Source organism: Zophobas morio, unplaced genomic scaffold (assembly GCF_036711695.1).
Source record: "Zophobas morio isolate AGI-343-1 ecotype UQ-CSIRO unplaced genomic scaffold, CSIRO_AGI_Zmor_V1 ptg000093l, whole genome shotgun sequence".
In the NCBI taxonomy this organism is placed as follows: Eukaryota; Metazoa; Arthropoda; class Insecta; order Coleoptera; family Tenebrionidae; genus Zophobas; species Zophobas morio.
Window position 1 is genome coordinate 196,862 of NW_026972198.1, and position 116,387 is coordinate 313,248.

The following is a 116,387-nucleotide window of genomic DNA, read 5'->3' on the forward strand; positions in this document are numbered from 1 at the left end:
ATAATAATAATAAAAAGCTGATTTCTACCAATCAACTGTAACATACGAATTTACTGGCCAATAAGCTTTCAACTTAAATTTTTTTAAATAATGGAACTTTATTTAACCTTTCCAAAAAACTTTTATATAAAAAATATAAACTTTATATTATTTATTATTCTAGTGAGTAAACATAAGAGTTCCTTTTTTTAAGCAATGTAATACAATATACTTTTTATGAAATGTAAAACTTTATTTTGTTTCATTATTATAATATATAGAATTTTAGTTAAGTTTTTAAAAACCTTATTAAAAGAATATAAGCTTTTTATGATAAATAAAAGTAAATTTCTTTCTTACATATTTATGGATACAAGTAAATAAATATAAATAGAAAAAATTATATTTTTTTCTTCATTTTTGTATAAAAATTTTATTAAAGTTTCTAAAAAAAAATTTTAAGTAAAGGAAAAGTATATTTTTACTTTTTACTTAGTGTATAGATATATTTATAATTATTATTATCATTATCATTATTAAATATAGACTTTTATAGACTTTTATATTATTATTCATTACTTTTACTATAAAAACCGAGCTCGGGGACGTTGTTCATCAGCGAATAGTTTATAAAAGTTTGAACAGTAATAGAAGTTCCCGATAGGTCAAGTAGCATATCCACCAGCGATCGGCTAACAAGTTGGTAAAGTAAAATAAATATTAAAAAAAATTGTATTCATTAACAAAAGTTTACGGAATAAAAAAAAGTAATGAATTTATAATAATAAAGTTATAATAAATACTAAGAATATAATAAAAGTTAATTGTAACTATGATAAACTAAAATAGAATAATTATAATATTTAAAAATATGAAATAAAAATCAAATATAGTTAATTAATGAAATAAATATTAATAAAGTTATAATGAATATTAATAAATAATGAAAAGCAAAATTTATTTTTTTTTAATAAAAATAATATATAATTTTTATAAGTATTTTTTTTTATAAAAAAGTAGTTTTTTAGATTTCTCTACTAAAAAACTTTAATAAATCATATATAAAAAATTTATAAAAACCTTTTATAATATTTAACTTTAAATGAATACAAAACATAGTAATAATATAAACTTTCTAAGTTTTTTTATTTATAACAAAAATGTTTTTATATTTTTTTTGCTTACAAATATTAATAAATATAAAAGTTAATATATAAACTTTTACTTTCTATTAATAGATTATAAAAACGTAAAAAAATATTTATAACTAAAAAATTAATAAATAACTTATTAAAAATAATAGTAGTATTTATTTTTTATTTATAACAATAAAGTTATTAAGAAATTATAAAAATTATATAAATAAACAGTAATATAAAAAATTATTCATAATTTCCTTAAATTAATAATAAATAACATTAAAAAATTATAAAAGTTATATAAATAATAATTAAGGAATAAATTATTAAAAAAAATTTCTTAAATTAATAATATTATATAAAAAAATTTACTATAAAATATTAAAGTTAATATATTTTTTATATTTTCGTTAAAAAAACTTTTTTTTATAAACTTTTACTTTTTAAAAAGATTATAAATAATAAAAAATAGTCTTCATACTAATTATAAACTCTTTATAAATTTTTAAATTAAAAAGATAATTATATAGAAATAATCATGTTAATAAAAATACTTGTTATAACTTTTATGCGTTTTATAATTAAAAATTTAAGAATTTATTTTAATATTTATTCAAAAAAAATATTATTTTAATTTTTTTCTTAAACTTTTTGTTTATAAAAATATAAAAATATAAAAAATTACTTGCAAGTTGATAACAAACAATAACAGTATTAATAATAACAACTCAAAGCTCGTATTTATTAAGAATTTTTTTTTACTTCGCACTGAAACATGGGCCCTTAAAATAGTTATATATAATATTAACATAAAAAAATAATTTTTTTAAAAATAAAGTTTATAAAAAAATTAAAGAAACGATTGCGAATATGAAGATAATATTATTTAATATAATTAAAAAAGTTAGATAGTTTATAGTAAAGTTTAAAAAAATAAAAAATATTTTAAAACATTATATATAATAAATAAAAAGTTACATAGTTTATAATAAATCTTTAAAAAAAAAACTAAGAAAAGTAGTTATGAAAATAAAAAAACTATTATTCATAATAAAAAAAATAAGTTTGGTTTACGAATAAATAATACTATTTTTAATAATAATAAAAAGTTATAACTAAAAAAAAGTTGATATATTAAATAGTAAAAAAATAAAAATTATAGCCTATTATAAAATTTCTGAAAAAAAAAAAGATATGGTTTATGAATGTGAAAAAAAAGTTACATACCTTATATTAAAGTAAAAAAAAAAAATAAAAAATAAAGTTATAAGTATTAAGATAATATTTATAATAAAAAAATAAAATATACGAATAAGAAAAGAATAATGCAAAGAACGCAATATACAATAAGTCACGTGAAAGAGAAGTTTATAAGGAAAACAATCTAAATACAAAAAACAATAAATTAAGTTTTATTAAAAAATAAAAAAAAAATTATTAATTATTATTATTAAATATATAAATGTTAAAAAATTATTATATAATTTATGTATCCAAAAATAAAAAAAAATTAAGTTCTGATAAAAAAAAGAAAACATGCAAATATTGTAAACGCAATACATCTTTTTTAGTACATATAAATTTTTTATATAAATAAAATTATAAAATAAAAAAAGTTATTATGAAATCAATTATATAACAAAAAAGAAAGTAAAACAAATTTATTTAATATTATATTAATAGTAAAACTTATAAATTATTCTGAGGATACAAAAATAATATTGTATTCTTAATATAAAGTAACTTTCTATATGAATTAAGAAAATATAAACTTATAAGAAAATTAAAAAATAATTTAACTTTATAAGTTACTATTATTAGTATATTACGGCTATACAAAACTTATTTTTTTATATTATAGTAAATTTTATAAAAAAAAAATTTAAATATAATAAATAAATTAATAAAAAATAGTAAAGTACATAAACAAAAATATTTATACTTTTTAGAATTTTTAGGTAAAGAGTAAAAAGTTTTATTATAAATTAAAGAGAATATTTTTTAAATATAAGAAAATTAAATTAAATATATATTTTATCAAACCTTTAAAACAGTACAAAAAAAGAACAACGAAGATAAAAATAAAGCAAAAATTTTTAGCAAATTTTATGAAGTAATTATAATATTGAGTTATAATACACAAAGTTTTCAAAAAAAAGTAAAAAGCTAAAAAGTTATTTAAGAATCAAAACATGTATAAAAAATATAAAATATATCTAAATTAAACTAAAAAAAATAAAAATTTATAAAAATATATCAAATTAATTATAGATGCTATTTAAATTGAGTTATATAAAAATAAAAATATAAGAAATATATTGTAAAAGCTAAGTAAAAGTTAACAAAAAAAAAAGCGGAATAATATATTTTTATACTAAAAAAAATAAATGTTTGTATTATTTAGAAAATAGATTTAATTAAGTTATAATAAAAAAAATTATAATACAAAATAATAAAAAAATTACAATAATAAAATTTTAATATTTATGCCAAATATATATAACAATATTAATATTAATAACTATAATAGTTTGATTACAATTAATAGAAAAAAACATAATAAAAACTTCAAAATAAGAAAATTAAAAATAATATAAAGTAATAATTATTCTTGGTTAGCATAAATGATTAAAAGTAAAAATAAGAATAGTTAAAATTCTTTAAAACTTGAAGAAAGTTTATTTTATTTATAATATATAATTATAAAAATAAAATTATAATAAAGAATTAATAAAAAAAATAAATTTAATTTGATCATAAATTAAAGAAAGTTAAAAAATACTAATAAAATAAAAAACTATAAAAGCTAATAATAAATTATAAACAAATAAAAGAAACAACTCATTAAAGTAACAAATTAATAAAATTCAATTTTTGATCTAAAAACAAATCAAGTAATAATAATAATAACTATTAAGATTATTATCAACCAATCAAATAAAATAAAGTTGATATTATTCAAGAAAAAAATTTTAGTGAAATTTATAACAAAAAAGAAAACAAATAAAACAAAATAAATATAAATTTCAGTAAATCATAAATAATAATATTTTAAAATAAAAACATAAATTAAAAAAAAATAAAAACTATTAAAACTATCATAAAACAATTAAATTATAGATTTGATAGTATTAAGTAAACTAAATTTGATAAATGAAAAATAAATGTAATATTTTTAGAGATCTAAAAAAATTTGTGAAATAAAAAATATATATACAAACACTTAATATCATTATTATTAAAAAACTGAAAAAATTAAAGTTAATATTATAAAGTAAAAGAAATTTATTATAAAAAAAAACCTAAAAAAACAATTGCTCTTCCTTTTCCTATCAACCTCATTAGCTAGACTGTCTGCATCTTCATAAGAACAGCCAACCACTTGAAAGGCTTCAGTCACTTCCGTGAAAGAGTGGACCTCAAAAAAAATAATGAAAAATAAGTTAATTATGATCAAAAAAATTTTAATTTACTTATAAATATTTCACAGTAAATAGGAAAAAAATTTATAAATACTTTGAAAAAATAAACTTGTAGTAAATTATGTATCTACTAAATAAGATAAATTTTATATTAACAAAAATAAATAGTACTATAAAAGCCAAAAAAATTATCTAATAAAATTAAGTAAATTTAAAAAATTTATAAAGTAACATCGAAGGCAAACAAAATTAAACAAAATAAAAATTAATTTATATTTTACTAAAATGACAAATTAAAAATTAAATTTCAAATTAAACCCAAAAAGAACTCAACAAGAAAAAAAATTAATTACTTTCACTAACGCAAAACAGAATTAACTTCAAGGTTAGTTATATTAAAAAAAAAATTGAAACTATAAAGATTCAAGTAAATTTGGAACAGTAAATTAACTTACTTCATCGTTATAAACTGTAACACAAAACAAATCGTCGTTGTCCTCGTGAGAAAAAAGCCCTTAACAAAAATTATTAGCAACATTAAAAGTTATAAAAAAAAGATAACCGGCAAAATTAAAAGAATCAAGTTTACTTTTGCTTCTTGTTCTCCTGCATAATAAATTTTTTTATAAAAATTTTAAAAAATTTTCAAATTTCATATTAATTACTTTTGAATATATATATATATGTATTAATCAATTCACATAGTTAAAGTAAAAAATTAAATAAATTAAAAAATTCTATGATTTTAAAAAAAAAAATACACTTCTCTAACTCCTTTAAAATCAGTTATAGTAGAGTTTGCAGAAGATTCTGCTTTATAAGAATTTTGTTTAGCGCTGATTAAAGCATCGGAAGTCAAAATTTTTAATTCTGATAGAAATTTAATGTTGAAGCCCAAATAGTAGCACACAAACCTTCAAGTATTAAACATCAAATAATCTACATATTAAAAGAAATTTCTTTCATAATTTATAATTCAATTAAAAAAATAAAAAAAGCAAAAATTTAGTATATATACAACTATAATATATTACAATATTTCCATTTTGGAACTTGAAACAAAAAAATTAAAAGAAATTCTTTTCTATTTAAATTTCTTATAAAACTATTTTAATTATGAAAAAAACAAAACATAAAAAAAGGCAAAACTTAAGTATATATGTTATGATAAATTAATAATTTCTTTTATATAATAAAAGCTTAAAGTTTTCTAAAATTTTAAAAAATTTGTTGTTTTCAAAGTTAATAAATAAATATTAAATTCTGAAAAAAATTAATAATTACGAGAAATCTTATCCTTAAAAATGTAGAAGTAAAGTTTTTAAAAAAACGAAGATATATTGTCATTATTAAAATAGGAAGAAAAATAGTTCAATAATAAATAAAAACTTTAAAAAATATTTCATCATTAATAATAAAAATAATAAATTTAAAAAAATATTTTTTTATATGCACATAAAATCCGAAGAGGAAAAGCTAATTTAAAAAAATAAATGTTATAAAAAGTCATTTTACTTCAAAACTATTAAATTAAGTAATTATGTCAAAACTTGATATTCTCTAAAAAGAATTAATATAAATAAAATAATAACCTGACGGAGTCTAACAAAAAATCCACAACAGTGTCGCTAATTTCGTCATTGATATTACTGCGCAACGTATTCGTGTACTTTTTGGAATGAAGTATGCAATCTTTTTTATAAATATATATAAAGAAAACTAAATTGAGTATAATAAGAAAACTTGAGTAAAGTTTCCAGGCAACCTCCTGTACACAAATATTTAAAAAAAAAATTAAATGATTTTTAATGATTTTTACCCCCTACACTTTTATAAACACGAAATGAATGATTTTTATGTTCAGAATTATCAAAACATAGGGAACATAAAACGCATGTAGTATCCCGTTCACATTCCCTATTGTTAATAGAAAAAGTATATATTATCGTTTTTCACAAGTATAAAAGTGCGAACAAGCAACGATATATTGTGTCTTGATCATCAAATATTTTCTCACAAATATCCAGAACAACTTCATTTCTCAAATGAACTAAATAATTAGATTGAATTTAATATAATTATTATAGTTACACTAAAACACCTTTAAGCCGGCGTTTTATTTTGGCTAACGACTCCCCAATATAGAAAAGTGTCCACTTTTCCGCAAAGTTAGCAATAATATTATCTTCACTTACAGTACTAACTTTTTTAATTTCTGCTAAAGTATCCTAAATTTAATAATAACAGGTATAATAGTTTGACTTATAAAATTCCTAGTAATAATATGAGGACCTCAAGATACTTTCTTGCAAATTCGTGAGCACTAAAAGTTTTTAAACTGATAGTATCAGAAAAATTTTGCAATTTTTACTACATGTACCGTTGGAAATTTAAAACAAATATGTTTTTATTATAACAGTAAATATTAATAGAGTCTAAAGCGAAGTATTTCTACTCTGTGTAAAGATTTACTAAAACAGTGTTGGGCCAACAAAAAAGGTTGTATAAGTTGCTTAAGGTTTCCTGGAAGCCTCGAATATAACGTAACTACTTGGCATCTTTATTACGCTTCAATCAAACTTTGGATAACGGTGGATGTATATACAATAAAGAATATCTTTTTTACTTTTTTATTATAAATTTTTTTATAACAATATATTGTGTTATAATAAGGATTGAAGGTTGTACTGCTAACTCATTACTATGTTGTTAAATGATCCGTCTACTGAGTAGATTTTCTTTTTGTTTGAGGTTTCTATGAGACTATTTCTGACTATAAACATAAAAGTAATTAATAATAAAAAACTCATAAAACTTAGTGCAAAGTAACTCATAAACTTTATTGAGTCTAAAAATAATGTAGAATTATGTTAACAACCAAAATACAACAATCGTCAATCTTCTTTTTTATTTTCCCTATGAGTAACTTAAATTATTTGCGTTTTATGTAAAATTTTTTAATTCCGTCTCTGTTTAATAAACGATATCATTTCGACGAGCTAACATTCTCGACTTGTTCTTTTTCATTAAAAAAAAATAGGTAAGTAATAGTTAAGTCTCTGAAATCTGATATTAATCTACCACAGCGAACAGTTGAGTTTATTGAATAAGTATAAGAACATTATGTCCCTTAAAGTAAATAAAGTTGTACGCTCAGCGCTGAGGATGTACCCACCAACTGAGCGATGTTTTCCCCACTGGCAAACCAAGATTATTCCCCTACTAGGGTCAATACTTATCTAAAACAGATGGAGATGCACCTGATTCTCCTGCGCCATCTGATTTGCTCGGCGAAACTACTATACCTATTGAAAACTCAACTTATGGTACAGCTGAGGGTCCAAAAGACCGAAGTTAAAGAATTGTCTCGCGCTGAGCTAGTGTACAAGGAAATCCTAATAAACGATTTAAACTTGAGGATACAATCCAATGCACCCCTAATACTTCACTTAAAAACCTGCTTCTCTACCAGCTGAACGCAAGAAGCTTGGATGCAAGTGGGTGCTGATGGCGCCCTTAATAATACAAGAGTCACATCTGCGCTAAAGATTACACCCAATATAAGGGGTTGATTACCTAGATACTTTTAGTCCAGAAACCATCCAAACCTGTACTAATATCTCTATACCTAGCAGCAACGTTATATATGCAAGTGTGCAATTTAAGGTTAATGCCTTTATTATACCAGCAGTAACTAAGGAAATTTACACGAAAGCGCCTGATGATATTAACTAAAGCTGAACAGTAAAACGCTTTAAACTTTATTATATCGAGCAAACTAAAATCAACGCGAAATTTCAGCCAATCCTTTTAATTTTTCAGCAAATGCGCTTATCCAAAATTTAATAAAAATTTAGTAAATTTTAGTCTTCTTTTCTTATAAAATCCAATAGGTGGTGCTTGTGCTTTATTAATTGGAAAAGCTCCCAAATAATTGTTTAAATTTTTTTTAGTACTAAACCGTTAAAAGGATATAACTGCGTGAGTCTCGTCATATCAATACTTGGTCTGAAACAATCTTGCATGAAATGGAACGCGACCATACATAAAGATCTCCTTAACCACGGCTTCATCCAGTATCATAGCGAACCCCTGCATGTACCTCCTCAAGGGGTAGGATTCTCTCATTCTACTTTTTTTATAGGTATGATTGTTGCCTAGTTGTGTCCACCAGAAAGGAATTGAGCGGCGCGGTCATTTCCCACATCAAAGATCGAGGCGTTATAGCAACCTACTGGGAAGGGCAAATTGGGGCTCGCGAAGAAAGTCAGGGAAATACGTTACTGCCATTCGACAGGTTTAAGATGACTAATGTCAAGCCATTCAAGAATACTGGCGTTAATAATGATACCGGAATAGTCAAATATTGACTGTACAGCTTTGCAAATAGTTAGCCATTTCCTTGCTTTAGCTTTTAATTGATCTAGGCCGGATATAGCATTTGCTATGAATAGAGTGGCAGAAATGTATCTATCCCTACTATAGCGGACTGAAAAGTAGCTCGGCAGATCTTTAGATACTTAATTGATATGACGCAACGCAACATTTTCTCTAAGGGGTTTTAGCGATAGCGATTACGCTTTTTGCCTTAGAATCTAACGAAGTACGACAAAAATTGCATCCGCCTGAACATCATCAATCAAGCAGCTATTAGAATATGTCGCAGTTCAGAGCTTCAAGAAAGCTCGAAACACAAAGATGTCAGATACCTTCGCATTCGTGATGAGCTGAGGAGTAACACTCTGTTTGTGAATTATATTATTACAGAGAACAATATGACAGACTCACCAAATTTATTTACAATTTTCCTTGTAGATACATGCAGACACATGCTTTTCAGAATTAGAAGGGATTGTTGGAGTTGACTCTGATGAATCAAGCGCTCATTTCAAGTTACTGTGTCATTTGACGTGTTTTTATGTTTGTCTCACATTTTACTTTCTTCCCTGAAGGTATAAATACCCTTCCTCTGCGGGACAGTATATAATGCTCGCTTCTCTTTTTTTTCGTCCTTTTTTAACTACAGGAATTAGTACATAAGTCTTAGGCATGAAAACTGTTCAAATAAAAACCTTTTATTTCCTTAATCAATATTTGACTATTAAATTTTATATCGACCAAATTAAACTTTACTGTACATGGCAAACCGTCTAATACGAGAAAATTGTTTTACAAAGCTTAATCCGCAGATGCAATTGCAATCGTTCTGGTCCCTTAAACTAATAATTTTAACAAATGCAGGTCCTAGTTCTCTTTTTACGTTACATTACTAGCTCTTGGGGTGGATGAAGCCAAGAAACTATAAAAAGATAAAAGGGTAACAGATTATTAAAAATGTCTTACTAAAAATCGAAGGCCATTCAACGACCTTAAAGTTTTACGCTAACGTAAGCTTAGTGGACACAACGGGAACTTATAACAAAGAATGTAGTGTTGCGTGTTTATTAATGAACTCTAGAGGTTGTAAAGCCCCAATCACTATGTGCGTCCAGATGATAACACCTTGTGAGCCGGTGCTTTGAAGCGTGTGCCAGTTACAAACGAAATTCCAAGTAAAGCGCAGATCGAAGCCAAAAGCTGACGAGGCTCCTTAAGTTCGATAATGTCTGGTGCTGCACACTTGCAAATTTATTAATTACCGTCACAAAAGTTACGATAGTCCTTAAAAAGTTACAATATTATGAGGCGGGAACTTTAAATTTTCTAGAGCAGTAATGTAAGCGTCCACATTTCTCCTTCCATAAAGCAATAGAAAGCGTGTCAAGCAAGTTAATCATGAACAGCGAAATCGAAGAAAAACATAGTTTCATAGTAGTACTAACAAAATATGTCTACTACAAAAGGTTCAGTAAGAACAAGATATCGCACTTTTTATATGCTATTCTTCCTATTTTCTATAAAAGCGTAGGAAGCTCTGTACGTTTAATTTTGGACATTGTTAGCTACACAAATAATTATAATCGATTGACCCTGGAACAGAAGGGCCATACCGGCGTTGGACGAAGCTTAGCGGGAGACCCTTTCTTGGTGTAAATATTCTTGATTCCGGAATAAAGTTCGGATGGATAGCGTTAATCAAACGGCACAGTACCACGCCGTCTTGAAGACCTTCAAGCAGTTGACAGCCTTTTAAAATATAATCGTTTAAATGCAGCTTTGCATATCTAGAGAAATGCAAGGAAAACCATTTTCTATTCCGCTGACACGCCCGCCAAGCTCGTCCTCAATAACCTTGAACTTATAAAGGCGGCTTTCAAATAGGCCACCGCGTATCAACATAACGTACTATCAAAAGCTGGTTTAAAGACTTTTGAGTTTTCTCAGAATGACAAGTTTCATCATAAAAAAATGAGCCTATAGTTCAACGAAAGCAAATAGGAAAGGGTAGGCGCCTAACAAACCGGTAAAAAGTGCCTTCGTTTTCAAAGCGTTTTTTGGGTAAAATAGTGCCTTTAAAGTTAATGAGCTGTTCCGTCTTTGGGTCTGTACTCGCAATAAGTTTTTTTCCTTATTATAATTTTCAAAAAATAGTTACTAGCTTCAAAGTTTTTCTCTTCATTGCTACTGATAAAGAGTTCTGTATTTTCAATGGACTCCAGAAGCTCTAAAAAAGAGGTGTTCGTAAAAAAAAATGACTTAAAGGAGGAAATGGCAACGACCCTATAGGAGTAAACTACGTAAGTACCTGAAGACCGTTCTGTTTTTAGGTAGAGAAAAACATGCAAGAGACCCTGTTGACAAATTCTCGGGGGTGGAGACAAGATGGGAGTGCCTTATAAATATTAAACATTCGCCATAAACCCGCAGGTAATGCCTCTGCCCTCTGCGCTTACCTAAATGAAGAAAGATTTTTAAAGTCGGCTCCAAGCTAAGTATGTCAAAGGAAAGCATTTTTATTTCGTTGTGCGAAATGTCCAGTGTTTCAAGAGGGCAAAAAGTAACTGCTGGGTGTTGTAAATTGCCATAGCTAAAAAACTTAAAAGATAGGAGGACCAGGTGGAAGTTCAAGAAACCGGTTTTTTGCGAGTAACAGAATTCGCAATTTTTTCAAAAACTTAAAAGACTCGGGCAAGGTTTCCAGTCGATTGTTATTTAAATTTAACTCCATTAAATTTCCCAAATTTCCAAATTCTTTCGGAAGACTGGCAATAAAATTGTTACTGAGATCAAGTATCTATATATATAATAATAAAGAGAAAAAAAGTGAACAATTATAGTAAGCCTCATATACTATAGGCCTTTTAACCTAGTAAAGTTTTAGAAATTTAAACACTTTAGTACATTTAATTACATTAAAAACTTAAAATTTTTTTCTTTCCTTTAAGCTATATATTGAAAAAAGAGGATTAAGGTTAAGGTTAACTAAATTAAGTGGTCTTTTTCCGCAAATTAGTAACTTAACCGCTCTGCAAAGATCACCAAATGATTAAGAGAAGAAAACCTTCATAGTGTGTATAGCACAAAGGGTTGAAGGGAAAGAAATCAAATAGTTGCATCTTTATAAACAAAAATTGTTTTTAGAAATTAAAAATAAAAACAATGCTCCCTTAAAAAGGGATTTAAGCTTTTTTTATAGTAAAATAACATGAAAAAGTATGCAAAGTTGCTATATAATACCGGAGATTTAAGTGAATAAGACATTGTAGGCAACTCAAGTCAGGTATGCTTTTAATTTTGTTATAAGAACAATCTAGTATTTCCAAAATGCGGAAGCCGGCCACTTGTGTTGGAATCGCTGAAAAACGGCATTGAGAGAGATCTTTTATAATAGACCCAAAAAATTTATCATTTTTAAATAAAAAGGTTTTGAACAAAACTGACTTAGTTGCAGTATATCCTCCAAGGCATAAGGAATGACCTGTTTAAGAGGCCAATCTATTAAGCTCCCACAAGAAAGATTGAGGATACCCGTCTTTTGAGCCTCAATAAATAAATCACTAGTCATAGTTCATCGCTTTCCACTCGGTCAACTTTTTTAAAGTTATCTGAATTTTTTAGTACAAGAGCGTTACACTTTAGGTTTAAACAATTGTTCATTTTTACCTGAGCGAGGGGCGTTCCACTGTTAAAAAGTGCAGTTACCACAACGTCATTGATGTGCCAATCAATACCTCCAATCCTAATATAGTACAAAATCATAGGACAAAGAAAAAATTAACGGTAATATCCTGTATATCAATAGAAATTTATGTATTATCGTAGTATTTCTAATTCTCAATAAATTTTTTTTTTTCTGAACAAATAGCCATAATTGGATAAGAAATATTCGCATATCACCGGAAAACTGTTATATCGTATTTACTATATGGGTCAACTACTAGTTACCAATGAAAATGCAATGTTTCTTTTATCGATAAATATTGTTTTAAAGATTCCTCGGTAACTAATCTTGGAGGTTTAAAACTCTAATAAATTGCTATGAAGCATTTTTTAGATTAAAAGGCTGTAAAGGTAATTAGTTAATGCCATTTGACCTGAAAAACGTATGATTATTGCACTAGCGGACCATATATACAAATATCTACACTTAGTAAAAGGTATATGAAATTTTTCTCCTATTTCTCCCTTCTTTGCTTTGTAGTTGTTCATTTTAGTTTGCAGGGGTTAGTAATCTATTAAAACTCAAACCAAAACCAACAAAATAAACTCATTGTGATCTAAAGGGTTACTAATAACACCCAGCATTATTTGTTAAAACAAATATATTAACCACGGTGAGCTCATGGGAGTTCATAAGCAAAATTGCAAAAAAATTGGTCAAGGCTTACTCGACCGCTACAACATGGAGCTCGAGAATAGTCAAAGGAATAAAAGATAGCCCAAAATTTTAAAAGGTGGAAAATTAAGTAAAAAAGTTAAGGAATGATAAAAGAAATTCATAACTCGAGCTTCCTCTGAGTATAAAGCTATCCGCTTTTTTGGTTTCAATAGGGTTTATATCAGAAAGCGCTAAAGAGAGGTTTTCGATTAACAACGCGAGTTACAATAATTTGCTGGCAAACTATTTGATGCCAGAAATTTACGCTAACCTAAGATTCTTGTTGGAGCAAATTTATAATTGTTGCATGACAATACCTTCCCACATATGGTCTGCCTACTAGTGGAAACTACTAACCCTTTGGGTTTCAAAGTACTTAAGACCTCGCAAGTAGCCCAGGCCCTCGTCTTTTCATATTCCTCCTCTCGCTTAGGAACTCTTAAAGATGCTTTACTAGGTGATTAATTTTATAGGGAGAGGGCTACAGGAATTAGTGATTTAATGAATACTTTGATAGTGGAACATGCAATGTAAATATTTTGAAATTGTGCCTAATTATTTCTTATATGTGTTCTAGCAACCTCGATATCAACTATACTGCGACATAAATCTCTCAATAACCACTATACTTTCTAAGCCATTAAAAAAATGATGAAATTGCACCTTTGGCTAATATATTATCTAAGATAAAAATTGATAAAAAGATAAGTAAACTACTTAAAGCAACTAAATGCTTATCTTAATTTACCAGCGTCAACTTTTATAAGCAATGTTTAACCATATTGACATTTCTTCTTATTCAAAGCGCTGGTTATATTAAAGTCTTCTGTAACAAAAAAATTAACAATATTTTAAGGTGCTTTCTTTTGATTTAAGAGTTATTATTAAATAGTAACTTATTTATATGAAACTTCTTACTTTTAGTCACAAACCCGGTTTTTCGTTATTTGTTTTTATAATTTTTGCAAGTTGTAAATTCTTTTATATAGAAACTGTCTAAATTATTAAATGAAAAAAATATAAACTAAGATATACACTTACCTTAACTTGGCTATTATACCGCCCCCGTTAAACCCTGCAAACTCTGTTATACTTAATGCTAATAATTAGGCTATCAAACTAATCGTAAAGTAAAGCCTGAGATGGTTAATTACTTTCCTTCTGATTAAAAGAATACAATTAGACTGCTATGGTTGGAAGACTTACTTAGTTATTGTTGTTAGATTACCACTACGCTTAAATGGGGGCGCCTGTCTTAGGGAGTAGGACTGAAGCAGCGAGCCCTGTGTTACATTACTACTTTCACTCTCTAAATACAAAAAAAGTTTTTTAGAAGACCTTTTAAATTATAAAAAATGTGTATATAAATATTAGTGCGTGTTTACTGTGATTTAGCATGCGCTTCCTGTTACGATCCTCGAGATCTTAAGGTACCCTGAAAATAATAAGAATGGAATAAGTAGACTAATTAACTTTGAGCAAAGATATTTAAAAAACACTAAGACAGAAAACTGAAGCTAATACACAGTTATATTAAGCTGCGCACAGGAGGAAATAGAACTTAAAAAAGCTCGTAAAATAAAGATTGAACTTAGAAATGGGATGGAGAGTAGTGAGTAAGTGCAGATAACTTAGGGCTATATTGTAAAATTATATATATAAGGTAGTCAGCAGTGTGACTCGAAAAGATTTTTTTTTTAAACACCTGCTTGCATAGTGGCCTGCTTCTTACTTGGAGTAGCGTCGCTAGTCTAGTAAAGTTTATATATTACAATAGTTTCTGTACCAAATTATCTGTATTATACATTGATTACTAGAACGGATAATGCCAGTGAAGTGAAACAACGATAGAAACAGAAGCAATTTCCAGAGAAAATACCCAAAAGGCGCCTTATATAGGTTTGAAAGTTTTGAATATCTTTGTGAATCGCTAAATCGCAAATCTTAAATTTTCTGTCAGGTTAATGCATATTTAAAAATTACCACTTAAAGCAAGGGTCTAATACTCTGCAATCCCTGAAGGTAGGGCCCCGTCAGAATTTGTTATCTCGCGTACACATGGGCTTCTAGTTTGTTGTATAACAATTTCGTGTATATATATATTTTAAAATAATTCTACCCCTAACCCATATTATATATTTACTCCATTGAGCGGGTCGACGATAGCGTACGCCGGCCAAATTTCGTAGGTGATCTCATTTGTCAATAGCCAATTGGTGTGTAACCTGAGCCGATCATAGGTGGCGAGAGCATTTCGTCGAAAAACGTTACCCAGAGGTTCAATCTGGAGGTCTTTATGTTAGGCATCGAACAAAGAACGGCGAGCCCGTCATGAGTTTTAGCAACTTGTTTTGTTTTATTTGAAGTGAAGAGACTATTGCCGATGAGTTGTAGACCCAGGCAGTAGACGTGTATGTCATGATCGGTCGGATGCACCACAGATACTAGCGTCCTTTATTGTGCAGCGAGAGTTTGCTTCGGGCACAAAGTAAAAGGTAAAGAGTTTGAATCTCCGCCTCGACCTTCTTCGCGATATAGTTTACGTGCGGCCGCCACGAGAGCTTATTGTTCATAATGGTCCCCTGATATTTCGCCTCAGGACGACCAAGAAATTACCTTAACGGCGTTAGTGGTGCAGTGCACTTCTTTGTGATAGAAAGGGCTTTGCTCTTTTCCGCTATGTTAAGAAATTTTTCCACTGCGACACTAGTTGGTAAGTGACAATAGGTAGTACTGCAGATGCTAGCGTGGTAGGGCAGTTGGCTTTGGCGAGGAGTCAATCGCTGTGTCGTCGGCATATAAGCCCTCCGCGTGGGGAGTCGTCAGGCTGTGGCACTTCGCACACACAAAGTGCAAAGATTAGAGTTGATAAAAGAGATACCAGTGGCTGTTAGTGACCTTAGGGGTGAGCACGCATCGCCCACACCTTATATCAAAGGCACGGCCTTAAAGGTAAGCAAAGTAGGAAGGGCTATGGTGCGCAATTTGTGGTACAAGCCCTTGTGTCAAACTCGGTCAATAACGCTTTGTCGACTTGAAAAAAGTCGACTCCCATTGCCTTCTTTAAATTGAAGGCGCGGTTCGTTCACCCTAACGAGCGAAAGCAGGGCGTGGTTAGCGTCATCAAATACTTTCAAGCGGAGGAGTATGACCGCCTCAGCTCCCAACGGCTGACAAAAAACTACTAGGCCTGTATTTGCTTAATGTAGATGCTGGTCGTGGCGTCTTCGAAAGCACTACAATAGCTACCTTCTTTCAGCGCAATGGGAAGGTACCGAGAGCCATCGTAGCGTTAATGAGGCAGCATAGGCGCCCTAGCGACACCAGCGGTAATGGCTTAACATAAAGTTGGTGGTACCGTCGGGATCAGATGCCTTTCTTTAATTATCTCTACGATTTCAACTGAGGGGTATTAGCTTAAGCTGTACCACGTCATAGAAAGGAAGGTTAATTCATAATCAGGTGCACGCACTGAGTAGAGAGGTGATCAGCGAAAAGTGTCGCTTTGTCAGCGTCATTTTCCACTACCATATTGCCATCTCGCATAGTAGGTAATGGTAAACGCGCTAAGTTTTTGTATTTCCTTATAAAATCCCAGAAAGAGAGGGATCGCTACCGTTCCCATCCGATATATTAGTTATCTTTGTCTCTACAATTGGTTATGGTGCGCCAATAGCTCTCTCCTCAATGCACCGTGTAGTCTATTAAGCGCTAACTTATTTTCTGAGCCTTGTCACATCGAAGTCACTCGAATAAGAAATCACCGCTCTTATATATGGGTCTACAATTCGTCAGCAAGCGATTATGGCGGAACGCAAGTTTACGTGTTGTCGTGGCGGTGTGGTACGCCTCGAATTTAGCAAAAGCAACATCAGGTTCGGCGGGCCTCCTGAGTAACGCGGAGGATGTTGAAAAGTTATATCAAGAGCCTTGGAAAATAGGGCCCAGCCCGTTATAGTCCTTGTATACCTCATCAGTAACTCCTTTTCGTCGCCTAAATCAACAACTGACAGATGGTCCGATAAGAGTTAGTAATGAGCGGCCATTGCCGTTGAAATATGAATATTTTTCAAATCGGCGATATCTAATACGTCTGATATACCCTGTCTTCTCCAGGTGCGTTGGCGTTCGTCAGGGAAAATTCGAGGATTGGGCCGTTTGGGTTATCGACATAACTGTTCCAGGCGGGATGCTCGTAGTTAAGCCCTCACATACAACAACTGAGGAATAATTTATAAAAAGGGAATCAAAACCTGAAGTAATAAGTAGCCTGATGGAGGGCTTGTAAGCTAAGGGTAGGAAACTCCAACCGCCTCAATGCTTTGCAGGGAAGGGAAAGATATCACATTGTATTGAAAATTTCGTCAGACCAAAATAGCTACGCCTCCGCTGTCCCAATCAAAGCTGTCCTGACTGTACCAAAAAATCGCAGAGAATGAATGGAACACTGGGAAGAATAAGTCTCACTTATAAAACAGAGATCTATTCTTTTCCGTTGCATCAATTCCTGCAACTGGTGTTTTATTATGCAGGACATCATCTTCGTTCCAGTACAGTAGGCAGCTGTGACGAAGCGCTTGTGGTCTAAAAACCGTTGCAAACAGATTCCAGACCCTTACCCGCCCTAACATTGTTGACATGTTTGGCGTCGATATTGAAAGCAGTTGCCGAATTGTTTGTTGAGAATGTTGGGGGGTTGTCTGAGTTCGTAGCCAAGCGAGCGGTATAAGAAATTATTGGGTTACATTAAAAGGGGTCAGCTTTTGAAGCGTTGGTAGAGCAGTTTGAGTGAGTGGTATCTATGCGGATAATGTTCGGCAGTGTGCGCTCACCGCAGTTAGCTAACTGGCAGGCCTTCTCGAGCTTTTGCGCACTATGCAGCCAAGTGGCTTACGCCACATTCAACGCATTGGAGGGTTGCAGAGCAGAAATTTAAGCTGTGTCTCTACACCTGAGAACGGTGGCGCTGTCCAACTCAATTACTCTTTCGGAGCTCTTCCACCCTAACCTGAAGATAGAAAACTGTCTTTAATTCCAAAAACTTTAGTCGCTAACACCTCAGTATATTGCCCTAACACTATATCGATAAAGGTCTATCCTTCGGTGCGCACCCCTGCCTCGCGGGAGGGGTGTGATACCTTGCGAGCGTAAGTCTCCCTCCATGGTTTGAACCTCGAGATCGCAAAAGATTCCGCGAAGAACAAACTTTAAAGGTTTGTCCTCTGGTAGTTGGTAAGTGATATGCGTTAGTGCTTCATCTCACATAAGCTTAGTGATGACTCGACACCGTTTGCTGTTGCTGGAACTATTTTTATTAGTTTACGGGTATATCTAGACTTCGGTAGTTATTGGCGCTGTTGACTAGCGGAAGTTTTACAAAATGGTTCCACTCCTGCTTTCGCAGAGAGACACAAGCGCGATCTTATCATTTCGCTTAAGAAGTGCTGTAGCGGCGAAAGGTGGTTCGAGTCGCTCGAGTTTTTCGAATATTGGGAGAAGTATTGCCCATCTCTACTTCAAGGCAATCATCTTCGTGAGTTTTTATTAATATTACTAATAATTTTATTAAGGTTGAAACAGTCATGATTATTTGCAAAAGTATTATTACTAAATTTATTACAACACCTACTTCCGTTGTTTTCTGTATTTTTTATTATTTTAACTGCCATTTATCAAAAAAGCTTTCCTTCACTCTCCTAAGGCTTCTACTTTTAAAGACGTAAGTATTAAAATGCAGAGAAAGAATTAGCATTATTAATTATAATAAAAGAATTTTCTATAGGTTCTTTCCGTCGTTCAGTTTTGTTTTTAATAGGTGACGTTTTTTAGAATCCTGTAACTTCATTTTCAAAGCCTTCAGCTAGTTAATCACCATTTGTCTTTGATAAGTCAACTTCCAGAGGAGAAAAGCCTATATTATTAAATTACAAACAAATAAGCACAAGCAACACCCTTACCCTCAAAGACAAAAAGCAAAAATATTCTTAAGGTAGTTTATTAGTTGCTCACTTCTTTCTATATACTAAATTCTCGGGTTTTACTCCCAATGAATTTTGGAGAATCTCAGGCAATAAGGTTCATTGCTTTTATAATTTTTTAAATAAAAATCTTTAGTTTCATAAAAATTAATTTTGCTCGACCCATTACGTGGCTAGTTGTTGCTAATCTATACTTAGCAATTTTTAATTGTATTTTTGTGTTTGAGTTTGTTTTTTTAGTATCAACCTAATTTTTATTATATCACTAATGTTATAAATTTATGTGATCGACGAGCCTTTTAACTCAATGATACAACAATTTGCTTGTCGTCGAAGTCGGTCGCCATGAGTTTCAGTATCTGCACCGCTAACTTGATGCGCTTGCCGACTGGTGCCGTAAATGGAAAGTCGCCTCGTCATCTGCTAATACAATTTTCATTGATTTTACATTTCTACAGCTCCTTTTTTTAAAGATATAATATTAGCTGTGATGACAAAGTGCATCTGCTCTCCTTAAAGGCACAATGATTCGTTAAGGAATTCGTGTCTTCCACACCCCTACGTTATAAAAATAAATAGGACTGAGTAATCATAGATTGTAAATCATGCCTGTTTCATGCCAGTGTTATGAATAAATAACAAAGAGTCTCATGCGTTCATCCTACGTTAGGGACGAAGGTAAAATCAGAAGACCCTCAAGCTTTAGTGATGGACCTAGGAGGGGTGATCGGAAAAAAAAATGTTAGCTTAACAAAAAAAAGAACAAATTCAAAAATTCAGTATTATTTTTATTATTCTGCATAATATCCATGAAATGCAACACATTTCCTTCAGGTCTGCAAATTACCTCTCTACAGCTGCGATGACCTTAATATTAGACGAAAAACACTGGCCAGCTAAAAAGAATTTTAAGTTTGGGGAATCCTGGAAGTCGGAGGGTAATCTATTAAAACCCCTTTAACATCACTAAAGCCCCTGACCGCATTACTTAAGAGGATCTAAAAATATTTCCGCTGGTGGCGATTAATCACCTTGTGGTTATGCAACTTCTGCTCTGTCCCTGGTTCCTTCCCAGCACGGTAGAAACAGCTACTGTCGAGATGCTATGCAAGACTTCACGGGGATCAGCTGACCAAAGTAAAATATCGCCCCTTTAGCTTACTCTTAGAAGTGAGCAAACCGTGGAGATTATTCTACTACGACCAGTCGTAGAGTTTGCAGAATATCTTGATGTGGAATTTGAAGTGGTCGCTCGCAGACATCACATGTTTTGCGCTTTGCTGGGTGAACAACTCAGTATTTTAATGGTAAGAAACCCGAAGCTGCATCTTTTTAAACGTTGGAAACGCTCCTCGTATGAAATGAAGGTCTTTATGTTAACTAAGGGCATTAAGTAATACATTAAAAGTTAGTTGCCTTTCACTTTCGAGTAAGAAAATAATGACAGGCGCACGCATCATTTTTTAGTGCAAAGACCCGCTCCACAACTACTGAACGTGTTATTAGGCATCCAAGCCACTGGGGAGCTCAAAAATTACAATTTCCATATAGGTGCAGGCTTTTTAACAAACGCGATACGCTTTAAGCGCACACTTATTGTAAACCTTCACTCACACATATATTTATAATGATGAGATGACTTCGGTAACTGAATACGAACTACGCAAAATAATTTATGTTATTAGCAAAACTAAGCAGTCTGCGACGATTTTTTTTTCCCGAGAATCTCTACAAATAACAAAAACAAAAGTGAAAGGTTTTGTGTAAGACGCAACAAGAATCTTAGAACAAAACTAGAGCTAAGGTTCAAGCAAGTAGAAGCTGTCTACAAGCGAGAATATAAACTTACAAGCAAAAGCTTAAAATAGAAATAAAGCTTGGAAGCTGGAGACAGTAAAAAAAGAAAGATATACTTAAGGACTAAACGAAAGATGTTTTTATTACTAAAAGATAAAAGAATCAGACCCTTATTTTATTATAGAAGACCTTTCTTAGTGCTCGATAGAGGTAACAAGCATATAATTATTGACAATTAAAAAAGCATACTAAATTTATAATAACCATAGATAATAAAGAAGCGTGGGTATACATAAAGGGCTATAGTTAATTTGGAAGACTAAGAAGTTTGGATTTTAGGTAATTGGATAATTCAATTAATTTAAATTATTAAATTTGTAGGAAGACTTATGACTTTAATACTAAAATACTAAAATAGTAGGATATTTACTGTATAATAAAGTTTTTAATCTTATTAAGTATAACTTTTGAAAACTGAGTGGTGCTGGGTGTCGAAGATAGTATAATAACGGCGTAATTCGCTCTTCTAACTGTGTAGTAGAGGAAAAATTTTACGTAACCAAATGTTTCGCAGAGATTTAAGTTTCTTTTTTAACAAGGAATAGGTATTTTATCTTAAGTAAAGAAGGTGGTTAGCATGTTAATAACTTTAGTTTTTGGTTAAGGGGGGGGGGGGGGGGGGTTTAATTGAGTTTAACTTCTTCCAAATAATTAAGTTTTATTAAATTGTTATTTGCAGTATGCTTTTTCCAAATATACTGATTTTATGCTCCTTACAATATCCCTTACTTAATACTCTATTTTACCCAGTTGTATAACGGTTAGATGTGGTGTAAGTTAATGGATGTAGTAGAAAGCTATTGAATTGTGGTTTAAATTTCGTTGCTTTATAAGCTTTTGATTAAGCGCATTTATAGAATTAATCATAGCGTAACCAAGGACTATCAAGTCTTTAATGTAGGTTTTGTTAAGGCTGGAAAATTGTAGACTAAAGCTACTACCCCAAAGGACAAAGTAATGTAGCCCGTTGTAAATCTTGACAAACAGCCCACGAGAAGTCCGGATATTTTATAATTATATTATTATTAGTCAGTATATAACGGGGTTGTCCTTAATGTAGTTTTTAGTGTATATTTCACATGTTTTTCGCCTCTGCATTGTGAAACTTAAGCGGTATCAAGAACGTAATCGCGATGTACTCAACGAGTACTTTTGATTAATACTTTTGGTAAAAAGTTCAATATAAAGTTAGTGCAACGTAATTTCAGTTTAATTTAAACAATTTTTAAAAATATAAATCCCTTTAACTTACCAATGTATCCGTCATTTCTTTAATTATAGATGCTAAAAATTTGTGAGAAAAAAATTATGCCTTTAATATTACTTTCATTTTTCCACATACATAACAACTTGCATACTATAATATCCAAAGTAGTGAAAGGTGCACCCAATGATTATTTTTTAGCCTTGTTCTTCAAACTGCCTCATGAAATATTAGAGGCCATACAGTGCTAAGTTAATCATACGACTAATTTACAGCTGTTGTAGAGCCTTTAGTGAGCTTCCTTGATAAGATATAACTTCTGCAATAGGTATTCTTGCAATTTTAAGCAAAAGATGTAATTATAATTACCCGCACATCTCTGAGCGTTTCAATTCTTATTTTCTTAGCGGGAAGATAGATGATATAAAATTTCGACCTGTGGTATCTGAAGCAAAAAAATTTTTGTAAAATGATCTACATGAGTCGTAAACTATGACGTCTGCGGTGGTTTACAAGGAAAAACACTTTTTAGTTATTTATTTGACATCTTTAGGTATTTCTTGGGCATCTTCACACAAGGAATGGGCCTTAGTAAGAGCGCACTTGAGTTCTCTGCCTTGTTTTTTTAATAATTCTTAATGTGTGAAATGAAACCTTAAGAATCCGAGTTTTCCTTGACTGGTTGATCCATTGCAAATAATTTTATATTATTGTTGCTACTTCAAAAAATATTAGTAATGAAGCTAAGTAAAATAATTAAGTGTATTTGTTACTAACTAAAATACATAGCTATTAAAAAAGGGTGTCATAGAATGGATTTATGCTAATATTACTTTTAGGGAAGATTATAATTTAAAAGAGAGAAAGATGAAAGAATTGAGGCATGCCCTTTAAATTTATCAAAGTAAGAAAAAGAATGTGCATAAGGAGCGAAAGTAATTAACTAAACGGGGCTCCTTATCAGAAAGTTTTGTTTTACATTTATTTGAAGTATTGAAACATCCGTAATAATTTCGAAGTTTCTTAAATCTTTTCATGGTCAAAAATTACTATGTACAAAAAATTCCAACTTTTGTTACCCAATTTTTGTTGATTTTATTTTTAATATTTCTATTTATAATTGCAATAACAAACTAAAAGCGATACAAACCAAAAATAAAGTCAATCCCTATTCGTTGTTTCTTTGTTTCCTTCTATTACATTATCCGCGCCAGCCGCCACAAGGCTAAGGATCTTCAACTGCGTTAATACGGATTTTTGAATCTTTTCTTTCAAATTTTGACTATATATATATATATTTGTAGATAATATTTTTTTTATTATTTCCCTTTTTAATTTATATATAATTTTTCCTTAATTTTCTTATTATTTTTTTGTTTTTGTTGGTTAACTCTAAAAAATCAAGTGCTCTTACCACGTGGTATACATTATGTGCTTTATAATGCGTGTTTCTACCTCTGTTCATATTTTTTACATCTTGTATTCTTCCCATGAAGGTATAAACACCTATCTTCTACAGGGCAATAAATTGATCGCTCCTCCTCTTTTTTTCCGTAATTTTTTCACCGCTTACTTAACTTTTATTACCCGCTGATACTATATATATATATATTTATAATTGTGGGATACCAACTCAATACTTTTCAACCTGCAACATGGAGTGCTCTATGGAGTGAACAAATTCTACGGAGTGCTTCACAATTAAGATAGTGGCTAATAAGCATAAAGTTAGCGTTCACTACTCCTGGATCTATACAATTCTCCCCTACCAAAAAAAATTGGAGAACCCTGAGCTCTTATTTTCATAAAAACTTATAAAAGCGGTTAATTGGATACAAATCATAATGAACAGTCTACATCCTGAGATCTGAGATCAAGTCAAGAATTAGAGTTACGAATGACCGCTCCAGAACAAGTGATTTAAAACGTTAAAAAAGCATTTGGAAGGAAATTACTCGTAACATTCATGAGCAGAATACATGAAATACCTCATGCAGGAAAGAGGGATGACGAGTTCGTACCATAATTCGCCAACCATTTGGACCCATTTCAAGTTTAATAGAAAAACAGTGCACAATAAAAAGATTGCTACCTCATATTGGCGAAATTATCAACTTACATAAGATCATAGCCCTTATTCGCAGGGTCGGAGAAGAATTTAAATATATTATATCACTAGAACAATAGTACAATAATAATCCAGAAACTTGAGTTACCGGTAATAATAATAACGAATGTGGCAAAAGAGGTAATAGTAATAACAATACTGATAATCATAATATTACTACTGCTGCTAATAATAATAGTAATATTAATAGTAATAATAATGATAAATAAATTAATAGTAATAATTATAGTAAAAATAGTGAGAATAACAACATGAACGATAGACAATACTATATTCATCCCAATAAAACACGTATAACTAGGATTTAATAGAAGGCAAAGAAAAAGCTTCGGAAAACATTGACGAGAAGGTTTTTCTCAACCAGGTATATACCCTCGCAATAATCATCCTGAAGATCATTACAACTCAAGCACAAAAAATATAACCCTTATAAAATGGATACTATTAAAACTAAAACACAAAGTTTAACTAGCAAAAAACAAGCCCTGAAAAAAAAATGACGACAGAAAATGTTGCAATCATGAAGATCAGTTCATTTCTAAAGAAAAAATAGAGGGTACATCAAATAAAGAACTTCTGAGAATATTGACACACTAACTAAAAAACCAAAAACCAGTAATAACCTTTTACACAAAACTTTTATTTAACAAACAATGAAGCCATGCAATCGGAAATGGAGATTACCGAGGAGCAGCTAATAAAGGACTTGTACCCTTGCTCGCCCGTGATATATTTAAAATCGTTGATATATAAGCAGCTTAGACAATAAAATAATATTATTACCACTACGTAGAGGTTTCATGCTGAGTCAAAACACAGTTCAAAGCGAGACTGACTGCGAGGAGTATTAACGAGTACCTGGTATCTACTGTAAAGAGGTTTTTTCCCCTGTAATTTCCTAGTCATCACTTCGATTATTTATTACCATGTCTAAAATTTTATAAAACCTACTAACACAGTTGACATAACCACAGCCTTTTTACATACCAACTTACAGAAACCAGTCTATGTACACACACCTCAGGGCCTACATATGATATTGAACAAAATAAATTGTCAGCAAAGAAACCTTAGAGAACACTATAATTAAAAAAGAAAATGCGCGTTAAGAATTAATGTTGCTTTATGTGGATAAAGAAGTCTGCTAGACTCTTTCATCAAAACTAGCTTGCAAACTAAGAAGAGACATAGTTCTTATCAAGATAAAATTGATAAATGCATTTTCTTTAGACTGCATAATAGTTGGAGAGCATAAAAACTTTCTTTCTAATTTGAAAAGGGAGCATAATATAAAAGATTGCAGCAAAATTAATAAAATGCTGGGGATTAATATGTAGATAAAAACTGATACCTAATAATAACCCGTATAACCTTGATCAACTTCAAAATTCCCTGTTAACATAAAATCTTTTGTATACTACCTTTATTACTTGTACTAAAATTAAACCCCTCATTGACGGGTAATTGAGAACCCTTCCGAACATTTTTAGTTTTCCCGTAAATTTTCATAAAGTTTAAAATCGATTCAAACCTAAACTAAAGACAACCTACTGTTACTCCGGGGGTCTCATATGGGTCTCGTTTGAGGACAAACCTCATCAAAACTTGCCCACTATTCCTTAGTTTCTAAGGTTCCTAGCCACGCTTCTACTGCTAAACTGATCAGCAATAGTAACAACCACAGCCGAAATTACGGCACGGCTGTTAGCAATTTAAACAACGAATTTATCCAACATACTTGGAACTGTGACGGAACTAAAAATCTGTTTGCAACGGTTTTCAAACCAAAGCCGCATCGCTACATATGACTATTATTCTAGAATGCGAATGGTGTTTGGAGTAAGTAGTTGAGCTCCAGGAACTGTTACAAAGTAAAAGAATTGATGTATGCACCATCAACGAGACCTTCCCAAAGTCGCATTTAACACCACTCGATACCTCAGCTAGCTCTACAAAGTTCCGAGACAGTGGGAACTTTTCTAAGGCAGACCAGGGGTTCTTGTCTGTGCTCGCTGTCTACGAATCCCCTTGGAAGCTACACCGCTCTTGGATATGGACGCCATTTTGGCGAGCGACTTCTCTGCTGTTTGGTGCAGGGGCCTCAATTGCAAGCATCCTTCATGGAACAGCCGAGCCGATAACTCGAAGGACCACATCCTTAAGGTCTATACTGCGCACGGGCTGTGCAAACTAGGTCCCCAGCGACTAACACACTCGGCGACTACAGGCACAATGGACGTACTGAATATCACCCTACTAGAAGATGTACGTCTCACAATGGGAATTGAAGTGCTCCACGTACTGTCCTCCGATCACCTTCCAATTATTCTCGAGATGGGCGACGAGAAGAACACATTGAAGCTTATCAGCCTCCCTTTTACCAACTGGGACGGATATACCGAGATTTTAGAGACCACTATCCCTTTGTGTCCGTCAGTACCACCTACACCCGCTCTGCTGGATGACGCCGTCGCCTTATTCGAAAGCGCATTGGCCATAGCTCGCACTACTGATACAACAACTTGTGAAGTAACGTACCGCCCCAATAGGCTACCTGATAAAATAAAGTCACTTATCTGCCAACGCCGACGTCTTATCTGATTGGCCAAGTTGTCGCAGAGCGCCGAAGACAAACTTGCACCTAATCGGCTGCACAGTTGCATAAGAAAGAAGCTCGTAGCCCATTATAGCATAAATGGGATGCCAGGCTGCACCATATATCCTAATTAGACCATCGCAGTCATTCTACCTTCTGTAAATTAGTTCAAAATATTATAAATCGGGGACTTGCACCGATAGCGCCCCTTTGTGAAGGAAATATAGTAGGAGAGTGATGAAGACAAAACGTTAATTTCCTTGCTACCCAAAACGTGACAGCTGCTCACTTAACTGCCAATGATGCGTTCCAACTGCTGAGCTTCCTTCTTCCCGATGTTCACGAAGCACTTGAACTAGCTAATGTTGACGAGTTTCAAGCGATTGCCGAAGAGCTACCCAAACGAAAAAAAAGTCTGGCCCCGATGGCGCCACTATTGAGTTGCTGAAGAAATTGCCATCACCAGGGTTGCATTATCTGTGCCTCCAGGTAAAAACTGCGATGGCCCTCGGCGTCTTTCCGGCCGAGGGGAGATGGCGGCTGTAGTGATGCTATCAAAGACACTCAAACCGGAATCAGCAACTAGCAGGTACCGACTCATCAGTCTCCTGTTAGCGGTCGGCACTGAGGGTGAGGCAGGCCATTTTACTGCGCCGTCTAAAAGAGTTCGTTAATGCACGGGATGCCACGCCGGAGTTTTAGTTTGGATCCCGGTAAGGACACGCAACAAGCTCCTCCGCATAACTGTGTGAACCTCTCGCGCTTTTAACTTTAAGAGGGTCACAGGCGCTGTTCCCCTTGACGGTGAAAAGGCATTTGATCAAGTTTGGCTTGGAGGTCTGCCGCACAAACTACGCACGTTATCCGTTCCTCATGGTTTTTACAATGTGCTGGAGTCATATCCATATGACCGCGTCTTCAGCGCACGCGTGAGAGATACAAAGGTGCTGCTGCAATTTCTGACGGCAGGGCCCCTTCTTCCGCCCCTTTAATTTGCTGTTTATATGAGCGACGTGCCCTTGCCTTCAAATCCACCTACACCAATCGCCCTCTACGCCAATGATACGGCCATTTACTCAACGTCGAATTCTCCCGTCCCGCTATGCAAGCATCTACAGCGCTATCTTGATACTCTTGCTAACTGGTGCCGTAATTGGAAAGTTTCTATAACTGCGATGAAGAGCAAATGCACTTTTAATTACTAAGAAACACGTCCTCTTGTTAGCGCCCTTTACCCTTGATGGCGAGAAGATCCCGTGGTATTCTCAAGCGAAAGACTTGGGAAATCCTCATTGACAACAAACTTTCCTGGCAGGCGCTCGTGGACTATGTAGTGGCGAAGGTCAAGGCGGCAACTAAGGCGCTTTACCCTTTACTAGGCGGTAATTGTTTATGTCTTACATCCAGTCAACGATAACATACTCGTCTGCTACTTAGACCTACGACTTCTTTACTATGCAGTAATTGTATATGCCTTACATCCAGTCAATGATAACATACTCGTCTGCTACTTAGACCTGCGACTCCTTTGCAATAGCGTCGGCCTTTCAAGTGCTACAGAACAAACTGCTGCGCGCGTTGACAAACTCCCCGTGGTTTGTGCGAGATGAAGCAAATGAAGCTCTTGAGACCAGGACCTGCGGCTGAACCCTTTAACCGTCGTCTTCCAACGTAACGCCAATGCCCTTTACCACAGATTAACCAGGAACACTAATCGCCTGCTGGTGAGTGTACTTACTTACGAGCCTTGGGACGGTGGGGCGGTGTACGTTATCGCCACCCACGTGACGCGCGTAAGCGCTAGTTTTTGTTTGTTTATGTCAAGAAATAATGACGTCTTTTCGATTGAAGGCTGTTACGTGAGATGTCTGCAATCGCTTCTGATTGAGAGCTCGAGAGTATTCAAAGTTTTCTGACTCGCTCAAGCGCCATAAACTTCCATTTAAAAATAAATAAATGAATAAATAAAATCGACTCCTATTCTTTGTTTTTGTGTTTCATTCTATTACAATTTTCTACTCTCTATCAGCTAAATAGTCATGTGAAGCGAACTTTGTAAATCTCGCCCTCGGTCTTCGCCCTCATTTTCAGTACTTGTTATGAACGCCAGCCCCTTCGATTTTGTTCCAATAACACACTTTTCTGAGGTACGATATTACTCTCTTCATCTATTGAACAGGCTTCATATCTGGTACCAAATGCAAGAGGTTTTTCTATAACATTTAAATGTAGCCCATATATTCGGTAACATAGTTAGCATGCCTTTTTTCTTGAGTAGAGCGTAACGTCTATTAAACTGTACTGGCTCTATGACAACTTTTTAAATAAAATTTTAGCTTTATAATATTATCGCCCTTTTTAAAGTATCGCCGTGTTAGTTTATTCTAATTTATAATGATAGCAACTATTTTAATTGCTAGCAATTCAACACAGGTATCTATAAAAATGCTGCTTTTTGATAAAGATTTTTTTTTAAGTTATAAAAATTCCTTAATAGGAAAACCGGCCCTGCATTATTTTAACTGATGCAAAGATTTTAAAACAATCTTTACAAAAATATGTTCAAAGTTTATTTTTAGCCATAACCTAATTAGGACAATATTTTATTAGTGTCAAAATTTTCTAGTAATTCTATTAGAGTTTACTTCAAATTATTTTCTCTTCTTTTTGGGTTTAAAATTTTTAATAAACTTTTTTATTAATTTTTAGGTAAACATTATAATTTTTCGTGTCGCAAGAGTATTTTGAGATTTATTGAGTCAAGTTAGTTTATAGCTTAAAAAATTTATTGTCATAGTGTTAAAACTTGACGCTCAACTAACTTTAATTTTTCTATCAGGCCTATGTCAAAAGACTCAATGTATAAACTAAAACTTTCAACACTTTAGTGTCGTCCTCCTTTGACATATCTGTTTCCGTATGCGCGCTAGCTACGCTTAACACAAATTTTATAAATATTTAAGTAGTTAAGAAAGCTAAAAGTTCTAAAAGTGACTCTGAAGAAGCTTTAAAATAAAATTTGTGACCCAACTTTAACGGGGATACCAAAGTGTCTATATACTTATTGTAATTGACAATTAGACGGGCTGTACACTAGCCTTTCAAATAGAAGCCTTGTTTTTACCATGAAACTTATAACACGTTACCAAAGAAGAACTCCACCATTGTTATAAAGTTAACAAGCTATACATAACGCAAAAAGCTATAAGATGAAAAAGAAACTTTTATTACTTTTTACTATACCTTACACAACATAATGTTTTGGATGTTTACTTTTCTAAAAGTTGTTGCAAATAAAATAATAAGAAATCGGTAATTACAATGCTCCTGAGTTACACAGACCAGTAATATTTTCTAAAAAGCGCTAGTTCGTCGCTGAAAAAGACCGGTTGTCTAACGTATAAAAGTTATGCGACCTACAAGAGTGCTATGCTTAGAGCAAGAAACGACCTGGTTTTTAGGTTTAGCGGGAGGCGTCACCGGTAGACCGGCTGCCTTCCTCAAAGACACGAGCACAGCAAAACGGTTCCCCACTTTTTCTTGAAGTTCTTTTAGTTCTTCGTTCAATGCGAACAAATCATTTTCTCCTTCTTGCTCTTGTACACCACGCTCAACCTCGGGGCGTAGACCGTTTTTCTTCTTTAACTCCAGCTTCTGCCGCTTATCGACTAAAGTTCTACTTAACGAAAATAAAAGTTGAGGAAAGAATTAAGAAATAAGACTTGTGCGCGTCAAGCGAAGATTATTTTTAAGAAACAATAAGCTTTGAAGCTTTGTAGCCAGTTGCGCTGCTTCCAGTTCATAAGAGCCTTGCAGATATTCGTACTAAAGCAGATTAGGCGGGCAATAGTTTAAGTTACAAGCTCAGTGAGTGCACCTCGGCATTAACTGCGCGAAGTCTCTCCTTTAGAGCAATCCTCTCAAGTGCAAATGCAACAGCGCTGACTTCAACCGAGATGCAGTCTCCAATTAAGGCATCCACAGCTCCGGGATGCACTTGCGGGCCGTGCAATTGGAGAAAAGGAGTCTGAAATTCGGTAACCTCCGTAAGCAAAAGCTTATCAAAGGCGACCCGGCTATTTTCATACAATTCTTTTAAATTAGAGATCTCAGCCTCAAGGCTTATAAAGTTATTTTGTAAAAAGGTGCTTCGCGGCTCCGAATTGGATCGATTAAGTGAAGGCTTTAAATTAAGATCATGTATAGTCTCCATTGAAGCACTTCTCTTAATTATGGAAGCTTTTAAACAGCATTGAGAGTTAGAAATTAACTCGGTGAGCAACTGTAACTGAGCAGAGCGGGCAGAATTCAGTGCTTGCAAAAGAGTTTTACTTTTTATAAAGTTGGCCTTTTACATAAAAAAAGTTGAGTACTGATTATAAATAACAAGATATGTGTACCCTTTCTTTTCTTTGTTTTATAAAAACTTGCTTCTCTCTAAGATCATGGCCTGTTTTTAATAAGTTGCTACAAAATAGTTCTGTTAAATCCCTAATTTTTTCAGTAATTTGCTTGCAAGAACACGATACTCTGCTTTTTGTACTTAAAAGTTGACTAAATTCGACAGAGAGATTCTCCTTAAAAACAAAAGAAAACAGTAAAAGGCAAGTAAAAATAACACTGAAGTAAAGTTAAACAAAAACCTTCTCTTGACGAAATAGTAAATTGGCAAGGTTGACTTGAACACTTTTTTCTTTTTTAGATTTCGTTAAGTGCTCGAGTGCACATATCTTTTGCTCTTTAAGCGTTATAAGATTGCGAATTTTAGCTTCAAGTTCTATAATAAAGTAGTGCTTCGAATTAACAAAAAATGTTATAGTTAAATTTAATTAAATAGTTGTACAAATACTAATATTGCTTAAAATAAACCTTGAATTTTAGTTGTGTTTATCCGTAGATCACCCTCAGAAAACCACTTATCTTGTTCTAAACAAATAAACAACACTTTTTTAATTAAACTCCAGGTTATAAAAGATTAAGGTGCATTAACTTGGCCGCTCAACCTTAGTTTCATAAAGGAGGGACTGATTGTCATCCTTTTGCGCAAAAGATAAGAGGTTCCGTAGATAACCTTCAGTGCAACCAATAAGTCTTGTTCCGAAAGACCGTATACACGGAAGAAAGTATATCAAGGATAAAATGGACACCAACAAAGAGATACATATCTTGTTTTGAAAAGGTTAGCCTGCTAAAAATTAACAACTCAGCAACGCACCTTAAGTACTAAGAACGGATTTTCAAAAAGAAATTTTAAAATTACTTCCATTAACAAGGGTAGCCTAAATATTTTATTTTGAACAAATAAAGTACGGGCAATGTTGCCTAAGGACAAACTTGGGTCAAGGAAAATTGAATGGACAAAACCTTTCACAGTAGAAGAAATTTCAAGTCGGGCTAGCCCGGAAAGACTTAAGGTGTCGAAGGGTTCTAGCTGAGTAGGATGCTTAAACAACCAATAACAGGCCAAGCCTTTTCAGGAATTATCACAGTGGCTTTGCTCATGTTTCCGCTGCCTTTAATGCTCCTGCTTTTGGTAGTTTACGAAACAAATTTTTTTTTGTCATCAGCGTCCGGAGATTAAACCAAAGGCTTTTGCCTTTTTCCTAAAGTCTCAAAATATTAATTGAGTAATAACTTTATACCGAAAATAAATGAAATATGAGAGTTTAAAGTATTTTAGAACACTGTAGAAACGTTCATTGTTAAATTAATGGTTTGTTCTATTTAAATTAAACTCGCTAAAAAGTCTGTGATATTGAAAAAATAAACTTTTACTGTATAAGAACTTCATAGTTTACTTTACACATTTTATACAGAACCTAAAAAAGGGGAAATTTTGTAAAAGAACAACTATATTCGATAAGGATAATTAATAATTGTGTATTTATTACATTTCTACTTACCGCAAAGCTTTTTAAAAAAGAACGTTGGTGAATTGTAGACCTCTATTTTATAAATAAAGTTCGTCTTGCCCGTTGGACCACAAGTCATTATAGAAAATGACTAAAAACTACTTGCTTACTTTACTTTGTGCTCTTCCTTTTTTTGTAACTATCTTATTAATAGTTCAATAAAGCTTACGCCTTACTAAGGCATTTGTACTCGTCTCTATAAATGCTACAAACTATACACAAAATGTTAGTAACTTAGTAATTGAATGCAGATTCTTGTTTCTATATATGGCAACTAAGAAAGACGAGGTAAACTAATACGTGGAACATAGTGTTATAGTAGCTACAACAGTTTCGGTTGAATAACGCTGCGTTACACTCTCCAGAATAACACTTCAAGTTTAAATGTGCTTTTGCTAAAACCTTTGTTCCTTAACAAGGCGGCTTATTTTGACGATAGTAAACGGTCGTATCATCGGCGTAGAGGGCGGTTCGTGTGTGTGGCTTTGACGAAAGGGCACGCCATTAATATAAATACCAAATAAAAGGGCGAGAGTAGTAATTACTGAGGGGACCCCTGTGTATCTCCTACGCACACGCTGAAGAGCGTGGCGTTCGTTATAAGGTCGGTTTTGATAAAATAAATATTTAAGTCGACACAAAAAACACAAACTAAAACATAAAAATACAATAAATTGCCAAATATAGAATGGTTACAGCAAGCAAGATAATTATGAGAAAAATTAATACTTGAAAAACCCAAAAAACAACTAAAAAGAATAATTACAAAAAAGGAAGCTCATTGGTTGAAACCTCTAAGTTCATCGGACAGCAGCATCCGAACTTATAGTTTATAGAGTACTAACCCACTAATAAATTGACCTTTTTTAGTAATCCTTCTTTATTTGATTTTATCAGTTGAATATATATAGAAATGATTCATGTTAGAATACTCTTTAACATACTATATGTAACCGTTTTACATAATAATTGATACAAAATAGTGGTGTTTACTCCATCTGCGCCCAACAATGCAAAAATTTAAGCGGCTCAATTATTGCTGTGTTCACTAGAATAGCTTTAATCCCTTAATCGCGTGGTGTGGGAGATTCAGCTGTGCACAAATTAAGAGAAACTTTTAATTTTTAATATTATTTCTATAAGTTATATAAAAAGTAATTATTAAAAAGTATTTTCCTTCGTATTATTCGATGATAAATTAACTAATAAGTTTTTAAAATGATAAAATTCCTGTTTTTCTATGAATCTAAAATCTCTAGTTAATATCACACACGCTTCTTTTCATATGCACCATAAAAAGAAAATCTTTTTCTTTTCAGTAATAGCACTTTTAATATTATTCAGCGTAAGCTACGTACAGTCTTAGATATATTGTATGAGTGTATTTTTGCTCTAAAGAATTTAAGCTAAAATGCTTTGGAACTGGGGATTAAAACGACTGCGAACAAGAACAGTTCACTAAAGAAAGTTACAATGGGAATAATGAACAGAGCAACGCAAACGGAAAACCCTTTGAAACTATTGCGGACAATGTGTTAAAGAAAACCAGATTAACAAATGCCTTATTAACTCTTTATACTTTAACATAATTTGAAGCGATACAATCAGCAGACGAAAACGTATGTAAATTAGAAACTAAAAAAGAGCTCACATCATTAACTAGATCAATGTTTTTTCGAAATAAAATTATGAATTTTATTACTAACGAAAAAATAATTTTAAATATGTGAGGGTGACATATTAAATCTGAATCAATACATAGCCAGATTATCTCGAGAGGCTTTCAGCAAATCCCTGATTTTAATTTTCAAGCCTTTTTTCTCCAGTGTTATCAAACATCTTCTTTTAGACTGCTATTAACTCTAGCTAAAACGTAAATTTGCCCTACTTACAGTAGACATAACAACGGTATTTTACATACTAAAGTACAAAAACCTATATTAATACATATATCACAAGGAATGTATTTAATTAAAAATAATTTAATCTATGCTTAAGTCTACTTAGAGAACATTATTTGGATAATACATGTGCATTATAAATTAATGTTTCTTCTCTTCAGCCATGAAGGGTCAGTAAGACCATGCTATCGAGATTTGCCTACAAGACTTAAAAATAATGTTTCAGTCAAAGTAAAGTAGATGAACGTGTATTTTATACTAATAACTTCAAAACGATAGCAGGATTTTACGTTGATGATTATATTATAATTGGTGATCACACCACCTTCATTAATAATATATTAAGGCATGTGTAAAAACTTAAAAAATGTTTTAAATTAACTTTGATGATAAGGACAATAACATCCTGTTAAATCGTCATAACATTTACCAACTTTTACAGAAACATCATATTGATAAAAAAAAATTTCAAAACTCCCTTGGTCAATTAGCACAAAGCAAAAACTACCCTTGAAGTGGATGCTAACCTTTTACAGCTTAGGCGGGTCACCACGAAAATTTGGTTAACATTACTAGACCTAATATTTATATGCCTCTCCTATGCTTAGACGCTTCCTACATTCGAACGGTGATAAACACATTAAGTGCGCGTTTCCTAAATAACTTTCTTTAATAAAAAATTAGTAGAATGCTACTGTGACGCTTCATGGGCAGACATCTATGACTAACAAAAATTAATACGTCTTATTGTGAAGCTGAATGAATGTATCGCCATAAGCAAGGCATTGTCTAGCACGTCTGCTATTAAAGATCTATACAGATAACGAAGCGGTGAAGAGCATAATAAGAGGTGATGCACCTAACAAAAAGATAAGACAAATGATATAGCATATTATCATTAACTTAGGGGTGCCGTGCTAAGAAAAGAGCATAACCTGATCTATTAAATGTACTTAAGCATTAGCTAATGATGTATAGATTCGGAGAAGGTTTTCTTATTTATAGCCAAATAATCATTTAACATTTTTTAGCTGGCAAACGAGAACCCGACTACTCCTTCGCTAAAAATATAATTTAAAACTCATGATAGACTAATTAACTATTAGCAAAACTCTTCTTTAAATTTTTAAACCAGCAACTAAAGTATATGTACTCACGTTAGTGAGATATAACCGATATAATAGACGAAATAAATCTAAAAAAATTTTTTGTCTTAGATGTAACGGAAGCTATATTCACACGCCGGTGAATATAATAATGAAAAATGTCTACTTTATAAAATTGAAGATATTGACAGAGGTTCCTTTGAATAAAAACCGAAGAACTACAATACGGCAAATTTAAAAAATCAACTTTTGAACAGAACTTAACCATTTAACAACTAGTCCGTCATATTTTATAGTTGCCAAAAGAGCCTACCCTCACTACATTAGGTTTAGTAATTTTGCTATATATATATAAGATGAGAAGCCTAAAATTTAAGGAATTATTCCGAAGTCTATAAGGCAGGGAACCTTAACATTTCAGTTAAAAGTAAAGCGTTTTATAGCCCCAGCTCTAGGCAGAACCTTTAATTTCTTTAGGCGAACTAAGTATACTACATCGCTTGCCAAATAAAGATTATTATCGAAAAAAGGAGGTCAATCAATAGCGCAGGGAAACATTGCAACGGGGCCTACGTGCTAAGTAATAGCATTAAGATATTTCGCTCAATACAAAAATAGTAGAATATGAAATAAATGAGCTACCTATAGAATACTATAAATATGGACATACCAGTTAGAGATATTTTTACCACCTCCGGCCACATATAAAACTACTTACGCCTACCAATGAAGGGTTTGTATAACTTGTAAAATAAAAAAACGAAAGGTGAGCAAGGCTTAGTACTCTCATTAAAAAAATTGAAGTCCAGGGGAACTACTTATATTAATTCATTTACAGAGGCACAACCTCTAATGATGGAGGTCGATATATCGTTGTAGGCACCGATACTAAGCCAAAAAATGTAACGACTTAATTTTCTCGATAAAAGCGTTACTAAAGAAGGAATTCTTAACTGAGCTAGTACAAGCATTATAAAACTTTTGAAGAATGCTAAACTTATTTGCAATTCACAAACTACCATATCACACAAAAATTGCACAGGTATGAGATCTACATAGGTCTATAGGGCTTTTAAAATAGGATAAAACAATGAGGGTATGGCCCTGACTCATGATGAGGTAAATGAACTATACAAATTACTTTGTAATATATGACCCGATGTATTTTAAAAAGTTAGCCTTTCTCTTCAATATTTGGGTTACGCATTTCGGAATGCTAAATTTATAATAACCCACCTTCAGAAGAAAGGTAAAATGAAATCCCTAATGATATATCTGACGCAAAGCGCTGTGATCTAATAATAACCCAATAGGTTGGAAAACTCTTATTTATGACCTATTCTTTAGAATAAAATACACAAACGCGCTTTAGAGGGGATGATGCTTTCAAAACCTACTGACTCTACGGCAGATGGAAATAGAATACTCAATCTAAAGACTTTAAATATATATTGAGATCCTGAAACGTTATATGATATGAAAATATATTTCTTTATCAAAATACCTTAAGTATAAACAACACGGCCACTATATATAACATTCCAACCATTTGAGACTATGAGAACTAAAGAAATCCTGACCAACTACCCACTCAATATGTCCACGACAAAATCCATGAAGGCCAAGAAAAAAAAGCCAGCAATAACAAAAACAATAAACGTATTAAGTATTAATAGTTTAAACGTAAAAGAGGCACAACCATTCAAGTTTAAAAATTCATATTTTTTACCTTAAAGCTCAGGTAATAATAACATTGTAATACACGATGCTGAAGAATTGAACTTATCCAATCCCATGCACTAACCAAAACACTCGAAAATCATTACCCTTAAACCACCTATGAATACTACTGATAACTCAGATAGATCTAAGAGATTTTTCAATAAAATAACTTGCCCCTTACACCAATAAATAGAACGCCTACCCAGCAATTATTTTCTCTACCTGATATAGGAAAATAGGAAGTATGAAAAAGAGGACATAGACTCACTAATGTTACCGAAACGTGAAAACGAAGTTAATAACCAAAAAACAACATAGAATTATGTTAAGAAAATTAGGCTTACTAACTAACTTTGAAGAAAGAAGATCTCATGATCAAGAAGTTAATTGGAGATAAAAACAATTAGAAGATAAAAAACAAACAAGGAAGTCTTGATGATACCCTATATGATCTTTAACGAAGCAAAGCAAAGGGATGATAAAGTAAAATATATGGAAAAGCAGCAAATATAGAATTACTCCCAGTTATACGTCATAAGAGTTCTAAAAAACTAAAATGTACACGGTATACCTCCTGATGAAAAAATAAAAACTAATAATTGGCGATTATACATAAAAATAACGTAAGTAATAAAGCTATGATAACGGCACGTGATTTTACAACAAAACGGCATAGGTTCCAATAAGGTTTTTTCACCTGTATTACCAATTGGCACCTTTAGACTACCACTAGTTTTATCGAAAATATAATATCAATTCGAGTGGCTGACATAACTAGATCTCCTCTACAAGAAATCCTAAAAACCAATATACGTTCCATATACCATAAAGGGCTTATGGAAATTTAATTTGCCTCTCAACAAAAAGAACTTTTGAAAGTTTACTATTATAAAGAAATGGGACGTCCAAAGTGCAGAAGAAGCACCTCCATTTTTGACGTGATGACGTATTATAAAAAGCATTCTTTTAAATTATATTCTTACATAAGAACCAAAGTATCATGCCATACATGTAAAGAGCGTAATAACATGGCCATGCAAATGAACCATGCTGTCGTGGTCACACACAAAACCTTTGGAATCGGAAATAACAGTTTTATTTTTTTACACAGTAGTCTCGCACTGAGCATTTTCTCCGACGCAGTAGTCCCTAAAGAGCCCTCTTATTATAAAATTTTCCCAACCCCTAGGCCGGTATAAGGTCATTTATGACTAACTCGTTCAATAAATTGTTTTTGAGCCCATAAAGCGCGCGTCCACTTTTTAGCGTGGTGATGAATTTAAGCAGTAATTTTAAAAAATAAACTGGGAGTATTTTAAAACGTTTGTTTGGCAACTTCAGTACATACGGTAAGGCGGAGGAGTTGCTGGGTTAAAGATTCACGGGCCTTGACGACCACCCTAAGACGGCGCAATAAAGCGGTCATATCCACTTTGCCGACCGTGGACAAGAAGCTGATGGGTCGGTATACTTGCCGCAGACACCTTAGTCTCGGTGCCTTCGAAGCACCACAACAGTACCGTTTTCCGACGCATTGGAAAGGTGCCAAGGGTCATCGCTGAATTAACTAGAAGGCACAGATATGCGTCGCTGCTAACGGCATTTTCTTCAGAATTTTAATAGTTATGCCATTGGGGCAAGGCGCCTTACGATTAATTTGCGCTTCAACAATCTCTTGGATTTCGTCTGCATTAACTAGCTCAAGTGATTCGTGGGTATCGGTAAAGGGGACGCACAGCTGTAGAAGCGGATAGTTGGCTAATAAGAGAGCAAATAATACATTCTTGGCAGTGAGAAAATTAGTCTCTTGGTCACAGAATTTCCTTTACAATGGGGCGGTAACGTTGCATACCGCTATTTCTGAGCCGTTTATTAACTTCCAAAAGGAGAGGCTGCAAGGCTTGCTACCGACTCAGGTATCTATCTCAGCTTCGCCTCCCATTTACGGCTATAAAGCGTCATTCGATTCTTTGATATGTATCTGTGCAATTGGTTTAGCACTAGTTGTCCTCGGTGCTCTGTGATAGCATAGTCATTCAAATAAGTCGTCGACTTTGGTAAACGGTACGTTACTTCACATGATGTAGTGGAGAGAGTGAGAGTTATGACCGATGTGCTTTCTGGCAGGCCACAGTATCAGGGTACACATACCATTAAGAATTTTGTAAGCGTCTCCCAAAATAAAGCAATCACCAACACATATGCTAGCAATACCATCTAAATTTTCCGAGTAAAATTTACATTAATCCAGTACGCTTTGCTAATAGCTATACTTTTTTACTCGTCTAACTGGTCAAGATAAGAAAGTCTAGCTGATTCTTTTAAACCATAAAATTGCTACGTTTATCTTTAGAACACATCTGACTTCTATAAAGTATGTTCACATTGTAATCGTTTTCCTTCTGAGTTTAGTAAATTTTTAATGGAATAGATGCCAAAAGGCATGTAAGCGTACACTAGTTTCTTAAGTTTTGTATGCTAAAAAAAAGTTGTTATATCAGCAAGATGTGTAAACACCTGTTTATAATTTACAATGTTGAGGAGTAAGCGAAAGGACTCTTCAGATAAAACTGGAGAATTAATTTCATTATCAATAGCAGCTATTTGTTGATAACCACTCGCTGTTAGTCTTCTCTTATAGTGATCGATACTTTTCTTTCTGTGAAGTATCCAGATTGTGGATAAAAATTTTTTTTTTTGAGCAAAGGAACTTCGTCAGTGGTAATAATATTATACCCTTTGTGCCAAAAAAGTGAAGCAAGTTTACTTGTAGCGGCATCCATATATTTTGGTTTGTCTTCCAGACTTTTGGCCTCATTGAAAGTAAGATAGGTTACTGCTAAACAATCTTCAGTCCTTTTTACATTATCTGTGTTCTCATGAAAAATCCTAACCAATCTCTTTTAGTAGTGTCAGAAAGATCTTTATCCAGTATATGTTCAGGAGGAGATTTTAGGGATTAGATCTTGAGGTGTTTAAATTTATGCTATCGAATCTTTACCCTCAAACTCGAATTTTGGAAAAAAATATGAAGTATATTTAGAAGTTTTTAGAGGAGTTTACAATATTTACATCATCAGAATTTCGCTTCTTTTCTAGATAAACTTATTTTTTAATCTTAGTTTTAAATTTTTTGGTTAGATCTGATTGATTGGTAACAGAAGAGGTTTTCATTTGAATTTGTGGTTGTATAAAAGGTTTGTGAAGAGAAAAAAAGAATCAGAGGAAGTTATGGTATTTTTTCATTTGTTTTAAAAGGTCAGTGCATTAAGCAGTAATATAGTACATCTTTGAAGATGGATCCACAGAGAGAACTTACTGCTTATTAGATTCTATAATCCTTGCTTCTAGGAGTGTGTGATCATTATATGTCTCAGTCCTTTCATTTTTTTTAATGTTTGATAATATCAAAATACCCTCTTTTATATTTTTCGGCTTCGTCTCAAAATCATAAACATTACTGGTATTTGTTTGTAATGGGGAGGAGTTTGATGTACTACCAAGGTATGTGATAAAATTTTTTAGTCTAATAGTCAGTTTCGGGCTGGTTGCTTTTGTACGGAAATGCAATTTTATAAAAATAACACCTTTAAATCGAAATATTTTGTTGGTATTTGGATTTAGTATGGTATATTAATCATCTGCAGATCTGTTGGTTTAGAAAGTAGGATTCCATCCGTTGCTCTATACTGAAATTTCGTTTTGTAATCGGGATTAAAAAATAAATTTTGAAAACTAAGAGTATACTCCTTTTTTAATTAATAGTTTTAAGGTCATATAACTCGGTAGGGGTCAGAGTATAGCTGCATTTCGAAATGTTGATATACATGAATAGCATCTCTGAAAACTTCCCTCCAGTAATTGGGAGGTAAAAATGACTGCTTTAAGACACATTTGATTATATTATATAAGGTCTGTATACCAAGTTTACTTAGCGAGACGTTGGTAAATAGGGTTCCTTCACGTTTTAATTCACTTTTTAGTATGTCCCTAACGTATTCCACCTTTACCCGCTCTTACTCCCTCTATTATGCGTCTGTTTTTTAATATACTTGTGGTATTTTAACCGGTCCAACAGTTCATATCTTAAATCTTCTTTGCTTTTAGAGAATAAAGCAACGAAATTGCATCAGTACCTATGATTAAACAGTGAAAACCATCATAACAAGTTATGTCTTATTGTAAAATATCAACATAGGGTAATTGACCAGGGTTACAAAGGTTATGTGTTCGGATTACTTTTACTTTCTTTTTTTTCCATTTTATATTTTGTGCATACTTCACAGTTATCAGTAATAAAAGAGTTTACGATGGTATGACATTTTTAAGATGTTTATAACTTATGTGCTTATATATGTAATGTTCAAGTACTTCGTTACCCTCTCCAGGTTGTAAAGTATTTTAATGCCCAATTATTATACGTGTTAATCGGGTTTAGTTTATATATTCCATCTTTTAAAAAGCCATGGGCAACAGATGCCTTAACCTTTTTAATAAATATTTGTATCTCCAAATTTGGCGGTATACCCATATTCGTCTAATTTTCCCACTGAAATTAAGTTATGTCTAAAATGGGGTTGTAAATTGAGTTAGCTTTATCAAAAATTTTTAGATAGCCAGCTTGAGAAGCATTTGTTTTCTCATTAATGTATTTATTGTTACTTTTTCATCTTTTATATTATAAAGTAATTACTTGCTCTCAATAATATGTGAATAGGCTGCGGAGAAGATAACTAAATTGTAATTTTTTTCTTTCATGAAACATACCTTTTCGATATGACCAAGTTTATTACAAAAGATGCAATTACTATTTAAAAAAGGCGGTGTTTCTTTCATAATTTTCTCCCCAACTTTTGCATATGTGGTGTGACAATTATTTTACTGGGATTGTCTTTTTATTTAAAGGTTTGAAAATTTTCAACTTTGACGCTAACAAGGTAGCATTATAGTGGTTCGCTCGTATTTGTTTTCTTGTTGCTTGTAAGAGGAAATTAAGAACGTAGTTGTAATTTAAGGATTATGGTTTCTACTAGAATGTTGCACCAAGAATGGTTTTTCATATTTAGATTCGTCCCCTCTTTTTATATATAAGAGCAATACTTTTGCGAATGGATATTATTTGAGATATTTGGGTGTTAAATCAAGGAGAGTACAGTGTCCTTGTATTTGTTGGCCAAGGAAACCGAGTCTGTTAGCATATTGTTGCAAAGATTCGTTTCTCTTTTAAAAATTGTGCACAAAAAATTTAGGCATAAACTAATAAAAGTAGTTAAAGATTTCCGTCCGAAAACATTTTTTGTACATTCAAATTTCTTTTTCTGGGTGTAATATGTTTTATCTCTTCAAATCGGCTCCTAACATCCTAGTATAAACTGCTCATTGTTAATTGTATCCCAATAAGTTGTTTTCTGCAAATTTTCATGGAAAGGAAGCTCGTGCTCTTCAATTATTTCATCCGAAAAAAAAGAGCTTGTAAACCGTGCCAGTAAGGGTGATCTTAAATCAGTAATCCATTGTCGCAGTTGAGTAGGTTTCTGTAACATTTGAGAATGTCAGCAGGGTGTGGCATGGTGTCTTGAAATTTTAAATTTAGCCTTATTGTTGAGTGATAATGAAACTAAAACAAAAGTTTGTAGTTATAACGTAATAGTATTCAGAGAAAATTAAAAATAAGAACCAATATTATAAATATGTAAAAGTTTAAAAAAAAAATTATAAAGAAATAAATAAAAAACAAAATGTAGGTAGAAATGATTAGAGTAACCTATGCAGCCTTTGTCTACCCTTTTAAGTTTAATAATATATCACTAATAACCTATAACATCAAGATTTGTTCATATATCACTGTGGATTGGATATTGAATAGATACTTTTTTTTAGAAAAAAATATATTTTTTGTTTGCTTTAAATTTTCATTAATTTATATTCTTGTTAAAGTGAACCCACGACCTTGAGTTTGCGCATCAATCCCCTAACTGCTGAGCTACAACGGCAACTATCAATCCCGGTTTCATGGTTTTATATCTTTAAACTGTTAGTTTCACTTTATACGAATTTGCATAATTACACCCTCATAGGGGTTTTTTTAAGCGGTTTAAGTAACTATGAAGGATAGTTTTTTTAGAAATTAATTTAATTACGCGTAAACTTTCATCTGATAAAGAAAAGATCTTTTAGAGCGACAACCCTATTCTTAGATCGCTCGGGGATGCGGTAATGTACTCAGTTAAAGCTCAGTGTGAGTGAAATCGTCTTTGCAATGAACATGGGCATCCAAAGATCTTAAGACCGGGACTTATATGACAAGTAACCTCGGGCGCAACCGAATTACAGAAAGCATTAAAATTATCAAAACAAAATTAGGTGAACCAACTAAAAAATCGATCGTATCGAGAGCATTGCAAAGTAGGGTTAGTCTCCTTATGAAAAAAAAAATTTACCGCTTTGACGAATTCATAAGCGAATAAGATGAGTTTAAGAAGTATTAAAACCTCGACTACTAAATTTAAATTTGTTCTGCGTGCAAAATTTTCTATAACCTCTCGACTTTACAATCTCGTATCTTTACGAAAATTAAACGAATTTAAGTTCAAGTATTGTCAAAATGTAGCTGGGACATAGAAGTTTACTGTGTACAAATGTAAAGTTATCCATTACAATATTAAAAGGTTATGTAATATAAAATGAAAAAAATGCAAAACATTGAAACAATTTTGAACGATAACGTACATTAGCTGAGGGGTCATATCTAACTTATGATTATCTTAATAGTCACTTGATTGTAAAAGTGTTGAACCACTAATAAACGGTTTTTCCAATATTTATTTAACTAAAATTTGCGTGACTGCTTAAAAACCGTTAGGTTACCCTCTCATATCATGTGGTTTCTAAATGAGTTTTGCCTTGTAGTTTGTTGCAGTAAATATTTAGAAAAACACAAAAAAGTGCGGTACGAGTTTCATTACACTATGAGCAACATTGTTTCGATGTTTGCATTTTTTCATTTGAATAGAATAACTCTTCAATAACTTAGTAAATTACTTTACAACTTATACACTGTAAACTTCTATGTTCTAGCTACATGTTGATAATACTTGAACTTTAATTTCGTTTAATATTCGTAAAGATACGAGCTTGTAAAGTTGAAAGATTACAGAAAATTTTGCACGTAGAATAAACTTAATTTAGCAATCGAGGTTTTAATAATTAGTATAGCTTCCTTTTGTCAGGATCACTGCTTGTATCCTCTTTGGCATACTGGCAATCAGATTGTAGCTTTGCTCCGGAGCCGTATTTTTCCATTCTAACTGTACAGGTGTCCAAAGCTAGTGCAAGTTAGCGGAAGTAGTTCTCATGATCCCAATTTACTCTTCAAGATTTCCCATGCATGCTCAGTGGGAATTAGGCGATTGCGGAGGCCAGTCTAGCACTTGGAACGACTGTAATTGGAGCCATGATTGCACCGATATTGCAGGCGGAGATGGCATGGGGCGTTATCCCGATGAAAAACCATTTTACCAAGACCAAGGCCAAACCAAACGCATGTTGAGAATAGGTCATTCTTAATGTCTATATACATGCTTGCGGTAATGCTCCCCATCACTTTTTCCAAATATTCGACCTCCTTAGATGTTATACAAGACCAAATTGTAATTGATCCTCCCCCATGTTTACACGTTTGGACCACCTGGTGATCAAGTATTCGATTATTGCCAGATCGCTTCCAGTACCAACATCTGAACCATATCGATAGATCTTAGTCTCGTCCGAAAAAATTACTTTTTCACTGTCAAGAATGAGGGGTTCATCACTTTTTCGCAACTCGAATTTTAGTCTCTTGTGAAGGTCTATCAAAGCGGGTTTAATTAACTTATTTTCTTCATGGAGACCAGCAGAATGCAATTCTCTCGATTCCGTCGATTTTGAAACCTGTCTAATGTTGTTTCTATGATTTTTTGAAGCTTTCTGTGCAGTTTCATTTGCACCTAAAGTCACTTTTCGTTTAAGTCGAGCTACATCCCGAATTTTCAAGATCTTTAGACGCCCAGATTCAATGCAAGGGTTGCTTGGAGCACGTAGAGTTTTGATTAGGGATATTGTGGCCTTACTGACACCACATTCACGAGCAATCTCAGTATAAGGCTTACATAATTTAAAAGACATTTAACATCATTTTCTTTATCTATCAAAAGTTTTCGCATAATTAAGTTAAGGTCTTTAAATAAGCTATCCTACTCAAACACTGTAATGAAAACCCCCTATGATGGAGTGATCATGAAAAATTCGTAAAAAAATGGACAATTTTGCACGAAGGGGGCCACGTGGAAATTATCTTCATGGAAACAAACTTTAAAAAGCGATAAAGACAAGTAAGAAAGCAATTCCTCTAACACAAACTACATTAAATAGATCTCAAACTAAACTTATATATAAGGGATCAATATAACCAGTTATTAAATAAAGTGTTATAGAATTTCACACAAAAATTTAAATATGGAAACACTTTTGAACGATAGTGTAATTCTTTCCTACAAATTTTTACAGCCGGTGTCAAGGCAATACTTATTATTAAAAAAATAGCTCAGCAGCAAAAAAGTGATATATTATATGAAAACTACTTTTTTACTGCTTTATCTACTGTTTTCGATTACGTGTACAAGCTTTGAGGGATCATATAAAACTGAGAGAACACCGCCTACATAACTAACGACAGTTTATTAACAATACATTTATTTTTTTATATTTTACAAGTAATATTTCCTAGCGCTCGGTTGAGTTGACAACAGATTAGAAGAATATCAATAAATTAGCAAGAACAGAAATAAATTTTTATGCACTTGCATTACCGTTTCGTGATTTTAGTAATTCAATATTTGGTGGGTAGTAAACAGAGATAGCAATATTATTAAAAATTTTATTTTTTTAAAAAAGCCTTGAAAGTAGCTGTGTTTTATTATTTACAAAAGGTACAGACTAAAATTTTTTTTAATGATTAACTGTTTACAGGTGTACATTTATGTAAAAGAATGTTAAGTAAAAAAAAATTAAAACTATACTAACAGTTCGCTTAACAAATATTTAAAGCACCTAACAACCAGTAAGTACACAATACAAAGCATGCAGTTGAGTCTGTTTTTCCAACTCAACACAGGTCCATATGAACTAAAAAAATTTGCGTTAGCCTAGAAAAGTTGCTTTTCTTGGATAATAGTACACATAGTTCCTTTATATTGCTGCGAAGTTGATTCATTTTAGAGTATTCAAGCTTCAAATTATTTCCTTTTTTTTAAGTTTTTAAGGTAAAGCTAAGGTTTATTTCTAGAAGTATAAACACAACTGATTTTAAAGGTACAATAAGCTATGTTGATCCTTCTCAAACGACATAATTTTAATTCTGTTTACTCAAAAATAAATACTTTTTTTAAATTACTTCTACTCTATATATATTTAAAAATCAGTGTATTTAATAAGTTTTACATGTTTACTATAGTAAATATAATAAACCATCCAGCTCAAAGGTAATCATAAATAGCCCAATAAGATGAAAGATTACCTATTAAAAAACAGGGTAAGAGAAATGCTGTACTACAATGGTGTTTGTGACATGGGTATAGAGGAACGTTTTACTTTGTTGAATAGTTTAGTTCTTCCCAATCACGCTTATTGGCTTCAGGGTTTCGTGCGTACCCTCTCTTTATTGGTATGGCACGGCCGGCAATTTTTGATTTCTTGCACCTCTTCATATCCGTTTCGCTTCAAAACACCCAACATACGCCGTTTTTAAATACACTGGAACCTTATATAATTTTGAAAAAAAACAAAATAGGTTATATAATCTAAAAAGTTTTAGAAGATACGTATTTAGTTAGCTAACTTCTAAGTTTAAACATTTATATTAATTTTTTTTATTACCACCTTAAAAACTTCCGAGAATTAGAGTTAAAAGCATTTATGTGCAATATTGCGCAAGCAAATTTTTATCTTAACTCCTCCTAGCAATATTTTTGTCAGGAAAATATTAAAATAGTTAGTATTTAAAAGCCTTTATTCCAGACACTATTATTATATTACACATTTAATATTCTGGAGAGGTCTTAAAAATGCCTCCAGAGTCTTTGCTTCTGTTTGTAAAAACTAAATTTGTCGTCACAAGTCTCTCGGAATTTGAAGTTTATTCTAATAGCTCAGTGTACAAACTTCATAGTAGCGAGGAAACAGAAGGCAATAAACTAAAATTATTTACTACAACTTTTGTTATAACAATTGCTCACGCCTCTCCTTGCTATAGATAGCCCCTCAGAAGAATACTTTTCTATTAAAAGGTCTGAAGCAGGCATTAGCCCTTTGCCTATATTACTTCAAAGTAAACGTGGCCTTGATTTCGTATTGTCAAATTTAACTCTTTAGATTCTACACCTATATCTGTTTTTCTTGTGATCTAAACTTTTAGATGTTGAGTAAATATTTTATATTATTTATTTCCCAGCTGCGGATGTCATTAAAGTAAGCTCTAATAATAGCGCCAATAACTCATCAGAGTTTCTTCTGGAAACTACCTTTAACAAGAAGCGGAGCAGCCTAGCAGAATTTTCAATAACACCTTTGGAATATAACCAAAGTCGTCTGATTTGCTCCGTGTGCTGTACTGAAGGCCTTAGGATTCCGGGTGGTTCGGAAACAGAAGCAAATTACTTTCAACTTCACGTAATAAATAACACTTATGAGGAGAAAATCAACCAAACCGGGCTTGTGGTTTGCAGCGTTTGTTTTGTGGCTGTACACACTGGTATTTTTTTTTACAAATAAAACTAATATTTATTCAGTTCATAGAACTCTCATTTTTACTTAAATAGTTTGCTACGGAATTACATTAAATGAGTTACAAGATGTAGACCGTTGGAAATGCCAACGCTGCGCTCTTTCACCAAATTTAGTTGTACGTATTTTTCTTCTTTACACCTTTCTTCTAGCCCATTCAAACTATACCGATTTTGAAGAAATGTTGCATATGCCCTAACCAAGGTGGAGCCTACTCTTTGATGAGCACTGGAGACTTTATACTTACCTCTTGTGCTATTTGGGCCCCTAAAGTTTCTTTTTTGCCAGCATATACGCCATTCGTAAACTCCGTTTACTTTTCTGTTTGTGTGAATTGCAACATCTCACTTTGTTACTTACAGCTTCCCAAACTTTTGAAAGGGGTTGCTAAGAGCGAAAAATCAGATCCGTCTTCTTTTAAAGTTTATCTTTTTTAAGCAATTGTGTTTAATTATTTATAACCATATCCTTTTGTGCGATGTTCGTAAATAATAGCTTCCGGCGGATGTATCCACAAAGCAAGCTAAAAAAGAAATATTAGAAAACTTACAAGGTTACCTCCTTATGCTAAGTTAATTTTTAAAAACGATTTTTCTATGCACTTACTAGGGCAATTTCAAGGTATTGATCGGATTCCCATTTCTCGTTGGAAACTAGTATATAATATTATTTTTAATTTTATAACACACCTATAATCATCCTTTTAATGAGAAATGCATTTTCTGCCAAAAAGTCGCCCTAAAGGAAAAGTGCCTGAGCACTCCAAACATACAATGTTATAAAAGTAGTAATTTTAATATTAATTTTTAATAATTACGAACTATATAAAAACTTTAGAAACTTGTTATAACACATTTCACGTGACTTGCGCCCAGAGATACGCTTTTGTTGTTAACCTACGGGATCGTTTTCCTCACTTTAGCTCGTTCAGAGCTTATTGCTCACACAAGCACAACGAAGTAAAAACAGAGTTCGTAAGTCTCTACATAAGAATTACTTTACGGGTTAACACTTATTTTTTTTGTTAAGCCTGAAGAGGTCTCTATGCTGGAGTCTATGACGCGTGTTGTTGCGCGGTATCCGGCTGACGGCTTTTGGTATGCGGGCGTCGTCAGTGAAGTACTAACAATATCCGGATTTTGCTACGTAACCTTTCCTGACGACGAGCGGCCAATCATTACTCGACTTTCCGATATTACGTGCCCTAATAATTGTTTGCATGCTTTTTTGTACTTATACTTGTGGAATAAAGTTTTTGTTTAAAAGCTGCTAAAGATTTAGAAATTGGAGACCAAGTTTATGTTGAGTATGGCTCTACTGTTTACAACAAAAAATTGGGAAGATTTCAGGGTTCTATGTTTATTTTTTATTATTAAAGCTTATAATATTAGCTAAAATTTAATTCAAGGTCTCAAGAATTTCTTTTCGTATAAGGTTTTGTTCAGCGACAACAAGCGTTCTACTCTTAGAAGAGCTGACGTATGTACTTTGGAAGAGTGGATGTATCAAAGGCCAAAAAACGCTGCGGTCGGCTTATAAATAGCTAGATTTGTGTCTAAATGTTATATTCTTTTAACTAGACGGGAAGTATGGAGGTTTTAACTGCCTCTTCCGATAGAATTGCGCCTTTTTTGTCACCCCAGCGAGCAACTACTTATGAGGAGTCAAGAAGGGTCCTTGCTTTACCAGACAACTGGCCTATTTACCCTTATAAAGCCCATATGTTAGAAGGGGTTCACCCGTGCAAAAAAAGTAAAGCTGTCTTCTGATTTGGTGCCGTTCACGTGGACAAGAGCACAATCCGGCACGGAGAATACTAAGACCAGCCAATCCCCTGAACGTGGGAGTCTCAAGGTTGGGGAGAGACCCGAACGAGCGGGTGATCGAGCTTTTGCAGAGGGCGTCAGCCATCGGGAAAGTTCAATTGACTCTGCGAGGGCACCACCACCTGATAAAGGAGCAAAGCAGCAATCCAAGCAGCCGTTTGTACGAACCTGTTGTTTTCATGATCAACTCAAACTTATTATTCCGCCTTTAAACAGGTCTGCGCCAATAAAAGTTGCCAGAAAACAGTAGAAAACAACTTTGATCTTTGCTGCAGTGAGGCTTGCGCAGCCCTTTACGGCCGAGCCATGTACAATAAGTGGATTCAGGCAAAAAAACAGGCACAATATATTTGAGACAAATATATAAATAACAGTAAACTACTTTTCTTGGTAACTTATTAAAAAACTGGACTTTTTTCTTTTTGTAGTAAGACTGATCCACCCTACAATAAAGAATGCTACACTGAAGCGTATTACTTTTTGCTAGTGTATTTTTATATTAGGAAGCACTTATGCATTGGTACTGACATCCTTTAAAAGTAGAGCCCAAACTATATGGAAGCATCTCCCTCATAGTTGGTTTTGTCTTATTATGTTTATAGTATTACTAAGATTAGTTGGGCGCTGGCAAAAACTACCTAAATAAAATAGTATGGTATAATGAAAACTGCGATATTGTTTTTTCCTATGAATTTTTTTTATTATCATTGTAAATTTTTTTATTCTTCATTTCAAGTCTTAACGTAGGATAGGACTCTCACAGATGTACCATTTAAATTCAAGGTGCCCAATAGCTAGTTTTCATGCATAATTTTGTAATGAAGTCAGTTATATATAAGTAATTTTATAAAATTTTAAGAATTGATATTTATCTGTCATAATTCTGAAATATACTAAACTTGAATATAACGTGATTAATTATCTCTAAGTTTATGTCTCATCTTGACATAACTGATGACGAGGGGATGTTGAAAGCGAAGTTTAATGGATATATTTGGGCCATCAAACGTGGAAAGATTTGCTGGTAAAATCGCGCAGTAGTATCCTCCTATTAGCCATTTCAAATATATTTTCAAAAAGTGCAGGTGTAATGGTTCATATCACTGGGTATATATTTACTAAAGTACCAAAAACCAGAAAGTCGAGGTTTAACAGCAGCTATACAAAAAAATAGCTGCGTTGGTGGACTCGAACCTGCTACGAGTATCTACACCCTAGAAGCTCTGATATGTCTTCCAGGATAAAGTTTATGCGACAAAGTTATAGACCGCTGAGCTCCGGCGGAAACTCAAAGAATTAGCAAGAGATTATCCCAAGAATATGAGTAACGCTTTACTAAGATACTTTAAAAAATATATACGGAAACTAAGCTTTTATTTTTCACGTGCAACTAAAAATAACGTAATTAACTTACTAAAATATATGAGGGCTTGGTAACAACTACTATAAGTTATTTTATACATGAAAGAATTAAACTCCTGCAGAGCTGTAAAATATTTAAATAATTTCATCTTTATACCTGTACTTAAAAAGGTTTATAGTAGCTATATCAGTATCTATCTACAATTTTATAAAAGGAAGTATATAACCTTAGAATAACTTTAATGTACTATTAGACGTAAGTCAAAGAATTGTGAGCCGCAAACTATATGTCATGGTTTTAAATAAAATTGTGATATATAAAAAAATAACTATAAAAGTCGGTGATGCAATCCTTTGGCCATTTAATGTTTAAAATACAGGTTTTAAACCAACGTAGTTACAATAACTTTTTTGGAATTTTTCTAGAATTAAAGTCTTTCATAAAATTAAATAAGCGAAACCACGAAATTAGTAAACCAAAGTAAACCTTGCACGCTGCCAATCTCGTAATCAGCCCCTAACTTTAGTAGATCGTGAGCCCAGAGCCACTGCTTCCACGACATCCTGTCATTGGTACTCTTTACTTCTACAAACTGTCAGGACGTAAAGGTGCTACTAATGTTAAACAAAATAAATTTCACCTTGCAAGAAGGAGGATCGGTTTGCCAGAGTGTTAAATCGGGCATCCCACTGCGTCGATGGCGGTAATCTTTCGCCAATATCATAATTACACCTGTAAGCAGGTCCGTTCCCAGCCCCTTACAAATAGCAGACTCCTAGTGGGAACCTACAGCCTCCATGTATAATAAATACCTCTACTATGGATAAAAGTTGCTCTAATGTGAATAAGTCCCAACTTATACCTTTTAAAAATATATATAAGTAGCCTGTGAGTACTCAAGAAACTCTTTGGATATCAAGCAAATGCGGCACCTGGAAAAAATTTTCCATAATGCTGATGCCAGCAACTTTTAAAAAAAGAGTGAAGTTCAGCTACATTCATCTCTTTCATATAATCTAAGCGTTTCTAAAATCTTTTTTTAAAAGGCAGCTTCATCAAATGCCAACATGTAACCGTAATTTGTATGGATCTTTTCTTATAAAAGGTATCACAATAAAAATCAAGCGGCAAGCCTTAGAGTTATTTATACGCAATAATTCGAAGTTTCTTTTCAAAAAAAATTAATGATTACTCTGATAAGGAGATACAAAGGAATCTTCAAAGTCTTCTGAAAATATTATATCCCACAAGGCTAAAGCAAAAAGTGTTCTAAATAGTAAGTTTTGTGAATGTAGGCCGTTCCAGCCTTGTTTTTCATAATGGACAAGGGCAGTATTCTTTTAAATAAAATGAGCAAAAGTAAAGTAGAAGGAAAAAGTTAAGAGCGCTCAAATGTTAATTATATGGAAATGCTAAAACTCTTCACGGTGAGAATGTTAAAGATCCAATGACCAAATAGTGGTAGTAATTCGATTTACTTAACAATAGCATGCATACTCGGGCTGACATGATGTACCCGAGAGAAAATCTTCACGACAAAAAAAAACCATGTAGAAAAAATAATATTAACTATTTGGAAGAGTCGGACGCACACGAAGTGCAGCCAAATTTGTAAGCAACAACACCCAATCTTCATATTTATCCAACAATAGAACTTGACAATGTTATATAAAAAAATTCTTTCTAACGTTGCAAAAAAATTAATATAACTAAGCAAAAGCTCTAGAGTTTAGCAAAATAACGCGGTAATTCAATACTTCAACGGTGTCTATTGCAGGACCTACTAAAATGCGAATGGGTATAAGTAATGTTTAAAAAAAGGCAGAAACGCTAAAAAGGAACCTATATAAAATCTTTTGAAACCACGCACGTTATCCCAGGCCTTCATAGCTACATAAAGAATTAAAGACCGGAAATTATATAAGCAAGTAGTTTGTAACAAAAAAAAATCAGAAAAAAAGTAAGTGATTCGCGTCACACACGCTAAACAAAAGTATACACTACTTGTGATAAATAACAATTATGACTAAGTCATCCGCATTAATTTTATTGCAGCAAAATAAAATGTTTTTCAAAAAGTATGAAACCTTTAATAAATACTGTTGGCGGTTCAACAAGTAAAGTGTATTCCGGGAGTGATAAGAGAGCCATTTGTTTCGATTTTCCCTTCCCAACAGTAATCCTAAATTAAAAAGTAAAAGTAAGAACGTATACTTTTTTTTCTTTCAGTGAGAAAACATATAAAGATTTTACAAGTCAGTCTTTCATATTAAATCCGCTTTTCTTATGCATTACCCTAAAGTGGTAAGGAATCAAGGGCGAAAAAATTACTTACTTTGTCTTTAAAAAGTTCAAGGCCTTTTTAAAATCTTATTGAAAAATGTAAATTAACCATTTACATGCGCAAACTGGAGCACTACAAAACTTGTAAAAAAAAAATATTATATAGCAATAATAACTGCTGGACTGTAACTCACTAAACATTGTGTAAGTGAGCCTACCGAAAAACTGCTTAATAGTAAAGTTTAGTAAGACTTTGGGGTTAAAAACTACTAAAGCAATACTAATCTAAGCTGTAATATAATGAAAGTGAGCGCTCTAGAACATCATAGAGGATAATTACAAATACCTCCTACAGGCGGTTAGTTCAAAACTCCAATATTTTCTACATAGTCTAAAAACAAGCAACTATATAACTGCCAATAAATAATACCTTGTCTTTCCTTATTTCTATATAAAGCACAGTTCGCAAAAAAATATCCCGGAAAAATTAAACAAAGGTTTTATACACCACTATTAATCTCATAACTATTTTAATGCTAAATAAATATAATTATTTTTATTAAAATCCGCTTAAAAAAGTTTAATTTGTGCATTGCAAAATAAACAAATTCCAAAAGTAAAAAAAGGTACTTGAAAAAGGAACAGATAGACAAAGAGAGTCGTTAAAATATAGCCCCGATATATATATATATATATGATTGTAGAGAGGAAGTCGAGCCGCCTTTAAAAACAGCTCAAAGCACACTTCAAATAAAAAAAAGGTCATAATCAACTATAACAGGCGATTTTATAAATAAAAAATTTTTTCCTTTTATCGATTTCAATTATTTTTATATTTCTTTTACATACAATCTCTTACCACTTTTACTTTATAAAAAGCATATAATGTATAAAGTTCGCTATATAGAAATACAGAAACGAACTTTTTCAGCCTCGCTTCCAGAGACATCCGGTGGCCAGAACGTACGTGGGGATCTGCCAAACCGTTCTAATTTAAAATATTAAAAAGGCAAGCAGTGAAAATTATTGGTAAAGATCGCAGCAAACTCTGCATTCCAAAGCGCACTGCGTGAGATCCCTAGACTGCGTGCGCAAATTAACCGTCAGTCGTTCCCACCAGCGACCGCGAGAATTTAATCCGAACTGGCACTGAGACAAGAGAAGTCGTAGAATTTCATTTGCCTTGGATGACGTAATGACAAAAGGTTAAAATCACAATCATTAATAAACAATGTAATAAGTTATTATATTAATTTTTTCTTCTCTATTTTCCTTATAAAAATTTTTAAATGACTGCATAATAATATCTACCAGTTGATAATTTTTAAGCTTTTCCAGCTGAGTGACAATAACCGAGAGAATCCTTGAGTAGACATGGCCAGCACAAAAGAATCCGAAATTAGTGGGTCGAAACAAGTGTGGCGGCTTAACAGCAACACAGTGCTCTTCCCGTAAAGCTTGTTTATCGTCAGCTTTATCATAGCTAAAAAGATCACCATAATAAAGAGAAAAGACGTCGAGATGCTCCAACTGAGAGCTTCCGGACGAGCATTCGATGCTAAACCTTTTTTTTATAAACTCCACAAAATTATAAAAAGGCAAAGGTGTAGCAATAAGAGTATGTTTCTCAAGATGGTCCTGAAGTTGTTGTTCACTATCATAAATCACACAAGTTCTTCAGTATTTTTTAATAAAAATACAGTTTTATATAAATAAGTGTAAAATCAACAAAATGCGACGTTTCCTTTGATTAAGTACACAAGTAAACAAGCAAGTAGCCAAAAATAGCATTACTTTTACTTATAATAAAGTTAAAAAAAATTAAAAAATGTAATTCTACAGAAGCAAAGCATATAAGTAGTGGCACAGTCCGTAATGCGAACAGTAAAAGTCATTAACAGGTTGACTGTTGCTGCTACTTGAGCTGCCGTTATACGGAAACAATCTCGTTAGTTCAATAAAGTGCAAGTCAACCTCTAAGGTAGAAAGAGCTAAATATACCTTAAACTTAAAAGTACTGAAGCAATCAACCTGATATATAGCAACTCTCAAAGTTATCAGGCTTGTGTTTATTACCCTTATTAGAAAATATAGAATCTTCCATGATTTTTTCTTTATAAGGTAAATTTCCGCAAATGAGAGGAAGCGCGTCTAATGCTGCATGAGTGACTTGAAAGTGCTTAACAGATGCTTTTTTTAAAAGGAAATCACTCGATAAATTTTGCAGTACTTTTACTCGAGATATTTTTTCCAGGAGGCTCTCGTTAAGAGCAAAATTTACATCATTCGAAGTGTTTTTTAATTTATTAAAATATACAGCCAGCAATGTTCTCACTTCTGTTTCTTTGTATTTTCTATCCATAAAGCTAAAAGTCATAACCCTGTCTATTAAAAAGCGGGCTTTACAGTGAACTCGAACGCACAGACCTATTATTTGATTAACAATTTTAAATTGACTTAAATACATAAGCAAAAGTATATGTTAAAATGGGAAAAAATTTCAAAAGAATAATTGAAAAAAAAAAATTTTAAACGAAGTTTACCTAAAGCCGACTTAACATCTTTTAAAATAACCCTTTTCCTAGAGAAATTTTCTAAAATGGACCTTTGTAACCTACTAGTTTTTACTATGCACTCAATTACATTTGCTTTCTTCGCGATAGTTAAATTCAAGTTAGCACTAAATTAACAGATTAATAACCTAAAAAGAAATACCGTTTTAGTTTTTCCTTTTAAATTGATCTTATGACTTTTAGCTATTAGCAACAGTTCGCTCAAAGTTAACATAAAGAGAATTCCTTTAAAATCAATAAAATTATTATCAAAATCAAGTAGCTCCAGGAATTTTTTTTTTAAGAGCACGTCCAAAGTTTCTGGCAAAAAGCATTACTTAAAAGATAAAATCTATAATAATCTCAAAACCTTCAATAGGTAATATAATTTCTTTATAATCAATAAGGGAGCTCTTTTTGATCCAGTCTTTTTTACGTTCATATAATCTTATAAATAAATATTGAACGCTTTCATCTAAACTAAAATATTCGTTAAGAAAGAACAGATCTTCATCGTTAAAAAACCTTGAAAAGAAACCTAAAAAAAGTTCAAATTTAAAAGATAATACTAAGTTTAAAATTATTATATAACTTAAGCACGATGTACTCTTCAGAAAGAGAAGAAAAGTACGTGTATGAGCTGACAAAAATCTCGAATTAAAAGATGTACAAGACATTATCTTTTTTAAGGATGTAGAACTGTTTCTTTTAACTACCAAAGCCTTATAATTGCAAGAAAAATGAAAAATCTACTTTTAAATTTCTAAAATTTTTGAATCATTTAAATAAAAAATGAAAGGCATTTAAAGCGTACAAAATAAATATGTACGAAGACAACCTGGCTAATATGCTAATTTGCTTTAGTGTGACTTTATGGTGGCGTGCCATACAACTAATATGGTTATTTATTTTCCCTAGAACAGACTGAGATTGTAAGCAATGAAAAGATAAAATATTGCCTACCGTGCGTATTACCAACTCTCAAAATATGCATAAGAAAGGCTTGAGGTACATATTAAAACTCCTTCGCAAGTTGGCGAAAAAAGCAAAAACATAGTTTCTAAAATAAACCTATTGAGGAAGAGATTATCCACCTCTTTGCCAGATTATATTAATTTCGGCTTGAATAATTGTAATTTCTGCATTTTGTCCGAGCCTGTATTTTAGTTTTTTTTTGAGAGCTTTTAATCCTGTGACTTTATTTGTAATAATGCCTTTCGCCTTATTCTAGTTCCGAACCGCTTCGAGTTTTTGAATATCAAAAATATTTGTTTTAAAAGCTCTGGTTTTAAGGTTTGTTCTTACTCCTAATACTTTTATATTTATTACTTGTTTCTTTTGTGTCAGTTGTCTTTAGTTAAACTCTTTACTATCTTTATAGAATATTCAACTTCAGGATGTAACAGTATGATCCAAAAGTGGATATAAAAGATATTTTAACTTGGATCAGCTAAAACAGATTTTTCCTATTCCATACAAGAGTCGAATTTCTATGCGAAGTTTTAAAAAAAAACAAGAGGTAAAAACTAATGTCCCCATTTTTCAAACGTAATTACCAAAAGGAAGAGTTCATATTCAATGTATACTTGATGGCGTGCTGAGACGAAAGAAGGATTGCAAAGGCATAAGTTAAAAAATTCTTAAAAATTAGCATTAGGAAAATTCATATGTAGCCGTGCATTTACGTAGAGAAAAGTTATCTGTTCTAAAAAACTCGGCCACCAGGAAAATTTTTTTAAATAATTTAAAAATGTCCACTCGTGTAGCAATTTGAAGATAAGCTGCAGTCTACAAGTTATATTATTTTTAAAAGTTTTCCTTTAAAAAGTAATAAAGCCCATCATTACGGTTGTGCAAACGCTCTTGAGGTTGTGTGTCAACGCTACTAACAGTTGAGCTACCACGACAACTCTCGATCCCGGTATGATAGTTTTGCATATATATATTTTTTTAGCCTATTAGGCTTAACCTTATAAAATTTAGAAGCTTCTGTAACCACGTTTATTGGTATTGCTTCTACTTATATAATAATTGCACTGTGCATCCCGCAGGATGTTAACAATATAACGCTATATGAACAATTTTCTCCTGCTCTCGCACTCACGTCAACTTGATTATTGAACGCATTGGAACGTATGTAAAGACATCTATTATAACTAAGTAGGTGAAATTTAAAAACTATCTATACTACAAAACGTAGTATACAGAGAATATATGACTGTTCACAAATCTTTAGTAACAAGGTAAGGATATATCAGTTTGTGAATTATTTTTGCTCCCCGAGAGGAGTCATAAAATTGGGGAGATGACCTCCTCACCTTTTTAGCAGGGGAAGCCCACCCTATAAACTACCCCCACCTAAAGTTACGGATTTAAGTTTGCCTACTTTCCTTACCTACGTTGTTCTATTAACTTGGAGCTATCTACCTTGAATACCTTCTGCGTTCACGAATACGGCAATATACTGTATCATTGAGCCCAAGGATGTAAAGAAAAGGCAGTAATTTCTCCTTTTTCTTACTTTTCCCTTCTCAACACTTCTAATAAATTTGTAAATTTTCAAGCATATTAATTCAGGAGAGATGGCGCGCGAATTAAGAATCGGAGGCTTTACTAAGCTGGTGTTTAAATTCCATAGTATTTAAATGAGTTTAATTGTTACTAAAATAATTTGCTCTAAATTTGTGTTGGTTAATTTATCGCTAAAGTTTAAAGAAAAATTATTGGACTTAAATTTGTTTATACCCTCACATTCATTAATTTAGAGCCAATTTTATGTATGTATATATTAAATAAGCAAGACTTTTTTTGCCAGCCTTAATTCTATAGGAAGCTTTTCCTCGCCTGTAGAGGATATATTAACAAATGTTTTAAACGTTTATTTCGTTTTTCTACCTATTAGCTGCCTTAATCCTAGATGATAAAATTTGCATTCGCAAAAATGAAGTTACTTGCATTCATTCCATATAGTTAAATTTTAGAAAAAATTAAATTTTTATTGCTAAAATGATTATGTAATAAGCGGATCATATTTAAAATATTAACTGCAAATTATACTTAATGTCATAGAGAAGACAAAAATTAATGCTTTTTTTTTTATTTTAATGAGGTTAGTAAGCTTTTTCCTCTGGGTACGAAGCTAACGGTAGGGAGGGCCTTAATTTTTAGTGTTGCCGACGTCTCTAAAAGGCCTCAGCTCTAGTTTTTTGAGCCAATTCTCTTGGTGATAATTTATGCTAGTTTCCCATCATACTAGGCCAGAGTGGAGGGAGTCTAAGCCCGATGTTTCTTTGTTCTTTTTCAGCCCTTAGTAGTTACAGATCAAGTGGTTTGAAGTTTTTAAAAAAACTGATCGTGGCGGACCTGGGCATAATGAAATTACAATAATAAAACCAGTAATTAAAATTTTTTCCTAACCTATTTGTAATTTCAAACAACTAAAAACTTATAGTGCTAACGTTATCTAGACTAAAGGATATTCTTCTCCTAACCGCTTTAACAATCAACTTACTCTTATACTTTCAAGGTTGAATAAAAACAAGTTAGTCAAAAAAGCTAATAGTGCTCCACACTCGACACGTTGTAACTTCTAGGGAGAAAACGTTGTTTTAAAGATATATAAACACTACTTGCACGCGCGTTTTCATAAAATGTTACAGTTAATCGTGAATTGGTTCTTGCATGCTATGTAACGCAACTTAACTTTTTTTGACTCCGCCTCTATCCGTTACCTAATATTCAGGATATTTAACTGAAATTTAACGGGTAAAATACGTATGGGGGGGTGCACTGGCAAAAAGCACTCCGACCTGTTCGATCGGACGTCAAAGTTCCAGGAGCTTGGGTAGTATCTACGGTGGCTAACCACGTTCTGCGGTTCCCCCCCTTGAAAATTGTAACATTAATGATACTCTTTCCTGGAGATATATGAGCGCCTCCTTGCTCCCGAATCAAGAATAAGCGGTTTGCGCTTGACTTACAGAGCATCCACAAAAGTCATTAATAAAAAAAATATGGTAATTTTATCATACCAGGATGGAGAATTGTTGTGGTAGCTCAGCAGTTAGAAGCATTGAGGGGCGCCCTCCTAGGTCGTAGGTTTTGTTCCCGCGGACGTGACTCTTTTTTCTGTTTAAAGCTTGCTTGAGGATTAAAAAGGAGATTACTACGAAATTAATCATATTCGCTAAAAAGGCAATCCAGCAGTCACTTTTACGAAAATAATTTTCTGGCAGATACATGAAGCGTACCGGAACAAATACAAACAGGCAATGCCGTGATATACTGTTATAGTAAAACGCGAATACAAAAATAGATATAAAATAATAAGAAATTCGTCAATAAGTAATATTATATTAAAATAAACAATGATGCTGTTAAGTATACCAATTAAACTAAACATAATATTTGTTACTTAATGCTATAAAAAAACTAAAGTTATTAACAAAGGTTATAACAGCTGAGGTGGCTAGTTAATGTAAGTGTCTTCCTGCGTCTCGTTTATTTCTCCATGGGACTTCCTTTAGTTCTCTTCTTACAAAATGTATACAGCTAGTAAATGTTCAAAAAAATTTCGTTAAAAAAAATTGGTTTGATTAATCCCCAATAAATTTCCCATCGGATACTGTGAGTGGACTTGTGCAAACCAAGTGGGTTGGCTATCATTCTTGATGACAGGTCTTGAGGGGGCCTCATACCTCAAAATTTCTCTTCCGGTGGTACTGATACCTAGCGGGTTTTACCGTGCTTGGGTCAAAAGTCAGAAGTGGTAACAATATTTTCCTGCAATCCCCTAGAAACATCCATGATACCCCTGAAAAATACCCACTGTTGGGCATCTCTTATCCAACCCCTCTCACCGTATAGAAATACGGCTTACGCTATTTAAAGTGCTACTGAGCACTAACTATAATATGCTAGTTAAAAATAATAAAAATAAAGCAAAAGGCGTTATGAATCTTTTTTACAGTCCCCTTTCATTTTTAAATATGGCTCGTGCACCACTATATTTGCTAAGCGTTTCAATTGCGAAACTTACTATATATATATATAATCGGCTTATTTATACTATTTTGAAAGTTTATTTGTCTTCACATATACATGTATTTATAAAGCCTGGTAGTTTAAAATATGATAATAATTATAGAGGTTACATTCAGGTGATAGATTTACTACTAACTACCGATTAATATATACAATAAATATAAGATTCTTTAAACAATGTACTGCGGAAATAAGAAGTGAAGAGAACGACTTACGGGTTAAGACCACTAATTAACAAAGGATGAGCAACTAATCATAAAATTTTCCAGCTTATAGTTTAAATAATAACCTTTTAACCCAACAGAAAATTTACAGTTTTTGAATTTACGTCAAACTTAACGTTCTATAAAGGTTCACTTTTATCGACGTGTTTAAACCAAATATCGTATTACTAGCTCAAGGTGTGTACGCTACAGTCATATTTTGCAGTCCTAAATCGCCTTCTCTGGCTATCAAACTATAACTCTATCTGCACATCCTGTAATAATAAGAAGAAGAGATTCACTTTGCACACTCATATGGAGCATATAGTAAATAGTGCATACTGCTAAGAATGCCTTATACAAGTTGGTATATTGAAGCAGTAGACTCCACCTTATAAATAAGCTGAAGCTGTTTATCTATAAACTCATTATTCTCCCAATTATTCTTTATCCTGCCCTGACTGTAGTATTAATAGGTTGCAAGTTTTAAATAACATATTACTTAAAATATCATAAATGCTGCGTGATTATCACGTAATACTAGTATACATTGTGATTGTACAATTAAAAACACTTAAGATTGTTAGAAAGTAAAGTTTCTGAATAATACAGTATTCATTCCACTAGTTTATTAGTTGGTAACGTTATAATGTGGACTGGTACGCTAGTATACATGAACCAAACACGTTTTAAAATCGCTTCAATTGAGCCTCAACTTACCACTTACCTGTTTTTTCTTCTTAATTCATTTTAATTATTAAACTTATTTTATACTTTTCATAATGTATTAATTTTAACTCTCTCGGTAGGTATTCCTAAGGTTAAACTTTAGCGCCTATAACCAGGGGCTTCATAAGAAAAAGGTAAATTGATTTATAGAATTGCTTCACACTGGCACTCGTGCACAGTTTATAAAGCACCAAGTTATTTTCAGTCAAAGAAACTAATTAAGGGCAACGCTTCGCAAAGTATTAGTAATCTTTAGCGTACTCAAGGTTTTTAGATGGCAGCTTGACTTAAGATTAGGCAGTGTCTTAACCAAACTCAATTAGAATTGTGGTGACGTAAAATTGAAGGGCCCTAAACTAACCCTTATTCTTAACCTAACCTTAATTTTTAACCTTAACTCTCATCTCAGGAATAGCAACTACTTTCATTAATTTGGAACTCTCAGTAGACCGCTGATTATAAGCTACATTTAGTTTTTATTTAAAATACACAACTCTAAAAGTTATTTAACGTATATATAATACACTCAAGTGGCCATAATATACGTAAATGCAGTGAGGCAAATTATACCTTAGAGTATATAAATACCGCCAAAATAAAGTTATTGTTTTTAAAGGAACAACCTAGATTTCAGTGTTATACAAATAAAATTTAATAAAAAATTTAAACAGTTTTTAATGACAACATGAAGATTATATTAAATAATAACCAACAACATAAAACCAGAACTACAGCAAGGGGTTTTATACAAACAAAAGGCGTTAATATTGGTATTTTCCAATTTCATTAAAAAACTTTTAAAACGTTTTTACAGCCATAGCACAAATATTTAGCATGCCCTTAGTGACAGAAATTATTTCCACAGCCTTTCAAAACAAGTAATTAGCGAAACTAATTCATATGCACGTTACCTAATGAATTGTTTTTTGTATGAAAAGTGGAGGCCATTGTACAAACTAAAGAAAAGTGTTATTAACAGGTTAAACGTTTATAAGTTTATTTAAATTGAAGTGACAAGAACTGAACAGGAAACAGAAAATAAGGAACGACACCCAATTAATAGAAAATAGATGGAACTCAAGCACGCCTATAACTGACCAAGTGCCTGTATTCATGTCGAGTAAAAGTAAAAAATAATTAAGCGGATGCAATACGAACTGAAGGAGCTTTATATTACTTGAAAGGTCAGCGCAACTTGTTAATTTAAATCTTGAAAATTTACACCAAAAGTATAACTATAAAGGTAACATAATTGATAATTACATGTTCTGTTCTACTTAAAAGGAAGTGGTAGCGGGCACGTAAATAGATTCTCTATAATTATCGGCAACTATAACATAAACAAGGTTTTTAAAAAAAGAATTTATAATAAGGTCACCTAATAATAGAATACTAGGGATTGATATCAAACTGAAATAGTTACCTTACAACGGACTAAAGCTTAATAAGTACATGACTAAGAAGTTAACTTCATTACCATCCTATTCCTATTCCAAAATCAACCTTTCAAAGGTTTCGGTACTACAAACTGGGAATTCTATAGGCTAATGAACCTTTACGTAACGCAGCAGTCAACGCTATACCTCAATATAGGGTATGCGGCCTCAGAACTTAGCAGCCTTTTTTTATTAATAATAATGAATCGCATTTGTTAACAGCGAAACATATACTAGGTTACTTTTATGCTACGACACAAAAAATTAAAATTTTCTAACTTTAGAAATTAGTAAATAATAAGATCGTTTTACAGATGCGTACTGGGCAGACAATTATGACTATAAAGCGACCGTGGAGTACATTATTTATTTAATGTTGTAAATCGTTGAAGGAGAATAAATAACTATAAGGGATGGCATACACAGTGCTCTTTCTTTCTTACGTTTTTGTTGGTTAGTGTTTAGTAGGAGGGGAGGGAGGGGTGTTGTGCTACTCAAACAGTACAAAAGCATTAAAAATTATAAGGACGAGGTTAAATACGCAACTATTAAATACCGAAAAAGAGAGTCGCGTCGGTGGGAATGAAATATAGACCTTGAAAATACACTTCAGTCTTTTAACCACAAAGCTACGACGAAAACTCTCGACCTCAGCACATTAAGACTAACGACGAAGAAGGCGGGGACAAGAAGAACGGGAGTTGTATTATTATTTGTTTATAAATGGAAGTTTATGGCGCTTGAGCGAGTCAGAAAACTTTGAATACTTTTGAGCTCTCAATCAGAAGCGATTGCAGACATCTCACGTAACAGCCTTCAATCGAAAAGACGTCATTATTTCTTGACATAAACAAACAAAAACTAGCGCTTACGCGCGTCACGTGGGCGGCGATAACGTACTCCGTCCCTCCGTCCCAAGGCTCGTAAGTAAGTACACTCACCAGCAGGCGATTAGTGTTCCTGGCTAATCTGTGGTAAAGGGCATTGGCGTTACGTTGGAAGACGACGGTTAAAGGGTTCAGCCACAGGTCCTGGTCTCAAGAGCTTCATTTGCTTCATCTCGCACAAACCACGGAGAGTTTGTCAACGCGCGCAGCAGTTTGTTCTGTAGCACTTGAAAGGCCGACGCTATTGCAAAGGAGTCGCAGGTCTAAGTAGCAGACGAGTATGTTATCATTGACTGGATGTAAGGCATATACAATTACTGCATAGTAAAGAAGTCGCAGGTCTAAGTAGCAGACGAGTATGTTATCATTGACTGGATGTAAGGCATATACAATTACTGCATAGTAAAGAAGTCGCAGGTCTAAGTAGCAGACGAGTATGTTATCATTGACTGGATGTAAGGCATATACAATTACTGCATAGTAAAGAAGTCGTAGGTCTAAGTAGCAGACGAGTATGTTATCGTTGACTGGATGTAAGACATAAACAATTACCGCCTAGTAAAGGGTAAAGCGCCTTAGTTGCCGCCTTGACCTTCGCCACTACATAGTCCACGAGCGCCTGCCAGGAAAGTTTGTTGTCAATGAGGATTTCCCAAGTCTTTCGCTTGAGAACACCACGGAATCTTCTCGCCATCAAGGGTAAAGGGGGCTAACAAGAGGACGTGTTTCTTAGTAATTAAAAGCGCATTTGCTCTTCATCGCAGTTATAGAAACTTTCCAATTACGGCACCAGTTAGCAAGAGTATCAAGATAGCGCTGTAGATGCTTGCATAGCGGGACGGGAGAATTCGACGTTGAGTAAATGGCCGTATCATTGGCGTAGAGGGCGATTGGTGTAGGTGGATTTGAAGGCAAGGGCACGTCGCTCATATAAACAGCAAATTAAAGGGGCGGAAGAAGGGGCCCTGCAGTCAGAAATTGCAGCAGCAACTGTGTATCTCTCACGCGTGCGCTGAAGACGCGGTCATATAGATATGACTTCAGCACATTGTAAAGACCATGAGGAACGGATAACGTGCGTAGTTTGTGCGGCAGACCTCCAAGCCAAACTTGATCAAATGCCTTTTCACCGTCAGAGAACAGGGCCTGTTACCCTCTTAAAGTTAAAAGCGCGAGTGGTTCACTCAGTTAAGCGGAGGCGCTGGTGGGTTGTTGCGTGTCCTTACCGGGATCCAAACTAAAACTCCGGCGTGGCATCCCGAGCATTAACGACCTCTTTTAGACGGCGCAGTAAAATGGCCTGCCTCACCCTCAGTGCCGACCGCTAACAGGAAACTGATGGGTCGGTACCTGCTAGTTGCTGATTCCGGTTTGAGCGTCTTTGATAGCATCACTACAGCCGCCGTCTCCCCTCGGCCGGAAAGACGCCGAGGACCATCGCAGCTTTTACCTGGAGGCACAGATAATGCACCCCTGGTGATGGCAATTTCTTCAGCAACTCAATAGTGGCGCCATCGGGGTCCTTATATTATTATAGACATCCAAGCCGTTTAATACCTGTACAAAAAGTTAAAAAAAGCATTTCCATTTATGTATAAATTTAAGATTCTTGGAATAGATATGTTTAATATGGTTCCGTTTAAAAGTCAATAATTACCATATTTGTATATAATATTTTTTCTTTAACAGTCTCTGTCCAACTGTTCGAGATTGTGTTTATTATAAAAGTACTAGTTCATGATATCTTTAACTGGTTTACTTTAAAGTATTTCTCTGCGATTTATTTTTGTTTAGGTGTATATGTAAATTTAAACAAAGATGATGGCCTTTACATATTGAACCTGTTATACCCCCATGTTATTGGCCCTCGGGCTAGGGACTTGACTTGAGCAAATCCAACGTTCTCATTTTCTGTTGTTTGTTTCTAAGGCCGGTGCCTTTAGCATCTACAACTTCTATATATAATTAGTTTAAGACTCTTATATATTATAATTTTTTTCACAGTTACCATGTATTTATCCACTGTTATTAATTCAGAGGCACCCTTTTTTAGTACAAGATAAAATAAAACAGTTTTTTTACTATTGATTTGTCTTATTAATTTATAATCTCATAAAAATATCGTCAAATTAACCGGGTGGATTCTAACTTGGATTAGTTAGTAAGGTATTTAGTATAATCTACTGCAGGAGGAACAAGTTAGCCTAATAGAGATTCCCGCATACTAGCGATAGTTATATTATTGTAAGTAAAGTCATTACAGATAAACACGGAGAAAAAAAGTAAAATCAATTTCCATATCAGTGGAAGTACCTCATAAAAGGTTCAGCGAAATAAAGTTTCTTGCGCAGGAAAGATATTCTGTGAATATAGTCCCAGCAAAGCTAAAATGTCAGCCTGATGTGCTACTAATAATTGCGTTAGCTGCGTACTAATGAATAATGGTCCAGAGCTAATTCAATTTTTTCGTGCAGGTTCAAGCTAATTTACAAAGCCTCTTTTCTTTAATATATCTTTATTGCTTTATAAACGTTAGTCTAAAAAATAATCGTGACTACCAAAGGTCTCATAAAAGGTTTTAAACTCATTCATACAGAATTTTATTTAATTATATTTTTTTGAACCTTTTTTTTTACTAAAAAGGTTGTTTATGTTTATGTTAAAATGTCTTTATTTATATAGTGTTGTGAGGATGCTGATTAGGTTGTTATATAATTATTTAAACTTTTGAACAACACTAGGTTGTGCAGAAGATTTTAATGAAGAGAAAACTTTAACCTAATCTCAATAACAATGACAGTTACCGAGATTAATTACACTACTAGAAGGGAAAACGTTTTAATTAAGTGCCATTAATCCATTTTAAAGGTATACAGGTGCGGATTTCCTTCTCACTCTTATTACGAGCAAGTTGTTAAAAATCCTGTAGATCACTGACTTAGGGTAACTTAGCATTTAGAAGTTAACCTTCTTATAGGACCCTCAAGATTTTGAAAATTTCATGAATTCATCGCCTGAGGAATAAAATTCGTGCTGAACTCATGAATAAAAAAAATTACAGTGACTTTTAAGGAGCTCATTACAACTGTGTAATTAATGCATAATAAGGGTATACAGAATCGACATTGTTCATTATTATATAAGTTGACCCCCAGTATTGTTTAAAAAATATCATCAGGAATCTTTTGGTATAGGCCCCAAAACTTCAGTTACTAAAAACTTGTAAATTAAGTGGTAATTAAAATAGTAAAAACATTCATAGATTTACATAATGGATGTTATAATAGAAGCAATATTGTGCTTTTGTCGAAAGTTAACATAAATCTGCCTGTGAAACACCTGCTCTTTAGATAGAATCGGATGTTAGTTAAAACGGTGGTAAAGCAACTGTTTAAATAAAAGAAATGAATTGTGCTTCCTTAACTTTTGTTGTAATCTAAAACGTATACATTACATTTCCCTTCTTAAACATTTAAATTCAGAGGTAAAAGCTAACATGGTTAAAAATTATACAAGGGTTAATTGCTATAATCAATAAATTGGTAGGATTAATACAGACCCAAAAAACTGTTATTAAATTTTTTCCGCAAAACACACTTTTGGTGAACTAAACATACTAACATACTAACTTCAGTAGTGGAGGGGTATTAATTGGAGCACTATTTTTACTACCTTTATGGGGACCTCAAAGCTCTTTTTTGCAGTAAAATTAGTTGTGATTCGCTTTATTTTTATTATTATTTATTAAGGGCATAATAGTTAGTGATTCCAGGTTGGTGTTTTAAAAAGTACATGTATAACAATTTACAAATTAAAAAATAGTTAAATACTTAATAACTTCTGAGTTATTGTTTCCCTGTTTCTAAGATGTATAAATCAGCATAAAAAGTAATTGAGAAGAATCAACCCCCTTTATTTCGGTTAACACGTATATTATAGTCAAAGTTACCTTCGTAATAACATGTAATTTTAAAAAAAGTAAGAAGCTGATCTATTTAAAATTTAAGTGTTAGGTCACGTTAGGAGTTCTTTTCTTAGCTTGTGGTAGCACCAAGATAAAAATACTTTAAGAATACTTTAAGAATAAGAATATTACTCTTTAAGTTGCTTTTATTAAATCTTTGAACAGAACAATAACATTAGTATGTTCCTTTCATTGTATATTACTTGTTCCCTTTAAAAATGCGTAAACATTGAACAATTCATTTTTATATATAAAGCCAAAAGAAAGTAGTAGAGCAATATTTGATGTATAATTTTTATTAACTCTTTAAAAGGCTTGTCGATATATAAGTTTATACTTTTGAATAAGTTATATGAAGATTAAAAATACTCTTTTAAAGGGACGTTAGAAGTAAATTCCATACAACTTCTTCCGTTGTCAAAGCTATTAGCTGCGCCTTTACCAATAGTTGTGAAGAAGCAGTGGGCCAAGGTTAAAATAGAAAAAACTTGAGACAAATTTGTATTACCTTCGCTAAAGATACAGCGTAGTGGTTGAATCTCGCTCTAGTTGTGGCCCACAGAGTATGAAGGAAACTGTCGTTTGGTGTAATAAAAAGACTTTTCTGTTAAGTGTTTTACTGAAATATCTTCATTTATAAACGGTTCAGTTATTATTGTCCTCTTTTAACCCTCTTTTATAAGTTTTGACCAGTTTAATTTTTTGTTAGAAGAACATGAAAAAGAAGAAAGTAAAAGCCGAGATGGACAGAAATTTTTCTTCATTTTCTAGAGGGGAAAGCAAAAAAGCTAGCAGTCTCCTTCAATGCTACAATTCAACTGTATTTTTATATCAACTTACGTCTACTTGTAGCATGTTTTTAATTATAAAAAAAAAAAAATTCGTTATAAAAGATTTGCGACTTACATTTAGTTAATAAAGTAAGTGTTGAAATTTTAAAAAGAGTTAGTAGGTTGCTACAGCCGTGAATATATTAAGAATTCTAAGAAGTCAAGAATTTGTTTATAAAATTCGACTTTAGACGTTGCATCTTTGGTAAATCTTTGTTACAGGTAAAAACTATACAGTCTGAAAAAGATCTGCGTTTAGGCATCTTTCAGGTTCCATTTACCAGTGAGGCTGAAGCAGGTAACTTTATTATATTGCTCAATATAATTTTAAAAATCTTTTATTAACGAAACAGCTTTTTATAAAAAACTTCTGCCCTCTTTGCTAATAATTCATTCCTCAAAATCTCTTTATGATCTTGTACTTAAGATAGATAAAGGATTTCTTAATTTATTTCAGGTTTTTTAAAACTGTATTTATACAAAAAACTATATATAATATATACTGCTAGTTAGATTCCACGCGAATATATTTCGTTGATCACATTAATGAACATTTATTTGACTTTGATGAGTCGGGAAGAAAGCTTAGCAACGTTATAAGTTTTAAAAATTCAGGCCTTGCAATGTGCTTTAATTATACTAGTTACTTGTATGTACATATTCACTCATTGTTGTGGCGTTTTAGGGAAGCCGTGAAGACTCGCAGGATGTCCATCGCTAACGTTCCTGGCCCTCTCGCAACTTCCTCTTCTGCCGTTCGTTTTTCATTATATGTATCATTGGCTACTATTTTTAACCAGTGATATTTTAGTTTCTTTTAAACTGGCTATATGGTGTGCTTGTTTGTGAACTCGAGTTATTATATTTTGCTAAAGACTATCTTTGGTAAACGAACTGCTTACGTATACTTAATATAAGATAGTCTAAATCCCGTAGAACAAGTGTCCATCTCTGTGCTGTTCCTGTTTTACAACTGGATCCTCTGCAAACTTGCGTGGTTATTGTACTATCGCGCTCCAGCTGCTTTCCGCCGTTCAATCTTGAGAGCGAGGAGTGCAGGTGGGAAGGCGTATTAGCTTTGTGGTTACGTTTGTTGATTGGCGTTGTGAGCTTTACCTTATCTTAAGGATCTTTTCCATTATTGCCGAGCACATTGGGGAAACGTATAGCAAACTGCTTAAAATAAATGAAGTTACTTTTTCTAGAAGCGCCAAAAGAGAAATTCTTGTTCACTTTTTTATCAAAAAATTAGCTGGAAACGAAAATTAACGAACACCGCATGCTGCAAAGTGTCACCAAAAATCTTTACTCTGAGGGAAATTCCGCAAAAGCTGTTGTTGGTTTTTTTTAGTTATCGGTCGTTTGTTTTTCTTTGGCTACTTCAGTGCCACCTGGAAGGTTTCAAGGATTTTACGGCAAGCCACCTCGTATATTGGGGCGGAGCGATGCTCGATCTTCATGCTTGACAAAGGCATAAAAAAAAAGATATGTTTTGAGACAGTTTTTATTATAAGTATTTGCAGCTCGCGACAAAATGTATACTGAAGAGTTCGACACTTACGGTCAAAACGAAGTCACTACAGTATTTTTTTTACTTTCTAAAGTTTTTGGTGCCCTTTTTGAGCGATCGACTCTGCTTCTAACTGAAAATATGTACTGACCAAATATTATTAAAATGTTCTGATTTGAATTTTGACAATAGAATGCGCACTCAGAGTCTATTGTGTCCATCCATCGAGCGCTAAGCTTGGCCTCCCAGAAATCTTACAGAGAAAAGTCAATATCTACTCTTTTGAAGGTCATTTCCTTTATTTATATCTAAGATCTTTGTTATGTGCAGGGCTACTCGCTACGCCGAACCGTACAAAGCGAGAATAGCCTTTCTCCCTCGTGAACCCTCGCGAAAAGGGCAAACGCATGACTCCTCTGGCTCCTCAAGCAGCCCCAGAGAAGCTTTGGACTGCTCAGAAATGGTGCCCTCCTTATCGCCTTATACATTCAACTCCTTTATTAGTAAATTTTTGACTACCGCCTGAGAATGGAGTTATCAGTTACGTTGTGGAGACAGGAAAGACCCTTAATATCAGAGGACGCTCGACAGACGAACTTTTTAATAAGGAAGCCGGCACGAGGCCGAAGTATACCACAAAGACTCTTCTGTGCACCCCCATTAGAGACTACGCTGGTCTGCCTATGCTGCGCCCTTTGCTTGACTACTTTTTTAGCGTCTTAGTGTTCGCACTGGTAGCCACTTTAGACATAGTTGCCTTCTGTGAGTACATGCCTCGCAGTAGAATTGACCGCACGCCTGGTTTTCTATCTTACTAACAAACCGCTTAACTAGGCGACGTGATTGGCGTGGCGAACCTAGTCAACAAAAAAAAGGGAGACTTTACCAGTGAAGACGCTGAATGGTTTCACGAAGTTTTCGCCCTCTTATTTAGCTCCTTTGTGTAATATCTTGGCCAGGTTTGAAACTTACGTCGCTGTTTGCTATCTGGCCATTCTCAACGCTTTCTTTCTGGAGCAAGAAACAAAGAGAAAATTCGAGCAGAACGCCATCTCGCAGGTGGCCCTTAGCGACCGCAGTGTTATTGCTGCGCGTTTCTTAGTGTTGCTGTTCTATCGCGTTTTTAGACAGCAATGGCTTTGTCGCTTCCCACAGAGAAAGTTCTGTTAATAAAACAGCTGCTGGAAAGTTGCAGAAACCTTGTTGATTCACAAATGTGTGCCTTCTTCCTGTATGTAAGTGCCACCTTTGTTGCTGGCTTGCCGAAGTTCCACTTTGACTTAATTTTCTTCGGATTGGAAGGACGAAGAGAACAACGTTTTAGTCCGGCAAGTCTGCGACTGCTATGCTGACTTTAATCCCTCTGACCCCCCAACGTTTCCCGCCTCGCAGGCCTCTTGCTTTCTGGCCTACCTGCACCATGACGCCTGTAGTGTTCTTACTTTTCTCGTTAGCAGGGAATCGCTGGTCACGTGTTCGCGAGGGGGAAAACATTGAACATTGCATGTGTCAAAGAGGACCCTCGCTATGATTCTGGTGGATAACTCGCTGTCCTTATAGCGTTGATTTCCACTAACTCTGCTTGAAAAGATGTGGATGGCGTGCCGGACAAGCCGGTGTTTGCCATGCTCTGTTTACCGATCATTCGAGCCCATGCAGTTGTAGGTACCTGACCCGTCCACGGACGCTACCTCGCTTGAACTAGTAGCCCGTTTGTTATAGGAGTGCTCCAGCTGATCAACAAAAGAGGCGCGTATAAGGGCAAGTTTTCGAAGAACGATGAGCATCAAATAGAGACGATGGCCAATATTATAGGCATAAGGTTTCTTAATGCTCCTCTTGTCTGTGCTGGTTGTTCTAATGCAATGAAACTGCTACCCGTCATTAGCCTACACAACCTGCAACAGCAAGAAATCTTAAAAAAAACAGAAAATCAGAGCAAAATAGCATTTGAAATGATACAGTATTATACACACTTCAAATCGGACGAGCTTATTTGCGTAAATAACTTTTCCTTTTCTTTAAGCTGCTATAAATCCACGTGTACTTGGCGTATATTTTGTGTTTGGCTGTTTAGATTTCCCAACCGCTTTCACCCCAACTACTGGCTTCCTTAAGCAGACACGACTGGGACTACAGAGTTCTTACCGATATCAAAATGGTTTATAAGTTCATTGCTAAACTGCACACCTGTTAGTTTGTTATTCTCTGTACGTTATAGTGTTCCTGCGTGCTTTACATGTTTGAAAGACTGCACTTTCTGGAGCGATTTATTATGCAACCAGAAACGCTGAAGCGATTTATTTTGACCGTCCGTAACAGTTATAGGTGCTCGCATACTATTAATACTGTAGACTCTACAGCGAATGCTTGACGGTGCTTAGGGACGTCCCGTACCACAACTGGTCTCACGCCTTCTGTGTTACCCAATGCCTGTATACAGTACGACCTTTGTGTCCGCCACTCTCCTGTTGTCTTTCCTGTTACTCACGTGAACTACTTGCTTCTGTTCACAGATAGTGCTGCTTTCAAACCTCATTGATTTTTTAGAGGAGCGGGAAATACTGGCGCTCTTGGTGTCCTGCTTGGGTACAGAGCTTGTTTATTCCAGCGACAAGTTTCCAATGACGAAACGTCGCCTAATAATAGGGCACGATCTTGATCACAGAGGTAAAAACAACGCCTTTTTAAAAACAAGAGATAGTGACCTGAAACAGCTTTATGGGGATAAAAGTATTCTAGAGGTGCTTTTTTTTTGTTATAATATTGAGTGATATTAACATTTTTTCAAGCATCACCATTACAACATACTGGAAAAGTTGCTAAGCAATCCCAACCTTGATATATTCGAAAACTGCGATGAAGAAACAGTGGCTGGTCTTAAAAGGCTAATAAAATTTAATATTCTGGCGACGGACTTGGCAGGTTATTCTAGTCACACGAGCTTGACTTATAAAGTACTTGGAAGCAGCACTCCTGCGAGCTAGCGTTTGTCTGTCTATCAGGGGTACTGGCACGGTAAAGCTGCTCACCTGTCAAAGAAAAGCATTAGCTTTACTTCCTACCACAAACCTATTTTATCTGGAAGAAGCTTAATTTTAATATTTTATATACTTTATACTTCCCTGACAGGCCACTTTGTCACTTTGAAAAAGTTCAAGTCTTTGTTTTGCTGTGAAAACAAAAGCGACAATAGCCTCTTCGATAAAAGCAATTCACTACACCGATCTCTTCTCTGCTCCATAATAATGACTGTTTGCGATATCTCGAACATCTCGAGGAATTGGGTAAACATGCTCTGCTCCCCATTGCTAGACCCACACAGAGTAGAACATCGTTCAAGAACGCGGTGGGCAGCGCTGTGGTGGTAGCGAGGACGACACATTAAAAGTTTGGATGTCTTCAAAGTGCTTATAGTCTTCTTCTTTTAGGACTTGCATGTATCAATCACACGCCAAATTTACGAGGAATTTTTTGAACAAGGAGACGAGGAGAAGAAGTGCGGACTGGTACGAAGCTTTTCGTCTTTATTCCTTATATAATGACATACGGGAAGCTTATGGTTTCGGTAATTGGCCACCGTTCATCCCTTGTTATGTTAGACGCCTATTGAGATGATGGATCGGGAAAAAGCAGTTATTCCGCGTTGCCAGATTGACTTTATAGATCACGTGGGACTACCCGCCTACACATCTCTGGCCCACGTGCTCCCACAAGTAATGTAGTTTGCCTTTCTTCCTAATTGGAAAATTTAATGTTTTTATGCGGCGTTACAGATACGACCACTTCTTGACAACTTACTAAGAAACAGAGAGAGATGGGCTGGGGTGTTGGAGGTAGCCATTAACTGATCATTATTAGAACTAAACCTGAAAAGCATCGATTATCTTTTCAAAGGGAAAACACGTCAATGAAAATCTGACGCCCGTCTACATACCCTCTATTTAAACCTTAAAGAAAAAAGCGCTACTTTAAGAGTCAAAGTAGTTTGTTAATATGCATTACCAAGAAAAATAAAATCTGTAAATTTTTTATAAGCTCGCGGAGAACTTCTGTAATGCATAGTAACTCTCTTTGTACGTTATAAGAAAAGAAAAAAAAAAGGTTGATTGTATTATTCAGAAGCCGCCATTTGGAAAGTATCCTTGGCCAGTAATTTCAGCAGTCTCGACTGTAAATGAAGTGTGTGGGCTTTCTGAAGCGTGACGTCGTTTACAAAGTTGTTATAGGGGTCGCTGAGAGCTGAGGCCTACGGCGTAGGCGATGAATAAGGCCAAACTTGAGAGACTAAAATAGCAAAGTACCGCCAGCTCTTCTCTCTTACTATCGTGCGACTTCTTATGTAAGTCTATAAAATACCAGAAGAATATAGGAAGGCAGTAACCATAAATTTCTAGCGACCAAACTCACACATAAAAAGCTCCAAAATTTGCTTGTCCCAAAAAAATTGGTAGTAAGGATAATCGAGTTCTATAAAAAGAACTTAAGAAGACCGAAAAGGTATAGCATATAATATACGAAGCACCTGAGCGTTCCTGAGCACAAGCTTGGTAGACCGCACGAAACTTCAAAGGGTAGTCCCCTTCTATAAACTGAGCGAGAGCGGCTGCTTGAATGTACGCTGAGAAGTGACACGACCTGTACGTAACGGGCTGTAAAAGTTTTCTTATTTGGTCGAAGCGGTGACCTTTCATACTAAAGAGGCACGCAACCATCCTTTGTACTACTTCCTGGTCCCACACAGCGGGGAGAGCACCAACCAGTGAAAACATGTCAGAATGTCTAAGCCCGACCCAGTAGTACACGCTGAAGAAAAGTAGACAAGTTTTCTTAACTTCAATCGGGAAAAAGCAGTTTACCAAAATGCTCTTTTAAAGCTTTTTTTAGACTTATAAAGATCGCCGAGTAGTAAAAAAAACTCGTGTGAATCTCTGTAATGATGTGTGTATCGCCTCAAAAGGAGCTCCAAAGTATCATACAAATAGTCTCTGGGGAAGTTTTCGCTAGTGAAAATTAACTAAGTCCGGTAGGGTTGCTTTCACTATTCCTACCAAGTTCCAGTCCCCACTTTTAGGCCAGTAAACTTTAATAGTACTTCTCCAACTCCCTTTTTCACTCTCCAGAATACGAGCTGCTCGTAGAATATAATTATGCATATAATAAAGACGTATGCAAAAGATAAACTTTGTTCTCCTCATCGAGAATTCTGTTGAGGTATATCGAGAACAAACAAATAAGAAGTTCAAGCATTTCTTTTCCTCTAATTCTCTTGACTAACATAAGCAAAAGCTGGCGAGGCTCCTTCCAACGCCCCAATCAAGTAAAAGTAAGTAAAACGTGCAACGCAGCTTACAACCTCCACCTCGTCTTTACTCGATGATTCACTGCGGGATGACTTATAAGGTGACGGCGACTTATGAACTGCTAATAAGTATTCAAACTGTTCCAGTAAAGCCAAATCAGGTGCGGGGACTGTATTTTCTGTAAAAAAAGTGGTGCTGAAATGCGCTCACTTCAAGGCGACCAAGCAAAGTTGGGCAAACCAAATGAGCGGTGCAGTTCTCTGTCGCAGGCGGCTTTAAGAGACAAAAGGAAAGAAGCAAGCTCATAAACGCAACGACTAAAGCTCTCTGGATTTAGTCTTAAACATAACTATAAAAGTAAAACTGGGCTGCTAATGCGACCTTTGCTTTGCCTTTTTATAGCGTTACCCCAGCAGAATATCAGTTGAAACTTTGGTGTAGATAAATAAAGAGCAAATAACGAGCACTGCACAGTAGAAATAACTTGTAAATAAACACTTCTACGTTTACTATCTAAATAACAAGTGTGGAGGCGTCAAAGGATCGCATTTCCAGACACTCGTACGCCAGGGTCTCGCAGAGGTCCAGAACCTACACGTGAAACGAAAACAAGCATAAAAGGGTAAAAGTGGCTCGGAAAAACCTGAGCAAAGTTAGCGCCACTCTTCACTACGTATAAACACCAGGCGGTGACCATGTGCAGCCTCGCAAAGTAGAAAACGGGTAGAAGGGAAGTGGATTCCTCAGAGAGCCGGAGCTGCACAATCAATCAAAATCGCATAAAGAACAGCGGTAAGTGCCATTGTACTGCAGCTATTTTCTGGTGCGCGAGGTGGAAGAGGTCATAACTATCCGCGAAACGTTTCCTTCTCCAATCCAGATGTGCTGAAGCGCAAGTTTAGTGATAATAAATAGCAATCGCATGAACGGGCTGCTTACCCCGCACTAAAGATAATACTATTACGGCAAAATCGACCTCGTCATTGGAGGAGCGGCCGCTAATCGATAGTGAAGACTAATCTTACTATACTGGTGAGCGAAAACAGCTTATGATCACTGCAAAAGAGAGCTGAGCAGGAGCCACATGTCACTGGAAATGAGGGAATCCTCAGCGGGAAGCGGCTCCACAGCATTACTGCTTAACGAAAACATCAACAAAAACAGGCGGTATACAAAAAGTTAGACGACTAACGGAAGGAATGTTTTATAAAAGAGCGGAGCCTGGTAGTCGCGACACATGCGCAGCCACAGCTCCAGCTTGCTCAACTCACGGGAGTGGTACAAGCTGCGGGGTTTAGCAGGAGTTTCAGTGGCACAAACGGATAACCACAAGAAGCAAAAGGCACTTGGATAGTAAGCAGTGCGGATTACGCAACACGTGAGTAGCACACGCGCTTAAATGGGGCATATTTTCGACTCTGTGGATGACTGATTGGTTTTGCGTAGGCCAGAAGGTCTGCTTAAACTCTTCAAAGTGCTGATATGTACGGCGTTAGTCGGCACACATAAACAACTGGCGGTTACAAAGAGACTTGTGCCGTCTCCAGATCCATGCGAAAGCGGTGTTGGTCCCAGAGTTCCAAGAACCAGCCGAGTCTCCTGCGGAAATCGGGGAGATGAAAGGAGGCTGACAAGTCGTTCTAAGCACCGCAGAAGATTGTTAACTCAAGATGATAACCTCTCAGGTCTTCAGTTGAAAGCAGATTCCTGCTTACTTGCATAAAAAAATGCAAAAGCTTGGGTTCGACTTTATGGGCGTCCCCACTGCACACACACTCTAAATTTGGGCCATTTAAAGCCTTAAAGAAAAGTTTATAAGAAAAAGAAAACAAGAAAAAAGTAAATGTATAGCATAGTAAAGACAAGCACTTGGTTATAAGCAAGTTTCTTTAAAAAGTTAAGAATAGCGATTTTCTGTACGAGAGCGAACTCGTGATTCTCTGATTTTAATTAAGAGGTCAGCATGCGCCATTTAAATACAAAAAACCATAACCATGGCGGTCTTTAAATGAATCCATCAAGTTTTCTCTATATGAAAAAGTCAGGTAATGCTCGCCGATGTCGTCCTTAAGAATTTCGAGTAACTCTGAAGGAAAACGGCTCCCCAAAAGCCACTCAGTTTACAAGTTGTACATTGGCAACCTCCTAAACTGCCCGAATTGGTTAAGTCTGCACGTCGCAGATGCTCCACTCTTTCTACCACTGGAAGCCCTTCGACGTTCTGCTTACTAACAACAACGGAACGGACGGACGTGACGGAAAGGCACGCGCGAATGTAGCTACAGAGTGCGGTGGCAGCTGGCAAATCACGCACGCAGAAGGAAGTCAGAAGCGAAGAGCAAACCCTGAAGCCGTTTCCTTCTTAAAGGTAATAAAAGGTATGCCTCTACTTTCGTGCCTGCGCTCCTATTAAAACATGAGAGCTCCGATTGATATCGGAGAGATGGTATCCGTGAGGACGAAACCGTAGCAGTGAAGGTGCAGCCCTCCACGCAGCTGCGGAAGTTGTCCAGAGCCTTGTCAAAGCGGTCTTGCCGAAAGTAAAATTCACCCATCTCGTAACGGATCTGCTTGCACATGGTCGTACCTCGGTACTGTGGTGACACAAGTGAAAGGCGAGGGACTAGCTGCATGGGGTCGTCAAACACGGACCTTCACTGAGGAGGCAGGCCACACGGGACTCAAAGAGTCCGTTTCGCCTTGCTGCTTGACAAACGATTCTAAAAAATCGAGAACTTCCATCTGAATTGCGGAAAACCACGTGCCCTGCTCCAAAGATTCTGCCCAGTATTTATATCATCAAGAACGAACCGTTGTCATAGAGGCACATATATTATAACGCCAGCAGGTAGCATAGTTAAACTAAGTAGCTTAATAAAATCCACTCAAAAAAAAAAGATTCAGAGAGTCACCGAGAGCACGCAAGTATAGTTTTCTTATAACTGTAACCATGCAACGCAAAAAAAAACCGTTTTCCGTTTCGGAAGTTTTAAGAAGGACGCCCAACAGTTGCAAAGGAGACACATTTCTGTTGAGAGTGCGAACTATGCATCTTTTTGTAAATAAGTAAAGCAAAATAAATAATATAGTTTTAAAGATGCTTTGCTTTATACATAATAATGCTTTAACCTTGAAAACTGTAGCATCGATATTGGATGCGTGGTATATTCATCCTAAAAATAGAAAAATTGATATCAAAAAAAAGTTAACTGCAGAAGTTATCGGCTACTTTGACTGCTTCAAGAATTTCAAACTGCTTTTCCAGACAAAAATGCTCTTCTAAATAGTCCAAGGTGAGACCAAACTCTTCAACAGTAGCTAAAAGTAACTTTCTTAAGGTTTCTTTTTTTTTTTTGGAGGTTGAGCCTGCGGAACTCTGAATTCTTGTTATTAATATATAAGAGATCTTATAAAAAAATTATATAAACACCCTAAACTAAATATACTTAATATATTCTGTTAAAAAATTAAGTTTTAAAATGTGACAGTTTTTCAAAAGTAAATAAAGAGCCAACTTAGTAAAAAAAATATTAAAGATACTGAAAAACAATTTAAAATTTTCTGAAAAAAAAATTTGACTTAATATAAAACCGGTTAAAAAGCTTTAAAATCCTTCCGTTTCATAGAACACAACTTTTTTAAAGAAGTAGAATAAATTATAACCTGCCCAGAGGTTGTTTATCCAAAACATTGTCAATTGTCTTGAAAGCGTCAATTTTTATAAAAAATAGTTCCAAAAGTTTAAAAATTTTTGAACTTTTTAAAGAACTTTTCTGAAAAATATTGCATACTAAAAAGTTAACGGTTAAATAAAAAAACTTAAAATTACATACTAGCGATCTTAAAAATTCCAAGTATTTTTGGGGAAAAAGCAGCCAGTCTATGAGGTAAGAATGTAACGAGTCATCAAGAGTGGCGGTAGGTTCAAATGAAAATTGGATCGAAGTCACTGAATATTAAAAAAAAAAAAAAAATTAACAAAAAAGGTTAAGTTCTGAATGCTTTACTCAAATAAATTAGACTTAAAAATTAATAATCTCCTCTAAAGTTTAATAATTAAGACAATCGCTATTCTACAAACATTCAATAAAAAAAATTCTTTTCGGGTAGTTAGTTAGGTTGATCTAATGGTTTTATCACAAGGAGCACAAGAGTCCATATAGCATCCGCTGCACGGAACCAGAGAAGGACGAGATGAACAAGGTTACTCTTCACATATAACTTACTTAACGCTGTAGGCGTTTGCGAAATTTGCGTAAGTTCTAAATGACGGTTTAAATTAGTTAGTTGTAATATTAAAACAAAAAGTCGTCTCACCCTTCCTTAGCTGTATAAGTTAAACGGCCGAATTACAAACCACAACCGTCTTGGGACCAAGAGGAAACCCCCTCAGTACGATGCGAGTTTTTACCCGCCCAATCCTTCTCTTGCATTGCAGCATAGCAGTTAACGTATTGACCCTGCAACTGATGGAAAGAAAATAAAACATAGTAAGGACGTCTCTCCATCGTCAAAAATAAAAATTTATCGGATCGGGAAGGTTACTCTTCCAAAGGGTAAAATATAAATTATTTTCTTTATCAATTCTTTGATATATTTTTTCTCAGTTTAAGTTTTTTAGCTTTTGTGTTTAAGCCTGAATCTTATTACAGTGTAAAGGAATAACAAATTTAATTTAATAAAGGCTTCTCTTTTGAGAAATTCAGATTTTTTTAATGATACATTGGAGGTATACAACAAGGCTGGACCTCAACATAAAAATACCGCAAGATCAGACGCAAGCAAAATTTTTAACGGAGAATTGTACAGAACGATGGGTATTCTTCGGCAGAAACCTTAATTGTTTAGTATGAGCTTAAAGGCGGCTCATGCAGTAACATTATTGAAGCATCACGCTAAATTAAGAAACGCAAATGAAGAATGTAGTTACCCGTTAAAACCCTTTGCTTAAATAATTTTTAAAAAACTAAGTTATAATAGAAAACTGTTAGTTGAGACTCTAGGCCCCAGGTTTATGCTGAGGCGAGCATGCTTTGCGTAACCAAAACTGCACTAAAAGGTTATTTATTTTGGAGGTATTGCTGATCATTAGAATTACTTTTTTTTTTGTAATTTAGCGTGATCTCATTACCTCTAAAGTAAAAATAAAGACGACCAACCCCACAGTAAAGAACCAATATATTTTCTTAATCTCCGCTCTATAGCGTGAACTTTGAAGTCTGTAAGGAAGATGTCACTACCTACCATAGTGCCTACTCAGAAATGTTAGAAAAAATGTGGGTGCAATAGCTTTTCTTTTATTATGTTGGCTTCTTAAACTATAATTATAATCTAATTAATAATTATCATACCAACTTTCTTTGCTCTAGCTTTTGTCGGACAGCTAAAACGTTATAACGCCTTAAATAACTTATTAAAATGAGGGAAGAAGGTACGGTCGAAGGTAGCCCAAAAGCTCCATAAAATCTTTATACTTTATATAAAAATCTGAAACGTCAATAAATGTCTCTAACTAGACTCGCTTTTGCAGCAGACCTTACAAGTGTTTATGATACGAGGATTAAAAAAAAAAAAAAGGATAATATATAGTGGTACGCAAAAAAGGTTTTTTGTAAGAGAAGAATTCACGCATAGAGTAGTAATAATTCACGACCGAAATGATTTTACTCACGCCAACGTTCATACGCTAAAAATGGTTAAACCAAAGATAAATAAAATAAACTATTTCAGAACGAAGAGGGGAATGCTCGACAGGCGATCTCAACGAACAACAGTAAAATATTCGGTTAGCACTGCGCTTGCGCATAAAACCTTCGGTTGCGGCCTGTTGCAGTGTAAATCAACCTAACGAAATTTTATTAGTAAACTTCTGTTCATGTTAAATAAGTGAAGTGCGATTAGTTATTCATTAAAAAAATTTTGTTTTCATATTTTATACCTTTCAGAGTGACCACGCAAACATGGGTAGAATTAACTATATCGAAAAATTCGAGGAAAATAAATAAAATGGTGTTCCGGAACCAAAAAGAAAGCGGCAACCAAATTGTGTTTAGATTAAACGCCAAGAATTTAATTCAGCAGAAGAAGCAAAGAAATTAGTTTTATCAAAGAATATAAGGAAAAAGCATCTTATAAAAATATATAAGATGGATGCAAAGACGAGTATCGTTGTTAGTTAAAGGGTGTCCAGCTGGATTATACTTGTTATAGCATTCTGCAAGTGAAAAAATTTCGCTTTTTTTGGCATAACCCTTATAATAACCCTTATAAAAATAAGGAACTAAGTAGTAGAAATTTAATTGAAAGTCAAAGTAAATCAAAGAAAAATAAGGTTTTTAATAGTCACTACCATATTAGCCATTATTAACAGAAAAATGTTATGGGCCTCTATAAATTCAAAGTTAACCAGACTTAAAACAGTCAAAAATTAAGTATGGAAATCCCGACCCTATTTGGGGCTGAAATTAACACTGTGAAACAAGGAGAAAATTTTTCTGATTCTAAAGACGAGCTTCTTGTGCTGAACTATCACTGTTTGTTGTAATTAAATCCAGATGAACAAAATATAAAAGTTGTATTGTCGACTCCAGGGCTACTGGAAATTTTAAAAGATTAAAAAATGGTACAGTTTGACGCCAGGTTTCATAACATTGCTCGGACATCTCCTAATGATCCTGGGGACGAGTAACAACCACGTCTTTCATCCATTTGCTATCGCTGTCTGCAAGGGTGAAAGTTTAACTGACTTCAGCTTTATTTTCGAAGCTTCACGTATTTTTCATCTATCTTGGAAACCATTAATACTCCTTGCCGAAGCCAGCGAATCCATTACTTACTCAGGGACTTACATATATTTTCGGTAACGTCTTTCTCTCTTGGTTTAAAAAATATAGAAAAATACTTTGGGAAAATGTGTCTTTAAAATTTTAAAACACGATTTCCTATGCTTTACTGACAAGTAAAGACGAAAGTACGTATCTTAAAGCATCTCAACTTTTCTTAGAGAATTAGAGCACAGAAGTTGGTCACCGTACTACAGATTTCTCAATTATTTTTTTTGCAATGGGTGTTAAAGAATTCTAACTGATATAAAGAAATAATGGACTCGAAGAAACAAGGCTAATAAAAAAGGAACACACGCTTCGAAAAAGACTTCCAGTGTGTCAATTTCTTAATTGTGTTCAATAATTATTAAAATGGTCAGAAGACAGAGAGCCTGAATCTCCGAGTTATAAAATATTAAGTGAAGTTGCATCAGTGTTTCTGCGACAATGGATCTTTCCTCTTCGGCGATCAACCATAACAAGAAAGTCTTACAAGAGGAAATTAGCGCGGATTGTAAACTGTCTTATAAAGAAAAAGAAGAGAAATGAAAAAATTTCGGTAATTAGAAAATCTAGGTAAGGCGTATGAATCATGACTATTATTTTATGAAACACTTGAATCCAAATGCACTTGACTTTATTTTTATTTAATATCTGCAATGAAAACATGTCCTGTGGATGAAGATACGACTAAAACTTGTTGAGGTACCTGATTAGGCAAAGCTAATACCGTTAGACCAAAAGAGTCAACGCAAACGTCTAGCTAAAGGGAAAAAGCTTTAATAGTACAATAAAAAAACCTTTTTTATTAGTTTTATATTTAGTTAAGAAAATATATTTTTATTCTTTTTAAATTTTATTAAGGTATGTCGTATAATTTGTATACATTCATTCAATTAAGGTAATATTTATATGGTGTGATGGTACTGCAGAACACCTAGATTCGTGCAGTATTACTAAACCCACAGTTGTGTAACCGAGACTTTGGTTTTTGCTTGTTTTATAAGCATTCCTTTTGATACGACAATTTAAGATACTGAAGCTTTCCGCAGTACAACGCATTCCTCAAAACAGAGCTGAACTCAGGAAGGTACCACTTGAAGGTTTGGTTAAGAATTACAGTAACCCAAAATATATTTGCTAATGGTACGTCATTTTGCTGAAAATCAACTTTTTTTTGCAGGTCAGAGCCCGCACCTAAAGAATTTTCCCCAATACGTAGAAAGTTTTAATTCTATTCTAATTTTCAGTAGATTAAAAACCTAAAAATTTGCCTAACAACATTTGTCTAAGCATTTGTTTCTTAGTTATTAAAAAATTTTAAATCTAAAAACGCAGTGACAATAAAATGGAAATTGATAAAAAAAAAACTCTCAAACATCACTTTACGAGTTTCTTGTATTTTAATTTGTTTAAAATCTATAATCCTGCTGAATAGAATGATACTATTTAAAATATTGTTTACGTGGATTTTTTAAAACCGATTCTTAACCAGTTTTCATTAAGTTAAAAAAAACACTTCACTTACCGTGCGGCATTAATCCGCAGTGACCGCTCGTTTTAAAATAAGGCGATATACTGAGTAAATACTGTGTTAACCCCTAAAAGACAAAACTCTGGGGCTTAAAATAGATTTGTTTTACGTTCACTGGTAACTAAATTTACCGATTTTTTATGTTTTTTTGGTTCCTGATTAATCCGTTAGAACATGAAACTCAAACTTACCAGAGATTGTTTCATTTAAATTGAACCTAGGCGACAGTGATAAACATAATAACCAGTAACCTATAAGGGGTTAAGTTGTACTTTTCTATATTTTATTACTTGCTGTTACTAAGAATTTTTTTTAGTGCAATATACATATTTTTTTGTGCAAAAAATTTGGGTCCATTCTGTTCATTACATTGGCGCTTCAAACATCTTTTTTGTTGGGCGAATAAATCTAACCCAAAAAAAACTAAGGCCCACAATTCACGTGCATATACAATAAATGGAGCCCACCGGCTGCTGTTTTTATATAAACTTTTTCCTTTTTCTGTACGGTTGATTTTGGTGCGTCTACAGTGATTTAGTTTGCCGATCAACCTATATGATATCACTCTATTGTCTATAGTATATTTTTTAATTAAGTTATATTACGTTTTATATATGTAAATTCTCGAGGATTTTTGGCCTGTAACCTCTACATTTGACAAATAAAACCCCCACTTGGGTGGTTCCTCAAGTTGAATGTAGCGTTTATAACAATAAATTTAAATAAGGCAGCAAATTTATTGAACTAAAATACTAATAACGCCTAAAAGTTAATAAGGGTTCGGATGTTGTGCTTTACATAGTAATGTACTAGTTTCCAGAAGTTATCTATAGAGAAAAATAGGTTTATACAAATTTTTTTTAGAGAAGGTAACATACGTGTAGTAGGAATGGACCACGCGCGATTTAATATAGCTTAGAAGGAAAATTTACCTACTTAAAATCTAGACAGAAAAAATGCGCTTAGACATCAGTTATATTTGCAACTATTCCTATTAAGAAGCGTCAAGCATTCAAAGTTTGGTGATTCTATCAAACCCCAGGAAGTGCCATTCATTAATATAATATAACAAAAAAAAGTTCATATTCAGTTTATAAGTTCTTACCTAAAATAAAATTAATACTATACGTAAAATTACTGGGATTAAACAGCAAATTCTAAAGAATAAGAACTATAAATGGGCTATGAACACTTAAAACTACCGCGAAATTGTACACCAGGCTTTTAATCTACGAGGTCTGTCATGTAAGGCAGCGCGTACCAATATATAAGTTGAGATGATTCATTTTTCAGCACGAAGTATAGACCAATGCTGGCGCATGTTGCGACTAGAAGCATCTTTAAAATTCTTATCAAGTCTCTTTATTATTGTTTCGGTGGCCATGATTTAAGGAATCCTGTTAGATAAAGAAACGCAAGATTGTTCCCGAAAATTATTATATTTATGCTTTATATATATATGTATCTATATTTAATTATTAATAGATATAGGGAACTCAGTTTTGCATTCTGTCTTTTTGTTTACTTGTTTATAGTTTTTAAGATCCAGTCTATTGGACTGCAAGGGTTAAAATATCAATTGCTTTGTTCTCTAGGGATAGAGCTGAAAGGAGTAAAAAAACTTATACATATCAATATCGGTCACTGCATTTATTAGGGAATGCCTTCAGCTGCTTCAAATTTTTGGAGCATGCAGAGCAGACTTTTTCTCTTGTGACCGGCTTTAATAGGCTAAGGAGTTAAGGCTGGATTTGATAAGGACCAATGATCAATTCTAAATGTCAAAATTTTGCGCGAAGATTTGCTTCGTGAGCTGTTGCTGAGTCTTGATGAAAAACTGGTGGTCATTTTAAAACATAGTGGTTCTCAGAGATTTTACCTATTTTATCTCCTGTTCGACGCCTTTTTAGCAAAAAAGAAATTGTGGTAATAAGAAGGTAAGCGAAACAAGCAAAGAAGAATAAAAAAGGAAAGAAAATAGAGGAAAAATCTGTTGCCTATTTATTTACTTTATCTCTAGGCACTGAAATACTACAGCCGGTGTTCGTAAGAGATCTTAAGCCGCTTAATCTTTATTCCTTTCTTCTGTAGGGGTTAGAGCATGAGTGCTCACCAGCTTACATATAAAGCTATAATGTCTGTGCTGAAGGACTAGAAAAGCGGGAAATATGCAGCCCGGGCTCCAATATTTGGTCTAGTGTGGTGGAAGGCCGCTAAAAAACACAAGCGGAATAAGTAGCCTTATGTACAAGACCCGAGGCCGCCTGGAGATACTGACCAGCACCACTACTGGTCATGCTTCCCCGACTATGAGCTCCCTTATATTTATCAATTTGTTTATAAATGGAAGTTTATGGCGCTTGAGCGAGTCAGAAAACTTTGAATACTTTTGAGCTCTCAATCAGAAGCGATTGCAGACATCTCACGTAACAGCCTTCAATCGAAAAGACGTCATTATTTCTTGACATAAACAAACAAAAACTAGCGCTTACGCACGTCACGTGGGCGGCGATAACGTACTCCGTCCCTCCGTCCCAAGGCTCGTAAGTAAGTACACTCACCAGCAGGCGATTAGTGTTCCTGGCTAATCTGTGGTAAAGGGCATTGGCGTTACGTTGGAAGACGACGGTTAAAGGGTTCAGCCACAGGTCCTGGTCTCAAGAGCTTCATTTGCTTCATCTCGCACAAACCACGGAGAGTTTGTCAACGCGCGCAGCAGTTTGTTCTGTAGCACTTGAAAGGCCGACGCTATTGCAAAGGAGTCGCAGGTCTAAGTAGCAGACGAGTATGTTATCATTGACTGGATGTAAGGCATATACAATTACTGCATAGTAAAGAAGTCGTAGGTCTAAGTAGCAGGCGAGTATGTTATCGTTGACTGGATGTAAGACATAAACAATTACCGCCTAGTAAAGGGTAAAGCGCCTTAGTTGCCGCCTTGACCTTCGCCACTACATAGTCCACGAGCGCCTGCCAGGAAAGTTTGTTGTCGATGAGGATTTCCCAAGTCTTTCGCTTGAGAACACCACGGAATCTTCTCGCCATCAAGGGTAAAGGGGGCTAACAAGAGGACGTGTTTCTTAGTAATTAAAAGCGCATTTGCTCTTCATCGCAGTTATAGAAACTTTCCAATTACGGCACCAGTTAGCAAGAGTATCAAGATAGCGCTGTAGATGCTTGCATAGCGGGACGGGAGAATTCGACGTTGAGTAAATGGCCGTATCATTGGCGTAGAGGGCGATTGGTGTAGGTGGATTTGAAGGCAAGGGCACGTCGCTCATATAAACAGCAAATTAAAGGGGCGGAAGAAGGGGCCCTGCAGTCAGAAATTGCAGCAGCAACTGTGTATCTCTCACGCGTGCGCTGAAGACGCGGTCATATAGATATGACTTCAGCACATTGTAAAGACCATGAGGAACGGATAACGTGCGTAGTTTGTGCGGCAGACCTCCAAGTCAAACTTGATCAAATGCCTTTTCACCGTCAGAGAACAGGGCCTGTTACCCTCTTAAAGTTAAAAGCGCGAGTGGTTCACTCAGTTAAGCGGAGGCGCTGGTGGGTTGTTGCGTGTCCTTACCGGGATCCAAACTAAAACTCCGGCGTGGCATCCCGAGCATTAACGACCTCTTTTAGACGGCGCAGTAAAATGGCCTGCCTCACCCTCAGTGCCGACCGCTAACAGGAAACTGATGGGTCGGTACCTGCTAGTTGCTGATTCCGGTTTGAGTGTCTTTGATAGCATCACTACAGCCGCCGTCTCCCCTCGGCCGGAAAGACGCCGAGGACCATCGCAGCTTTTACCTGGAGGCACAGATAATGCACCCCTGGTGATGGCAATTTCTTCAGCAACTCAATAGTGGCGCCATCGGGGCCAGACTTTTTTTTCGTTTGGGTAGCTCTTCGGCAATCGCTTGAACCTCGTCAACATTAGCTAGTTCAAATGGTTCGTGAACATCGGGAAGAAGGAAGCTCAGCAGTTGGAACGCATCATTGGCAGTTAAGTGAGCAGCTGTCACGTTTTGTGTAGCAAAAAAATTAAAGTTTTGTCTTCATCACTCTCCTACTATATTTCCTTCACAAAGGGGCGCTATCGGTGCAAGTCCCCGATTTATAATATTTTGAACTAATTAACAGAAGGTAGAATGACTGCGATGGTCTAATTAGGATATATGGTGAGCCTGGCATCCCATTTATTGCTATAATGGGCTATGAGCTTCTTTCTTATGCAACTGTGCAGTCGATTAAGTGCAAGTTTGTCTTCGGCGCTCTTCGACAACTTGGCCAATCAGATAAGACGTCGGCGTTGGCAGATAAGTGACTTTATTTTATCAGGTAGCCTATTGGGGCGGTACGTTACTTCACAAGTTGTTGTATCAGTAGTGCGAGCTATGGCCAATGCGCTTTCGAATAAGGCGACGGCGTCATCCAGCAGAGCGGGTGTAGGTGGTACTGACGGACACAAAGGGATAGCGGTCTCTAAAATCTCGGTATATCCGTCCCAGTTGGTAAAAGGGAGGCTGATAAGCTTCAATGTGTTCTTCTCGTCGCCCATCTCGAGAATAATTGGAAGGTGATCGGAGGACAGTACGTGGAGCACTTCAATTCCCATTGTGAGACGTACATCTTCTAGTAGGGTGATATTCAGTACGTCCATTGTGCCTGTAGTCGCCGAGTGTGTTAGTCGCTGGGGACCTAGTTTGCACAGCCCGTGCGCAGTATAGACCTTAAGGATGTGGTCCTTCGAGTTATCGGCTCGGCTGTTCCATGAAGGATGCTTGCAATTGAGGCCCCTGCACCAAACAGCAGAGAAGTCGCTCGCCAAAATGGCGTCCATATCCAAGAGCGGTGTAGCTTCCAAGGGGATTCGTAGACAGCGAGCACAGACAAGAACCCCTGGTCTGCCTTAGAAAAGTTCCCACTGCCTCGGAACTTTGTAGAGCTAGCTGAGGTATCGAGTGGTGTTAAATGCGACTTTGGGAAGGTCTCGTTGATGGTGCATACATCAATTCTTTTACTTTGTAACAGTTCCTGGAGCTCAACCTACTTACTCCAAACACCATCGCATTCTAGAATAATAGTCATATGTAGCGACGCGGCTTTGGTTTGAAAACCGTTGCAAACAGATTTTTAGTCCCGTCACAGTTCCAAGTATGTTGGATAAATTCGTTGTTTAAATTGCTAACAGCTGTGCCGTAATTTCGGCTGTGGTTGTTACTATTGCTGATCAGTTTAGCAGTAGAAGCGTGGCTAGGAACTTTAGAAACTAAAAAGGAATAGTGGGCGATTCTTGATGAGATATGTCCTCAAACGAGACGCGTAAGAGATCCCCAGGGTGACGATATGGCGCGTAAGCACCGACGGAGTAAACTTTGTGGGTGGACAGTAAGTGATTGCAGCCTTCACAGTGCGCGCTTCTCCGCAATTTGCACAACAAGGACTATCTCGTACTTGCATGCATAAGGCTGTCATGTGGCGCACCCACATTTAACGCATCGGGGCCGCAGCGCAAAAGCTTGTGGTGTGCCTAAAGGTCTGACAACGACGGCACTGGCCAACGCGGTTACTCTTCCAAAATTCTCCATTCTAATTTGAAGATGAGAGAAAGTCTTCAGTTCTAACACCTTTTGTCTCAGTTCTAGGTATACGTACTAAAGCTAGCGGTAAAAAACCCTTCTTAAGTTCAACATTGACTGTGCCCTCCGTGGCATTTTCGCAACTCGAGGGGTGTGACGCCCTGAGCGCGCAAACCCTCCTCAATGGTTTAAAAATCGAGTTCGCAGTAAACCCCACGGAGGACAAATGCTAAGGCTTTTCCTCAGGTAGTTGATATTAAAAGAATTGAAACTTCTGAGCTCGCATGATCGCTGTTTTAGAACAGTAATAGTTAGCTGTCAATAGAAATATCTTGGTTCCAAGGTGGGTATCTCTTGATAGTGAGATATTCAGGCCGTTAGTTTGCAAAAGTTGTATTAATGGCAACTTTTGTTTTTCACAAAGAATAACGGGGGGAATCTTTCTTTTACGAGATACATTTCATTTAAACATTCTTTTTTGTTGGAAGTAGTGCCAGAAGCGCTGCCCATTTCAACGACTACGATGTGCTGTAAAGCTTTTACAGGCTTTTCCAAGTCTACGTAAATTTCACTACTCTCATCTCTTATTTAAGCTTTTAAGAATATTACAAATTTTTACCACTAAAATTATTTTTGTACTAATAATGTGGTCGCTCTCGACTATATTATTATTAGAAAAACTATTAATATTACTACAAATTATTACTATTATTATTATTTCTAAGCCCTACTTCACATTAAAAGTTCCGTTATTGTTTAATTCTAAGCCCTCGTTTTCTTCTAATGTTTTAAACGTCTATGGCTGAACCAGATTCGTAAAGCTAACACTATTATTAGCCATCATATCTCTCTTAGACTTTAGTTTGTTCTGAATAGTTCTTATGTGGTCATTTAAGTTTAGCTTTTCCTAATTCTAACTCTTTTCTGAGTTCTTCGTTGACATTGACAGCTAATAAGTTAGCAATAAAGGTTCGCAGCTCTTCTTCAGTAGAAAGACTTATTTTTTAAACAAATAAATCTTAGATAAATAAAAAAAAATAAAAAAAAGTGGTTATAACAAAAAAAAATTAATAACAAAAATTAATATTAAATATTATAATTTGCTTTAACAAGCCTGTCGACTGTAAGTAAAAACTATTCGGGGAGCACAGAGGGGGAAGGACGAAAACTCTATTAATCTTTCTATATACACTTTACCAAAATAAACCAAAAAAATAACAATGTAAAATTCCAAGTTTAACCTATCACTGACATCCTTAAGTTCATCTTTTAAATGTTAGGTCTATTGTATAAAGTTAAAAACTTGATATAATTAATTGGTGAGAAAGTAATTATTAGTTAGAATTTTTATGCTAGTGCGGTTCCAAAATAAGAAACGTTCAACTAGATATCGCAGGGGAAGAAGTACGACCTCGTTAAATAACAGAACCCTTTTCGGCAGCATAGAGCTGATGCGTTTATTATCTATCATTTTGCTAATTTAATTGTTACTTGAGAGTTAAATTTTTTCTTCTGTAAAAAGAATTTCTCATGCTTATTAATTGGGTTCCGACCTAGAAGCAGCTTTTCTCCTTATCTAATTTTTTAAATGCATAATGATGACGTTTTAGGATTCCTTAAAGAAATTTAGTTCGAAGGCCATCAACAGCTTATATGACTGCTGGGCTGAACAGTGCGAGGTCGACCAGAGCGTAATCCGAAATAGCCGAAGAGAATTAACTTTTTTTTTAGCAAGTAAAATGCGTAAAGCCATATCAAATTGAGTTGCAGTCGTAACTTAGCCGTTAAGAGCACTGACGTGCGTACCCAAGTTTGTGTGTTCCATTCCCAACGGGTTGACTCTCCGGTTGCGTAGTTCTCCCTCGTAACTTTAAGTACTTTGTATCGCTTGATGGTGCGATAAGAGAGATTTTGAAGTTTAATGACTTATATCGCTCTCGCTGAATGCTCACACCTATGTAAAGCAATTACGGAACACAATTCTTCTATTTTACCACACTTTATTTAATTTAACAATCTATCAAAGAACTTTTGCCACGTTTGTATTCAACAACGACAGAACAATAATTGAAAAAATAATTTAAAAAAGCAGTTATTATAGCCATAATTATAAATAAAAAAAATAGCCGTAAAAAAAATAAAATTAGGTTGGAATTGAAAAAGTCACGGTCCTTAATTTTTTTAAAAATAAATTTACTTATTACTATAATTAGTTATGCAATATGTATAAAATTAAGAAAATGTTGAATGTACAGTTAAAAAACCAAGAAGAGAAAAAACGTCGAGTTGTGTTTCGTAATCGCCTTCTTAGGTTTTATTCTCCTTCTCGTCTTCGCTACTAAAAGCAACTGTCTTTTTTAATTTCTCTCTGTGTGAAATATCTATGCAGCTTAACTTTATAAGACTTTTCTTTGTTTTTGGTGTTTATATTATTCTATTACAATAAATTTATTAGTAAATCTTTTTTTTAAAAATTTATTTTATACTGATAAAGTTTTTCAAATTTCATTAAAAAATTTTTATAGTTAAATTTAAAATTTTGAAACATGGCTTATGACTTGACCATGCTCGTTAATAATAAATATTTAAAAAAGTTAAAAAAGCTAAATTACTTTAAAAAACTCAATTAATTTAATAAAGAATATACGATAGTAAATATTTGTCAATGTACTACTTTAATTTAGGAGAATGTTACCTTTAGAGGATTTGAACCTCTAGATCAGTTAAGAACTCGCTTAAAACCTGAACAAAGGTAAACATGCAGTGACAGAAAGATATATACTCTAGCCACACCTTATTATAATATTTTTTATTTTGTATGCCATAAGTTATCTTTTTTTGCGGACTATTAAACAATTGGGATTAAACCAAGAAATTAAAAAACAATAAACCTAAATCTGAAAAAATAAAATCTTTTTAAGTAGTAGCTTGAAAGCATCAAATTATTAAGAAATACGAAAATACCATAGATATATAAAAGCGTTTGAACAATTTTAGTAGTCTGAATGTCTTATTATTTTAACTTAACAAGAGTGTTATTAAAATAGGGTATTATGTAACACTATTAACAAAGAGTAGGATCTTAACTATATAAATCGAAACTAGTGACCGTAGTATGTCCTCTAACCCTTGTCCTCTTAAACCTACCTGTTACTATAATAAAATGGATATCGCAAACCATAAACTCATATAACTATAAACTGAATAGCGATCTATGGTTAATTTATTAATTAAACTTGGTAAGCTCTCCATATATCCCGTACTGTTAACGCTGAGCCTCACTAAGTAACTGGCGTATTTTATACTCTAACCTGTATAGTTAAAAGGAGCTTTCGAAGCAGGAAAGCGTAGTTAGTACTTACAAGCCCTCTTCCTATTGAGCACTTACCAAAGTATGGGTGTTCATGAGTATTAAAATTTAAAGCTGTAAAAAAAGGATAAAGAATCTATAAAGAACTAAGCCGATTTCTAGGTGACTTCCAGAAAACTGCAACTTTCTTAAAAAACTACCTTCTCCTAAAAGTTAGTTTTTTTTTTTCTAAAAATTTTTATTACAGCAATTATAAGAATCAGAGTGCTCCCTATTGCTTTTTCTTTCTAAAAAATAGTGTTTCTGTATTTTCATATATGGTTTCAGACAACTCGACAGGATCAACATTTTTTAAATCCGCGATAACTTCCAAAACCTGACTGAAAATTAAAACAACTTGAGACGAAAGAATTAAGAAGGAGAATGGGAATACACAATGTTGCACGGTTCATTTCTGCTCTTCACTTGACAATCTTCGGACCACCTCCTTTTATCGCGTTTTTCAGTATTGGAAGTCCTTGTTTTAACAAGAGCATAACTGGAGTGGGAAGGACGAATTTCACACCAGGGGCTGTCTTTAAGCATCGGAAGGTAATAGCTGTACCAACATCCGTAATAAACACTACTACCCGTTTCTAAAAGTAAATGTTCCGCAGGGATGGCCCGAGCGACTTCCAGGTTAGCAACCGTCTTTAACGAACTAAGTCCGCGAGCATTTATTGGTAACATTAATAAATCGTTGCAAACAAGATTTCCAAGTTAAGAGTAATATTTGGTATTTTATTAAGAATGAAAGCGTACCAGCCGTTTATGCCAATAAAAAAGCCGGACTCAACGAAGCGCAAAGCCTCTTCTAGGCTACCGTCAAAAGAATGAACAACCCCACCAATAATCAAGTCGCGATTTCTATTCAAAATCTCTGTGCCCCCCACCGCTCTCTCGGTGTTCAGTTAACCTTTTAAAAGGTAACTATTGGTACCAAAAAAGTCGTTGAACGAGTTGCGGCAGTGAAGAAACAGAGGTAAGCTTAACTCTCCGGCAAGTTCAACTTGTTTTTCAAAGTATCTGTGTTTACAAAAAAGAATGGCTAACTTTTCAACAAGACTTTTACGTTTAAAAACAACAGTCTTAACGAATTTTTTTCTATTTAACTATTTAAACAAATAAACTAATAACAATATGTAAAGGAAACAACTTCATTTGAACTTGTTTAGGGCAGAATCGCAAACGATCCGAATAATCTTATGTTGTACGGTATTAATAACTAAGATAAGACAGAAACTATAGAAACCGAGCCCACACTCCCCACAGGCAACAACTTTTCCTTGCTGGATGCCTTTAAGGGCCAAATAAAAAGTGCACGTAAAAAAAATGCAAAAGATTAGATTAAGCAAAAAAGACTAACCCAATTTGGCTAAAGCTAGAAGATTATGATAATAACTTTCGGAACTGTGGCTAGAAGGGAATGTCTCAAACTCCAAACAACGTGTTGGGTGACAACCAACAGTGCAGTAAAGTCTTTCTAAACTAACTAATTTATCAATTAACAAAGAAAAGAGATTTAGCTACCGTCCAAGTAGCAGAGAGATAGTGCTTTTTCACTCTCTTTTAAATCTCCTCCTGTTATGATCAGTTTTTCTAACCCGCTATTAAAACTGCGCTTAAGAACACTCGACAGATCGCCTAAAAAAGTGCAAAAAATTACCGGATTAAGTAGTTTTCTACTATACGATATATAAAGTATGATAGGTGTCAAGCATACCAGGATGGCATGTTTTCCCATGATAAATGCCCTTAAACATCGCATCTAATAAAAAAAATTCGTATTCAAGTTATATATTATACTTATTTGATAAATAAAAACCCGTCAAGTTAGCGCCAATATCTGCAATTGCCAATTGTAAAGTATAACACCGTTATAAATAGGTTGATAGTTAATACAACAATTATTCAAACCTATAAACTTGTATTTCATCGAGCAAAAATTCTTAATAAGCTTTAAATTATCTTTTTAAGCTTTGAAGACTATTATTTATAAGCTTCCAAGATCACAGTCTACTTATAATTACGTAAAAACACAGCGGTTTTAACCCCGAGGCTATAATAAAGTACCTGAGAGCTACAGCCCATAAAGATCGGCTGTGTGACATTTTGGATAACCACTATAATTTAACCTTTATATCTCTAGTGGGAGCTTACCTATAGTATGTTAGTCTTTAAAAAAAAAATTGGTCACGTGATAAAGTTAGTTATCCAATCGGAAAAAAATGGTTATTTAAAGCATTGCGTTAAACTTTTAAACGAATTAATGACAAAAAAAGTGAAAGGCAAAAATATTATGAGCTGGATGGGAGGTGAAAGCGAGAGCATAAAAGGCAATACACTCTTTAGTAGCCTTTAAGTTCCTTAAGTTTTTTGACTTTTCCAATAGGGTTTACTGCTTTCATAAGTCATGAAAACTTGCTTCTCTACACCACAAGGCTCACATCTCTTTCCAATCACTGTTAAATCTTTAAAAGGAAAGGTAAAACTGTCAAGTCTTCAAGGCTTCAGCAAATAAAACAATATTTTAAAGTTTTTTTCTATAAAGCCATAACCTGTTTTGCCCGAAAATAATGTAGAGATAAATTAGTATTTATGAACTCAGTTAATAGAATGCTACCCCTATGACTACGTAAACCCTTGACTATCTGCCGAATCAATTTTGCGGTTATTCGTTTAATAACAGTTTACATCTCTTGGAGGCGTATATATGACACCTTCAACTCAGAATATATACTGTCCCTGCCATCAAAAACTAGTTAACTTTCGCCTTTTTAGTTATATACACCATATATTTTTTAATTAACTTGTGTAAAGTTCACTAAATTAGGGGTAATAAATTTAATGAAATATGTATAATGAAATATGTATATGTACTCGGGTACTGAAACTCAAAACAATGAACAATAACTCAACTTCACTTAGGTAAAAAGGGAGTATAAAGGGGGTATTATTAAAAATATAAAAGTTAACTAATATGTGGACAAATTTTTTTAAACTTAGCTGCCTTTAATTAAAGTTACACCAATTTCATAGCTTATCTGATTAGGAACCGCTACATATGTTGGCAACGGTATACGCTAGGTTGAAGGGCAAAAGGCTTCAACAGAAGAATGTAATTCCCAAACGTTTATTTTTATAAATTTATAAAATTTGAAAACTTTTACAACTGCTCAGTATCTTCGAGTGCAGACTGCTTAGTTGAGGTATAAGAAACAAGTGACACTAAAGCTCCCTTCTAATGGGTATCTGAGACTGTCCCGAAGGTACGAACGATAGCGTAGTAGAGTGGGTCTAGACACCTGACAATCCGTGGCCCCGGGTACAGAATCCGAGGTCTCCTAGAGTCATTAACCAACATTGCATGCTAGACTCTATCAACTTTGTGAAAAATGCGGGATCCCAGGCCTTTACATGCTTAAGGCTAGGAAAAGTGTTTGGAGGGAGCAACTCTAGTACGTTTTGCTTCGTCGGTGGCGTGCCACCGCAAAAGACGCACAGTTTGCATATGAACCGATGCACGAACAGCGGTTACGCGGGCAGCGCAACAAGTCGCTCGGTCAGTTTTAGTCTATTCCTACATACATTAATATTGTCTGCTGTGATTTTTACGCCCTTCGAAACCTCACAAAAGTTCAAATTATCTCTGTCTTTGAACAAAAAAAAGGATCAACAAAAGAGATATAGGAAACCAAAACACCTTAACCCCATTATATTATATATTTAAGCGCTTATATATTTTGTTCGAAGACTCTCTCGCCATTGCTGTCTTGGTCTTCTTTAAAAAGGTTAAAGACCTCTTCGTCAGATGGAATGGATGTCAGCAAACTGGATAAGGGTTGACCAAAAACGTTTAGATCTAAGCCATACGACGACCTTCCAAACCCATTAATTCAGTTAAGCAGAGAATAATAGGGACCTTTTCCTTCATGACAGGATTCCGAAAACAGTGACTTCAACACGTCGTTTTCTGCTTGTTGAGAAGTCTGTTATGCGAATTGTAAGTCTGCACCCTCCTCGGATTAGATATTTTATAAAAACCTCTCCGGTTATAGTGCTATAACCTTCATCCTCTACAACACAAATACGGAATTGTGAAGCGGTAGCCAACAGGACCAAAGATAAATAAACATACTTCGGAAAGAATACTCGAATATATTTTTCATTTTCTGTCTGACCAAGTTTAGAGTCTCTTGGCAAAACCAGCCGTACTTTTTCTAAAAAATATAAGGATAATAGCAGAGGTTAACTTGTAAAGCATGGCTCCCTCTAACGTCATAGACGCTGGGATATGCAGCTTCTGCCAAAATACGCTGAATGGCGACGTCATGGATGTCAACAAGTTGGTAAACGGACTTGTAAGCAAAAGGGATCCGATAAGGGTATTTGAGGCAATGTAAGAAAAAACCTGACGCTTATGTGGAGGCTCCCTCAAACAAAATTTGTAGGATCCCGTCTTCTCTGGACCCCTCATAAGTGAACTGCAACTTACTGTCTCGTTAATATTTTACTTAATAAAGAATTTACAAGTTTAAGTTATCTGTCAGGCTTTTCAACTCTTGGTTTTGATGTGGAAATCGAAAATCAAAACTCTGATAACTGAAGTTATCGGTATGGAAATTTTTTTTTTATTGAAATAACAATAAATAAAGCACATGCGGAGGCCTTTATTGCTCTCGTCTTTAGGGTCGCAGTTGTATCTGATCCAGAGATTACGCCAGGGGCCAGAAGTGACAAAATAGGCGATATACGGTAAAACACTAATTAGCAAACTTGGTGAGCTACTTTTAAATGGGATACTAAATAATCAACTTGTTAAAGTTAGCAAGGATTGCAGTCGGCAACTGCGTCTTTAGTGCCTTCCTGCTCCATATTGGACGTTTTTCAAACAACTAATAAAGACAAGTAAAAAATTTACAAACTTGATAATTTATAAAAGGGACTTCTCGCACAAGATCGACTTGTTCTTTTTGGGCAAACGGAAGATTGGCTGGAGGAACGGTGGGTGAGGGGGAACTGCCATCTATAATAATAGCTTTGGTAGCTAAGAGTTTTTTTCGTTGAAGCAACTATTTTAAAAACAGAGAAATAATAATAATACACACCTAAAAAGTTTAAGTTACTTACACGGGCAGTATTATTTCCTTCACCATTTCTTCACCATAAAAAAAAATAGTTATACGGAAATTTTTAAAACTTTATAACTCATTACTAATAAGTAAACTGAGAAACAGTTGCCTTAAATCCTTAAATCTTTAATATGATAAGATATTAAACAACTTACAGCTTTAAAAGATCTACTGGTCTCTTATCAGGATAAAAACCTAAAAGATAAAAAAAATTAGAGAATTAAAATAAAAGAATGAAAGATGAGGTAGCTTGCAGAGGGAAACGCGTTTACATACGGGGCCACAAGTTCCCTAATTTGCCAGGCTGAGTCATCTAGACAAAAAAAACTGAACACATTATAAAATTAAATCCACTTAAACTTCCACCAAGAGGGTGAGGGGTTTTAGGCACTACTATATTTTTCGGTGCCTGATGGAAATCAAATATGTCCGCGAAATAATAACATTTTTCAATCACGCCCAGAAAAAAGATTTGGTACTCCTTACTTTTTCTGTCAATAAAAAAAAGTAATGAAAACAATATGCGTTAGCTTTTTAATAGCATAAGAATTTATATGAACTTTAACCGATTATATAAAACCTTCACTAACAATTGAAGTTTTTTATCAGAAACACTTGAAACCCCTTGAGAGATTGAGTCGCTATCAAAATTTAAAACCAAATTTTCTGAACTACTTCGTATACACTGCAGTATTATTAAAAATACTATGTCGGTTATTAGCTAATGAGCAAAGATTACTTTTAAAATTTTTTCCTTGCCGCCCAAAGTTAATAAAGCAGCTTCAACATTATTAACTTTGCCTATTAATATATTTTATAATATAACCAAAAAATTTAATTTTTTTGGACAAACCAGGGTATTCTATGCATACAAAGGACTTGTCTATAGGAATTTTAATTTTTTCGCTTTCACGCATGCAAAGTTTGGAAAAAAATGATTTGTATAGCGCTCAACAGAACGAAAACCCAAAATTTTTTTTAAAGACAAGCAAGAATTAATACCTTTTAAAAAACACAAAAAAAAGATTGTTGACAAGCGTAATCCTACACCTTAAGTAGGCCTTTACCATCTGATATCGCTTCAGAAGGTGCACAGAACGCGCCAGTGTGTTCAACCTGTTTCAAAGTAGAATCTCCTATTTCGTGTGTAATCCCAAAAAACCACCACTCATTAAGTGGTTTATTAAAAAACACTCCAAGTTGTAAAGTTTGTTTTTAAGAAATATATATACATATATTTTTAAAGAGAGAGTGCTAGTAGACATAAGTTTTTTATGTTGTTACAACCAATTTGAAATTTGATCTTTAAGTGAAACGTGATAATGTTGCTAACTTTTAGAACTAGACCATATTCTCTTGAAAACATATGACTCTTAATTATATTGGTTATGTTAATAAAATTATTATATTAATATGCCTTTGCTGTAATATTTTTAAAGCTGAAGCATCTTTGAAAAAGTCTGCAAAAATACTTTTTACAGGAATGATACTGGGTGTAATAAATTCCAGTGTATATGTTATAGTCCTCTCAAAGATCTATACTTTACACCTAATTTAACAGGCACGCGGACTTATATTGTCCGGGTACCCGGTGGGAGCGTTTTAGGTTTTGTATTCTATGCAACAAAGCGCTGTTTTACTTTTTTTTCTTAACTGTTTTGCTTTAACTCTTAGTTGTTCTGTTATATTATATGCTTAATTTTTATTTTAGTCCTTAGCTTGCTTTATTTATTATTCTTATTAAGTTTCTGAGTTTCTATTACTCTAATTCCGTTTAGTTTTGCGCTTTTAGTTTCATAGAATATTGTTGTATTTTCTTAGATTATAACACTATAAACACATAAGTCGACGTAGGCAATGAAGTACACCGGCCGGGATCACATATTAAAGTAGAAAATATTTACACAACTTGAATATATAAGTTAAAGATTTTGTCCCTTTTGAGTCCTAAACCCCTAAAAAGAATTTACTGCGACGTCGTAAGCTAGCCTACTTGCAATAGTAACATTATAGCAACCCAAAGGTTTTTTCGCTGTTTAAAAGATTTGAGAAAGGTGTTCAGAGTAATAGAAATGGCAATAACTGCTTTTATAACAACAGAACGACGTATATGAAGTATTATTTACTACTTTAACTGTTCTCTATAATTTCTATTCTATTAAAACTATTCTGTCTCTTAAAAAAAATTTAACCTGGAGGTTTAATTTATAAAAGTTACGGACAGGACTTTCTTTTGCGAATTAAATTTTTCGACATATTTATGCTTAGTATATTTTCTATGCCTCGCAAAATATTGGTGTGTTAAACCTTAAAGAAGGACGTTTGCCAAAAGTTTTACTGTAAAATACAACTCAAGAGGTAACATCTGCCTCTTAAATAATATTTTCAAACCTTTCGTCAGTTTCATCAAAAGAATTTTTTTAACATATTGCCTTTAGTTTTTAATTTAGTTTTTTATTTCTAGTCTTTTTAACCGTTTCGTTTGTGCATATATTAACTTTGACTGCTCCCCTGCACCCCCACTTTTAAGTATTATCTCTATTATTTTGGTTTAACTCATTCTTTTTAAGTGTATTTTCAATAGAAATTTTTTTTTCCTTATCAATACCCTTATACTTGTAAAAAAAACTATACTATCTTAAAATAGTAACAGTTTGTGTTTTTTGACTATCCCTTATATTAAAAACCGCTTTAACGGTTATATTTACAGTTACTTTAGAGGTTAAAACAAATTCTTCTAAAAGTGGTCTTTTAAAAAAATATGTATGCGCGTGAACTTAAAGGATAAGTTTGCATAAACTTCTGCACGTATTAAACAAGCTTGTCACAGTGCGTGTAACCGTGGCAAACCTTTATTACTCGCTGGTCGTATTAAAAACTAAATGAGAGGCATTTCTTTTTAAAAGTAATTGTCCGTCGAAAAGAGCATTTACTTGACTGCAGTGTACTCCCTATATTTTGTTTTTATAACAACTTTTTGTTATATTTTTCTACTATTGTAAATATAAATAGTTTTAAGTTGCTTTAGATATCTTAATTTACATTTCCGTTCCGTTTTATAATTTGTTTAAAATGCGGTGGTTCTGACATTTAAGAGACTCGAATAACAGCTCTTTGCTTAGTGTGGGTGCACCTATTTGTGATTGGCTCGCCTACTTTTGTTGCCATTTGTTGTTTTATTCTCGTCGTCGCACACTTCAGGCATCTTTGTGGGCTATTTTATCCCATTGACCAGTTTTCGGCTTCCGGGGTCTTTTTTGAGCTCTAAATATATATATAGATATATATACATTTTGTCCAAAATTTTATTGCAATCTTGTCTTTAACTTAATTTTTATTGACTAGAAAAAAATATTTGACATGGACAACCACTTTCCTTTACCTGCCCAAGTTGTACAGTCGACTACCCAAAACCAGCTTCGTCAGTTTTGGAGCAATCAAGTTTGGTTTTCTTGTAGTTTTTACTACTAAATTTTTGAAACTTTAGGCATTAAACTTATTAGCTTGCAGAAGTACAAGGAGTCTGTGATTTTAAAAACCAAATTCTTCCTCTGGCAAGAATTAAGAAAATAATGAAGTTAGATGAAAATGTTAAAATGATCTCAGGTTTTTACTACCTCATCCATCATTGGTGGTCCGATTCACCTTTAACAAATTTTATTAGCCGAAGCTCCAATATTGTTTTCAAAAGCTTTAGAAATTTTTATTTGCGAGCTCTCACTTCGGGCTTGGGCCCACACTGAGGAAAACAAAAGACGCACTTTACAAAAAATTGATATAGGCACGGCTGTAACGAGATGCGATATGTATGATTTTTTGATAGATATTGTGCCTCGTGATGATATCAAAGCTAAGAGAGCTGTAATTATTTTTTGATATGCTTTTTTAAAAATGTATTGTTAAAAATGTTTAAGGAGGAGGCGCTCCACCACCAGTCTGCTATTACAATGCCTGGTGCTACTGTTCCCACGGGCATGGGCTCCGACCCGTATTATTACTACCAGTTTGCTCCTCAGGATATGTTTCAGCAACAACAGCCGTATCAACTCGTTCCACAGCCACAACTCGAGCCTGGCAACCACCAGATTCCGCAAAATATACATTCTCAAAATTTTAATGGTTTGTTATAATCATAGTTTTTGTTAGTAGTGGACTTTTTAAGTTTAACTTATTGTATAAACCTTTCCCAGCTGGGCAGCAGGTACATCAATTTCAATCTCAGTATGGAACTCAGTATATGTGAGTTTGGCAGAATATTAGTATTGTCTTTGTTAAGTATACCAGGCCTTAGGCTTTTCTATACTATGAAGAATGACAAGACAATTTATATTTTTTAAATTGAAATCTTACTAATAAAAGTACTAATATGATTGTATTGTTTAAACTAAAGAAGTTAACAAGTTAAGGCCTCTTATTTTCCGGGGTAGTAGATCGCGTCTTATTTTGTTAATTAAATTTACCAGTTCTTGCCAGTTCTCTTCTTCGCAGGAAATTTATGATGGGTTCTTAAATTATAAATGTTCTTATTTACGTTATACAACTATGGGATCTGCGAGATAGCTATATTTACTAAGAAAAACTTTCATGTTTAGTTACTCAATTAGTGAAGAAGCTCTGCATATTTTCTTCTGCTACTAATTCTCTTTAAAAAAAGTCTAGGTTTTTTAATTCCTTTGTGACTCACGCCTCTTTTGTTTTAATAATCACTTTTTAATTACCTGCATTTGTTAATTTCGACGTCCTTGAAACGTATGCTCCGCTAGAGCAGCGGACTTCTTTCCTGCGACTTTAAAAAACTTATCGTTAACTAGTTTGAAGGCAGTACGGTCTTCGCAGGCGTGAGATTTTCAGAAAATTTATTTGCATGCTATACTTTTGAAAAATTTAAAGTTTTTAAGAACACTGACTTCCTAAGTAATAATTTTGGCATTTTTAAACCTACATCTTTTTCCTGCTTAAATTGTTAGAGTGGCTCTAGGTGTAACCCAATGGCACATAAAGATCTTAATACAGGAGAATACCTCAGACTTATAATTCAATTGCCAACGCGAGCTTTAAGTTCTTTACTTTCTGGAATCATTCATATATCCACAAACCTCATGTAGATCCCCTTCCACTACTCTGCTTTATTCAATACTTTCCAAAAAACTATAAAGAATAAAGAGACCCTAACCAGGATAGTGCCTTATTTAAAAAATACGTAGTAAAAATGCAATAGTTAAGCCGCGTAATCTCTAAAGAATGCGCCGTGGTGCAGCACTAACAGTAATACAACATCTTTCCTGCAATTATTTTGTACTTAATTATATTAACCGCATTTTGAGAGAAGGTTGAATACGCCTATGGATATGTGCCAGGTAAGCTACTGTTTCTTAATATCGTTGATATTATTGTTATCCGTCAATTCAACATGAGATTTTTATAATAAGACTCAAAGGAAACCCTATATTTTATATAAAAATATTTAACTTTAACAAAAAAAAATTAAAATTAAATCTAAAAAGTAGATCTAAAGAAAGTGCATTATAGCCAATTTCCTACTATAAAATAACCAGTCGATCAAAATGAGAATAGTGGAGACTTCGATGCTGCACATTTTATAAAACGAAATTAAACCCTTTATAGTTTGCGCGGCGACATAAAAGTATAAGAAAAAAGATACATTATTGTATGAAAACCTTTACTGCATAATGTACTATAATTATCCAAGTCCACATGAGGGAAGTTTGGAACAAAATTAAAAAGATTAAGGCATAAAGAAATCCATTTCTATTTAACTATGGCGAATTGAACTCAACTTGATAAAAAAAACTTTGTATACTTAAAAAGATGACTTTAAAAATAATTTATTGAAATCATAAATCAAATACCCCAATAAAACTCCCTGAGCCCTAAAATTCAAAGTTTAGTATTTTACCAAGTGCAATAAAAAATCACTAAGTTATTAAATAAAGCTATAGCCAAATGTTAACGACAGCAAGTATAAAATTGATAAGCCTGCTAGAAACCCGCAGGAAAACAAAAACCTTTTAAAAACGTGTAATGAATAAATTTAGATTTTATTTTTTTAAAAGCTCAACGATTTAAAATTTGACCTGTAGATTCTTCAACGCTGAAAAAAGGAGGTATTATAATATTGTGATATATATAATATACAACCACTACTTGTTCGGAAGCCGACCATCAACTAGATCAGCGGCGTTCTCCGGCATCTGCTTGCAAAAAAAAAAACATAAAAAATTATGTTCCATAAACAAGTAATAAAGCAAACTTCTTTGCGACGCGATTGTCTATAAACTCGTGAGGCGTTTTGAAAATTACGAGTTCGATAATCCACTCTTGGGAGAAAAGAATTAGTGACGGTCTCCAAATGGAAATTGTCGCGGGAGAGTGTGAGAACAGCGCGGCCAGCATTCAAATATGGAGGATTTATATTGTAAATGGTCCTTCCAAACCAAACAACACATTGAAAAAATGAACATCCCATGTTAAAAATAAGAACCTCATAACTTTGAGATTAGGAATTTTCTTAACAAAAAGCAAAACACGCTTAAAAGCTGCAATCTCTTTCTCTCTATAAAAGAAAGTCAAATACCTTAAGAGAGATGGCACAAAAAAAGCAAGCTACGTGCAAATCTCGCAGATCTGAGGCTCGAGCTTCTCCCAGTAATCAAAAATTTCGTCCTGCATAGCTTGGCACTTCGCCAACCACGACTCAGTGTCATACATGCTTGCGTCGCTATACATGGTCAGCGCACGTGAGCGAAGTTGGCCGCGGATGGCAAGGGCTGCCCGCAGCTGCAGGGTGAGCTGTGTGACCATTGGCTGCGTTATGCTCCCCGTGTAGCTTACGAAGATCCGCACTTCAGTGGGATCGTACGGAATGCGTCGACTAGTCGTCAGTAATTCGGCAATCTACACAAGATTATATAAGCGAGCTTCTTCGCGTAAAAAGATGCTCATGGCAAGCCTGAATAAGGGTTGTCCACATGGTGCCTATTTCGCCGGCTATCGTGTGCTTGCCGATCCCGTTATCGAAGAGCTTATGCAACCGGAAAGCGCCGCCTAATACCCACAAAGGATATATGAAAAAGCAAGCAAAAAGGATCCCCAAAACAGACCCAAGCCAAAAAGACGGAAATTTTGAATTCTATAGGAATGCTTTTCATCGAGAATAAAAAGATTCCGAACGTTGTATTTTCCTGTACGGAACTTTTCAAGCACTCGAACATCTACAAGAAGATAATTTGCAATAATTCATAAACAAAAAACTCAGTTTACCTTCATTTTCACCCCATATCGTGTAAATAGGCACAGAAAGTGCAGATTCTCCACTCAAAAGAAGCGGGAGTTCGCTGAAGAGAAGTCGACGCTTTAATTCCCGACGACACGCATCCACTACAGCAAGTAGTTCAAGAATCAGCTTATATAAAAGCAAAAACTTTTTAATAATAAATATATACAACCTGAAAAATTATAAAAAGCATCTCTTTCCTCTTGGTTAAGCTTGTACTTATATGACTTCCTTAACAAAAAGAAAAGTTTCCTGGGCGGCATACTATCATAACTTTCTTCATCTTAAGCAATAAAGTATGTAACAAAGTTAATAAAACAAAAAGAGCTTAATATACAAATTGAAAAAATATAGAATTGGGACCAAAAAAGCCAAAATTTCCTGAATTAATAACAAGATCTGCTCCAATAGTTTTCGCCATCCTATCGAGCAAAGTAAAACGGCCTAAAAAAATCAAAGTAATAGTTCGCTTCTAGTTAATATTAAATTTAAAGTTACTATATAATAATATTTATACAAACCTTGAACGTGAGTAACAAGAAGAATTCTCAAACCGTCATAATCAAAAGACCGACCGCGAAAAGAATTGAATCGATTTTGACGAGGTTTAAGTAATTGACCTTTAACAGTGTTTTCCCCCTCAATTAGTGAAGGTTGAACTTCATTTTCTATGTTTCCTGAAATGCGCTTGTCCATGCCTCTTCTCCTTCCTTCAGACCGCGTAAACTCTCTATTTCTGCGAACCGAGTGAAGTTCGGAGGATACATTGTTGCTTTGTTCTTTTAAACTTGTGTTCAGGTCGTCTAATTGTGAGTCGGGTACTTCCGTTGAATTACTTGCCAGAGTTTTTTCACGCCTAGTACTCCGTATAAACCTCTGATAAACCCTTTCGGAAGGACGATCTGAAACATTAGTGTAATTTCTTCCGGGAGCTAACTTACAATTATGGGCAAGCCTCGTCTCGAAGTCTAAGTTATCCGAAATATTTTCAGCGACAGAGGAGCCAGCGATGGAACTTATATTATTTCTACCGTCAATACCTGATCTAAATCGCGCAAACTTACCAGAAGGTCGTGTAAAGCGTGATTTCTCTTTAGGATATGCTCTTTCTGTGTTTTTTCCACCGGATCTTACTGAATTTACATTGGTTTTTAAATTATCACCGCTTGTTAAGTGATTTTCTTTATTGCTATCAACGTTTTCTTGACTTGCAGGTTCTGAAGTGCTCGCGTAAACAGGATTAGGGTCGTTCAAAGCGACATCAGAAGATTGAATTTCAACATTTACGGTAAGATCAGGATTGGGTGACGACTTGACACCTTTCGCATCCTCGCAACGTAAATTTAATATTTTGTCTCCTGACTCTTCAGCAGTAGTTTCTAAAGTTTCCTTATAAGAGACAGTGTCTCCAGCTTCACCCAAAGTTCCTTGATTAGAATTTAGTAAAACCGGCTGCTCCACAAGAAATTCCGAAGTCGCATCCATTACAACTTTAAGGTATTATAAGTTCTATTTGCAATAATATAGGTCAGTAATAAATAAAGCTATAGTAGTTAGCATTTATAAAACAAAAAAATACAAAAACTTGTTAATAACACTCATTTAATAGGCCATACTCGGCATAAAACAAAGCAAAGCTCTCAAACTCGTAGTTTGAATACGGGTAGGATTAATGTATGCAAACTAATAAATTTAGAAAAGGACCATATGGAAGTACTTAATGGAACCAATTAAAAATACTTTAATAGCTGAAGGCAATTAAGCTGTTATTTGGTGCAGTTAACTCTTAAAGTATTATTATCACGTGCTGTATTAATATTACGCAAAGAAGAAAGGGTAGTTTTCACCAAGTTTGACCGAATTAAGCCATGATATCTTCCCTATTAATCGCATTTTGTCGACTTATTATACAAGATTTATTCCTACCCTCCTACTCCAAAGGGGAGTGCTAACTGGACAGTAGACATTATTTTCTAAGTAACTACCTCTAATGGTGGAGTTCTGTAAATGTTAAAAACAACCGTAATTTGTATGGCATACGTGCTTAGCAATAGGGTAGTATGAGCGATGTGTAATTTTATTAGCTCAGCTTTAATGGTTAAAAAGAGTGTTGTTGCGTGTTTGATTTCGAATGTTAATTTTGCTCCCTGTACTGCAGTTAGTTGAAATGCTAAGTACAAAAAGTTTAGAAATAGCCTTATTTTTTGTAAATTTTATTAAAAATTCAAGACAACAAATTATATATCTGTTATACCCGGTAAAAAACTAACTATTTTGCCTCGTATTTAATACTGATTAGCGTTTATGCTAAACCATGTCCTTAGAAATAGATATTTATAATGCTATATATCTTTATCACCATTTAATTAAATTGTTAAATCTACAGTTTAGCTGAATTGAACTTAAAATCGCTTAGACGGTGGACTAAATGTCGGCTCGCCTAATATTTTGCTAGTATAAGCTTTGCTATAAGAAACATACATCACTAGATTATACAAATAAATAGCATAACGAAGCGGAAAGATACATAGAAACCGTTCGTTACTTTTATTTTGAAATTAAAAAATTTTAAAATGTTTACGATGTCCACAATGCTTAATTGAATCTTATAGTACTTTTTCAAATATACCTTAAAGTCTTCTTTTCATTTATAATATTAATTACATCTATTGTTGACTTTTAGTACATATTTAGTTTATATACGATTATATATAATAGTAATTTACCAAATCTTGTTAATAAAATATTTATTGTGGATGTCATGAAGGCGTTGCCTTAGCTAATAAGCGCACACTTTGTAACAGATAGTCAAATTAAATTTAGTGTCGCACCATTTGGAATATTAACCCTAAAATACTAATACAACAATAGTTTTAAAATAGGTGATTCTCTTTAATACCAGATCCGTGTCTTGGCTATCATTTGTAGTACCTTTTACCTTCAATATGCCCGCTCAGAGGTCGCAATTCCGTGATTAAACATAAATTTTGCTACACTTCTACACTTTAAAAAACAGTTATTATCTTCCCTTTGATTTACTAGTTTCCTTTATTAACACTTTTCTCGCCTTTATCATACAAGTAAAATGATTTCTTAGTTTTTGCATTTGTAAAATTTTGTTACCAATACCAAAAGTTTATATTAGGATAAAATGTATTTATATTTTTTACCCTCCTAAATTTGTGCGTTCTACTATTTAAAAATGTTTTTTACCTTAGTTTAATATTATTTTTTAGTTATTTATCTATATTTTGTTAAGTTTATATGAGCGCGAGCGGCAACTACGAATTAAGGAAAATGACCAACTTTTAAAGTCCTTAGGCCTTGTATTTATTACGACAATATATATATAAAGGCTTTTTTTGTTTTAATCCCAAACATATTTATTTTTTCTTCCAGAAGCATGATTTAGTTACTGCCAAATCTCACAATACTTGCTCATTTTATGGTAAGCATAAGAGTGAGCGTATAAGAAATAGTAGAGGAGACAAAGGGCCTTCCTGTTTTAGACAGTCCAGGCGTTTGAGGGGTGAAGACCCAGTCGTACGTGTTTTACTTAAAAAATTATTTATTATTAATAACTTTATATTCTTTAAGGCTTTCATAGACAGACCTATTAACCTTCTCGAGGACTATTCTACAGAGGGGAGCCATAATGAGAAATCTTTTACCGTCGAAAGACCTTATAAAAGTGGCACCCTTCCTAAATCCTTGTCACGCTTTGTTCTTACTACGGTAACAATATATGTGCAATTTGTCTAACCTAAACGTTTAAATTAATTTTTATAGGTTCCACAAAACCTATGTTTTCCCTTAACTCTCTGCTCTGTGGGAACAACTATATTAGATCTTGGCCGAATTTATACCGGCCCCAATTCGGGTTTATACTGGAGTAGTTCTGCTGTACGCTTAGTCCCTTCCTCAGTTGCCGCGCCTATAATTTCCATACTTTTCACAGTGTAAGTTCCACCATCCTTATCCCGTAGGCTACAAGGCATGTAAAGTTCATTTCGGCTGCATGTGTGACATGGCCATTGAGGAAGGCACAGACGGCCCTGTATTTACGGTTAAACTCAGAGACGGAAATTCCTACTCGGGAGCGACTCGTACAGCGCTTAGCTTTTTTAAAACCTATAAATTTGTTTGAGCCAACCTGAGTAGCCACACAGCCTTGGACTCAAGTGTGTGTCCATGGACCTTCCCCAGGAACACGTGTCAGTGGGCCCTTGGTTTAGTTTGATCTGGCTTATTATCTTTGCAACGCGTACTTAAAAATTATTTGTAGTTTTTTGGATTCAGCGATCCGATAATAATCAGTTTGATTCAAAAGCTTAAAAATTATGAACCTTATGAGGAAGTGAAAAAGAAAACTTTTCGCCATAAAGAAAATTTCTCATTTATGAAGGGAACAAACGTGAGCGCAGACAATTTTTATTAATTTTTATGGCTGTAAATATGATAAGCCTAGGTTTCTTTCGTACTTTGTTGTTTGTCCTCCTTGTTGCACTGCTTTAACACACTTCTGTTATTAATTATATATTTGAAGATCCACTTTCATTTTAACTAAATTTTTTCTTTACAAAAATTTTTTACGCTTTTTTCTGGTATAAACTAGTTATCACTAGCAACATCTTTAAAAAAGTAGACGTGAAAAATTTTTAACTTAGTAACAAATCATGAACTTTCCGAACATTTCACAATTTTAGGAAAAGATATACTTTAATTACTAGAAACCGCTATGTTTGAAAAGCACACATAAACACTGGAGTAAATTTCTTTATATTTAAATTCATAGTTGTAGCAGTTTACTATAACGCTTAAATTACTATTTCCTTAAAGATCCAATAGTTTATGCAGACCTAACAGGTAAGGAGATAAAGTGTTAATGAGTTCTATTGCTAAAGAAAATCCAAAGGCATAAGTCAGTAAGTTAAATTACTTTGTAAAAGCTCCTTTGCAATAAGTTTGCAACTTTCAATTATTTAAAAAATTTTAATAACATTTCGTAGACAGTTGATAAGAAGTAGCTTTATAAATGATATAATTTGTCTATTTAATAAAAACAGGCAAATCAAAGCACAAATTTCTAACTACTTAGCCTGTAATAAAGTTAATTTAAAATTTATAAGGGGTATATAAATTGCTACGGTTTTCCTGCAAAGTTTAGTTACAAACTAAATAGGCATCTATGGGAGAGAATCAGAACCCGACAATCTGGACGGGATTTTAAAGGCAGAATTTCGGTGATCTTCCTTTTCTTTACTACCATATTAATTTTAGCTCACCTGTACTCTTCTCATCCAGAAGTAGGGGAATTCGAAGGAACAATTTAAAATATATATACAGAGGAACAACGCACTACAATGTAGTCTCTTTTGTTTCTTTCAAGCTTCAGCGATATAAGTTTCCTGATATATCCTAATTCAGTGATTGTGATAGAATGACAATAAGGGAATGAATGGGTTTCCTCCTTAAGCCGCTTAACCTGGATCCCCCTCCGCTGCGTGGGTTGGGCGTACGAGTACCCTTCCATGTACTCCCTTTATAGAGCTATAACGACCGTCCGGAAGGACTGGAAAAGCGAAAATATCGGGCTCGGACTTCTGCCCTGCGGACTAGTGGGGTGGAAAATCTCTAAAAATTACCGCCGGGAGAGGGGCCTTAGGCACAAATACATGAGGCCACCTGGAGACACCGGCAGCTTCACTGGTTACCTTTATTGTTAGTTTGTCTCTTGCTACTGGAATTTTAAAAGTGTTTTACAGAAAACTAAAGTTCAGAAATCTAATTTTTGTTGAAGCTTTTATTTGATTATAACTCCATACTCTATATTATTTTATAAGAAGCAGTTATTGAGAAGTTATGTATTTAAAGTAAGGGCATTTTTGTAAATATATTCGCCAGATTAAGCCTCAAGGGTATATATTCATTACAAGTATATCCCTTTCGAAGTTCTTCTTCATTGTAGTGATAAGCAGTGTCACTTTCTAACCCTCTTATTCGAGCGTCGCCTTTAACTATATCTTTTATTGCTTCGTTACCGGTATAAAATATTATTTAAACTCCATAAATTGGAAAAAATTTTTAGGTTTATATTTTTTAGATGAGTTCGATAATAGCTTCGCTTAAAGCAACGTACTCGGCCCCATAATAGTATTGATGTATATTATTTTGGCTTTATAAGAACACTGCACTGGAGATCCTTTAATTAGATTGATATAACACCCCCCTGTGGTTTTATAGACCTAAAGATCCCAGTAGCATTCAACTATGAAAATGTTGTCAACATTGTCACTACACCTCATATAAAGAAAATTGTGTCTCGTTTGATTGAGGTAATTAAGAGTTCTAAGTGCCAATTACAATGTTTATCATTGTTGCATTAGCACTGAAGATCCTTTAATTAGAATGATATAACACCCCCACTGTGGTTTTATAAACCTTAAAGATCACAGTAGCAATCACCTAAGAAATTGTTGTCAAGATTTTCACTACACCCCATATAAAGAAAACGGTGTCTTGTTTGATTGAGGTAATTAAGAGTTATAAGTGCCAATTACAATGTTTATCATTGTTGCATGTAAGAAATCGACTCAGCATCCAATTAGACTGGAACACCCAGTGTTAGTGCCTTCACCCCTAATAATCCTATTTCTTCTGAGAGTCATAAGATATCAGTTGGGGGTCTAGTTTCCATCAAGGTGGGCAAAGGTAGTCTAAATTATGATTTTGTAAAATAGGAAATTTATAATGTTCCATGTTATACGTTTAGACTACTAAATAAAAATCTTCTTCGTCTATTACGTTACCTCCCCCCTCCCCCAAATTCTTTCAATTCCGCTGCATTCTTTCATATTATAGTCCTTTTTTTAAACGAAAAGAAAATTTTCGAGAATTTTGACTATCGTGCAGTCATTACTATAAAAAGATACCTGAAATATGCATTCATCAGTTTTATTTTGATAATAACCAAATCACTTTGGTCTATAAAAAAGTCTAGCTTATTCTTTCATATATTATACAAGGCAACATCAATTCTTAAGGCGCATTTTTTACTACTATAAGGCTCTAGAAGAAGGGTTCTGTACTAAAAATTCATATTTCCAATATCTAAAGTAGGCCTGGAGGTATGTGTACATAAAACTGTTTTTTTTTTCAACCTATTATGTTATAAGGCCTAAATTATATTGAACTTTGTTGAATTCGCTTTTGTAGACTCTTAGCCATGATAATAAGTAGCCGTACTGATAACTTGGAGAGGACAGGAGGAAAAACCTTTTGGTAGTCAGTCTCATATACTTGTTAGTATTCCTCGCAGTCAGTCTCGCTTTAAACTGGTTGCTCAACTTAAAAAGAAATTGCCATGTAGTTATAAAAATTTTCTCATTATATTGTTTATATCAACAATTCAAAGCCATAAAGAGCAAATAAGGATACAAGTTCTTTATAAGTTGCTTCTCGGTGATTATCTATGGAAACGGACTGTATGCCTTCATTGTATGTTAACAAAAAGTCCTGGTCCATAAATTTAGTACTAGTTTTTTGTTTTTTTCTGTTCGAGCGTCAAATTTTTAAAAGTTTTTTTATTTGATCTATTTTTTTTAAAAATATGAGGTACTCAAGGTTTACTGGTTTCTAAGGCAAACATTGTGTATAACATTGAGGCATTCTTTTTGTGAGGGTTATAACTTTTGTTTTTATTTTTAAAACTCTTTAGGTTAAGTGCTTGTTATTTAAACACCTGTTCAACAATTTAACTTCTTGGCTTTTAAAATCATCATCGGTCTATTTTTAAGCTATATAAGTTGTGTAACCTTTGCATAAAAGTTGAGAGTGTGTTCATTGATATTAGTAGAGAACTCGCTATAGGTGAGGTTATTATTATTACTATTATATATGTTGTTGTTGTTGGGATCGAAATATATTTTGTTTGACCATGTATGTCTTCTAAAATATTTTTGTCATAAATTGCTTCCGGTCTAGCTGAAGCGGGTGGTACCTGAGATATTGTATTTTCCATAGCTATAGTATTCGGTTCATTGTGTAGAATCAATAGTGGCATCGTAAAGTTGTTACCTTTTATATAATTTTTCTTCATATTTATGCACTTCGGATTCTAAGAGAGAATGAAGGGGAGATTTGGTGGTATCAAAGGATAAGCTTTCTTAAAATATACTATGTCTCTAGACCCTTACAATTTTCCTCGTTGGTATTTTAAGTATAGTGTATCCATCACTAGTAGAATCTGTCTGTTAAGGAAGAAGAATGCTATTAATTGCCCGATATTATATATCTTTTTAAATCCGGGTGCATAAAAGGTTATATAACTCAGAGGTTTACAAATTAAGACCGATGGATATAAATCCAAAAAAAAATTTTTAAGCAATTTTCTTTCATTCTTTTTTGGTGTATTATTTATCATGTAGGCCGCGTCACGTAAAGCTTCACTTTAAATTTTTTATAGAAGCTTAAACTGTCTTAATATATAACGTGTCATGGTGGGCAATGTCTGAATGCTTCTCTCACTCAGCAAATATTGCAGTGTTATCTTCAGGTGTTGTTGACAATTTAACATCTGCATTTCGATATTCTTGGACAAGTGTTAACTTACTGTCCTTGTCAGTTCTAATATCTCAGTAACAGCGGTGTGGTAGTTTCCTTTATTTCTGGATAGTATATGTATATATTTATTTTTTTATTTACAGAGTTGACCTCTACAGCCAGGCCAAGGTTAGAGGCCTATAATACAGCTTAATCTAATTTACAAAATAAAAAAGAAGTCCTTTACGTCCGGGAGAGCTATAGGGCGGTGAGAAGGTATAGTGGTCCCCTATAACGAGTGTAGGTTATGTCATGAACAAAAAAATCATCGGGATGATCTAAATATTTATCATAGTTCCTCACGGTAGTGCGACTAAAATATGGAGGAAGCGTTCCCAACTTCAAGTCACAATGCAAGTGAGCACCCAGGACAAACCTTGGGTACCTCTAATTAATAGCAACAGTCGACTTTGAACCGCTGAAGGTCGCTTTATGTTTAGTTGAGTGCTATACGACCACGCCACGCCTGCATAAGTCAAAGATGGCAGAATACGTTGCAAATAAAGCTTGAGTTTGCTGCTTATTGAGAAAGAACTCTCCACTAGAGGGCATGTAGTTCTTTGATTGTTAACTTCGCTTTGTTGATGAAGTAGTCAACGTGGCAGCGTCACGCGAATTACTTGTCCATCTAAACATACAAGTACTTGACTTACGTGTATCAGGGGATGACTTGGCCGCAAAGCATTATAAATGATGCTGTCGTTTTAAGTCTCCTCTTCGATAACGAATATAGCTTTGTTCTTAAGGGGTTTACTGGAATTCGCCCCTTATCAAACCATACATCAAGTGCGGAAACACACGTATGCACGTATTTTTAAAGCTAGTGAAGGAGAATTGAAGTTAGTATAGACAGCCGCATCATCTGCAATTTGTGACAAAAAGGTGGAGGTATTCTCAGGTCTGAGTATGTCCGACATGGGGGTAAAGCAAATAAGAGGGGATATAGCAGCGAGCCTTGTGGGACTTTCATAACCAGTTCGCTTAAAGATGAGCTAGCTTTTCCCATCCTGACATAAATGTCCTTTGGTACAGAAAAGACTGGAGAAGCGAACCTGTTACCTTCAGGCTAGATAGTGTCATTATGCACATGTCGACTTATTGTTATTAAATGTGACGAGGTCGGAGAAACGCAAAAGCTGCTGCGGAGTGGAGTAACCCCTTCGGTATCCAAACCGAAACTCTGGTATATAATCAGTACTCTCTACAATCTTTCGCAATCATCCAAGTATTACAGTTCAGCTATTTCGCTAATACATGCCAAAAGACTAATAGGATGGTAGTCTTTAGGAGTTGCAGGAGGCCGCTTTAATTTTGGGATGCACACGACTACTGCCGTTTTCCATCATTCAGGATATGTACATGGCTTAAGAGAATAGTTAATAGGTGAAACTAAGGCCTTTATTGCTACCGCGGGCTTGTGTTTAAGCAGGTCGTGGGTTATGCCGTCAGGATCTGGTGCTTTTTTAGTACGCAGAAGGTTTATAATTGATTATACTTCTTTCCTAGTGGTATATTCGCAAGTTATATTTCATCTTTTTTTACTGCGAGTAATGCTATTTTCGGTCTTAGAAGTTACTTTTTCTGTTATTGGGAAGTGTTTAAATAACTTCCCACGAACACATCAGCCTAAA

General features: G+C 34.3%; 13 protein-coding genes and 3 long non-coding RNA genes across 34 annotated transcripts in view; 5 read left to right on the forward strand and 11 right to left on the reverse strand.

Moving 5' to 3' along the window:
• LOC135144283 (uncharacterized) overlaps positions 1-8,668 on the reverse strand; it is a 9,764-nt gene extending 1,096 nt beyond the window's left edge. Inside the window, exons 1-5 of the mRNA XM_064076267.1 lie at positions 8,586-8,668; positions 5,103-5,146; positions 4,996-5,054; positions 4,421-4,536; positions 559-671 (exon numbers count right to left, since the gene is read on the reverse strand). Coding sequence (XP_063932337.1) covers positions 559-671; positions 4,421-4,536; positions 4,996-5,054; positions 5,103-5,146; positions 8,586-8,668 — 415 coding nt within the window. The remainder of the gene's footprint in view (positions 1-558; positions 672-4,420; positions 4,537-4,995; positions 5,055-5,102; positions 5,147-8,585) is intronic.
• Positions 8,669-9,994: 1,326 nt separating this feature from the next.
• LOC135144315 (leucine-rich repeat and calponin homology domain-containing protein 1-like) lies at positions 9,995-12,604 on the reverse strand. The gene is made up of 14 exons (XM_064076335.1): positions 12,584-12,604; positions 12,362-12,525; positions 12,158-12,299; positions 11,982-12,036; positions 11,534-11,714; positions 11,374-11,481; positions 11,226-11,312; positions 11,076-11,144; positions 10,955-11,023; positions 10,827-10,894; positions 10,726-10,771; positions 10,531-10,666; positions 10,215-10,275; positions 9,995-10,159 (listed from the first exon to the last, which is right to left on the reverse strand). Exons 2-14 carry the CDS (start codon positions 12,483-12,485, stop codon positions 10,019-10,021), a joined length of 1,287 nt encoding a protein of 428 aa, XP_063932405.1. The 5' UTR covers positions 12,486-12,525; positions 12,584-12,604; the 3' UTR covers positions 9,995-10,018.
• Positions 12,605-30,350: 17,746 nt separating this feature from the next.
• On the reverse strand, positions 30,351-32,334 carry LOC135144307 (uncharacterized). Its single transcript, XM_064076320.1, has 9 exons — positions 32,277-32,334; positions 32,052-32,226; positions 31,931-31,987; positions 31,705-31,838; positions 31,462-31,638; positions 30,939-31,409; positions 30,784-30,886; positions 30,512-30,729; positions 30,351-30,454 (listed from the first exon to the last, which is right to left on the reverse strand). Exons 1-9 carry the CDS (start codon positions 32,325-32,327, stop codon positions 30,416-30,418), a joined length of 1,425 nt encoding a protein of 474 aa, XP_063932390.1. The 5' UTR covers positions 32,328-32,334; the 3' UTR covers positions 30,351-30,415.
• A 16,106-nt stretch (positions 32,335-48,440) lies between these two features.
• LOC135144320 (lysine-specific demethylase 4B-like) lies at positions 48,441-50,703 on the forward strand. Its single transcript, XM_064076343.1, has 14 exons — positions 48,441-48,488; positions 48,556-48,638; positions 48,700-48,822; positions 48,883-48,942; positions 49,016-49,073; positions 49,130-49,176; positions 49,232-49,304; positions 49,358-49,494; positions 49,550-49,733; positions 49,787-49,870; positions 49,929-50,047; positions 50,101-50,193; positions 50,249-50,506; positions 50,563-50,703. Exons 3-14 carry the CDS (start codon positions 48,742-48,744, stop codon positions 50,698-50,700), a joined length of 1,332 nt encoding a protein of 443 aa, XP_063932413.1. The 5' UTR covers positions 48,441-48,488; positions 48,556-48,638; positions 48,700-48,741; the 3' UTR covers positions 50,701-50,703.
• A 354-nt stretch (positions 50,704-51,057) lies between these two features.
• On the reverse strand, positions 51,058-57,222 carry LOC135144294 (fanconi-associated nuclease 1-like). Of its 7 annotated transcripts, XM_064076295.1 has the most exons (21): positions 57,137-57,222; positions 56,915-57,082; positions 56,708-56,865; positions 56,536-56,644; positions 56,223-56,419; positions 56,024-56,171; positions 55,833-55,968; positions 55,304-55,646; positions 55,040-55,174; positions 54,916-54,980; positions 53,797-53,891; positions 53,552-53,599; positions 53,467-53,492; positions 52,902-53,046; positions 52,784-52,842; positions 52,642-52,735; positions 52,522-52,571; positions 52,350-52,466; positions 52,196-52,301; positions 51,246-51,394; positions 51,058-51,140 (listed from the first exon to the last, which is right to left on the reverse strand). In XM_064076295.1, exons 1-20 carry the CDS (start codon positions 57,219-57,221, stop codon positions 51,261-51,263), a joined length of 2,418 nt encoding a protein of 805 aa, XP_063932365.1. In that variant the 5' UTR covers position 57,222; the 3' UTR covers positions 51,058-51,140; positions 51,246-51,260. The 7 variants fall into 7 exon arrangements, 6 of the variants coding, with proteins under 6 accessions (XP_063932365.1, XP_063932364.1, XP_063932363.1 ...); XM_064076294.1 differs by having other exon boundaries at positions 53,467-53,489; positions 56,024-56,419; XM_064076293.1 differs by having other exon boundaries at positions 56,024-56,419.
• A 1,156-nt stretch (positions 57,223-58,378) lies between these two features.
• On the forward strand, positions 58,379-59,736 carry LOC135144299 (uncharacterized). 3 transcript variants are annotated; one of them, XR_010283078.1, is made up of 6 exons: positions 58,379-58,465; positions 58,596-58,681; positions 58,745-58,787; positions 58,871-59,044; positions 59,109-59,181; positions 59,654-59,736. It is a non-coding gene; the product is annotated as an uncharacterized LOC135144299 (long non-coding RNA). The 3 variants fall into 3 exon arrangements; XR_010283076.1 differs by having other exon boundaries at positions 58,745-59,044; XR_010283077.1 differs by having other exon boundaries at positions 58,596-58,677; positions 58,745-59,044.
• On the reverse strand, positions 59,643-61,190 carry LOC135144298 (uncharacterized). 3 transcript variants are annotated; one of them, XR_010283075.1, is made up of 4 exons: positions 60,576-61,190; positions 60,354-60,519; positions 60,248-60,275; positions 59,643-59,907 (listed from the first exon to the last, which is right to left on the reverse strand). XR_010283075.1 is itself a non-coding variant. In XM_064076306.1 (4 exons), the coding sequence occupies exons 1-3, from the start codon at positions 60,783-60,785 to the stop codon at positions 60,276-60,278; spliced, it is 306 nt and encodes a 101-aa protein (XP_063932376.1). In that variant the 5' UTR covers positions 60,786-61,190; the 3' UTR covers positions 59,643-59,907; positions 60,248-60,275. The 3 variants fall into 3 exon arrangements, 1 of the variants encoding a protein (XP_063932376.1); XR_010283074.1 differs by having other exon boundaries at positions 60,174-60,275; XM_064076306.1 differs by having other exon boundaries at positions 60,248-60,295; positions 60,354-60,429.
• Positions 61,191-64,703: 3,513 nt separating this feature from the next.
• LOC135144319 (uncharacterized) lies at positions 64,704-66,184 on the reverse strand. The gene is made up of 3 exons (XR_010283083.1): positions 65,395-66,184; positions 64,828-65,105; positions 64,704-64,769 (listed from the first exon to the last, which is right to left on the reverse strand). It is a non-coding gene; the product is annotated as an uncharacterized LOC135144319 (long non-coding RNA).
• Positions 66,185-69,367: 3,183 nt separating this feature from the next.
• On the forward strand, positions 69,368-75,166 carry LOC135144305 (cGMP-specific 3',5'-cyclic phosphodiesterase-like). Of its 2 annotated transcripts, none has more exons than XM_064076317.1 (33): positions 69,368-69,449; positions 69,516-69,626; positions 69,859-69,934; positions 69,990-70,093; positions 70,146-70,261; positions 70,322-70,391; positions 70,559-70,695; positions 70,764-70,827; positions 70,889-70,972; positions 71,035-71,107; positions 71,160-71,218; positions 71,339-71,412; positions 71,477-71,609; positions 71,674-71,821; positions 71,981-72,050; positions 72,106-72,205; positions 72,274-72,381; positions 72,449-72,538; positions 72,604-72,682; positions 72,737-72,811; positions 72,869-72,968; positions 73,035-73,146; positions 73,224-73,307; positions 73,368-73,474; positions 73,531-73,588; positions 73,663-73,735; positions 73,796-73,890; positions 73,939-74,071; positions 74,279-74,433; positions 74,578-74,655; positions 74,749-74,862; positions 74,923-74,982; positions 75,044-75,166. In XM_064076317.1, the coding sequence occupies exons 2-33, from the start codon at positions 69,522-69,524 to the stop codon at positions 75,092-75,094; spliced, it is 2,985 nt and encodes a 994-aa protein (XP_063932387.1). In that variant the 5' UTR covers positions 69,368-69,449; positions 69,516-69,521; the 3' UTR covers positions 75,095-75,166. The 2 variants fall into 2 exon arrangements, with proteins under 2 accessions (XP_063932387.1, XP_063932388.1); XM_064076318.1 differs by having other exon boundaries at positions 69,519-69,626.
• A 6-nt stretch (positions 75,167-75,172) lies between these two features.
• On the reverse strand, positions 75,173-82,058 carry LOC135144304 (uncharacterized). 4 transcript variants are annotated; one of them, XM_064076314.1, is made up of 34 exons: positions 82,045-82,058; positions 80,767-80,915; positions 80,676-80,711; positions 80,283-80,398; positions 80,113-80,222; positions 79,679-79,832; positions 79,579-79,622; positions 79,419-79,501; positions 79,102-79,229; positions 78,915-79,043; positions 78,794-78,855; positions 78,592-78,728; positions 78,443-78,535; positions 78,319-78,389; positions 78,128-78,248; positions 77,982-78,076; positions 77,796-77,926; positions 77,642-77,734; positions 77,507-77,584; positions 77,389-77,447; positions 77,258-77,334; positions 77,093-77,206; positions 76,972-77,040; positions 76,831-76,915; positions 76,690-76,776; positions 76,503-76,627; positions 76,331-76,447; positions 76,198-76,277; positions 76,006-76,149; positions 75,834-75,952; positions 75,672-75,767; positions 75,557-75,616; positions 75,451-75,494; positions 75,173-75,395 (listed from the first exon to the last, which is right to left on the reverse strand). In XM_064076314.1, coding segments are annotated over exons 3-34 (3,057 nt in total). In that variant the 5' UTR covers positions 80,677-80,711; positions 80,767-80,915; positions 82,045-82,058; the 3' UTR covers positions 75,173-75,260. The 4 variants fall into 4 exon arrangements, with proteins under 4 accessions (XP_063932384.1, XP_063932386.1, XP_063932385.1 ...); XM_064076316.1 differs by lacking the exon at positions 82,045-82,058 and having other exon boundaries at positions 76,006-76,077; positions 76,126-76,149; positions 80,767-80,996; XM_064076315.1 differs by lacking the exon at positions 82,045-82,058 and having other exon boundaries at positions 76,509-76,627; positions 80,767-80,996.
• Positions 82,059-86,463: 4,405 nt separating this feature from the next.
• Positions 86,464-90,311, reverse strand: LOC135144295 (uncharacterized). Of its 4 annotated transcripts, none has more exons than XM_064076303.1 (7): positions 87,949-90,311; positions 87,711-87,886; positions 87,300-87,577; positions 87,195-87,241; positions 87,062-87,125; positions 86,817-87,001; positions 86,464-86,709 (listed from the first exon to the last, which is right to left on the reverse strand). In XM_064076303.1, the coding sequence occupies exon 1, from the start codon at positions 89,639-89,641 to the stop codon at positions 89,093-89,095; it is 549 nt and encodes a 182-aa protein (XP_063932373.1). In that variant the 5' UTR covers positions 89,642-90,311; the 3' UTR covers positions 86,464-86,709; positions 86,817-87,001; positions 87,062-87,125; positions 87,195-87,241; positions 87,300-87,577; positions 87,711-87,886; positions 87,949-89,092. The 4 variants fall into 4 exon arrangements, with proteins under 4 accessions (XP_063932373.1, XP_063932372.1, XP_063932370.1 ...); XM_064076302.1 differs by having other exon boundaries at positions 86,464-86,632; positions 86,687-86,709; positions 87,711-90,311; XM_064076300.1 differs by having other exon boundaries at positions 87,711-90,311.
• A 3,650-nt stretch (positions 90,312-93,961) lies between these two features.
• LOC135144302 (deoxyribonuclease TATDN1-like) lies at positions 93,962-95,824 on the reverse strand. The gene is made up of 13 exons (XM_064076310.1): positions 95,803-95,824; positions 95,647-95,745; positions 95,555-95,575; positions 95,453-95,497; positions 95,260-95,373; positions 95,096-95,212; positions 94,982-95,026; positions 94,886-94,931; positions 94,670-94,755; positions 94,492-94,609; positions 94,320-94,390; positions 94,124-94,265; positions 93,962-94,070 (listed from the first exon to the last, which is right to left on the reverse strand). Exons 2-13 carry the CDS (start codon positions 95,663-95,665, stop codon positions 93,962-93,964), a joined length of 933 nt encoding a protein of 310 aa, XP_063932380.1. The 5' UTR covers positions 95,666-95,745; positions 95,803-95,824.
• Positions 95,825-99,057: 3,233 nt separating this feature from the next.
• LOC135144308 (uncharacterized) lies at positions 99,058-99,972 on the reverse strand. The gene is made up of 6 exons (XR_010283079.1): positions 99,929-99,972; positions 99,715-99,863; positions 99,601-99,662; positions 99,428-99,546; positions 99,228-99,352; positions 99,058-99,174 (listed from the first exon to the last, which is right to left on the reverse strand). It is a non-coding gene; the product is annotated as an uncharacterized LOC135144308 (long non-coding RNA).
• Positions 99,973-100,901: 929 nt separating this feature from the next.
• On the forward strand, positions 100,902-103,137 carry LOC135144317 (uncharacterized). Of its 2 annotated transcripts, none has more exons than XM_064076338.1 (7): positions 100,902-100,976; positions 101,130-101,219; positions 102,207-102,302; positions 102,365-102,467; positions 102,526-102,722; positions 102,776-102,980; positions 103,052-103,137. In XM_064076338.1, exons 3-7 carry the CDS (start codon positions 102,222-102,224, stop codon positions 103,102-103,104), a joined length of 639 nt encoding a protein of 212 aa, XP_063932408.1. In that variant the 5' UTR covers positions 100,902-100,976; positions 101,130-101,219; positions 102,207-102,221; the 3' UTR covers positions 103,105-103,137. The 2 variants fall into 2 exon arrangements, with proteins under 2 accessions (XP_063932408.1, XP_063932409.1); XM_064076339.1 differs by having other exon boundaries at positions 102,779-102,980.
• Positions 103,138-104,915: 1,778 nt separating this feature from the next.
• LOC135144301 (uncharacterized) lies at positions 104,916-107,822 on the reverse strand. Its single transcript, XM_064076309.1, has 12 exons — positions 107,772-107,822; positions 106,677-107,664; positions 106,519-106,599; positions 106,328-106,438; positions 106,143-106,259; positions 105,983-106,093; positions 105,832-105,926; positions 105,490-105,776; positions 105,364-105,435; positions 105,133-105,307; positions 105,027-105,073; positions 104,916-104,973 (listed from the first exon to the last, which is right to left on the reverse strand). Exons 2-12 carry the CDS (start codon positions 107,638-107,640, stop codon positions 104,937-104,939), a joined length of 2,097 nt encoding a protein of 698 aa, XP_063932379.1. The 5' UTR covers positions 107,641-107,664; positions 107,772-107,822; the 3' UTR covers positions 104,916-104,936.
• A 1,230-nt stretch (positions 107,823-109,052) lies between these two features.
• Positions 109,053-111,444, forward strand: LOC135144306 (uncharacterized). The gene is made up of 9 exons (XM_064076319.1): positions 109,053-109,114; positions 109,415-109,481; positions 109,555-109,698; positions 109,753-109,890; positions 109,945-110,058; positions 110,114-110,261; positions 110,317-110,384; positions 110,441-110,569; positions 111,338-111,444. The coding sequence occupies exons 1-9, from the start codon at positions 109,101-109,103 to the stop codon at positions 111,383-111,385; spliced, it is 870 nt and encodes a 289-aa protein (XP_063932389.1). The 5' UTR covers positions 109,053-109,100; the 3' UTR covers positions 111,386-111,444.
• Positions 111,445-116,387: the final 4,943 nt, after the last annotated feature.

Coding starts and splice junctions, on each gene's coding strand:
- LOC135144315 (XM_064076335.1), bottom strand. CDS start 12,485: ATGACTAGTGATTTATTTATTGAGGCTCAAAAGACGGGTATCCTCAAT. Junction 10,772..10,826: donor CTTTAAACCAGCTTTTGATA/GTACGTTATGTT, acceptor TATAAGTTCAAG/GTTATTGAGGACGAGCTTGG. Junction 10,160..10,214: donor AGTTCCCGCCTCATAATATT/GTAACTTTTTAA, acceptor TAAATTTGCAAG/TGTGCAGCACCAGACATTAT.
- LOC135144307 (XM_064076320.1), bottom strand. CDS start 32,327: ATGGAAGTAATTTTAAAATTTCTTTTTGAAAATCCGTTCTTAGTACTT. Junction 31,988..32,051: donor AACTAAGGTTGAGCGGCCAA/GTTAATGCACCT, acceptor TTATTTGTTTAG/AACAAGATAAGTGGTTTTCT. Junction 30,730..30,783: donor TCTTCGCTTGACGCGCACAA/GTCTTATTTCTT, acceptor GTAGAACTTTAG/TCGATAAGCGGCAGAAGCTG.
- LOC135144320 (XM_064076343.1), top strand. CDS start 48,742: ATGAGCACTGGAGACTTTATACTTACCTCTTGTGCTATTTGGGCCCCT. Junction 50,048..50,100: donor AAAGGCCAAAAAACGCTGCG/GTCGGCTTATAA, acceptor TCTTTTAACTAG/ACGGGAAGTATGGAGGTTTT. Junction 50,194..50,248: donor CTTATGAGGAGTCAAGAAGG/GTCCTTGCTTTA, acceptor CCCATATGTTAG/AAGGGGTTCACCCGTGCAAA.
- LOC135144294 (XM_064076293.1), bottom strand. CDS start 57,221: ATGTCTTGTACATCTTTTAATTCGAGATTTTTGTCAGCTCATACACGT. Junction 55,969..56,023: donor TGAGAGTTGCTATATATCAG/GTTGATTGCTTC, acceptor TTTCTACCTTAG/AGGTTGACTTGCACTTTATT. Junction 53,493..53,551: donor TTTCAAAAGATTTTATATAG/GTTCCTTTTTAG, acceptor TTCGCATTTTAG/TAGGTCCTGCAATAGACACC.
- LOC135144298 (XM_064076306.1), bottom strand. CDS start 60,785: ATGTATCTGCCAGAAAATTATTTTCGTAAAAGTGACTGCTGGATTGCC. Junction 60,430..60,575: donor CACAACAATTCTCCATCCTG/GTATGATAAAAT, acceptor ACAATTTTCAAG/GGGGGGAACCGCAGAACGTG. Junction 60,296..60,353: donor TTTGACGTCCGATCGAACAG/GTCGGAGTGCTT, acceptor GTTAAATTTCAG/TTAAATATCCTGAATATTAG.
- LOC135144305 (XM_064076317.1), top strand. CDS start 69,522: ATGAAAAAGAAGAAAGTAAAAGCCGAGATGGACAGAAATTTTTCTTCA. Junction 70,696..70,763: donor CTTGAGAGCGAGGAGTGCAG/GTGGGAAGGCGT, acceptor CCTTATCTTAAG/GATCTTTTCCATTATTGCCG. Junction 73,589..73,662: donor TTACCCAATGCCTGTATACA/GTACGACCTTTG, acceptor TTCTGTTCACAG/ATAGTGCTGCTTTCAAACCT.
- LOC135144304 (XM_064076314.1), bottom strand. Junction 76,916..76,971: donor CCTTTGACGCCTCCACACTT/GTTATTTAGATA, acceptor TCTACTGTGCAG/TGCTCGTTATTTGCTCTTTA. Junction 75,953..76,005: donor AGCTTTAAAAGAGCATTTTG/GTAAACTGCTTT, acceptor ACTTTTCTTCAG/CGTGTACTACTGGGTCGGGC.
- LOC135144295 (XM_064076303.1), bottom strand. CDS start 89,641: ATGGACGCCATTTTGGCGAGCGACTTCTCTGCTGTTTGGTGCAGGGGC.
- LOC135144302 (XM_064076310.1), bottom strand. Junction 95,027..95,095: donor TCTAGCTTTAGCCAAATTGG/GTTAGTCTTTTT, acceptor TGGCCCTTAAAG/GCATCCAGCAAGGAAAAGTT. Junction 94,071..94,123: donor AATGAACCGTGCAACATTGT/GTATTCCCATTC, acceptor TTTAATTTTCAG/TCAGGTTTTGGAAGTTATCG.
- LOC135144317 (XM_064076338.1), top strand. CDS start 102,222: ATGGACAACCACTTTCCTTTACCTGCCCAAGTTGTACAGTCGACTACC. Junction 102,723..102,775: donor ATATCAAAGCTAAGAGAGCT/GTAATTATTTTT, acceptor AAAATGTTTAAG/GAGGAGGCGCTCCACCACCA. Junction 102,981..103,051: donor ACATTCTCAAAATTTTAATG/GTTTGTTATAAT, acceptor AACCTTTCCCAG/CTGGGCAGCAGGTACATCAA.
- LOC135144301 (XM_064076309.1), bottom strand. CDS start 107,640: ATGGATGCGACTTCGGAATTTCTTGTGGAGCAGCCGGTTTTACTAAAT. Junction 105,927..105,982: donor TTTCCGTCTTTTTGGCTTGG/GTCTGTTTTGGG, acceptor TGTGGGTATTAG/GCGGCGCTTTCCGGTTGCAT. Junction 105,777..105,831: donor TGTGGACAACCCTTATTCAG/GCTTGCCATGAG, acceptor AATCTTGTGTAG/ATTGCCGAATTACTGACGAC.
- LOC135144306 (XM_064076319.1), top strand. Junction 109,699..109,752: donor TGAGGGGTGAAGACCCAGTC/GTACGTGTTTTA, acceptor ATATTCTTTAAG/GCTTTCATAGACAGACCTAT. Junction 109,891..109,944: donor CACGCTTTGTTCTTACTACG/GTAACAATATAT, acceptor TAATTTTTATAG/GTTCCACAAAACCTATGTTT.